Source organism: Schistocerca cancellata, chromosome 5 (assembly GCF_023864275.1).
Source record: "Schistocerca cancellata isolate TAMUIC-IGC-003103 chromosome 5, iqSchCanc2.1, whole genome shotgun sequence".
NCBI lineage: Eukaryota > Metazoa > Arthropoda > Insecta > Orthoptera > Acrididae > Schistocerca > Schistocerca cancellata.
The window spans coordinates 672,292,305-672,436,483 of record NC_064630.1 but is presented as its reverse complement, the minus strand read 5'-3'; positions in this window follow the sequence as shown (position 1 = coordinate 672,436,483).

Below are 144,179 nucleotides of genomic sequence, written 5' to 3'. Positions count from 1 at the left end.
AGCACTTGCCCGCGAAAGGCAAAAGTCCCGAGTTCGAGTCTCGGTCCGGCACACAGTTTTAATCTGCCAGGAAGTTTCATATCAGCGTACACACTGCTGCAGAGTGAAAATATCATTCTGCGGTAGTCGATGGATGAATGTGTTACGCTGCAGCACAATTTCACCGTGTAGCTGACAAAGATAGTAAACAGATGACACACAGATACCAGGGCGCAAAGTCTTTGCGAATTTCTTTACATGTACTCAGTTGTACGGTAACTATGCCTCGACGAGAGGTGCGCGAACAACATATGCAGATGTCAGTATTTGAGAGAGGATATCTAATTGGACACAAAGAAGCCAGTTGGAATAATCAGCGAATCTCTCGACATTTCAATAGACGCGATACCACTATTCGACGATGTCGACAGGAATGGGTGAATCATGGCCGAACCCAGCGTCAAGATGGAAGCGGTCGATCTAGAGAGGGGACAGAACGAGGGGACCGAGAAATTGTCAGAGAGGCGTAATTTATCATAATCATCTATTCGGCGTGTTATTGGTGTTTCATTGACCACAGACACTACTAATACGTGGTTCACAGAAAGGATATTGAGTTTACAACTCCCATAGCGCCGACTGCCATTGACCTCTGTACGCCAACAAGCCCGTCTGTGTCGAGCACATTCGGCCTGGAATCTCATTGGCTGAGTAGAATTGTCGTCAGTGATAAGTCCCGTTGCGAAATGATACCAACTAAAGATGACGGTCTGGAGTGCAATTTCATTTCTTAGCTGGACCCATTTGGTTGTCATCCGCTCCAGCCCTACCACGTAGCTGTACGTCGACAATATCCTACGACCTGTTTTGTTGCCCTTCATGGCAAGCCATTCTGGGCACACAATTTAGCAATACAACACCTGCCCGCACAGGGCGAGAGTTTCTACTGTTTGCCTTCGTGCTTGCCAGACCCTACCTTGGTCAGCAAGATCGCCAGATCTCTCCCTACTTGATAAAGTTTGGAGCATTATGGGAAGGCTCTCCAACCAGCTCGGGATTTTGACGATCTAACGCGTCAATCGGGCAGAATTTGGGACGATATACCACAGAAGGAGATACGACCACTTTATCAGTCAGTGCCAAGAAGGATTATTGCTTATACACACATCAAAAAAAGTTTTGCATCACCCCAGTTCCCAGAACTCCTGATGATACACGTTGACTGTGGATATTGTATCACAGGCAGAGTCCTTCTGACTGTTCAGAGATGTCACTAAACCCACCCAAATATGTAAACAACCATGCATGAGCAGCGCCTACTAGACGAAGGGGGTCCGACAGCCAAACACTTCCAGTCTTTCCACCAAGAAGGAGGTACACGACTCGTGTTGTCTGTAGTTCAACCATTCCTAGACGGTTAATACCACAGTTCGATCACGTCCGCATTGTTACATTGTGCCAGGAAGGGCTCTCAACAAGGAAAGTGTCTTGGCGTCTCGAAGTGAACCAAAGCGATGTTGTTCGGACATGGAGGAGATACAGAGAGACGGGAATTGTCGATGACATGCCTCGCTCAGGCCGCCCACGGACGACTACTGCAGTGGATGACCCTTACCTACGAATTATGGATCGGAGGAGCCCTGACAGCAACGCCACGATGTTGAATAATGCTTTTCGTGCAGTCAAAGGACATCGTCTTCCGACTCAAACTGTGGGCAATTGGCTGCATGATGCGCAACTTCGCTCCCGAAGTCCATGGCGAGGTTCTTCTTTGCAACCACGACACCAAGCAATGCGGTACAGATGGACCCAACGACATGCAGAATGGACCCCTCAGGATTGGCATCAAGTTTTCACTGATGAGTGTCGCATGTGCCTTCAACCAGACAATCGTCGGAAACGTGTTTGGAGGCAACCCGGTCAGGCTGAACGTCCTAGATACACTGTCCAGCGAGTGCAGCAAGGTGGAGGTTCCCTGCTGTTTTGGGGTGGCACTGTGTGGGGCCGACGTACGCCGCTGGTGTTTATGGAAGGCGCCGTAACGGCAGTACGATACGTGAATGCCATCCTGCGACCGATAATGCAACCATATCGGCAGCATATTGGCGAGGCATTCATCTTCATGGACGACAATTCGCGCCCACACGGTGCACATCTTGTAAATCACTTCCTTCAGGAAAACGACATCGCTCGACTAGAGTGGCCAGCATGTTCTCCAGACATGAACCCTATCGAACATGCCTGGGATATACTGAAAAAGGCTGTTTATGAAGGACGTGACCCACCAACTGCTCTCAGGGATCTACACCGAATCGGTGCGAGCAATGTGGATACTATGCAGCGACGAATACAGGTATGCATCAATGCAAGAGGACGTATTGGAGGTACCGGTGTGTACAGCAATCTGGAGCACCATCTTTGAAGGTCTCACTGTATGGTGGTACAACATGCGGTGGGCCGGCCGGAGTGGCCGAGCGGTTAAAGGCCCTACAGTCTGGAACCGCACGACCGCTACGGTCGCAGGTTCGAATCCTGCCTCGGGCGTGGATGTGTGTGATGTCCTTAGGTTAGTTAGGTTTAAGTAGTTCTAAGTTCTAGGGGACTTATGACCACAGCAGTTGAGTCCCATAGTGCTCAGAGCCATTTGAACCATTTGAGCCAACATGCGGTGTATTGTTTTCGTGACCAATAAAAATGGCGGAAATGATGTTTATGTTGGTCTCTATTCCAAATTTCTGTTCAGATTTCGGAACTCTCGGAACCGAAGTGATGCAAAACTTTTTTTAATGTGTGTATAATTGCCAGAGAGAGACCAACGCACCTTTGACTTCTCAATCCACGATGTTCTTTCTCTTGAAAAATTATCCATTTTTCTGGACTTGTAAACATTAGTTTGTCTATACTTGTACCTTACAACTACCGCTATTCGTCCCATTCGGAGAATTTAATTTGTGATAGTTTGCTTATGCCCGGACCTGCAGAATACCTAATCATGGGTCTCTGAGCAACCGTTTCCGAGGAAACGCATTAACACTTATAAAATTACCTTCAAGGCAGAGGTGGATCGTTATTGAATCAAAAAGCAGCTAAGGCGGAAGGTGTGAGGGCTGAGGTAAGAGTAGGAGTACGCGGCGCAGAGCGACGTGACACGCGGCGCCGGGTCGCGCTGCGCCGGTGACCGCTCAGGGTTAATTACAGCAGCGCAGCGCCGACACTTCATTAGGCGTCCGCCCTGCGCCACCTGCGCCGCCCCCGCCTCGGCCAGCTCCACCGACGCCGGCCCCGCCTGTTGCGCTAATCAGCACCGCTCTCTCTCTCTCTCTCTGACTCTCTCTCTCTCTCACACACACTAACTCTTTCTCTCTCTCTCACTTTCTCTCTCTCTCTCTTTCTCACTTTCTCTCTCTCTCTCACTCTCTCTCTCTCTCTCTCTCTCTCTCTCTCTCTCTGCCTCTCCCAACGATAGCTCTCCTTTCTCTTCTTGACGTCACACAACACCTAAAGGGATAGCATCATTACTCTTGGGCTCTTGGGTAATCTCTGTTATCTGTTTCAGAGAACCGCTGACGAGCAACTGTGCACTCACCGAAGTGAACCAACAAGTTTTGGTCGCGGTGCTTATAGGTGTCTGAGTGGGAACACTGGTATGATTAAATAGCTATCCCTCCCTAGGCCCGACAAGACGCCTCCTGAGACGCGGCAAGGTAGGAGTAGTCAAAATTCAACAGCGAATAACAATATTAATGTGCTAATAGTAAACTGCATGAGCGTCTATAGAAAGGTCACAGAACTATTCTCATTAATAAACGGTCACATTGCCCACATAGTACTAAGGACAGAAAGTTGGCTGAAACCAGATTTAAACAGTAATGAAATTCTAAACTCAGATTGGAATGTATTCCGCAGAGACAGGCTGGTCAGTGAAGGGGGAGGCGTGTTTATAGCGATAAGAAGTGCAATAGTATCGAACGAAATTGACGGAGATCCGAAATGTGAAATATTTTTGGTGAAGGTCACGGTTAAAGCAGGCTCAGACATGGTAACTAGACGTCTCTATAGGCACCCTGGCTCAGCAGCTGTTGTGGCTGAGCACCTGAAGGATAATTTGGAAAATATTTCGAGTAGATTTTTGCCGGATACAGACCGGGAGACTCAAACGTTCATAACGGGTGGCAGAGAGAAAGAATCCAGTGAAATTTTTTAAAGTGCGCCGGCCGCGGTGGTCTCGCGGTTAAGGCGCTCAGTCCGGAACCGCGCGACTGCTACGGTCGCAGGTTCGAATCCTGCCTCGGGCATGGATGTGTGTGATGTCCTTAGGTTAGTTAGGTTTAAGTAGTTCTAAGTTCTAGGGGACTGATAACCACAGATGTTAAGTCCCATAGTGCTCAGAGCCATTTTTTTTAAAGTGCTTTATCTGAAAACTACCTTGAGCAGTTGAACAGAGAACCGACTCGTGGCGATAACATATTAGACCTTCTGATGAGAAACAGACCCGAACTATTTGACACTGTGAACGTAGAACAGGGAATCAGCGATCATAAAGCGGTTACTGCATCGATTATTTCGGCCGTAAATAGAAATATTAAAAAAGATAGGAAGATTTTTCTATTTAGCAAAAGTGACAAAAGGCAGATTTCAGAGTACCTGACGGCTCAACACAAAAGTTTTGTCTCAAGTACAAATAGTGTGAGGATCAGTGGACAAAGTTCAAAACCATTGTACAATATGCGTTAGATGAGAATGTGCCAAGCCAGATCGGAAGAGATGGAAAAGAGCCACCGTGGCTCAACAACCGAGTTAGAAAACTGCTGCGGAAGCAAAGGGAACTTCACAGCAAACATAAACATAACCAAAGCCTTGCAGACAAACAAAAATTACGCGAAGCGAAATGTAGTGTGAGGAGGGTTATGCGAGAGGCGTTCAATGAATTCGAAAATAAAGTTCTATGTACTGACTTGGCAGAAAATCCTAAGACATTTTGGTCTTATGTCAAAGCGGTAGGTGGATCGAAACAAAATGTCCAGACACTCTGTGACCAAAATGGTAGTGAAATAGAGGATAAGAGACTAAAGGCCGAAATACTAAATGTCTTTTTCCAAAGCTGTTTCACAGAGGAAGACTGCACTGTAGTTCCTTTTCTAGATTGTCGCACAGATGACAAAATGGTAGATATCGAAATAGACGACAGAGGGATAGAGAAACAATTAGAATCGCTCAAAAGAGGAAAGGCCGCTGGACCTGATGGGATACGAGTTCGATTTTACACAGAGTACGCGAAGGAACTTGTCCCCCTTCTTGCAGCGGTGTACCGTAGGTCTCTAGAAGAGCGTAGCTTTCCAAAGTATTGGAAAAGGGCACAGGTCATCCCCGTTTTCAAGAAGGGACGTCGAACAGATGTGCAGAACTATAGACCTATATCTCTAAAGTCGATCAGTTGTAGAATTTTGGAACACATATTATGTTCGAGTGTAATGACTTTTCTGGAGACTAGAAATCTACTCTGTAGGAATCAGCATGGGTTTCGAAAAAGATCGTGTGAAACCCAGCTCGCGCTGTTCGTCCACGAGACTCAGTGGGCCATAGACACGGGTTCCCAGGTAGATGCCGTGTTTCTTGACTTCCGCAAGGCGTTCGATACAGTTCCCCACAGTCGTTTAATGAACAAAGTAAGAGCTTACGGACTATCAGACCAATTTGTCATTGGACTGAAGAGTTCCTAGATAACAGAACGCAGCATGTCATTCTCAATGGAGAGAAGTCTTCCGAAGTAAAAGTGATTTCAGGTGTGCTGCAGGGGAATGTCGTAGGACCGTCTGCTATTCACAATATAGATAAATGACCTTGTGGATGACATCGGAAGTTCACTGAGGCTTTCTGCGGATGATGCTGTGTTATATCGAGAGGTTGTAACAATGAAAAATTGTACTGAAATGCAGGACGATCTGCAACGAATTGACGCATGGTGCAGGGAATGGCAATTGAATCTCAACGTAGAGAAGTGTAATGTGCTACGAATACATAGAAAGATCCTTTATCATTTAGCTACAATATATCAAGTCAGAAATTGGAAGCAGTTAATTCCATAAATTATCTAGGAGTAGGTATTATGAGTGATTTAAAATGGAATGACCATATAAAATTAATCGTCGTTAAAGCAGATGCCAGACTGATATTCATTGGAAGAATCCTAAGGAAATGCAGTCCGAAAACAAAGGAAGTAGGTTACAGTACACTTGTTCGCCCACTGCTTGAATACTGCTCAGCAGTGTGGGATCCGTACCAGATAGGGTTGATAGAAGAGATAGAGAAGATCCAACGGAGAGCAGCGCGTTTCGTTACAGGATCATTTAGTGATCGCGAAAGCGTTACGGAGATGATAGATAAACTCCAGTGGAAGAGTTTGCAGGAGAGACGCTCAGTAGCTCGGTACGGGCTTTTGTTGAAGTTTCGAGAACATACCTTCACCGAGGAGTCAAGCAGTATATTGCTCTCTCCTACGTATATCTTGCGAAGAGACCATGAGGATAAAATCAGAGAGATTAGAGCCCACTCAGAGGCATACCAACAATCCTTCTTTCCACGAACAATACGAGACTGGAATAGAAGAGAGAACCGATAGAGGTACTCAAGGTACCCTACATCACCGTCTGGTGGCTTGCGGTGTATGGATGTAGATGTAGAAACCCCTATGCGACACGGAAGGGTTTATGAGACTGGGCTATTTCTACTTTCTCCGCGATATCGACATATATTCGTATAAAAAATTCCAAAAAGTTCCGCCAGTTGCTGTCAGCGAGCTAATGAAAATACGAGGCGTGTTTTTTAAGTAAGTACCGTTTCGAAATTTAAAAAAAGACGTGCTAAGATATCTCAATAATTTTATTTTCGCATGAAATCCTGTACCTTAATCTACGCACTGACGTCCTTGCTTACGTTGTGTACTGAGTGTTTAAGATGCCTCGGATAATCGTGAGTCCCGCCGTCTGTGAAGTACGGGCTGTTATAAGGTTTCTTAGAGCTAAAGGCCTAAAAGCGATCGATATTCATCGTGAGATCTGTGCAGTTTACGGAGAAAACATTATGAGTGTTGGAATGGTAAGAAAGTGGGTAATAGCATTTAAAGATGGCCGCACAAATGTGCATGATGGACAACGGAGTGGGCGTCCTTCGGTCGTTAGTGAAAGTTTGGTCCAGGAAGCGGACAATAAGGTGAGAGAAAGCAGACGCGTTACGATGTCCTTCTTGCGGGATGACTTTCCTAATGTTTCTCGTAGTGTTTCGTATGGCATTGTGACCGAGCACTTGAATTACCGAAAGTTGTGCGTACGTTCGGTACCGAAAATGTTGACGGATGTGCACAAAACCGAACGTTTAGACAGTGCATTGACTTTCCTTGAGCGGTACCATCACGACGGTGATGATTTCTTAAGCCAAATTGTTACGGGCGATGAAACATGGGTGGCCTACGTCACACCAGAATCAAATCAACAGTCCATGGAAGTTGAGCAAGGGCATCGTTTTGCTGCAAGGCAATGCCCGTCCGCATGTGAAGAATCAGACCAAAGATTTCATCACATCTTTTCGATGGGAAACTCTAGATCATCCTCCGTACAGCCCCGATCTTGCGCCCAGTGACTACCATCTGTTCCGGCACTTGAAGAAACACCTGGGCGGTCAGCGTCTTCAAGACGAGGACGAATTCAAAATAGTGGTGATGCAGTGGACAAGTCAAGCGCCAGACTTCTATTAGGAGGGTATTAAAAAACTGGTACAACGTTATGACAAGTGCCTTAATATTGACGAAATTATTTAGAAAAGTAGATTAAGGCACAGGCTTTCATGTAAAAATCAAATTGATATATCTTAGCACGTCTGATTTTAATATCAAAACGGTACTTACTTAAAAAACACGCCTCGTATTATCGTGACGTTAGAGTCAATGGTATCATCATCTGCTGAAAACAACTAGCCAAAGCGGGAGCTAAGATGGGGTTTAATTTTTTTTATTTTGTAGTAAGGTCAGTACATGTTGTGACATAAAACCTGACCGCTGGTCTGTCGCTATAGAGGGTCTCAGTTGTTCACTTGATGTGCCAACAAAACTGACAGCCATTCAGACTTCTAAACCTTCTCACATGCATCCCGGGCAACACTGTAGACTCAGAAGTTTGTGAACAAATTACTGTCTTCCGATTGAGTTGCCATCGTGATGAATGTTCTCGCAGTCTAGTGATAAAGTACGGGAATGTGGGAACAAAGTCTGACTGCTGAAAGTATCAGTCTCATTGGACATTAATGTTAATATTTTTTTCACTCCGTAACCCACTCGTAATAGCAAAACCTTCCACAAGTATTTCCACAAAAGAGTCTCTGGGTACATGAAGACTGGAATACTTTGTGCTCGAGAGTTTACAGCAGCCCATTAGCCACTAGCCATCTGAGGACAGTCTACGTCCGCCTTGGATATTACGATACTGCACATCTTGTTCACATTTGTGCTGTTACAAGGGCAAGCGTAGAATTGTTTGTTACTTTAGTCTGATTCCGCCATGCAAAATAATATCGATAAACCAAGTGGACAAACATGCTTAGCTTACTGTGCCTTGCTGTCCTACTTTGCGCGGATTTTAAAAGTCGTGCGATGTACCGTACGCGGCACTTCTGTCAAAGCCTCCCTGAAGGCTGCTTTCGCGAACTGGTGAATGCAGTTGACAGCGAGGGAATCTTCTCTCTCGTGACTTGCAGTAGTGAGAAATTAGCTAGCAGTATGGGCTGCATCAAGCGGTTGTCGTGATAGGTCTACCTCGTCACTTCCGGTATTTCGATGTCGATGTTACGGGGTTTCCATCGCATTGTTATGGACAGTACGGTTGAGTTCCAAACCGTTTGGTATTCTTCTGATTAGCTGAAGTGCTTCAGGTATTTTGATCAGTTGTTCTGTTCCGGCGTATGGACAAGCGCCGGTACGAAGATGAAGAACGGAAGAGCAGAGAAGGCTGTGCTGACAAGGACCGCACCACGATAGGAGCGGCCTCTATCCAAAGAGAATACGAGGTGCGACAATAAAATAATGAGACTGATGTAAAAAAAATGTTGCTTACCGGTTTAGCCAAGTTTAGTGTTGTCTCCTTCAATGTAGTTCCCTTCTTGATTGCACACACTTTTTCCAGCGCTTCTGCCATTGATGGTAACATTTCTGGAACTCATCTTCTGTAATATCCTCCAAAACCTCGTCACAGCTTTTTGGACATCTTGTGTTGTTTGGAAATGGTGTCCCTTGACCACTGCTTTCACTCTTGGAAATAGAAAAAAGTCGCACGGAGCGACATCTAGTGAATAAGGTGGCTGTGTTAGCGCTGAAATTTGTTTTGAGGTTAAAAATTGTTGTACTGACAGCAGTATGGGATGGCGCATTATCGTGATGCAGAATCCAATTATCAGCAATGTTGGCACGGACACGAAGAACTCTTTTACGAACTCTTTCTAAAATTTCTTTGTAGTAATATTAGTTAACTGTTTGTCCAGCAGGCACCCACTCTTTATGAACAATTCCCTTGGAATCAAAGAAGCACACAAGCATCTATTTCACTTTTGACTTTGACATGCGAGCTCTTTTTGGTCTGGGTCATCCCTTTGAGCACCATTGCTAACTTTGGCGTTTTGTCTCTAGATCGTACTAAAAAAACCAACTTTCATCAACAGTAATAACACGGCTCAACAATTCTGGATTGATTTCCGTTTGCTCTAACAGATCGGCTGCCACATTTTTCCGTGTTTCTCGATGTTGTGATGTGAGATTTTTGGGGACCATTTTTGCACAAATCTTTCTCATACCAAGATCATCAGTTATTCTTTGACGAACCGTTTCTCGATTGATATTCATATCTTCTGCAATTATTTTCACAGATAATCTTCGATCAGATCGTACGAGCTCACACACCCTGGCGAAGTTGACATTCATCCATGAGGTTGATGGTCGTCCACTGCGGCCTTCACCTTCAACATTCGTTCTGCCTTCACTAAACATTTTAAGCCCACGAAAAACTTGAGCTCTTGACATAAACTACTCTCCAAAAGTCTTGTGAAGCTTACCGTAAGTTGTCGTCGCGTTTTCACCCAATTTAACGAAAAAAGAAATGGCATACCATTACGCAATATTATGCGGTTCCATTTCCGTGTCGAGAGACACAAACAGCACAACTTACGACTGAGGTGTTGAAAGGTCTCTGTTGGATTCCTTTCATGTTTAATTTCTTAAATCTGTTGCCATTTATGGAATAAATTCCTCTTCTAAATGTACTGTGGCGTTTCTGACTATCTGGGAGGAGACTGAGCAGTGGAACGTGTTACTTTTACACATAAACAAGAACGATCTGTCACACTACTACACTTTAAAGCACAGTTTATATGTAATTCTTATATGTAATTCATGTCACACAGTCTCATACGGAACCTACATCCGCTTTCTTTTATATACTGTATATGATAAGATACTGTCATCCCCCTTCCCTTTTGTGTGAGAGGATGAATGAGCATATGTATTTCTAGTTGCATGCTTGAGGGTAGCAGACAAGGCTGTCTGCTAGAGAACAGTAGGACCAACGTCGGAACAGGTAGCTACGCTTCCTAAAAGCAAAGAGGTTTCTATTCTTAGTATGGTCCTGTCCGTCCGTTGTCATGTTGGTATAGGAAGCTGCCCCTCTGGCCACTTCCGTTGGTCTTTGTGAGCCACCCCTCAGGAAGTACGCTCGGCAGTAGGGCAGTTGCTGTGTGGCCGTGGCGAGCGTCTGAAGTGGTAAGATCTCCGGCTAAGCGCGTGTCTGTTAAGTCCGTAGGACAATGCATTTCTTAAGTTCAGCCTAACTGAAAATTTAATCACCTTGATTTCAGGTTTAGCTCTAAAATATCTAATGCTATCTTAAAGTGCAGCGGAGTGTAATTCTCGTGTTAAATTCAGATTATTTTGCGGTAGTTGCTTTGTTACTACTTTGTGAGTAAAGTGGAACCACGTGTTGATCAGTAACTCTAACTAAGTTCATCAATCTTAAATCCGAATGTGCGTGAGATTATAACGTCTCGTCTTGAGAATATTTTTTTAATATAGCAACTTTTCTTTATGCTTTTCTTTATGTTCAACCCACGTGGGGTGTACTTTGCGAGACCACTACCACGTGCTTATATAACTGTTTGACCCATCAGGTTAATAGTAAGACGTTAGTAACCAGTTCAAGGTTTTTCTTTTGTCAATTGCTTTTCGATCTAATGTATTTTAATTATCAAAATTATTGTGGAGTTGTACGCTTTGTGTAAACCAAGTTGATCACGTGGAGCATGTGGTGTAATCATCAAAGTAGCCCTCAGCTATTCTTTTTGCGAAGACTTCACAAAGAGTTAATATGAATTTAGTATACCAGTGTGTGGTAATTACATGACGGACAGGATTGTGGTATGAACGTAATTTCTTTGGGTAAAAACTGAATCTGTTGGTTGTGGTTAATTTCTTCTTGCTTATGTTTCAATGTTCTCCGTGTGTTATTTTATGAATGCAGTGTTGTGTGCAGTCTCCCAATCTTGGCTCCATATTTTATGTGTTCCAAAAATTACAATCTCACATTTTTTTAATCGTAAATAAGGCACCAGCTCAGTTATAACTCACGTATAATATGCTGAAATTTCAATGAACAATCTTAAAATAAATTTCCAAATATAAACTGATTTCTTTCTTTTTATTTAAATTCTCCTTTTTTATATATATATATTTACCGGTTTTGTATGACTATTAAAAGATTATCATTAATGTTAGTCTGCTAAATATCTGTTGAAACAGTTGCCCAGTAATCCACGGTTAACGTCCCCAGACAGATCACGGCTTTTAACCCACTTTCATTGTCAATTAGCACCGATTTCAGCATACCAAATTAAAGTTACAACAATACGAATTCAGCATACAAAATTAAAGTTACAATCTTACAGTGTTGCACCGATTTGCCGCTTGAACTACAAGCAACTTATACACCAAGGTAAAAGATATTGTGCCTACGCAAGCCTGCAGGGTTGCCACATGTTGCAAATAAAATCAGTGTCATTACTTTATTGTCACCTCTCGTATAAGCGGCGCTCCCGCCAGCGTAAGCCAGACACTAGTGGACCCGGACATGAAAGAGCACTAAAAGAGCTGTGACTTGTGATCCATATCCATTACTTTCATGGATATTGTATAAGGCGAAAGACATTGATTATTTGCATGTCGCCAATTGCTTGCAACACGACATTGTAAATCAATTTAAGTATTGTCAAATCAATTACTGTTATAAACTCCATTAATATGATCTGCTTGTATCTTGTCTATTTATCAGAGAAAACAGCTTCCTAGGCAGCCTATAAGAGAGGAGTGGACAGGACATCGCATGTTCCATCGTGGATACTCAGCTATGGAATGTTGGAAGCACTGTATACAATTCTTACTTTCTCCCAGCTGTGGTAAGAGTTGTTTCTTGTAGGGACCGGCAAGCTGACGTCTCCATGGTTTAGTGGTGAGGGTGTTCGGTGTGTTTGTGTTCCTAATCAATAACACAGAATATAGCAGCAGCCACTTGCGTCACAAGATTACTCATGATATACAAGAAATGAGACTAGCAGCAGTGTAGACAACAAAGAGCAGAAGATAGGTCATAGCATTCCATTACCAATACTTTGTGCCTGGGCAGAACAACCAAAACTATCGGTATAGTGGAAATGCACTACATCCAAAAGCTTGTGCTTGCACTTGTCCACATACGCTCATGATATATAATACACTTATAGCAAACGGTGCTGCTCTTTAAGCAGGGAGAGCAGTTATAACTTTATATCTTACCACTATTTGTCACTAAATTTAGATTATTTCTGATTCCATTGACACACTGTTCTTTTACACATGTAACGTAAGTTTTGGTCTGTGGTCAATTATTCGATTTCATATATTGTCTCCACTGTCACACAATTAAATTGATTATTTTGTTTTGTTGACACAGCCATCTTTACAAATGTAACACGTGTGTGTCTGTGGTCATTATTCACAATTTTCATGCTGTGTCACTGTTGTCACACAAATAACGTTTTTCTATTTGTATATTGTTGACACTACGCACCTCCACACAAGTAGCACATATCTGCGTTGGTAATAATTTATTTGTATGTTCATTATTCGTCCATCGCACACCTTGAATCACATCTTGTTGACACTATTTGTTCACTTGAATTTTGTTGTTTTCGTATATGTCACATTCCATTTAAGAGATATATGAGTCATTATGTATCTCTTATAAGTGTCAGTGAGAGTGTTCTTATAGTGATTACTGACTGTGAGAACGTTCAGTCTAAAACTCGACTTTTGTGCACATTTTAACTTTTTTTTTCAGTGAAAGCTCATGTTGAAAGTGTGCAGAGAGTCCATCACAGATTCTAGACTGTATTTAAATAAATTTATTTTTTCTAACGCTGTACTTAGTAAAAGAATGTGAATATTGTGAATCTTAGACCTACTATTTTGAGTTTCTTGTCTGTCTACATTGTGTCTAGGATGATTGCAGAAATAATATGGTCCATATTAAATGATTGCAACATCCAACATGGCCTTAAGCTTCGTACCAAGCAACAGTGTAGCTGGCTGGGTAACTGTCAGAATCACTGAGAACGTTTGTGTGTTGAATGCTGATCTATGTACTACTGCTAATGTTGAGGTAGACAACACTGACCCCCTATTCAATTATAAACTTTACGTTACATTATTATATAATTTTCGCTTACTCATGCTGCACTATCTGCATTTAAATGCGATATCTCCTACACAATAATTCTGTGTTAGTGGAGGGTAATGGAGGACAAAGTACTGACGGATTATCACTTTCATATTTATTATTGTTGTGACGTTCTATGAGATGGAATGACTGATTGCATACTGCATATATCGGCACCTAGTTGCACTGGGTATGTGGAGAGAAACATCCTCATCTACGTCCTTTCCAAGCACTACCTTAATGTGTCGAATTCGGGGAAGGTAGATGTGACTAGCTGCACAGAGAGTGGTGGAAAGTACGCGGAGGATCGTGGCTGCTTTCATGTTACGGAAGTTTGCGCTAGGGCAGGGGGAGACGTCGCAGGGAGTCGTGAAGTGACCATCTGTGTCCTGCTGCTAACACAACCCAACGTATTTTCCCGATGCTGGCCAAATTGCTTTTATTAGTTTCAGGTCCTCTAGAATGTAGGTGGGCGCCCTCAAATTTTTCCTTTTTTGAAGAATAATATATTCGTAATCCACAGGTATCTGCAGGGCGGATGGCCGAGCACCTTTAAATCTGAGATGTTCCAGCCCTGCTGGGCGTCTGGCAGCCTGTTGTTGACGCAGATGGTGTGTTTTTTGGGAATTTGGGTTTCCATAACAAGTGATATCATGGACACTCTAAAAATAAGCGCAGTAACTGGGAATCTAGAGTGACGTCACATATACCTCTGGTGTCAGTAACTTCTGGCAGCAAGCTTTTCTATTGGAAGAGTGTTTTTGACCAATCACCTAGAGAGAGACAGTGCAGGTATTTTTGATTATGCGACTGGCGTAGAGGTCTCTTCCCGCATGCAAATGGCAGGATAAGTTTCAGAGGCACTCCATGTGTAGTAACTTTTTTTTTTTTGGGGGGGGGGGGGTAGTGGGGCTTTTAGACGGAAATATAGAGAGTGCTTCTCGGGACACAGGAGTGAGGAGTTCGTTTGACGACAACGTGGTGTACGCTTCAGGGTTCATTCCATAACTATGAAGAGAAGAGATGATTCGGAGACAGTGTCATGAATGTCCACAGGTGGCGTCTTACGCAAAGTCCGACGTTTGGGCCTGAGAATGGGCATTCTGGACGTGGGCCTGCAGATTCTTCACAGTACTGAACATGGTATTCACCCACAACGGGCAGCTGTCTGTGGTGATCATCCTTGTTACTCCAACACATAGGTAATTTTCCGTATTGCTTTACACCATCAGTGGTGTGTTGTTTCAACTTCTGTCAGCAGTTGATCTATTAATGCATGTTGTAAACCTTTCTAGTTTCATGGTTGACTGTCAGTGTCATGTCAGATAGACTCAGTCACATAGCGTTAACGTTGTTACACAAAGTGGGTGGCGTCGCGTGGAGAATCCAATACCTTCAGGAGTCTTCGCCAACGGAGCATTACTGTTGAGGTAATTTTGATCGACATATGTTTTGTAGGATCAGTTTTCCGTATTGTTTACTTTGAAAATCATGTTTCATACTTGATTCTTTTTTAATAAATTGTTCATTTCAATGTATAGCTTTTCTTATTTCAATAGAGAATATATCTTGTTCATTTACTAGTTTTTATTTCTTTTTGTATGACATTACACGTTAGTTATTGTTTCATCACAAGTTTCCACTTAGCTTTCACTATTATGGCCATAAACCATCAATAACATTCAAGTAGCGGATTGCACAGAGATTTCAGTAGTGTTTGTTAAGTGTGGTTCTATTCAGCGAGTCATTGCGGGGTCTAAATCAATCGCCGGTAATTTTCACATTACTAAATCCACTGCGGTCTTCTACGTTCGATCTGACTGGGTTCTTTCCTTTGAAAGCCATTATCTTTTTGATATTTTCAGATATAGCTAAGTTGTAATATAGCGCGTTTTGGTTTAATCTATGCACTGCTCTTTGTAAATTATCTTCCGTTATCTGGTCATGAGCATATAACGGAGTTTAATGATATGCTAGTTCCTATTTTAATTCCTAACTGTATATCATCTTTCGACTTCATTGCTAGGACGTCGGTATCTAAATTAAATAAAGTGGATGACAGACTGTACACTTGTCAGACACCTTGATTTATTAAAATTTCGTGCAACGGTTTCGGACCTGAACTTGTAACTATTTTTGTATTCACATATAGACTCTGTAGACTATCAATAATAAATGATAAAGTTTAGAATAAGTGTCCCGGTTTAGTTATCTAGGATGTGATACTAGTTTTAGTTCTGAAAAAGACACTGACAAGAAGTTTAATAAAAATCAAACTATCTGCGGACAACTGGAAGACGTTCGGGAAGAAGAACGAGAAAGGAAATAGAAATGGAGTTGTGTAATGTTATGGCTGTGCCTATTCTTGTATAGGGTTTCGAATAATGGACATTTACAAAAAAAATCACGTGCACAGGCAGCAGAGATGAAGTTAATGAGATACGTAAAATGCTGTAATAAGATAGATGAAATAAGAAATTGAACAATAAGATCGGATTTAAAAATCATTTCACTTAAAGATAAGATAGAAGAGAATATAATGAAACAGATCATGCTGATAGAATGATAGCAAATAGCTTTCCAAAAAATACCTAGATTGACTTCGTAAGAGCTGTGTGGATGGGTGGATGAATGATACAGACCGGAAGGAGACTATGATCATGAAGACCTTGTACGTTCTCATATTGAAAGCTCTGACTGGTGAACGTCTTCGGATTTCATTACCAGCTACGGTTTCTGTGAAATTTCAGCAGGTGGTGTCCTTGCGGCACCTCGAGTCGGATTTGTGTGCGTGCAGCTGAGACTGAAGTCTGCCTGCTGTGGGTGACTGTCTGGGAAGGAATCTGTCTGGATTGCAGTATGGGTGTGCTAGCAGTGGATGTCCGCCGTAGTCGATGCTTAGTTTGAGGAGCGTGCCCACGCTTGCTGAAGAGTCGCGGCTTGCCTCTGGCTGTGCTATAGCGCGCCGTACTTTGTAGTTAGACTGGCCTGTTTCATGGGAACTTCACTCGTAGACGTGGCCACGCACACCTTTCTCAACTCTCCTAGGCCTGATGCAGGAGTGATGGTGGGCACTATTTCTTGCATTGTTAAAGTACCAGCAGTGGTTCTTGAAAACTCCTTTTCTCCTGCTGCAGGATTTCGTTTGCTATTCTTTCTCTATGCGATATCGCTTGTACTCTTGACCATTGTTTTGCCTAGCTCCTTAATGAGCCTCAACATCCCAGTTTCGAGGACATGTCCAAATTAAACATTTATTCGATTATAAGATAGCTTCCATTTCGCATTGTTCTGTGAAGTGTTCGCAGAAGTGCCAACACCTTGTATCTACAGGAGGCCGAAATGCACGCGTTTAATTACACGCTGACTGGCGTGAGGTCTGGAACATTACAAGGTTATTAATATAGCAAATAAAGTACGTAGTTGATATAATACTTAACTTTAATCCACAATTGGAATACATCGGTCTGATGGTTCATGCTTCATTAGATACATAGCAAAGGATAAATGGCGCCTTGCTAGGTCGTAGCAAATGACGTAGCTGAAGGCTATGCTAACTATCGTCTCGGCAAATGAGAGCGTAGTTGTCAGTGATCCATCTCTAGCAAAGTCGGCTGTACAACTGGGGCGAGTGCTAGTACGTCTCTCTAGACCTGCCGTGTTTCGGCGCTCGGTCTGCAATTACTGACAGTGGCGACACGCGGGTCCAACGTATACTAGCGGACCGCGGCCGATTTAAAAGCTACCACCTAGCAAGTGTGTTGCCTGGCGGTGACACCACATTCTGTTTATGAGTACCTGGGCAAGGAAGATTTGTCTTTACCTAGGTGTATTTTCTAGGTTTAGATAATTTTAATTTTTTTTATCTAGAAAGGTTTCCTTTTACCTGCACTGTTGTTAAATGTACTTTCTGGGTTGAGGTATCTTCAACATTTTTCATTATCAGTTGAGAATAAAAGGCCCATGTGTCTGTTTAACTTATTTAGTTATGTAAATTCTACTCTGTTGATCACAAGTACTTGCGTGTCAAACGGATTAGTTATCTGCCCTCATTTTCTTTCTCATGACTGAAGACCTGTGTGGTATGGCAAAATTAATTTGTTATGTAACTAAATGTATTTTCTGTGTGTATGTCTTAGGGTGTGTACTGCAGTAAACAGCCGATCTGGAAGTGGGTCGACCTCAAGCCGGTTACGGTGCTTTGGTTAATCCATGTGTTTCAAACCTTTTCTTTGTTTTGCATTTGTTCTTGCTTGCTCTTGTAAAAAACTGCGTATGCTCTAAATTTCCTAATGCTCACCTGCTTTATAAATATTATAGCACACAACCAATGAATAACCAGCGAAAGGATAACGGTCTGGCCGGCCACTGTGTCCGAGCGGTTCTAGGCGCTTCAGTCAGGAACCGCGCAGCTGCTACGGTCGCAGGTTCGAATCTTGCCTCGCTCATGGATATGTGTGATGTCCTTAGGTTAGTTAGGTTTAAGTAGCTCTAAGTCTAGGGGACTTATGACCTTAGATGTTAAGTCCCATAGTGCCTAGAGACATTTGATAATGGTCTACGAGCCGGGGCGTGGAAGTCTGAACGTGGTAGGGAACCTAGAAAATCTGAAAATGGAAATGCAAAGGCTCAGTCTAGATATGAAGGGTGGCAATTATTGAACTATACGAAAAAAATCATAAAAGAAGGTTGTATACCTGGAAGAATCCTGGAGATACTAGTAGGTATCAGATAGATTATATAATGGTCAGACAGAGATTTAGGAACCAGGTTTTAAATTGTAAGACATTTCCTGGGGCAGATGTGGATTCTGACCACAATCTATTGGTTATGAACTGCAGATTGAAACTGAAGAAACTGCAGAAAGGTGGGAATTTAAGGAGATGGGACCTGGATAAACTGAAAGAACCAGAGGTTGTAGAGAGTTTCAGGGAGAGCATAAGGGAACAATTGACAGGAATGGGGGAAAGAAATACAGTAGAAGAAGAATGGGTAGCTCTGAGGGATGAAGTAGTGAAGGCAGCAGAGGATCAAGTAGGTAAAAAGACGAGGGCTAATAGAAATCCTTGGGTAACAGAAGAAATATTGAATTTAATTGATGAAAGGAGAAATTACAAAAGTGCAGTAAATGAAGCAGACAAAAAGGAATACAGACGTCTCAAAAATGAGATTGACAGGAAGTGCAAAATGGCTAAGCAGGGATGGCTAGAGGACAAATGTAAGGATGTAGAGGCTTGTCTCACTAGGGGTAAGATAGATACTGCCTACAGGAAAATTAAAGAGACATTTGGAGAGAAGAGAACCACTTGTATGAATATCAAGAGCTCAGATGGAAACCCAGTTCTAAGCAAAGAAGGGAAGGCAGAAAGGTGGAAGGAGTATATAGAGGGTTTATACAAGGGCGATGTACTTGAGGACATTATTATGGAAATGGAAGAGGATGTAGATGAAGACGAAATGGGAGATAAGATACTGCGTGAAGAGTTTGACAGAGCACTGAAAGACCTGAGTCGAAACAAGGCCCCGGGAGTAGACAACATTCCATTAGAACTACTGATGGCCTCGGGAGAGCCAGTCATGACAAAACTCTACCATCTGGTGAGCACGATGTATGAGACAGGCGAAATACCCTCAGACTTCAAGAAGAATATAATAATTCCAATCCCAAAGAAAGCAGGTGTTGACAGATGTGAAAATTACCGAACTATCAGTTTAATAAGTCACAGCTGCAAAATACTAACGCGAATTCTTTACAGACGAATGGAAAAACTGGTAGAAGCCGACCTCGGGGAAGATCAGTTTGGATTCCGTAGAAATGTTGGAACACGTGAGGCAATACTGACCTTACGACTTATCTTAGAAGAAAGATTAAGAAAAGGCAAACCTACGTTTCTAGCATTTGTAGACTTAGAGAAAGCTTTTGACAATGTTAACTGGAATACTCTCTTTCAAATTCTGAAGGTGGCAGGGGTAAAATACAGGGAGCGAAAGGCTATTTACAGTTTGTACAGAAACCAGATGGCAGTTATAAGAGTCGAGGGGCATGAAAGGGAAGCAGTGGTTGGGAAAGGAGTAAGACAGGGTTGTAGCCTCTCCCCGATGTTATTCAATCTCTATATTGAGCAAGCAGTAAAGGAAACAAAAGAAAAATTCGGAGTAGGTATTAAAATTCATGGAGAAGAAGTAAAAACTTTGAGGTTCGCTGATGACATTGTAATTCTGTCAGAGACAGCAAAGGACTTGGAAGAGCAGTTGAATGGAATGGACAGTGTCTTGAAAGGAGGATATAAGATGAACATCAACAAAAGCAAAACGAGGATAATGGAATGTAGTCGAATTAAGTCGGGTGATGCTGAGGGAATTAGATTAGGAAATGAGACACTTAAAGTTGTAAAGGAGTTTTGCTATTTAGGGAGTAAAATAACCGATGATGGTCGAAGTAGAGAGGATATAAAATGTAGACTGGCAATGGCAAGGAAAGCGTTTCTCAAGAAGAGGAATTTGTTAACATCGAGTATAGATTTAAGTGTCAGGAAGTCGTTTCTGAAAGTATTTGTATGGAGTGTAGCCATGTATGGAAGTGAAACATGGACGATAACTAGTTTGGACAAGAAGAGAATAGAAGCTTTCGAAATGTGGTGCTACAGAAGAATGCTGAAGATAAGGTGGGTAGATCACGTAACTAATGAGGAGGTATTGAATAGGATTGGGGAGAAGAGAAGTTTGTGGCACAACTTGACTAGAAGAAGGGATCGGTTGGTAGGACATGTTTTGAGGCATCAAGGGATCACAAATTTAGCATTGGAGGGCAGTGTGGAGGGTAAAAATCGTAGAGGGAGACCAAGAGATGAATACACTAAGCAGATTCAGAAGGATGTAGGTTGCAGTAGATACTGGGAGATGAAGAAGCTTGCACAGGATAGAGTAGCATGGAGAGCTGCATCAAACCAGTCTCAGGACTGAAGACCACAACAACACGAAAAAAACATGAATTAGTTACAAAATACGGCGTGCACACAGTTTAATCAACATGTAAACGTCACCACAGATACTCGGATTTAGGTTATGACATGTACGACTTGCCTGCCATTACAGACGATGATATTGCGCGGAAGAATAGCGAAATTCTGCATGACACGCTGAAGTGTCGGAACATCGGTGCTGTCTATGACCTCCTGAATGGCTGTTTTCAGATCAGCAATGCTTTTGGGGTTTCTGCTGTACAACTTGCTTTTAATATAGCCACACAAAAAGCAGACGTGTTCAAATCCGGAGAATATGGTGGATATCCCAGAGCCAGAATGCTATCCCCAATGTAATCCTCCAGGACACTACTGCCCTGCTTCGATGGGGTCGAGCTCGGTGTTGCATGAACCATATCTTGTCAATTTCAGGGTCACTAGGATGGAATCATCTTCCAAAACCTTCACGTATCGTTCAGTAGTCACCGGGCCATCAAGGAATATCGTAACGATTATTCCGCGACTAGACATTGCACACCACACAGTCTCCCGTTGAGGGTGAAAAAGACTTCTCGATCGCGATATCCGGATTCTCAGTCCCCCAATCGCTCTAGTTTTGCTTATTGACGAACCCATCCAAATGAATGTGGGCTTCGTCGCTAAACCAAACCATACAGCGCATACTAATTTTCATCATGCCCAGCGGCCAACCATGCAGTTTGAACGTCCTAACGCAAACTGTTCAGAAGTCATTACTAATTTATTTCATATAATTCAATAATTGTCACCCCGTAGTAGGGGTCAGTGAGGTGAAACGGAAAGAAGACAAGGATTTCTGGTCAAATGAGTATAGGGTAATAACAACAGCAGCAGAAAATGGTGTAACGGAAATAGGATTCGTTATGAACAGGAGGGTAGGGCAGAGAGTGTGTCGCTGCGAATAGTTCAGTGATAGGACTGTTCTTATCAGAATCAAAACCAAACCAACACCTACAAAGATACTTCAGGTATACATGCCGACGTCTAAAGCTGAAGATGAAGAGATAGAGAAAATATATGGGGACACTGAATGGGGTGATACAGAACGTAAGGAGGATGAAATTCTAATAGTCATGGGGGACTGGAATGTGGTTGTAGAGGAAAGAGTAGAAGAAAGGGCTACAGAAGAATATGGGCTTGGGACAAGGAAAGAGAGGAGATAGAATAATTGAGTTGTGTAATAAATTTCAGCTAGTAATAGCGAATACCCTGTCCATGAATCACAAGAGGAGGAGGTACAGGCCGGATGATACAGGAAGATTTCGCTTAGATTACTTCATAGTCTGGCAGAGATTCCGAAATCAGAAACTGGATAGCAAGGCGTGCCCAGGAACAGATATAGACTCGGATCACAATGTACTTTGAGAGATTAGTCAGGAAGAACCAATAAGTGGGATACGAAAGTACTAGGGAACGACGAGATTCACGTGAAGTTCTCTAAGGCTATACATATAGCAAGGAATACCGCAGTAGGCAGTACCGGTGAAGAGGAATGTGCATCTCTAAAAAGGGCAATCACAGAAGTTGGAAAGAAAAACATAGGTACAAAGAACATAACTAACATGGGTAACAGAAGAAATACTACAGTTGATCGATGACAGAAGAAAGTACAAAACCGTTCAGGGAAATTCAGGAATACAAGAATACAAGACACTGAGGAATGAAATACAGAGGAAGTGCAGGGAAGCTAAGAAGAAATGGCTCCATGCAAAATGTGAAGAAATCGAAGAAGAAATGACTGTCGGAATGACTGACTCAGCATATAGGAAACTCAATACAACGTGAAATTAAAAGCAAGGGTGATAACATATAGAGTGCAAAGGGGATTCCACTGTTAAATGCAGAGGAGAGAGTGGATAGGCGGAAAGAGTACACTGAAGGCCTCTACGCGTGAGAAGACGTATCTGACGTGATAGGAAAAGAAAGAGTAGTCTATATAGAAGAGATAGGTGATCTGGTATTAGAATCATAATTTCAAAGAGCTTAGGAAGTCTTAAGATTGAGTAAGGCAGAAGAGTTACATAGTATTCCATCAGAATTTCTAAAATCGTTAAGGGAAATGGTAATTGTAGACATACAATCTGACCTTCGGAAAAATATCATCCACACAAGACTGCAAGAGCCGACAAGTGCGAGAATTATCGCAAAATTAGCTTTACAGCTCACGCATTAAAGCTACTTACAAGAATAGTATACAGAAGAATGGAAAAGAAAATTGAGGACGTGTTAGATGACGATCATTTTAAGAGAGGTCAAGGCACTAGAGAGGCGATTCTGACGTTGCGGGTGATAATGGAAGCAAGACTAAAGAAATATCAAGACACATTCATAGGATTTGTTGAGCTGAGAAAAGCTTTCGACTATGTACAATGAAGCGAGATGTTCAAAATTCTGAGAAAAATAGGGGTCAGCTACAGGGAAAGAGGGGTAGTATACAATATTTACAAGAGCCAAGAGGGAGTAATAAAAGTGGACGACCAAGAACTAAATGCTCGGATTAAAAAGCGTATGAGACAGGGATGTAGTCTTTCGCCCCTACTGTTCAACATATACATCGAAGAAGGAATTATGGAAATAAAAGAACGGTTCAGGAGTGGGATCAAAATTCAGAGTGAAAGGATATCAATGATACGATTCGCAGATGACATTGCTAGCCTGAGTGAAAGTGAAGAAGAATTACATGATTTGCTGAACGGAATGAACAGTCTAATGAGTACAGAGTATGGACTGAGAGTAAAGCATAGAAAGACGAAGGTAATGAGAAGTAGTAGAGATGAGAACAGCGAGAAACTTAACATCAGGATTAATGGTCACGAAGTAGATGAAGTTAAGAAATTCTGCTACCTAGGCAGTAAAATAACCAATGACGGACGCAGCAAGGAGGACAACAAAAGCAGACTAGCTACGGGAAAAAGAGCATTACTGTCGAAGAGAAGTCGCGGGTTTCCGGGTTCGATTCCCGGCGGGGTCAGGGATTTTCTCTGCCTCGTGATGACTGGGTGTTGTGTGCTGTCCTTAGGTTAGTTAGGTTTAAGTAGTTCTAAGTTCTAGTGGACTGATGACCATAGATGTTAAGTCCCATAGTGCTCAGAGCCATTTTAAGAGAAGTCTACGAGTATCAAATATAGGCCATAATTTGAGTAAGAAACTTTTGAGAATGTACGTTTGGAGCACAGCATTGTACGGTAGTGAAACCGGAGCAGAAGAGAATCGACGCGTTTGAGATGTGATGCTACAGAGGGAGGTAGAAAATTAGGTGGACTGATAAGGTAAGGAGCCAACGGCCTTGCCGCAGTGGTAACAACGGTCCGCATCCAGTGATGCCTATGAGCCGAGGATGACACGGTAGTCGGTCAATACCGTTGGTCCTTCATGGCTTGTTCGGGAGGGGTTTAGTTTCAGGTAAGATAAGGAATTAGCAGGTTCTGCGCATAATCGGTGATGAAAGGAATATGTGGAAAACACTGATAAGGAGCAGGGAAAGGATGATAGGACATCTGTTAAGACATGAGGATTGACATCCACGATAATAGAGGGAGTTGGAGACGGCAAAAACTGTAGAGGAAGACAGAGATTGGAATAAATCTAGCAGATAGGTGAGGATGTAGGTTGCAAGTGCTATTCTGAGATGAAGAGGTTGGCACAGGAGAGAAATTCGTGGCGGGACGCATCATACCAGTCAAAAGACTGACGACTCAAAAAAAAATATATACAACCACTAGTATTGGGAAGGTAACCGACAGTCATGCGTTTCAGGAGTCAAGCTCTCATCATCTGGCTGTCTAAGTTAATACTACACATAACGCGCTTCAGACAAACTTAAAATATAAAACAAATGAAATTATTCAAACATGAACTCCTTGTGTGACTAAATGACAGCACCAGATTTCCTGCCGAGCTTGTCCATTTTACGGTAGATCCTCCTAAGCGTTGCTTCTGTAAGGCGGCAAACACCTATCACTTCACCTGCCGCTCCGTGCACCGCTAGTTTGTATACGTAAACTGGTGGGAAGAAATCGCAACACCAAAAAATAATTTAGAGTAATGAAATTTCAGGTATATGTTTGTCTAGGTAACATATTTAAGTGAGAATATTGCAAGATCGACTATTAATGTAAGTTCGAGAGAAGCTATTACAAATTTCAAATGCTGGTACATTTATGTGGTGTAAACGCCAGAACGCTGAAGGCAAGCATGCAAACATGCATGCATTGCGTTGTACAGGTATAGGATGTCAGGTTGTGAGATGGAGTTTCATGCCTGTTGCACTTGATCTGTCAATACAGGGACGGTTAATGTTACTTGAGGATGACGCCGGAGTTGTCATCGGACGACAACTCCAGTGTGATCCTCAAACATCCAATGAATTCCCATATGTGCGCAACTGGAAACGAATGTGTTGATCGAGTAGGCCACCGCAAAATGAAGACTGTCTGTAAAGCACGTTGGGTTACAACAACCATATGTGGGCGAGCGTTATCCTGTTGGAGAAGACCTCCTGGAATGCTGTTCATGAATGGGAGCACAAAAGGTCGAACCACCAGATCGTTGTAGTCAGGGTACGTGGGATAACCACGAGAGTGCCCCTGCTGTCATATGAAATAGCAACCCAGAGCACAAATCCGGGTTTAGGTCCAGTGTGTGTAACACAGGCAGGTCGTCACCTGACCTCCTAACCAACGCACGGCCATCACTGGCAACCAAACAGATCCAGCTTTCATCAGAAAAGACAGCAGATCTGCACTCTGCCCTCCAATGAGCTCTCACTTGACACAGCTGAAGTCACAAATGGCGGTGGTTTGGAGTCAGTGGAATGCGTCTGGGTCCGAGTTGTTCTAGAAGGAACCCATTTGCAACAGATCGTTTTGTCACTGCTCAAATTCCTGTTGCAGATGCAGTACAATGAGCCAGAGCCATACTCCAAACACGATGGTATTCCCTTTCAGTAGTGCCACGTGGACGTCCGGAGCCCGATCTTCTTGCGGTCGTACATTCCCGCGACGACAGCTACCAGCAGTCATGTACATTGGCCACATCCCTACCAGATCTTTTTGAAATATCGTATAAGGAACATCCAGCTTCTTGTAGCCTTATTCCAAGAACACATTAAAACTCAGTGAGATGTTGAAAATGGCGTCTTTGCCGCCTTAAATACATCTTGACTAACATAATTTCACCACGTCCAGTGTCTAAGGTACGTAACTCTTACAACCGTTATAGCGGGTGTTTAAAGTAAACCTGATGTGCATCTTCATAGTGGTGTTACTAGCGCCACTATTATGCGAATTGCTCGAAATCTGAACAGACAATCTTACAGATGTAGAAGTACGAATACCAACTTTCGTATATGTCTCCCAACTTCTTCCTGGTTTTCCTATTTTTTCCGTCACTTTATGCAAGGGGCTGACAGACTGCATTGAGTCATTAGCCATTCTATAACATTTCAGAGAGAAAGCTCAGCTGATCACCTTCATGTCAAAGCTGCGTATTATTTACATGTTACAGTAAAGATTGAACTCTGAGACACAGTAAAAAACATTTGATCCAAGTGGACAAATAGCTTTGTTTTCCTTTTTTTCCTTTACTTTAAGAACACATAACAACAAAGAAAATTTCCTGGTACGATTATCCTAGCGCATTCACACTTACTCAAATGCCACTTTCCTAACTAAATATCTGTACTGGCAAATACATCCAATAAATATTCCCATTCTTAGATGTACCTAGTTACACATCCAGGCGTGCTGCCATACTTCCATCGAACATGTTACTCACCAAATGTTTTGCATGGCCGGGGGCAGTTCTGTTGTCTATGAAGATGCAGCCAATAGCGATGTATCATTCCACATCTTTTAGTAGGCTGGCGTTCGTATTACATCCATATGCTCTATTTCGTACTTATAACTCGAGACATACTCTATCACTCCAAAAAGTTTCAAGATTGGACTAATGAAAGTAGAGAAAGATTAAGACAGTGGTTTTTTAAAGCCTCACCGGAACAAGGTTAATAAAAAATAGGGAAAGGTCGATATGGTGGTTTGAATGCCTCAAATGTGTCCCCCCCCCCCCCCCCCCTCAACACTCCACTTGCGTATAGGGCAAGGTTTTGTGGTAGGTTCGTATTGAAAGCACCAAGTCTCGCTGTCCCTGATGATTTTACCTGAAAAGAAGAGTCAGTGTTTTGAATTTCAGTCATGTAGTGGCAGGCATCCACGCCTCGTTATGTTTGTTCAGAAATCAAAGTGTGCAGGACAAACGTTGAACACACTTTTCTTTTCAAGACATTCTAGAGAATGTCTTGAACCCTTTCAATTTCGAGACGTTGCTTCAATGTGATGTGTGATGCAACAGCCTTGACACACTATGGTTGCTGGCCTATTAATTAATGCTACCAACCATCAATCGATTGGTCGAATGAACATCTGTTGTTCCCAGCTGTAAGTTCAAGCTGTCATCGAAGCTACTGCACTGACATCTCTTGTATGCCAAGAATTTGAGAAAATATGTGAGAGGACAAGTCAGTCTCTCACTTACTTTCATATTCATGAATGTTCTTTAATGTCGTTATTACACTCCAGTCATTACTTGTGAGACGACAGGAAGTTACCATCATGAGCAGCCATTCATGGGAGCAAGTACATTGTCGATGCATGTGGGATCTTTATGGTGGCTATCCTACGATTACTATCTTCTCGAATTGAGAACAAGCAGGCGGTTTGTTTATGTAAGACTAAATCTGCAATGTACATTTGGGCTTGGGAGCCACCTACAGATATTAAGGAGAGGTACATTGAAACCTGGTTGGTAGGTACTCAGACCGCACAGGATAAGGTTACTATTGTGGATGGTGTCGTAAACAGTTACTGTGAGTTGCACAACCAAACACACAATTTTATTTTTCTAAGAGCCACTTATTTACACATTGTCTTAAAAGATCGCAATTAGACAATACGGCTGAAGGCCTAGTTAAAGAAAACTTGAGATGATTTCTGGGTTGAAGGCCGAAAACCATACCAAAACGGCTGAAGGTCTGGCACAGAAAACGAAAGCAATTAAAAATAGAAGGTAAAACTTTAAAAAAAAAACATGCAATTTAAAACCATTAGCGGCTGAAGGCCTACACTACACATCTGAAGGACAACTATGATTAAAACACATTAATAAACAATTTTTCCAACCAAGAAATTTCTTTATAAAATTACAACAGAGTGGCCGAAAGCCTAATTGAAAAAATATTAACTTACTGCATGGCTGAAGGCCACAAACAAATTTGTAACAACAGCTGAAGGCCTGAACAAGTCAGACAATTTAAAATAAACCCCTTCCCTCTGATAAAAACATTTTCCTTTAAAGAATACACATGGCTTAAGGCCTTATTAAATGGGGTTCATGTAAATCCTCGGCTGAAGGCCACACAACACATCGAACAACTAATGGCTTAGGGCCTGGATTACAAACAATTTCAAACAAATTTTTAAGGAAAAACTTTTTTAAAAATAAAATCAATCTTCAAAATTTTAATTTAACATGGCTGAATGCCTTTATGTAAAATTTAAAAATAACTGAATTAATACATGGCTGAAGGCCTCGCACAATACTTCAGACTAAAATGAAAATCACAGTCTAAAACGAACAGAACAAGTGGTGCTCATAAATGTTCAAAGGGTTGGCCTGAGAAGATATCTCAAACGTAAGGTGAAGTGAGACAGGCAGCCAAGAGTTGAAATTAATCAGATGGAAACATGCACTAGGGACGGCCCAAGGACTGACCAACAATTTAACCACTTCCCTTCCGTCTGACCAACGGCACAATAATGGAAAATATTGGATGAGGACGAGGACAGAAACAGCACTACGTCTTCAGAAATTGGTGTGTAAAAACAACCAAGGGAACAATAACCACTGTAAGCAAAATATGAATCAAACAACTTAAAGGGCTGTCGAACTACATGCCGTGCCAGACAGCATCAACACGACGAGGAAAGGCACACTGACGGAAAACTACGCTAACGACCAGGGGAGGTAACTGGGGTGTTAATGGCCACAGGGCATAAAATACCGCTGGTGCACTTCACTTGCACAGTCAATAATTAATCACAGTATAGGAAGATGACTGCAAGATTTTGCTGACTCCAACACATCATATGTTGCTGATAGCCTGAATGGCCCAGGGAGCAACAACCTGCAAATGAACAAAGAGATGTCACAATTGTTGAGGTTTCATAAGAGGTTAACTGATCACTCAACTCCAGCGTCCAAGTTCGGTGGGCAACGAACTTTGTCACTCTCGCAGCTAGCGCCTCACGATCCGACAGTGTGTGCACGCCGCCAGCAGTCCTGGCCTGGCCCCGCGCTGTGGAAACTTCCTCACTGCTCTGTCCCAATGAGCTGACCACCACACATACCACCACCACACGGAGATGCTAACTGTCACTCCAAAGATAGAACTAATATCGAAAGCGCTGCTGCTGCCACTCAACGAGGCAAGCCAGAAACTTCGTTACGCCAGTAAGTAAGGAAGAAACAAGAAGCCACTCAATGTGACAAAATGCCAAAGAACAAACGGCATGAAGGCGAGCCGCACACGGCCCATGCGTCTTAAGGCACTTTATGGGGAAAGAATGCTCCTCCCATGAATTTGTCACACTGGTGTGCAGACAATGCCTTTGGCCGAAGAAGTGAAGAACTGTCTACTTGGAACTATCTGTTAGGTGTTTCGGCAAACAGCAGGGAGAGGGGCCCAGGACAGAAAGTGGGACGCCCAGCCAAGACGTGCTGTAAACACCCATTGTGTAAAGAGCAGGCATCCATATAAGTCTGTGACCATCGTTGTTCACCTTGGGCCAGATGCTATAGATGTAGCTATCAGGTGGTGTCGTCCCTCTGTCTGCCGAGTTTTTCGGGAAGTCTTGGGCCTTCGGAAAGTTTTAGGATTGAACGCAACATTTATGGAGGTTCTGAAATGTTGGGACACTAAAGCACTTCCCTTAGTTTAGCCGAGACCCCTGGTCAGACCTGCTGTACCATTTTGCCTGTCAGGATAATGGTATCTGTGATGAATGTGTTGTTCACTTTAGGCCTAAACGAAAACTCTCAAATTTTTTTATCTAAAGTGGCTGTGGAAAACACGGGAGCGTAACGTCCTCCCCCCCCCCTCCACAGTCCCCCCTATGCAGAAATTTACGAGTCAGGGATTGACTGCTTTTCTAGCAAGGAATAGAATATTATTAATTTTGGTTAGGATTGGCCAGGAGGTGAAGCAGGCAACCTAGACGAGAGATGTGGCGCTCGTGGCGTCTTGAAATTTTCATGAAACAGTTATGGAAGCAGTTGCGTTGGTGCAGTTTTGGACGTTACCGAGGTTTGATGGAAGAGGACAAGCAGAGAATTGGGGCTTCTGATTCAGACTCCAGTCTGAAGAAGAAATTCTGACCTGTACTCTTGTTAGGAGTGGTTTGCACTTTGGACACTCGTCGTGAGCGTGTGTTTGCACAGCCACTGGTCTTGCTTGGGGAGCTTGTGGTGAAGTCGTAGCTGTACCGACAGTTTAGAGCTCACTTATCTTGGACAAGTCACTGTGTCTAGGACAATCTTATTCGTGCCAGGTCTGCTGGCCTGACATTTGTGTGCGCACTGCTGTATAAGTCAGTCAAAATAATCCATGGTATGATTGGCGAACCGGAGTGTCATACGCATGAATCTACAGAGATTCCAGGGATCTAGTAAATCGCCTGCCCACGACTTTGCATATTTCATGCCAGTGATAACGAATTACAGGCGCCGCACATCGCTTCTCTGCAGACGTTTGCTCCACGATTGTCACCTGAGGCTGCTTTACGCAGAGAGAAAGGGACTACAGTATTGTTGCTCCAACTTGTTAGAGCGAATAGAACCACAGTCTCCCCACTTGTTCTCAGCTGCACCAATGTTGTGTAACTTCTATGTAGGATAATTCCGTCAAAGTCTGTTAAGCGTTAGATAATTTCAGATTGCATTATCTGTGTTTTGAGCCAGGGTAAATAGATTAAACACATAAACTTTAGTCTTTGCCAACCACACACCATCCAGTTGACTGATGATTATTTGTTGCTTCAATTTGTGTTGCCAACAGTTAATGACTTATTTCTCATCTCGCTTAACTTGAGTTGCTTGTCCTGCTTTATGATTAATAAACTCTCACCACTATTTTATAAAAGATGAATCATATATTGATATATTAATCATCTATCAATAAGTAATAACAATGATGGCAGGGCCACCATTTCATTAATATTTCTCAGTATTCAAGTTTTATTTAAGATTCTGATAAAAGTAATAACCTATAATGCTTGCTGGCAACAACAAGTACTGTCAGTAGCCAGAATCAGTTTAGCAGATGCATGGCCGAATAGACAAGTGGAAGGCTTTCAGATTAAGTTGAGTGCTCTCAGGGTGTAAACTTACAGTCACCTGTAATCTTTCAAATCAAACCGCAAGACCAGTGTATTCCTGCAGTTACTGTACTGGCGTCGCTAGTATTCCAGGAACTAATTCGGTCTTTAAACTCTTCGGATGAACAATTTAAGCCTCCTTTCATCAGAAGTCATAATTTTCTCCTTTTTCTTTTTATTCGTGAAACCAGTTTTCTAATTAAACAACTTCTTCATCGAAAAATCAATAAAGGGAATAAGCAATCGGATCACAGATGAGATTAAAATTCAAGAAGAGATTATATCAATGAGAAGATTCGAAGCTGAGGAAGGATTATAGGACATGCTGAGTACAAGGGGATGTTTGCTGAGCACATAGTATCGATAGTGCATAAGCAAAAGGAGGATGAAAGAATTGAAGAGCGTTAGAAATACTGAACGAGTAATTTAGTATCTTGGAGATGAAAATCTAATAATCACGGAGGCTGGAATGTACTTGCACAGTTGTAGAGGAAGAAAGAGATAAAAGGACAAATTGATTTCTGCAATAAATTTCAGACGGTAATAGAGAATACTTCGTTCAGTAATCGCAAGAGGAGGAAGCATACCTGGAAAAGAGAGAGTGAAACCGCTGCCGGGACATAGCCTCCTACCTGTGAACAGCGCCAAGGGAGCCGCCAAGCCTAAAGACGCTACCCAATTGGCGGATCACCGTCAACAGTGTCACATGCCCTCACTTCATGAGACACTGTGGAGGCGTTTGGTATTTAAACTAGTACATCGGCGCCAAGTCTTGTGATTAGGAACTCTGAGCGACCACACAGGGAGATTATAGCTGAATTATATCATGGTCAGACAAAGATTCCGAAATCATATACTGGACTGTAAGATATACCCAAGAGCAGATATAAGGCTGGAGTTTAAGAGAATAGTACGAAATAACGAGTGTGGAAGGAAGTGTGATACTGAAGTACTGATAGCATCATGAGACGCGTTTAAATTTTGCTAAGGATGTGGATGCGGCGATGAGAAATATCACAGTAGGCAGCGCAGTGGAAGAGGAGCGAACGTCTCCAACAAGGGAAATCACAAATGTTGAATGGTCAGACATAAGTACATGGAAGTAATTCCGAAGAAACCTGGGGTAAATAAGAAATAACTATCAACCAAGGAGGGAAAAACAAAAATGTTCTGGGAAAGAGAGGAATACAGAATGACAGGGTGTTAGGAAAGTCCAGTTAGATACTTGTTGGACTTGTACAGGGGAGTTTGTTTATTTGTAACATGCTCCATTACAACTTTCTGTAATACTACGTGTATGTATTGTGTGTGTGTGTGTGTGTGTGTGTGTGTGTGTGTGTGTGTGTGTGTGTAATGTAGTGTAATGCTTGTGTTGATGATAGAAGGGAGAGAGTGAAACCGGTGCCGGGACATAGCCTCCTACCTGTGAACAGCGCCAAGGGAGCCGCCAAGCCTAAAGACGCTACCCAATTGGCGGATCACCGTCAACAGTGTCACATGCCCTCACTTCATGAGACACTGTGGAGGCGTTTGGTATTTAAACTAGTACATCGGCGCCAAGTCTTGTGATTAGGAACTCTGAGCGACCACCTCCTCTTCCCTTGCCAGCCAAATACTGGTAGCAGAAATTTTTTCCACCGCCAGGATTTGAATCGGCTTACCCCAGGACGAGCGTCACCGCACAAGCATGAGTTAGCAAACTCGGTCACGGAGCAGTTTTGTAGAGAGGTGTGAGTACACAAGAATCTGAATAGGGACCCACGTCCGGAAATGTACTATATCCGATCTACAGCCGATTGAAAAAATGTTTGCTTGGTAGATTTGCAACAGAGTAGTCACGGAAGGGGGACGGGTGTATGTGCCTACTTCGGATTGGCTCATGTCATTTTACGATTATCCTACCTCTCTGACCTGCTTCGAGCCTCATTCACGTGTCTGTGAGCATTAGAGCAACATAGTTGAATACACGTTTGCGGAATACACCGACATGATCTTTCTGTATGGCGAAGCTCACGGTAATGGAAGAGCTGCTCGCCGCCTTTATCACGATCGTTATTCACAACGTCCGACTCCATCGCATATCTTTTTCACCACAACTGCGCAGTGACTTTGAGAAAGGATACCTTCGCCCTAAGGAGGTGCGATTGTGGTGCTCCAGGGAGACACCGCACAGCCAAACTTGAAGTAGCTGTACTGCATTTTATGTTAAAGAGAATCCGTCAAAGAGTACAAGAGCGATTGCGAGTGCAATGGATGTTGCTCCTAGCACCGTCTGGTATGCTGTGGATGACCAACAATTACTTCCATACAACCTCCAGCACACCATCAAGCACCTCCAACACTCACGGACACGTGAACGAGGATCGAACCAGGTTAGAGAGGTCAAATGACATCAGCCAATCGGACGTAAGCGTAAGGCCAATTACACATTAAGCCGGCACGCGCGGGCAAATAGGGCGGAAAATACACAACAGCACAAGCAGGACACAACCCAGGACCCCGCACCCGCTACCAAGACAAACAGCAGAAGTCCCGACGATAAAAGTAAATAAAAAAGCAAGTAACTAGAGTGCAGGCTAACTGTGTATTGAGTCCCCCCCCGCCCCCCCGAACGCTAAACACAAAGCGACTTACAGCAAATAGCCATACTTAAATTTTTGATTAAATCAGAATTAATTACAATGTCCATATACTGTCATTGAAGAAATTCTTGTACATTCATTAACAGAATAAGTTTTAAACTATTTAAACCACAATATCAACTGGCGTTTCAGTAACTCGTAAGAATTTATGAAACTAGTCATTTAGATGGTTCAAATGGCTCTGAGCACTATGAGACTTAACATCTGAGGTCATCAGTCCCCTAGAACTTAGAACTACTTAAACCTAACTAACCTAAGGACATCACACACATCCATGTCCGAGGCAGGATTCGAACCTGCGACCGTAGCAGTCGAGCGGTTCCGGACTGAACTACTCATTTAGCATTACACATATGTCTCTCAGACACATTATTAGTTCAGATAGAAACGTAACAGTAATGTTATTGCAATTCACTGCAAAATATACCCAGGGAAAATTTTATCGATGTATATCTACAGCAACTGGCCAGCTTAACCCCGTCGTGTGATATAAATACAATAACCAGACGGCACTTAGACAAGGACCAGCCAAACTGTTTTCAATGACGGTTAATCACTGACAGTAGCAACCTACAAACAGAATGTATCAGCACTCCAGACCCTTTTAAATGTTAATCATCACATTATATACAGCTCTCGATAGAACCTTGCGTACTAAGCAAGTTTAAAATAAACACATTCGAGGACAGACTCAGTAGGAGTAGCAGCCGCCGGCCAAGAGAATGAAGTCAACAGCACTGAACCCAGTAGTCGATTACGGCCACAATTTACAGCACAAGCACCCTCTATCTTGTTCGACGAAGCCAGCCGCCTCAGATTCCGGTGCCAGGAGACATGCAGGATGCGAAATACACCAATGGCTTCCCAGTAACGTGACTGCTTCCACGCCGGCCATATTTGCTACGGTGCCGTCACCCGAGTAAACAGCCCGCCTTGGATGTGCTCTTCCTGCTGCCTCGCACGGTGCCTGTACTGTCCACCAGACTCCCCAAACGACGTTACGGCTAGGCATCCCAAAGAAAAATTCGATGCTACTTGCTGGAGCTTACCCCCTCGCACCCCGATCGGCCCGGTAGGTGGCGTCACCGCGTGTTCTGCGCACACCTCCGGAGGAAAGGTGACCCATACCGGCGGCGGGAATATTGCTGATCAGGCCACACGGCTCAAGGAGATTCTTCCTAGAATCGACGAGGAAAGAAACATATGGAAAACTCTGACAAGAATAAGGTATATTATGGTAGGCAATGTGTTAAGGCATCAGGGAATAACCTCTATGCCGGCCGAAGTGGTCGTGCGGTTCTAGGCGCTGCAGTCTGGAACCACGAGACCGTTACGGTCGCAGATTCGAATCCTGCCTCGGGCATGGATGTGTGTGATATCCTTAGATTAGTTGGGTTTAACTAGTTCTAAGTTCTAGGGGACTAATGACCTCAGAAGTTGAGTCCCATACTGCTCAGAGCCATTTGAACCATTTGAATAACCTCTACGGTACTAGAGGAAACCGTAAAGCGTAAATACTGTAATGGAAGAAAGAGATTCGATTACATCCAGGAAATAATTGAGGACGTAATGTACATCTGCTATCCTGCAACGAAATGGTTGGCGTAGGAGAGGAATTTATGGCGGACAACCATCAGACTGATGGCAAGACTTATGTCACAAATAAAAGAAAAGAAATTAAGTTAATATTGAACTTGACAAGTTTGTGACAACATCTTTGACGAATTCTGCTACGCTGCAAGAAAAATAACGCGTGACGATTGCAGAATGTAGCACATGGTTGCTGGCTACCACTAGTTTGCCTATCGACTTTACAACAACTTCAGTGGAAAGAAGCCTGGCTGCCACATCTTTGGAACGGCGTCCAACTTCACCATGGCAACGAGTGGCTCCAAATGGTTCACTAACAGGCCTTGAGAGGGCAACCCATGTACTGTCAAAACGAAGTTCGTTTATCCTACATGTTTAAATATTTTTAACGCTTCTTACTTGACAATAACTCTTAAACGAGCTCAGTTTAGTGTGTGTTTATTTCCCTTTCTTGACAATGTTCCTTTAACTAAGAAATTTTACATTGTTATTCGACCTATAACCCATCTGTTAGTAATGACATCATTCCGTAAGAAGTAGGCGGAGCCTCCATTATATATAGTAAGACGTGCACTGGTTTCTCCGGTAGTGATTTATCACTAAAAGGATGTTCTTACTCACTGGTAATTCACTGTCTTATAGCTTTATAACCTTCGGTATTTTCTTTAATGTATGTAGCCCTCTAATTAAAGCTTTGTATACGACTTATAGATCTGAAGATGGACACAGTAGTGTTCTAAACCGGTCACCGTAATAAATAAATTGCTATCAAGACTGTTTTTAGTAGTAAATATTGCAGGTTTTCAGTTGGGCAACTAACTGTCATGAGTTGCAGAGGGCACAGTCGAAACAATGTGAGTAACTGAATTCAAATAAAAGCTAACTGTACTGTGAATAATATGCCATTTTTTTTATCCTAAATTACCGTGAGACTTCTTTCAATCATGCAAATAAGAAGATAATATATACTCTGAAAAATGGGAATATATTGTGTCAGGTACTGCAGTGTGACATTACAAGAAAGAGTCTCTGTGCCAGTGGTAGTTGAGATCTTGAGTAAATTTCGCAGATTGTTAGATGAAAGATATGGGAAGTTGTCAAATGTTAAAAAACAATAAGTATAAATAATAATTTCACGAATAATCGCTCCCTGTTAAAAAAGTTATTTCAGTGTACGACCAGAACCAGCCCTTTTATTGAAGGCACATATTTAGCATATTTAACAAGCAGCTGGAGTGACATCCCATAGCAATTAAGGGAGGTATGAGCTGGTCAGTTTGAGAGGAGGCGGGAGAAACAGTAAAGTAACAGCCGCCAAAACTACAGAGAACTGTGAAGCTTAACCAGAATCTGTATATAACATAAAGCCCACCACCGAGTATTTCTGTAAAAGTTAATCTCAGAGAATACTGCAGGGATTATGAAAGTTTCCATTAATAATAGTAAGGTTCATGTAGATAATTACATATTACACACATCAATAAAAGTGCCGGGTGTATTATTCCTTGGGACGGGGTTTATTGTTAAAAAAACTTCCTACGTACACACATCAAAGAAAGATTTGTAACACAACAGTTCTTAGAACTCCGGAAGAGAGACGTTGACTGTGGATATTCTGTCACGGGTATAATCCCTTTTACCGTTCAGAGATGTCACTAAACCCGCCCAAAGGTGTCCCACCCATGCATGAGCGGTGTCTATTAGACGGAGAGGGTCCGACAGCCGATCACTTCCAGGCTTTCCACCACGAAGGAGGTACGCAGCTCGTATTGTCTGTAGTTCAGCCATTCGTAGACGACCAATACCGCGGTTCGATCACGTCCTCATTGTTACTTTGTGCCAGGAAGGGCTCTCAACAAGGGAAGTGTCCAGGCGTCTCAGAGAAAACCAAAGCGATGTTGTTCGGACATGGAGGAGATACAGAGAGACAGGAACTGTCAATGACTTGCCTCGCTCAGGGCGCCTAAGGGCTACCGGTATTACTACAGTGGATGACCGCTACCTAACGATTATGGCTCGGAGGAACCCTGACAGCAACACTATCGTGTTGATAATGCTTTTCGTGCTGCCAGAGGACGTCGTGTTCCGACTCAAACTGTGCGCAATAGGCTGCACGATGCGCAACTTCACTCCCGAAGTCCATGACGAGGTCCATCTTTGCAACCACGACACCATGCAGCGCGGTACAGATGGGCCCAACAACATGCCGAATGGATGGCATCACGTTCTCTTCACCGATGAGTGTCGCATATGCCTTCAACCAGACAATCGTTAGAGACGTGTTTGGAGCCAACGTGGTCAGGCTGAACGCCTTAGGCACACTGTCCAGCGAGTGCAGCAAGGTGGAGGTTCTCTGCTGTTGTGGGGTGGCTTTATGTGGGGGCCGACGTACGCAGCTGGTGGTCATGGAAGGAGCTGTAACGGCTGTACGATACGTGAATGCCATCCTCCGACCGACAGTGCAACCATATCGGCAGCATATTGGCGAGACATTCGTCTTCATGGACTACAGTTCGCGCCCCCATTGTGTACATCTTGTGAATTACTTCCTTCAGGATAACGACACCGCTCGACCAGAATGGCAAGCATGTTCTCCAGACATGAACCCTACATAACATGTCTGCGATATATTGAAGAAGGCTGTTTATGGACGACCCACCAACTACTCTGAGGGATCTACGCCGAATCGCTGTTGAGCAGTGGGACCATCTGGACCAACAGTGCCTTGATGAACTTGTGGACGAATACAGACGCGCATCACTGGAAGAGGACGTGCTACTAGGTATTAGAGGAATCGGTATGTACAGTAATCTGGACCACCACCTCTGAAGGTCTCGCTGTATAGTGGTAAATCATACAATGTGTGGTTCTCATGAGCAATAAAAAGTGGGGAAATGATGTTTATGTTGATCTCTGTTCCTCGCGGAACCGAGGTGATGCAAAACTTTTTTTGATGAGTGTATATAGATGTCGTATACTTGTGCAAAGCTAGGGCAGGTCGCTAGTAATAGACACTATGCAGTCATATTAATGTGGCCACTTGTCAAAAGCCTGAAAGCTTTGTCACATGTTGCATTGTCCTCCTAGTAGATGCCATCGTGCCGAAGAAAACAAACTGTGTGTAGGGATGGATAGGGACCCCTGGGAGAGACGCATACTTGTGTTGATCCAATGTGTCTTCCAAAATGACGATGTCACCCAGGAAATGCCATGAAAACATTCCCCAGACCATAAGAGTACAAGAGTCCTCCCTCCAGCCAGTACCCACTGCTTTCAGACGTTCCACGCCGTACACACCATCATCTATCTGTCCGATGGGTCACAAAACGTGATTCGTCTGAAAACGCTACGATTCGCCACTCAGTGAAGGTCCAGTTGCAATACTGGTGTGCAAATTTCACCCTTCATTGTCGATGAACAGCAGGGGTGCGTTTACTGTGCACCTGCTGCGGGTGCTCATACGCAACAGCGTTCGCTGAACGGTCATTGGGACACTTTCGGTAGCCGCTTGGTTGATCTGGGCTCTCAGTTACTCAACAGGTGCTCATCTGCTCGCCTGTACACATCTCCGCAGCTGTCGTTCCACCTTGGCAAATGCGGCCTGTGGTGCAGCACAGTTGCCTCAACGTCAGTTTTTGATAGCGCCGTTTTGCCTTGTATGGTGTAGGACATATATTTCAAAACTGTAACAAAGCTAAAGTGTTCGACCGATTATTTTCATTAGCTTAGTCATGCTGAATTCGAAGGGGCGATCTGAAGCTATAGGAAAAAAAGTACACTCCTGGAAATTGAAATAAGAACACCGTGAATTCATTGTCCCAGGAAGGGGAAACTTTATTGACACATTCCTGGGGTCAGATACATCACATGATCACACTGACAGAACCACAGGCACATAGACACAGGCAACAGAGCATGCACAATGTCGGCACTAGTACAGTGTATATCCACCTTTCGCAGCAATGCAGGCTGCTATTCTCCCATGGAGACGATCGTAGAGATGCTGGATGTAGTCCTGTGGAACGGCTTGCCATGCCATTTCCACCTGGCGCCTCAGTTGGACCAGCGTTCGTGCTGGACGTGCAGACCGCGTGAGACGACGCCTCATCCAGTCCCAAACATGCTCAATGGGGGACAGATCCGGAGATCTTGCTGGCCAGGGTAGTTGACTTACACCTTCTAGAGCACGTTGGGTGGCACGGGATACATGCGGACGTGCGTTGTCCTGTTGGAACAGCAAGTTCCCTTGCCGGTCTAGGAATGGTAGAACGATGGGTTCCATGACGGTTTGGATGTACCGTGCACTATTCAGTGTCCCCTCGACGATCACCAGTGGTGTACGGCCAGTGTAGGAGACCGCTCCCCACATCATGATGCCGGGTGTTGGCCCTGTGTGCCTCGGTCGTATGCAGTCCTGATTGTGGCGCTCACCTGCACGGCGCCAAACACGCATACGACCATCATTGGCACCAAGGCAGAAGCGACTCTCATCGCTGAAGACGACACGTCTCCATTCGTCCCTCCATTCACGCCTGTCGCGACACCACTGGAGGCGGGCTGCACGATGTTGGGGCGTGAGCGGAAGACGGCCTAACGGTGTGCGGGACCGTAGCCCAGCTTCATGGAGACGGTTGCGAATGGTCCTCGCCGATACCCCAGGAGCAACAGTGTCCCTAATTTGCTGGGAAGTGGCGGTGCGGTCCCCTACGGCAGTGCGTAGGATCCTACGGTCTTGGCGTGCATCCGTGCGTCGCTGCGGTCCGGTCCCAGGTCGACGGGCACGTGCACCTTCCGCCGACCACTGGCGACAACATCGATGTACTGTGGAGACCTCACGCCCCACGTGTTGAGCAATTCGGCGGTACGTCCACCCGGCCTCCCGCATGCCCACTATACGCCCTCGCTCAAAGTCCGTCAACTGCACATACGGTTCACGTCCACGCTGTCGCGGCATGCTACCAGTGTTAAAGACTGCGATGGAGCTCCGTATGCCACGGCAAACTGGCTGACACTGACGGCGGCGGTGCACAAATGCTGCGCAGCTAGCGCCATTCGACGGCCAACACCGCGGTTCCTGGTGTGTCCGCTGTGCCGTGCGTGTGATCATTGCTTGTACAGCCCTCTCGCAGTGTCCGGAGCGAGTATGGTGGGTCTGACACACCGGTGTCAATGTGTTCTTTTTTCCATTTCCAGAAGTGTATTTCTTAGCCTAGATCGGTATAAAATACTTTAATCCAGATAACCGGTTTCGTTAAAACTATGTTACCATGTTCGTAAAGCCTATTACAAACATCTTATGAGAGCTACGCAAACAATAATTTTAATGTTGGCGTGCCTACGTATCGCTCAATTAATGTTTCATGTACCTGGAAATTCAATGGAAAGATTTTGTGTGCCGCTTGCACAAGATTTAATAACCATTATGAAGATATGAAAATCGTAACTTTGTTTCATCGAAGCCAGTTACCTACACTACTGGCCATCAAAATTGATACACCACGAAGATGACGTGCTACTGACGCGAAATTTAGCGGACAAGAAGAAGATCCTGTGATATGCAAATGATTAGCTTTTCAGAGTATTCACACAAGGTTGTCGCCGGTGGTGACGCCTACAACGTGCTGACATGAGGAAAGTTTCCAACTGATTTCTCATACGCAAATAGCAGTTGACCGGCGTTGCCTGGTGAAACGTTGTTGTGATGCCTCGTGTAAGGAGGAGAAATGCGTACCATCACGTTTCCGACTTTGGTAAAGGTCGGATTGTAGCCTATCGCGATTGCGGTTTATCGTATTGCGACATTGCTGCTCGCGTTGGGCGAAATCCAATGACAGTTAACAGAATGTGGAATCGGTGGGTTCAGGAGGGTAATACGGAACGCCGTGCTGGACCCCAACGGCCTCGTATCACTATCAGTTGAGATGACAGGCATCTTACTCGCTTGGCTGTAACGGATCGTGCAGCCTCGTCTCGATCCCTGAGAAAACAGATGGGGACGTTTGCAAGACAACAACCATCTTCACGAACAGTTCGACGACGTTTGCAGCAGCATGGACTATCAGTTCGGAGACTTTGGCTGCGGTTACCCTTGACGGTGCATCACAGACAGGAGCGCCTGCGATGGTATACTCAAAGACGAACCTGGGTGCACGAATGGCAAAACGTTATTTTTTTCGGATGAATCCAGGTTCTGTTTACAGCATCGTGATGGTCGCATCCGTGTTTGGCGACATCGCGGTGAAATCACATTGGAAGCGTGTATTCGTCATCGCCATACTGGCGTGATGGTATAGGGTGCCATTGGTTACACGTCTCGGTCACCTATTATTCGCATTGACGGCACTTTGAACAGTGGACGTTACATTTCAGATGCGTTACGACCCGTGGCTCTACCCCGCGAAACCTTACATTTCAGAAGGATAACGCACGACCGCATGTTGCAGGTCCTGTACGGGCCTTTCTGGTTACAGAAAATGTTCAACTACTGTCCTGGCCAGCACATTCTCCAGATCTCTCACCAACTGAAAACGTCTCGTCAATTATGGCCGAGCAACTGGCTCGTCACAATACGCGAGTCACTACTCTTGATGAACTGTGGTATCGTGTTGAAGCTGCATGGGCAGCTGTACCTGTACACGCCATCCAAGCTGTGTTTGACTCAATGCCCAGGCGTATCAAGGCCGTTATTACGGCCAGAGGTGATTGCTCTGGGTACTGATTTCACATGAACCTATGCACCCAAATTGCGTGAAATTGTAATCACATGTCAGTTCTAGTATAATATATTTGTCCAATGAATACTCGTTTATCATCTCCATTTCATCTTGGTGTAGCAATTTTAATGGCCAGTAGTGTACAAAAGTTTTTTAAGCGATCACGTCTTAGAAGTTCTTCTCATAAGCGATTATTTTCAGCTCACCTTCGTCCGCAGTCCTGAGCCATTTGGAAACAACATATTATACCTGTACGGTTATTATATCTGCGTATTTATTTATGATCGCTAGTTCGGTATGTGAGCCATCTTCAACTAATAGCTCATTATTACGAACGTCAATAAATGTTTGTTATAAAAAAGACATTCTCCTCGACCGTTAGAAGTGAAATATGAAAATCCAGTTAAATCCAGTTTGCTAGATGCCTGCAATAAATGTCAACATCAATTTCTGCCACGATAATCTGTGTCGAACGGTCTATATCTGTGAAATAGCCACTGCTGCCTTAGCTGTGACTGTTTACCTTAACAACGCCCCTTGGGGTGTACGGTGGCTCAACACATGAGCATTCAATGAAATCAGTGTGGACATCATGGCCTGTGTTTCTGTAGCAGGAACAAAGATAGTGGCCCATTCTATTCGGTTGTTGTGTGTGCTGTGGTTTTATTCGCAAGGAAGAAGTATGGCTGCCCTGAGATAGTTTGAGAGAGAACCAGCGTGTCTGGTAACTGCAACTTAGGATTGTATGTAAAAAATTACAGTGCCGATTGCGACCCGTAGTTCTCTAAGAATAAGCGGTGGAAGGTAAGCCGGTATTTACTGCAAATGCTTTGCTTGCCATGCCATACTGATGCAAGGTGTTCATGTCTGTACTGGGCCATTAAGAGTAATAATGTAGGACAAACAATTTCTGTTAGTGTGGGCCGAAATTGTCGCTGCAGAGCATTTCATTCGTAACTGAATTGTGTAAATTCGCTTTTCATCCACCTAACGTATCATTATGTTTCTGTTGCTTTCGTGAATACAACTTATCTCAAAACGTACGCTACAAATTCATTGTGTTATAGCACCCATACTGATTAAGATGTTCATGCTTTGTTCGGCTTATATGACAGACAATTTCACTAAGTTTTGATTGTATGTGTTCAAGGTTATCGTGATTGAAGCATAATGATAACGGTTCAAGAAAAGTCGCAGTATGTGGAATGGTTTACTCTGACCAAATTGGACACACAGATTCAACGGAACTTGCACCAACCCCCGCGGACATCGATACGCTGGTGGTACAGGAATGTAATGCAGACAGGAAGCGTTAATATGAATCATCATATTGGACGACACAGAACGCGTCTCAGTGTTAACGGAAGAAGTCTGTTCGGAGGGCGTCACAAGAGCTGCAAATCCCTAGAACAAATATGTATCAGGTGCTTCGAAAACGTTTGCAGGTGAATCCATACTGACTGAAACTATTGCATACATTGAAACCAAACGACAAGCCACAACGTACGCAATTATCTGTAGACGTTCATGACTGTTTAGAGGCTAATTAAAATGTGTTAAACAACATCGCATTTTCTGACAAAGCAATCATTCAAATATGTGGTAAATCAGTTAAAGACAATATTCGATCTGGGGCGCAACAATCCGCATACTGTGACTGAAGAGATACGTCGCAGCCGGAAAGAGAATGTGTGATGTTGTTTGATAGTTGATCACAATGTGGCACCATATATTTCTCAGAAAAAGTTCCAACAGTTAAGTCGATATGCTGAAGCACAGCTGCTGACCACCAAGACACAGTCGTTTCCCAAGACAATTAACTCTAACAGTTAAGTCGATATGGTGAAGCACAACTGGCTGACTGCCAGGACACAGTCATTTTCCAACAGTGGGCTCAGTTCGTGACACATGTTCTGGACCAAGTTTCCGGATCACGTGACTGGTACGCGTGGTCTATTTATGTCGCCCAACATAACACCGAGGGACTTTTTTCCATGGGTATATGTCAAGGACAGAGTCTACCAAATGCCTGCGAATCACATTAATGATTTAAAGAACCGAATCGTAACTGCCACCGCCACTGTTGGAGCGGATATGTTGCACCGAGTGTAGATAGAGCTTGAATACAGAATGGATATTGCACGTGCCACGAAAGCTGCACATGTTGAAATTAAATGAATGGCGTAGAAGGTTTGTGAGATACTGTGTCGCATAAACAAAACATAGTGTGAATATCTTAATTAGTTTGAATGCTATAACATATTAAAATTTTACCATACTTTTTCAAATAACCAGTCTTATTTGAGCGTAGATTTTAGCTTTCTGTGATATCACTACCATGAAATTTTTGTAAAATTAATTTTATTATTTCATATAAAATGTCTAAAAATTTGGACTGCAATAATTTTCAAGCAATAGGATAGCTTTGTACATTTTTTTCACACACCTTCCTGTCATTGAACTAGGAATACACAGTATAAATATACAGGGTGAATCACCTAAAACTTTCACCTAAATATTGCGGAAATGTAGGGTGATATTGATATGCGGTTTTCGAAGAACTGATTGGTAGTCAGGGGGTAGTCAGGATGGTAAAAACCAATCAAAAAATTGCACTAGCTCTTAGAAAGTGCATTTTTATGCAAACATACATATTTTTAAATGAAACAATATCCACTGAAATTAACAAACTGAAAGTAGCATAAATTAGAATATCGGTCGTGTTTGTTGCAGGATTCCAGTACGAGATATATATGAGGTGTTTTTAAAAGATCCTACACCCACATTAGTACATTACCTGTGGTAGCACACAGTAAACAAAAACACAAGTGCATACACCAGTTATGTGGATTCTGACCAGTAACGAGATAACTGACCATCACAGATAGTGTTCAGAATAACCACCAGGAGCGGCAATACACGCTTCCAGTCTCGTATGCAACTTCTAACATTCTGCATGGTTTCTGTGGTTCTATATCGTGTCTCCCTACCACCTTCGCGCAACGACGCTCTGAGCGTGTTTTTTAGGGAATTGACTAGTTTGAACCTGGGACCTGTTGCTGGTAAGGAGACGTCAGACCACACATTACATGTAGAGTTCAGAAGAGTTCAGTGAGACTAGCGATGATATAACCAAATACTTAATGATTTCAGCGTCAGCTCCACAGCACTCCCTGTAAAAGAATCTTAATACTATCTAAATTTAGTGGAAGGGGTTCAAGGCCGTCCTATTTTTAGTTAACTGGTAAAATAACGTCGAAAAAGCAGTTAAGTTTACCATTGGAAATTTTATTCTACTCAAAAAAACATTGTTTATAAATTGCACTATTGATAAAAGGAAATGTTTTAATACAGGATGGTAAAAACCAACTGCGTTCAACAAAAATGTGAACGAATATTCCCTGAATGGGTTTCCAAGTTCTACAATGGATCGAATCTACAGGGTGTTACAAAAAGGTACGGCCAAACTTTCAAGAAACATTCCTCACACACAAATAAAGAAAAGATGTTATGTGGACATGTGTCCAGAAACGCTTAATTTCCATGGTAGAGCTCATTTTAGTTTCGTCAGTATGTGCTGTACTTCCTCGATTCACCGCCATGATTTCATACGGGATACTCTACCTGTGCTGCTAGACCATGTGCCTTTACAAGTACGACACAACATGTGGTTCATGCACGATGGAGCTCCTGCACATTTCAGTCAAGTGTTCGTACGCTTAACAACAGATTCGGTGACCGAAGGAATGCTAGAGGCGGACCAATTCCATGACCTCCACGCTCTCCTGACCTCAACCCTCTTGACTTTCATTTATGGGGGCATTTGAAAGCTCTTGTCTACGCAACCCCGGTACCAAATGTAGAGACTCTTCGTGCTCGTATTGTGAACGGCTGTGATACAATAGGCCATTCTCCAGGGCTGCATCAGCGCATCAGGGATTCCATGCGAGGGAGGGTGAATGCATGTATCCTCGCTAACGGAGGACATTTTGAACATTTCCTGTGACAAAGTGTTTGAAGTCACGCTGGTACGTTCTGTTGCTGTGAGTTTCCATTCCTTGATTAACGTGATTTGAAGAGAAGTAATAAAATGAGCTCTAACATGGAAAGTAAGCGTTTCCGGACACATGTCCACATAACATATTTTCTTTCTTTGAGTGTGAGGAATGTTTCCTGAAAGTTTGGCCATACCTTTTCGTAACACCCTGTATAATCTAGGTTTAAATTAAACTATCAAAATGGTCTACAGTGACCCTCAATTATTTTTAATTACTTATCTAACTTGTCGTAAATTACAGTGGCTGATGTGGCTTCTCAATAATTATATAACAGAAAAATCATCACGTTTCAGATTTTTACTTCAAGTGGCAAATGTGAACACCATGAGCTTTTGTAAGTAGGCTGTTTAGGTTCTTATATTGGCATGTTTTCTTCATGTAAATAGGCTGTTTATGTTTTCTTTATGTAAGTAGGCTGTTTAGGTTCTTATATTGGTAACGCCGCCGCCACGTAGCGCTCTCTATATGAAAATCACTGGCTGTGCTGTGTGCAGTCTGTGGCTAGTTTGCATTGTTGTCTGCCATTGTAGAGGGGCAGCTGGATGTGAACAGCGCGTAACGTTGCGCAGTTGGAGGTGAGCCGCCAGCAGTGGTGGATATGGGGAGAGAGATGGCGGAGTTTTGAAAAATGTCATGAACTGCTGTATATATTATGAATCTTGAGGTAAATACATTGTTTGTTCTCTATTAGAATCTTTCATTTGCTAAGACTATCAGTAGTTAGTGCCTTCCGTAGTTTGTATCTTTTATTTAGCTGGCAGTAGTGGCACTCGCTGTATTGCAGTAGTTCGAGCAACGAAGATTTTTGTGAGGTAAGTGATTTCTGAAAGGTATAGTTTAATGTTACTCAGGGCGATTCTTTTGCAGGGATTTTTGATAGTCAGATTGCGTTGCGCTAAAATTATTGTGTGCCAGGTTAAGCACAGTCTTGTATAATCTGTTCTAAGGGGACGTTTCATATGTCGACCCTTAGCCTAGGATACCTCACTGGAATCTTCTGATTTTTTTCTTGCAGTTTGTGTATTTAGTGTAGCTTTTGTTTATTGCTAGTGCGTAATTGTAGAGAGAATCTCCTTTGTAGTTGCAGTCTTTCATTGTTGTACAGTAAAACAGTTGTGGCATGCATGTAGCTTTGCGCCAAGTATTTCGCTGCTGCAATTAACTAGATATTATTTTCAGTGCTATGTTAATGTGTTCTCTTATTTTTGCTATTCAAATTGTGCTTTTCTGTGTTATCGTGTGAAATATTGTGACAATAATGGCGTGTGAAAAACGTAACACTCGGCTCCAAAGTAAACTAAGAAATGACAGTGAAGACGAAAGCAGTGTGTTGGCCCCACCATGTAATGAATTAACTAATATTCAAAGTAGTAATTTGGTAACTGTGCATAGGGAAATGGAGCGGGCGGCAAATAATGGTGTAGACAGTCAAACAGGTAGTGAACAGGGAAGCATTATCGATCGATCGGTTGGCAACAGCTCGCCTCAGGAATCCGAAATGATAGGACACAATTGTGCAAATACTGTAGATTCAGGTTTTGCGTCCTCACCATTTTCTCAAATGAGTCAAGACACATTTTCTGCTTGTCAAAATGTGAATGTTGCCGGTGAAAATGCACTGCCAAAAAGCATAGAGAAACAGATTCCAGACACTAATACATTATTATTGCAATTAATGCAACAAATGGAACAAAATCAGAGACAAATGGGACAAAATCTTCAAAAGTTAGACACAATGGAACAACACCAGAGACAAACACAGCAACAGTTACACATAATGGAACAAAATCAGAGACAAACACAGTAAAAGCTTCAAAAGTTAGACTCATTGGAACAAACTCTCGAACAAACACGTGAAGATTTAACTGCTGAGTTACATAACATTGAATCGAAATGTCAGAAAGTGTGTAATAACGTAAAAACACAAATTTGTGAGCATTTCCAACCTATTTTTTCGCGTCATGAAAATGCATTACAGAATCACGAAGCAGCCATAAAAGAACTGCAAACTACTGTTCATGAAAATCATGAGACCTTGCAAGCTAAAATGGACTCAGTTGCATCTACCGATTCGGTTACGCAACTTGCAAAAACTCAGGAAAACTTAAAGGACACAGTAGATACTCTGAAAATTGGTTCAGAAAGACACATGGAGGAAATTAGTTCATTATCAGAGAAAGTAGCCGAACTTTCGGATCAGGTCACTAACTTATCTACGAAGGTAGATGATAATTTGAATGACACAAAACCGGTAGTCTTTAATGACACAGAAGAGTGCGAACAAATAAGGAAACTGAAACAAAATCTGAATCAAATTAATACGCAACACCAAAGAGAAATCCGGGAAGTACAAGAACAGCTGACACAGGTAATACAAGAATTACGTATTTCAGAGGACACTCGCGCTCCAACACTGGAAGAGGGAAATAGAAATACGCAAAAGCCACAAAATAATAACACAGGGCATTTCGGAAGTTATGAAAGAAATTGGCAATGGGCACCGAATTTTGAGATCAAGCCGCCGACACGACGTAACAATGACCAACATGCTACTCGCCGACACGATGATTTTGACTATAAGCTGTTCATTACTACACGTAAATTCAAAACATTTAAGAATTCTGGCAACGACATTCATCCACAAGCATGGCTCCATCAATTCTCTCATTGTTTTCCTCCCAACTGGTCATTGGAGCACAGATTAGAATTTATGTGTGGCTACTTAGAGAATGAACCAGCTGTAAGAATGCGATCGGTCATTCACGATTGCCACAGTGAAGGAGAATTTTACCATGCCTTCCTCTCAGCATATTGGTCTCAAGCCACACAAGACCGTGTAAAACATAGCATCATGATGATGAAACACTTTGAACAATCTGAATTTTCCAGTCTTGTCAAATATTTTGAAGACATGTTGCACAAGAATCAATACCTGTCAAACCCATACAGCCCCTCAGAACTCATCCGCATTTGCTTAATCAAATTACCTGAACATTTACGGCATATTATTTTGGCAGGACGTTGCAAAGACGACATTGAAGCTTTTCAGGGACTGTTACAAGAATTAGAAATTGACACAGACAGTCGCGGGATGCGAAAACAGGAAAACAATCACTACAGGTCACATCCGTCACAATTCCGTGACGACAGAAACGATAACTGGACGCGACAAGGCTATTCTCACCACACAAATCGTGACCAAAATAGACACCACCCGTATGACAACCGTTGGCAGAGGAGTAATAGTTACAGAGAAAGATCGCATTTCCGTAGTAATGAATATGACAGAGATAACCATAGAAACAGACAATATGGTAATCAGAACTATTATTATCAAGGGAGACAGAATAATTTCAGACGCAACAGTTCAGCGCGCAGTTACGATTCCGTGAGAAATTCTCCACCACATGACCGACAAACAAGAAACTATGTAAACTACCGACAAAATGACAGATGTGAATTTCATCAGAACTGGCGGGTTTCTAACAGAGCTGGGCCCTCTGGGCAAGGCGAATTTGTGGAAGTTAGGCCTCCTAAGCCCAGTAACGGCGCGCGCCAACAAAGAAACAGACAATGACTCACACCGCAGGCTGCCGAGTGCGCCGGCTGGCTCAGGGAAAAATAACATTGACGCTAACCTTGAGCAAAATTCCCGTATTCTTTACGGACGAATACCGCATGATAATTGCATTCAAGTTGAAACTCTGCGCGCTATAAAGGGTAAAGGACTGCACCACGTTTCTCATGTACAACCGTTTATTGAAAGATAATCTGCTTTTTCACTTTGTCTTTGCCATAAAACGTTTCACTTCACGTTACTAGTATGCTTTAGAAATTGTTAACATGCAACATTTTGGTTTGCTTGAGAGTGGATTCTGGATTTGAGGTGCTTTCTGTGAAATGCCAGATGACACAGTGGTTAGTTTATGTGACAGCTACACGATTTTGTCACGACGCTGCTAATGCGTGAAAATTTACAATGTTGCTTTTGCGGTGTATCTATTTGATATCTGCACAGTTTTTTCTGAATTCTTCTATAAAGTGAGACATGTTTTAGTGGTGACATTTGTGGTATAGCTACAAGGAGACAGCCTTTTCTGTAGCACAACAATACGTTACAGCACAGTACTTTCCTCATCACGGCAATAAGCGTAATAACTAAGTTATCTATACGCAAAGCATTTCACTTTTGTGTATCATGAGGTAAGTACATTGACTTTTGCAGAACTTAGCTTTCGGAGGACAATAACTACGACACTTCCCAGAGATTATTTTACAGCAAGACGCATATTTAGCGCTACAGGACACGTATTTGAGTGATTAATTTTGTACTTAAAACATTTATTTTTAAAGATTTTTGAATTACAAAGAAAGTTTTTCGTGATACATTTCATTCCATTGCTGTAATCAGTAACACCTGAGGGTATAATTACAATAAACCTCAGGGGGGTACGCGCCTACTTTGTGTACCATGTGTTTGGCAAGCACAAGGAGCCCTAGCTAATATGGTATTTGCTTATACAACTTTACACATCGGTACCATATTTCTCTAACACATAAATTACACAGCTATCTGATCATTTAACAGAGAAACAAACATTTTTTTTCTACATCAGTGACACATGTTTACGCAATTACACCGTTGGATAACTTCACACTTACGAAATTGTATTTTGTCTGTACTGTGTGAACTGTTCATATTTTTTTGGTACCATTGTGATACTATGAGAGCTTTGAATGATGTATTTGGTAAGGGAGCATGATTTTAAAGTACGTTTGAGGTAGATGACACTATTGACATGAGCAGAGAATTTTCTTTAGGTTTTGAAATTATTGCAGAAAGCTACGACGATTTTGAGATTTGACTGAGGTGTTATGATGTTATTTTTACGACGACGATGTGTATTATGCTGTTGAGGTATGTTTATGTCAATAAGATGATGCTACCGTATATGAGGAATGTGATTACGTGTTTATATGTATATGAATAATGAAAGAAGTTAAGGACTCTTGACTTGTGAAAAAGGATGTTGGAAACCGAGAATAGTACTTTAAGAGTTATGAAATGTGCGTGTAAATGCGTGAATGTATCACAATGGCAGCGAAAATTTTTTTGGACAATGTTATATTCATAGGATTTTGTTTCTACACATTTGCAACGTAAATTCTCGACCTGTGAAATTTTTATATGAGACTGTCACTGTAGCGGAAACTGCTGTCGTAAATATTTCTGTAAGAAAGTTAAGTGACCACCTGCACGTGCGTCGTCGGCACACAGCTGTGTCAGACACCTGGAGAACAAGCCATTAGGGTGTGCCTTTCATCGCTAATGCGACACGCTCGTTACTTGAAAACATATGATTTTTGTAATGCGTTGTGGGCACACAGCTGGGTCAAACACCTGGAGAACAAGCCATTAGGGTGTGCCTTTCATCGCTAATGCGACACCCTCGTTACTTGAAAATGTATGATTACTCGCACTTTGTGCTAATTACTGAAATGCTTATGAATTGATGGGAAATATTCGTACATCTGCACACCTGATTATGACAAGTGTCTTTCTCCGAGAGTTGAGTGCTACTGACTTACGAAATGCCACATGACTATTGAATGATATTTTTATGCTTTGCTTTTCGTAGTTGCTTATTTCACTTGATATCTGGTTTCCAACTGTGTTGCAGCATTGCTTTTATAAAATAAAATGCATTTGCTAATGTGAACACTTTCTGTCAACAGATCTATTAAATAATTATTTTATGATCCACATTCTTTAAAAAAGGAGCACTTGGAAAGGAAAGAACAATAAGGAGGAACTAGTAACAGTAACACATAATTTTCTTTTCAAGTACATGGTAATATTTTTTTTACAATAAGTTGTTGTGGTGCACCACTTTAATTACATAGACATTAGGATGTGAATAGACATTTCCCTTTTCTACATTGTTGTTTTTACTGTAATATTTTTCTGCTTGAGCTATGTCATGTATAGATATAAGTTTTATATTTTTTATATTTTTATATTTGCTGCTGCTGTTTGCCAGGCATAGTGTTATTGAATTTGACTTCTGCTAATTTCTTAATGCTGCTTGCTTCGCAAATCTGCGTTTTTTTTTCATTGCTGTTTATATTAACTGTTTTATGTGATGCTGCATTGGCTCGTCCCTTGGTATATATATCTGAGCTCAGTAGATTTAAGTTAGCTTAAGAGGGGGTAGACTATATAAGACACTGACTATGGAGAATAGGTAAAGAATGCATTGCGAAGTTATATGAAAAAGATTTGGGCCCAAATGAGTATTGTACGATCAGAAATAATTATTTTGAAAGAAATATGAATAGAATACAGGAAGGAGGTATAGATAGGACTTTTTGGGAATAATGATGAATGAAGGGAGATCTCCAAGAAGCAAAGAAAGTTTTGTTTGCCAAATACTGCAGTAAAACAAACCCTGTCCTTTCCTTGTGTTATCCCACTATGTCTTTGTGTACCCTTGTGTATTTGTTTTCTTCCTGTCTCTGTGTAGTTTCATAGAATTTTTTCTTCTAATATTAAGCTACATTCACTATGATGAGGAATACTGTTCTCCTCAAATATAATTGGCATTAATAATATGGTATTTTCTTTGTAAAGATGTTAGACATTATTTATTCTGTTTTGTTTTAATGCTCATGTGTGAAGTTGACATTTCAAAAGTGATTCTGATCTTTTATTTTTGTACTCATGTCATCATTCCTGTAACACTGATGTATATGTTTATTTCTATTCTTTTGTAAAGCCCCTATTACTACAAATATTATCTGTATTGTTATGTTTTTAATGATGTATTTTGTATCTTTGTAATTGTATTCTTATGTTATATAATTGTAATTGACACCCGTTCATCATATTATTAACTTGTAAGCATTCATTTCACTGCACACTTTTCTGTTGGTCATACTATATGGACACTATGTGAGAAGTTGGGACTGTTAGTGTTTGCACGTGTGTTACTAATTCAGCAAGGGACTGGATAACAGCATTGCTGGTTCTAAGGACAACTCCAAAAAGTTTGTGCGTGCACAAGTGGTGGTTTATGGACTTGCTATCTTCTCTGCAAGACTCTTCGATGGTGATTGTGCACCTGCACAGTCGCAGCAGATGGCTGCTGGCCATCTCTACAAGGACTACAGTGGGTCTGCATCTCTGATGACCCACCAATACCATACTCTCTACCAGGACTACAGCGGGCCTGTCCACAATTTCTACAAGGACTACAGTGGGTCTGCATCTCTGGTGGCCCACCAATACCACAATCTCTACCAGGACTACAGTGGGCCTGTCCACACTTTCTACAAGGACTGCAGTGGGTCTGCACCTCTGGTGGCCCACCAATACCACAATCTCTACCAGGACTACAGTAGGTCTACTCTGTGATGACCAATCTACCAATCTTCTTCAAAACGTCGAATGACTCTGCTGTGGGTTTGCTCTGTTGTGGCCCATTACCTGTCAGCATGTCAAGAGTCAGCACTGTCTTTCTGTTGGAAGGACAACACTACTTCTTCAAGACTGCATGGACATCCACTACTTCCGTGTGCATTGTCTTTATTGCTCAGACTTTGATAAAAGAAACGGCAGTTTTACTGTGGTGAATGATCAGGACTGTCTTTATGGACTGTGAGAAAATTTTAGCTTTTGACCAATATTGTATTAATAAGTGTGTGCATTTGATATCTTTGTTATTGTAATTATGAAAGATTTTTTCAAATCTGTATTGGCCAGTGCCCAACACCATTTGTAAAATTTTTTGTGGGGAGCATGGGGGCTATGTAAGTAGGCTGTTTAGGTTCTTATATTGGCATGTTTTCTTTATGTAAATAGGCTGTTTATGTTTTCTTTATGTAAGTAGGCTGTTTAGGTTCTTATATTGGTAACGCCGCCGCCACGTAGCGCTCTCTATATGAAAATCACTGGCTGTGCTGTGTGCAGTCTGTGGCTAGTTTGCATTGTTGTCTGCCATTGTAGAGGGGCAGCTGGATGTGAACAGCGTGTAGCGTTGCGCAGTTGGAGGTGAGCCGCCAGCAGTGGTGGATGTGGGGAGAGAGATGGCGGAGTTTTGAAAAATGTCATGAACTGCTGTATATATTATGAATCTTGAGGTAAATACATTGTTTGTTCTCTATTAGAATCTTTCATTTGCTAAGACTATCAGTAGTTAGTGCCTTCCGTAGTTTGTATCTTTTATTTAGCTGGCAGTAGTGGCACTCGCTGTATTGCAGTAGTTCGAGCAACGAAGATTTTTGTGAGGTAAGTGATTTCTGAAAGGTATAGTTTAATGTTACTCAGGGCCATTCTTTTGCAGGGATTTTTGATAGTCAGATTGCGTTGCGCTAAAATTATTGTGTGCCAGGTTAAGCACAGTCTTGTATAATTTGTTCTAAGGGGACGTTTCACTTTAATTGACGATCGACACTAGTATTACGCAAAAAGGGGGTGTAATAGATGAGACTTCTGCAGTTCTGAGTGAAGCTTTATGTGCTGTTACATGGCATCACGTGCGTTCATTACCTTGTCGGTGTTCGTCAGGGGGCGGCGAGCAGCACAGCTCCGCTCACCTCGCCGTCTCGGAAGCAACTCTCTCCTCACTTCTCCTTACTGCAATTTACCAAAGTTGGTTTAAAAAACTATCTGTCTGTGTTTTCATCTGACCAATCAGGGTCTCAATGTTAACCTTAAGCTCCGCCTACAAAAATTCTGTCTATCCAATGAGAAACGTTATACTTTTCGTGGTGGGGCAATGTTTTTAAAGTTTGCAACGTAACAGAGACGCGAAAAAGTCTCACGCTAAAACTTGCAGCTGGTGTGGTCCTTTTAGTGTTATCGTAAGATCTATACTGTTCTTCTGGAGGACTCTATCTTTTAACATGGGCTGGGGGGTGGTCCTGACATAACAGAGACGCGAAAAAGTCTCACGACAAAACTTGCGGCTGGGGTGGTCCTAGCGGCTAGCTGGCTACGTGGGTGTCTGTCCCTTATCGTAGGGCCTTCTAGCTTAACGTGGTTCTGCTCTCGGCTTCTGTTCTCGTTTCTCCCCTTGGAACTGCGTCTGTCTCACGGTGGGAAGGTATGACATGCATTTAGGCATTCTTGTGTTAGTCTGTGGTATTCGATTTGCTCACTCGTTACTCGTATTACTTTGGTGAATTTAATGTCACGATTAATTCGGAGCTATGTGATATACTACTGGATTTGCTTATCATGTCAGGGTTTTCATGGAAGGTGTTGGATTTGCCTGATGCCTTACATATCACCACCCTTCGAACTTAATTTTTGCACTGAAGTTAGGCAATGATTGAATTGTTGTCTAAGTCAGTCAAAAATTATTCCGTTATCAAAATTTTATTGCCTACTGTTCAGCCACGTTATTCTGTTGTATGCTAGTTTGTATTACTAATTTATATTTTTATATTCTACCACATTATTATCAAAAATATGTTTATATTGACAAGGGAAGAATTTTTTTATTCTATTATAATTATTATTTTTTAATTATTTTCTTTCTTTATTTAATTGTGAAGTTTGTTTTTTAAGAAGTTTGTTATCGAAAGTGAGGAGTCTTTCACATCGATTTTCTTAGAAATATTGTTTTTATAAATGTAGTAATTAAGTAAAACCTATTCGTAACACATTTTCTAAATATCATGTACAAGTAAAATGTTTTTGTTTCTAGACATTGTTACACTAACAAATAAGAATTATTTCCAAGAATTGCTTTGACAAAGAAATATACATACGTAAGTATGGAGATATTATCCTAACAAATGGTACAAATCTTAAAGAAAAGTGAAAACATCCAACAAGATAATTTTTTATTCTTTGTTTTTATAAGGAGAAAATAAGTAAAATATAGTTATTCTTTTATTTTTATGAGGAGAAAATAGGTGGCATATATATTTTATTGTTTATTATGCCTTACTTTTGTTCTTTATAGACTGTCCATTTCAGAACTAATGACTTATTTTTATCGATAGTCTATTTTTTACTTAAGTCCATAGTCAATGACTGTTATTTTGTAGTTTATTAGCTGTCTGGTGTGCTTAACTTATTTAGTTTTTAACACGTTTCTTTTGCACAATTCCTACAATACATAACTTGATTTCACACATTCACACAATCCTATGAATGTTTAAGCATGAGGTTGGCGAATGTTTTTGCACGAAGGTGATGGACTTGAGTGAGATGGATGTGAGCAAGTATTTGATGTACAGCTTCGTTCGTCGTTCCTTGTTGGCTTTGCAAGTGTGTGTTGCTGTTGTGGAGGTTCCATAACGGAATGGAGCTGTGAGTGCAGAATCTCGTGGTTTACTGGCTTTTTATGCATGAAAGTCATCGTTATGTGTCGCTGAAAGCGGTCGTTTTTCGTTGTAATACTTCACATACGACTAGTTTACAATAGGATAGGGATTTGGGAAGGTATGTCGTCTATTCTTCACCCATCTTCTTTCTTGGTCTCAATCTTGCAAATCTTCAACTTCTGTTCTTCCTACTTTTTCTCTGCTTCTTACTTGCTTCTTGGTTTTTCTCTGGGCAGGATATGGAAATATTTATTGATAACTAGTCGCTTTGAATTTCTCCTCGTAGTAACAGTTTCATAAACGGTTCGGGCATGTCATTTTTACTTTGTGGACGTTTTCTTCAGTTTCGTGCATCAGCGTCCTGTTTAATAGCAGTAGTGTGACTTTTACACATATTTTTTGCCAGTGGTGGCTTGCCCAAGCCGTCTTCTCGTCGGGTACAAACTACTGCTGCAGACGTGCTAGCATTGCAACGGAGATTTCCGAGCAGGGTGCAGTAATGCGTGGTTGCATATAATAGGGGGTAGTTAGCATGTCTTTGTAGACAGCGTCTTTCGGCTCTCCCCCCAGAAAGAGACAACAGGCGTCACACCTGGGGAACGGACGACCAAACCCAGGTGGTCTGCATCCGATCCAGCGATTTGGAAACAATTCGTGAAGACATGTAGTGTTTCGTGCACTACGGGCTGGACTGCCATCATGTTGGTACCTCCTGCAGGGGAACATCTAGCAGCCATGGAAGATGGTCTGTTGCTAGGCTGCCATACTGTGTGCATTCAGAGTTCTGTCATTGAAAAACAGGTTTGTGAGCTGAACGTTCACTATCCCATACCACACGTCTACACTCCATGGACGCTTACATTCTACCTGAGGCCGGCCGCTGTGACCGAGCGGTTCTATGCGCTTCAGTTTGGAAGCGCGCGACCGCTACGGTCACAGGTTCGAATCCTGCCTCAGGCATGGATGTGTGTAATGTCCTTATGTTAATTAGGTTTAAGTAGTTCCAAGTTCTAGGGGACTGATGACCTCAGATGTTAAGTCCCATAGTGCTCAGAGCCATTTGAACCATTTGAACAATTCCACCTGACGAAGCCAACGGGGATTATCAACAGACCAATAGTACTTGTTTCTGTGGTTTGCCTGGCCATGACTGGAATGTGGCTTCATCAGTAAACAAGATACATGATACAACTGGAGCATGCTGCCTTAGTGCCTATGTGCAGAACACGATTCTCGTAATCGTTCACAAGCAGCTCTCGATGGAGAGGAATCCACACGTACCTGAATGGTTCCACTTCCTCGTGAGAATGGACAGGAGTTAAAGTGCGGATCACCTGCAACAGCAGCAAAAACATTAATTTCCCCCTTTTCTGTCGTCACTTCTTTCTTGTGTTATGTTTTGTAGGTGTTGCCACCTTCATGTAACTGGTTGAAGAGGTTGATAAATAGTTGCGAAATAGTTGATATCTATTGGGATATCTTGCCACACACACCATACAAGACGGAACTGCATTCTCCCTACACTCTCATACATCACAAGTATGTCGGCTTTTTCTGCAATGGTAAATCTCGTTGTCCACTCACTACGTACTGCTTGTACTGCCACTCGCTGATTGACTGGAAAGTAGCATTACAACGAACACAAAAGCACACTGTAAGCAGATATAATATTAAACCTAGCAACTACTTAGGTTGAATGACACAAACAGACGCGCGGAGTAGCCGCGCGGTCTTAGGAGCCTTACCACGTTTCGCGCGGCTCCCACAGTCGGAGGTTCGACAGCACAAACAAATGTCGGTGCGGAAACTTTTCAAAATACGATATTTCGTGAACGACTCCTACTAGAATCCTGCAACAGACAGCACTAACATTCTAATTTCTCCTACTTTTAGTCTGTTAGTGTCAGTACGTTTTTTTCTATTTAGAAAAGTGTATGTTTGCATAAAAAATGTAGTGTTACCATATTTTTATTTGTTAACAATACGTGCCCCTGATTGCCATTCTGTGAAAACTGCACATAAATAACACTTTCCATTTCCGCAATATTTGGCGGGAAACTTTTAGGTGATTCACCATATACATAAAACACACTACCCCTATTCTTGCAGGTTTCTCCATGCATGTGACTGGGATATATAATGCACACACCTCTTTCTCTCCCCTCCCTTACTCCATGTCAACCTTACCCCATCTGCAGTTATCACTTCCACACACCAGCACCCGCCCACCTCCTGCTTACTGCATTATGCTCAACACCTTGTTCTCCCTCTTCCCCTCTCTATCTATCCCATCTTGTCCTCTCTCTCTGTCCATTTCAATGTCCCACTAGTCATGGCCATACACATGTGTAGCTGCTGTAAATGACCTCAGTAAAAAAGACTGATAGTACCCCCACAAGATGCCTGTCATGGAGTGCATCCCACACGTCTGGAGCTAGGAAACCATTTCTTGCGCCTGATATGTAGGCTGCCCTGTAAAGCAGGGGTAATGCAGAGCGATACTATTACTACACGCCATGCATGTCAGGCAGGGCAGCTTTTGTGGCATGGCCTGACAAAAGACGTTGGCTGAAATCGATTCCGTGGTTTGGGAAGAGATTCTGGATATGGGTAGATGAATATCATAAAATCTGCTTACATAAAAGGTATTTTGAGATCTTCAGAGCAGCTCACATCATGCCACGTTCAATGCAGTGCTCTTTGAGCATCAGATATTTTCAGGTCCGTTGTAGAAAAGTATTTTGGTTCACATTTATGATCCAAGCATGCTCCTTGAACATGTTTTGCATTAAAATGAATCAAGAACTCTCTCTGCCCAAATTAAGCATCGTGCAAAAAATCTGCTGCTGGTGTTAAGTTATTCACAAAGTCGGATCGGATTATAATGTACTTTATGGATCAACAGTGATGAAGAAAAAAGGAGAATTTTCAGTAAGGCAATTTTCTGTAGGCTTTTCAATGTTCACTCATATTAATTTAAAGCTCCCGGGCCTTACAAGTTGACGTAAGGATAATGGTCTCTTTAGTGGCAATAACTACGTACTCCTCTCATGTGGGACGGTTCCACAGGCCTCAGGTATTAACTTATATTAAGCATTTACTTTCAAAAAATTGAGAGCTGTGTGCAGAAACTACCACATTGCGTTACTTTACAGTGAGCTATTACTATGATAAATAAGGAAAGGACGATCGCATGTAAATAAATTCAATAACAAACAAAGTGAATCTTTTCGATGCGTATATGTATTAGAACGGTTGAAAACACTTGGAAGGAAATGCGTAATTCTGTTTATAAATATTGTTGCTCCTATTCACACTACTATGGAGTAATGTGATATCATTTTCTAGTTTCCTCGGAGTACAACACTCAATATCTACGTTGTGGTGTCACCGCCAGACACCACACTTGCTAGGTGGTAGCTTTAAATCGGCCGCGGTCCGCTAGTATACGTCGGACCCGCGTGTCGCCACTGTCAGTGATAGCAGACCGAGCGCCACCACACGGCAGGTCTAGAGAGACGTCCTGGCACTCGCCCCAGTTGTACAGCCGACTTTGCTAGCGATGCTACCCTGACAAATACGCTCTCATTTGCCGAGATGATAGTTAGCATAGCCTTCAGCTACGTCTGTTGCTACGACCAAGCAAGGCGCCATTACCAATTGATATTGAGATATTAAAAGCATGTACATTCAAGAGCGATGTTCTCCAATTGTGGAATAAAGTTAAGTATTACTTCAACTACGTACTTTATTTGCTACTACAATTTCCCTTAACTGTTCCAGACCTCGCGCCAGTCTGCGTGAGCTTTTACGCGGGCCTTTCGGCTACCCGTCACTGTGGATTGGCTGTCTTGCCAGTCCACAACATACGTATCTAAAACTACGCCCGCCGGAAAGAGATAAGGACAAATCAAACTTACGAAGTACGTTGCTGATTGCAGCAAGTGTAGAGTGGAGTCACAAAGGTTCTCTTGTAGTACTTAGCTTGTTATTATAAATAACTAAATAATGACCACCTATGCATAATAAATACGGCACAACACCTCCCAAACACCATTCGCTGATTCCGTAATCTACTCGTATTTATACTCGCAGTCGGGAAACGAGCCATTGGCTGTGTACGCCACGTTGTTTCTGGAACAACTGTCGCCAGTTGTCGAGGCGCGTTTTCACTAGAGGGTAAAAAAAAAAAGAAAGAAAACAATTGATTTTCCTCCTGAATGGGCCGGCCAGAACGCGCGGGTGGACAGCGAAACAAAAATCTCACAACGCGCGGTCCGCGCCGCTTTAATATTCATGAGCGCGCACATCCGCGGCGGGATTTTTCGCGCAGTTTTGGTTAATATGGCGGAGTGCTTTGTGGCACCGTGGGGGACGTGACGGCGCGGCGAGGCAAACCAGGCCCGCAGCGGCGCTCGCGCCGCAGGCTGCGTGGCGTGGCGTGGCGTGGCGTGGCGTGGACTGGCACCCGTCGTGCCACGCGAGGCGGATCACACGTCATAAGAGGCGCGCAGGCTGCCGGCTGTGATGGCAGCACAGAACGCCGTCCGTCTGTCTCCCGCCTCTGGCAGACTTTTTCCGCAAGAGTTGCCTCCGTATAACGCGCTCCCAGTTCCCCGAGCTAACAACTTTCTCTCCCGTGAAACTTACCCCACTCCTTCCTTTATTTTTTCCACCCCAACTGACGCACTTAGCCCGGAAATCTCATAAATTCAGTCCACTCTTTAGGCGTGAATTCCCAATTCCCGATACTGCATAGCAGATGAAACGTCTATATATATATATATATATATATATATATATATATATACAGGGTGTCCCAGCTATCTTGTCCACCCGAAATATCTCTGGAACAATAACAGCTATTGGAAAACGACTTTCACCGGTATCAATGTAGGGCTGGGGCCCATGAATGTACATATTTGGAAACATTCTAAGACGAAAGCATATGTATTTTTAACACAAACTTGTGTTTTTTTAAATGGACCTCCCATATTTTTTCTCCAGCAATCCATAGCATGACAAAGCACATACACAATGGCGTTGATTGCATCGCAATATTCCCATTACATCCCGAGATATTGAGACGTGAAGTTGACGCTTGAAACACCCGACATGCGCTGCTAGCGCACGTCCTGAGGCTCAGGCGTGAACCCCATGCTGCTTTAATCGCGATGTGATTGACATGCGTAATCACACTTCCATACTTATCAAGTGGTCCTAAACGAATAATACGGTCTGCTGCCATCCTGCATTAACGTCGTACATTCCAGCAGGTATTTATCCCATAGGCTAGGGTTCAAATGGCTCTGAGCACTATGGGACTTAACAGCTGTGGTCATCAGTCCCCTAGAACTTAGAACTACTTAAACCTAACTAACCTAAGGACATCACACGCACCCATGCCCGAGGCAGGATTCGAACCTGCGACCGTAGCGGTCGCGCGGTTCCAGTCTGAAGCGCCTAGAACCGCTCGGCCACACTGGCCTCCCAAAGAAAATAATCCAGCGGTGTAAGGTCCGGAGATCGGGCAGGCCACCTAACTGGGCCACCTCGTCCAATCCACCTACCAGGGAACTTCCGGTTCAGAAGTCGTCGTGCTCGTAAGGCGTTACGTGCAGGGCATCCGTCATGCTGATACCACATGACCATTCTCCGGTTCAGAGGTACAGTGTCCAAGAGAACAGGACGATTGTGTCGTATAAATCTGGAGTATTGTCTGCCATTTTGGATGCCATTTATAAAGAAAGGTCCGATAATGGTATCTCCAATAATCCCACACCAAACATTAACTTTCCACGGACGTTGATGCACTACCTGACGGAGCCATTTTGGATTGTCTGCGGACCAATAATGCATATTCCTCGTATTGACAATTCCTTTGTTGGAGAATGATGCCTCGTCGGTAAAGAGAACATCTGCAAAAAAATTTGGATTTGTCAGAAGTTTTTGCTGAGCCCACAGACAAAATGTTACCACATTGTGGAAGTCATTTCCATGAAGATCCTGGTGTAACTGAACATGGTAAGGATGAAATTTATGACGTTTAAGAATACGCTGTGCACTTGATTTCGACACACCAACTTCACGTTCAATTTGACGTGTGCTGATTTGAGGATTCACAGCTATGGTAGCGAGCACAGCAACTTCAGCACGTTCATCTGTGCGTGTTCTAGGACGATGTCGAGGTCTTGGATTTAAGCTTCCCGTTTCACGTAGACGAGATGTGAGACGACTAAACATCCGGCGCGAAGGCGATGGCTTGTCAGGGAATCGTCTTCTGTACAGTCGTTCTCCCTGAACAGCATTTCGTCTACCTACAACAGGGTACAGTACAGGAATGTAGAGTAGGGTAGAAAACAGACATATTAACTTAATAATCATAATGTTCGCTAACAGTACTATCAACAAACAAACAATCTCATAACGTATTTCCCGTCAAGGTACATTCTCCATAGATCAGCAGCATTTGTACCATATCTTCATGTGTGTACATTATACTGTACAGTATAAGTTCCACAACACAACACTTATTCACAATGTGTACTACCTCCATGCCGTCACTAGATTACTCTGATGCACGACTACGCTGGCAAGCGGTATACTGCACGCCAAAGCAACAACAAATGGGATGCTCGGAGGGTGGTGGAGTACAGGAGTTTGCATGGGTCGCAAATCATAAACAAGGCGAAGTGGTAACTGTGGCAGTAGTGGGAACTACGTTGGACACTTGACTAGGTAGAGCCAGGCCCTGCGCGACAGGCACAATGGGTCAGATAACGCATTAGATAAACCTTATTTTGGGTCTGCAGGATAAATAAGACAACCTGACGGGTGTACACCGATCGGTACTGGTTCATATTGTGTACGTAGATACGAAAAACGTGCAAGAGGGAAACCATTATGTGCTTATGAGAGTTGATGGCAGCAGACCGTATTATTCGTTTCGGACCTCTTGATAAGTATGGACGTGTGATTACACATGTCAATCACATCGCGATTACGGCAGCATGGGGTTCACGCCTGAGCCTCAGGACGTGCGCTAGCAGCGCATGTCGGGTGTTCCAAGCGTCAACTTCGCGTCTCAATATCTCGGGATGTAATGGGAATATTTCGATGCAATCAACGCCATTCTGTATGTGCTTTGTCATGCTATGGATTGCTGAAGAAAAAATATAGGACGTCCATTTAAAAAAACATAAGTTTGTGTTAAAAAACACACATGCTTTCGTTTTAGAATGTTTCCAAATATGTACATTCATGGGCCCCAGCCCTACATTGATACCGGTGAAAGTCGTTTTCCAATAGCTGTTATTGTTCCAGAGATATTTTGGGTGGACAAGATAGCTGGGACACCCTGTATATGGTGTTACAAAAAGGTATGGCCAAACTTTCAGGAAACATTCCTCACACACAAATAAAGAAAAGATGTTATGTTGACATGTGTCCGGAAAAGCTTAATTTCCATGTTAGAGCTCATTTTAGTTTCGTCAGTATGTACTGTACTTCTTCGATTCACCGCCAGTTGGCCCAATTGAAGAAAGATAATTTTGACTTCGGTGCTCGTTTTGACATGCCACTCATTTCTCTACAGTACTAGCATCAAGCACACCAGTACGTACCATCAACAGGTTAGTGTTCATCACGATCGTGGTTTTGCAGGCAGTGCAATGTTTACAAATGCGGAGTTGGTACATGCCCATTTGATGCATGGATTAGCACGGGGCAATAGCCGTGGCGTGGTACGTTTGTATCGAGACAGATTTCCAGAACGAAGGTGTCCCGACAGGAAGACGTTCGAAGCAGTTCATCGGCGTCTTAGGGAGCACGGAACATTCCAGCCTATGACTCGCGACTGGGGAAGACCTAGAACGACGAGGACACCTGCAATGGACGAGGCAATTCTTCGTGCAGTTGACGATAACCTTAATTGTCAGCGTCAGAAAAGTTGCTGCTGTACAAGGTAACATTGCCCACGTCACTGTATGGAGAGTGCTACGGGAGAACCAGTTGTTTCCGTACCATGTACACCGTGTGAAGGCAGTATCAGCAGCTGATTGGCCTCCACGGGTACACTTCCGCGAATCGTTCATCCAACAAAGTGTCAATCCTAATTTCAGTGCAAATGTTCTCTTTACGGATGAGGCATCATTCCAACGTGATCAAATTGTAAATTTTCACAATCAAAATGTGTGGGCTTACGAGAATCCGCAAACAATTGTGCAATCACGTCATCAACACAGATTTTCTGTGAACGTTTGGGCAGGCATTGTTGGTGATGTCTTGATTGGGCCCCATGTTCTTACACCAACGCTCTATGGAGCACGTTATCATGATTTCATACGGGATACTCTACCTGTGCTGCTAGAACGTGTGCCTTTACAATTACGACACAAGATGTGGTTCATGCATGATGGAGCTCCTGCAAATTTCAGTCGAAGTGTTCGTACGCTTCTCAACAACAGATTCGGTGACCGATGGATTGGTAGAGGCGGATCAAGTCCATGGCCTCCACGCTCTCCTGACCTCAACCCTCTTGACTTTCATTTATGGGGGCATTTGAAAGTTCTTGTCTACGCAACCACGGTACCAAATGTAGAGACTCTTCGTGCTCGTATTGTGGACGGCTGTGATACAATACGACATTCTCCAGGGCTGCATCAGAGCATCAGGAACTCCATGCGACGGAGGGTGGATGCATGTATCCTCGCTGACGGAGGACATTTTGAACATTTCCTGTAACAAAGCGTTTGAAGTCACGCTGGTACGTTCTGTTGCTGTGTGTTTCCATTCCATGATTAATGTGATTTGAAGAGAAGTAATAAAATGAGCTCTAACATGGAAAGTTAGCAATTCCGGACACATGTCCACATAACATACTTTCTTTCTTTGTGTGTGAGGAATGTTTCCTGAAAGTTTGGCCGTACCTTTTTGTAACACCATATTTATATATATACACCAGGTCATCAAAAAGTCAGTATAAATTTTGAAACTTAATAAACCACGGAATAATGTAGAGAGTAAAGTAAAAAGTGACACACATGCTTAAAATGACATGGGGTTTTATTAGAACCACCCCACACTGCTAGACGCGTGAAAGATCTCATTTGGTGATGATCGTGTGCTCAGCCGCCACTTTCGTCATGCTTGGCCTCCCAGGTTCTCAGACCTCAGTCCCTGCGATTATTGGCTTTGTGTTTACCTGCGCCGGCTGGAGTGGCCGAGCGGTTCAAGGCGCTACAGTCTGGAGCCGCGCGACCGCTACGATCGCAGGTTCGAATCCTGCCTCGGGCATGGATGTGTGTGATGTCCTTAGGTTAGGTAAATAGTTCTAAGTTCTAGAGTCCCATACTGCTCAGAGCCATTTGAACATTTTTTTTTTGGGGGGGGGGGGGTGTTGCCTGAAGTCGCTGGTGTATCGTGATCGACCGACATCTCTAGGGATGCTTAATGACAACATTCGACGCCAATGCCTCACCATAACTCCGTACATGCTTTACAGTGCTGTTCACAACATTATTCCTCGACTACAGCTATTGTTGAGGAATGATGGTGGACATATTGAGCATTTCCTGTAAAGAACATCATCTTTGCTTTGTCTTACTTTTGTTATGCTAATTGTTGCTATTCTGATCAGATGAAGCGCCATCTGTCGGACATTTTCTGAACTTTTCAATTTTTTCCAAGCATGTGTGTCAATTTGTACCTCTCTATCTACATTATTCCGTGATTTATTCAGTTTTCAAATTTATACTGACTTTTTGATCACCCGGTATATATAGGGTGGTCCACTGATCGTGACCGGGCCAAATATCTCACGAAATAAGCGGCATACGAAAAAACTACAAAGAACGAAACTCGTCTAGCTTGAAGGGGGAAACCAGATGGCGCTATGGTTGGCCCGCTAGATGGCGCTGCCATAGGTCAAACGGATATCAACTGCGTTTTTTAAAATAGGAACCCCCATTTTTTATTACATATTCGTGTAGTACGTAAAGAAATATGAATGATTTAGTTGGACCACTTTTTCGCTTTGTGATAGATCACGCTGAAAACGTATAAATATTGTATTGTATGTTAACCGGGGACCTAGAAACGACGGAGAGGCTCCGTCACCGCCGCAGCCGCAGTGGCCCACAGCCCCACGACGACTACAGCAGTCCACTTCACCCCTCCGCCGCCCCACACCGAACCCAGGGTTATTGTACGGTTCGGCACCCGTATGTCCCCCCAGGGAACGTCTCATACCGGACGAGTGCAACCCCTATGTTTGCGTGGTAGAGTAATGGTGGTGTACGCGCACGTGGAGAACTTATTTGCGCAGCAATCGCCGACGTAGGGTAACTGAGGCGGAATGAGGGGAACCAGCCCGCATTCGCCGAGGCAGATCGAAAACAGCCTAAAAGCCATCCACAGACTAGTCGGTCCACCGGACCTCGACACAAAATCCGCCGGGCGGATTCGTGCCGGGGACCAGGCGCTCCTTCCCGCCCAGAAAGCCATGCGTTAGACCGAACGTATAAGTACGATGATGATGATGATGATGATGTTTGGTTTGTGGGGCGCTCAACTGCGTGGTTATCAGCGCCCGTACAATTTCCCAACCTTTGCTCAGTCCAATTTCGCCACTTTCCTGGATGACGTATAAGTACGTGGTATCACGTAACAGTCCGCAGCTCGTGGTCGTGCGGTAGCGTTCTCGCTTCCCACGCCCGGGTTCCCGGGTTCGATTCCCGGCGGGGTCAGGGATTTTCTCTGCCTCGTGATGACTGGGTGTTGTGTGGTGTCCTTAGGTTAGTTAGGTTTAAGTAGTTCTAAGTTCTAGGGGACTAATGACCATAGATGTTAAGTCCCATAGTGCTCAGAGCAAATATAAAATATAATCACGTAACATTCCGCCCGTGCGGATGGTATTTGCTTCGTGATACATTACCCGTGTTGAAATGGACCGTTTACCAATTGCGGAAAAGGTCGATTTCGTGTTGATGTATATCTATTGTGATAAAAATGCCCAAGGGTCGTGTGCTATGTATGCTGCTCGGTATCCTGGACATCATCCAAGTGTCCGGACCGTTCGCCGGATAGTTACGTTATTTAAGGATACAGGAAGTGTTCAGCCACATGTGAAACGTCAACCACTACCTGCAAAAATGATGATGCCCAAGCAGGTGTTTTAGCTGCTGTCCCGGTTAATCCGCACATCAGTAGGAGACAAATTGCGCGAGTATCGGGAATCTCAGAAACGTCGATGTTGAGAATGCTACATCAACATCGATTGCACCCGTATCATATTTCTATGCACCAGGAATTTGCATGACGACGACTTTGAACGTCGTGTACAGTTCTGCCACTGGGCACAAGAGAAATTACGGGACGATGACAGATTTTTTGCATTAGCGACTAAGCGTCATTCACCAACAGGCATAACAGGCACTATTGGGCAACGGAAAATCCACGATGGATGCGACAAGTGGAACATCAGCGACCTTTCCAGGTTAATTTATGGTGCAGCATTATGGGAGGAAGGATAATTGGTGCCCATTTTATCTATGGCAATCTAAGTGGTGCAATGTATGCTGATTTCCTACGTAATGTTCTACCGATGTTACCACAAGATGTTTCACTGCATGACAGAATGGCGATGTACTTCCAACATGATGGATGTCCGGCACATAGCTCGCGTGCGGTTGAAGCGGTATTGAGTAGCATATTGCATGACAGGTAGATTGCTCGTCGAAGCACCATACCATGGCCCGCACGTTCAGCGGATCTGACGTCCCCATATTTCTTCTTGTGAGAAAAGTTGAAGGATATTTGCTATCGTGATCCACCGGCAACGTCTGACAACATGCATCAGCGCATTGTGAACGCATGTGCGAATATTACGGAAGGCGAACTACTCGCTATTGAGAGGAATGTCGTTACACGTATTGCCAAATGCACTGAGGTTGACGGACATCACTTTGAGCATTTATTGCATTAATTTGGTATTTACAGGTAATCATGCTGTAACAGCATGCGTTCTCAGAAACGATAAGTGTACAAAGGTGCATATATCACATTAGAACAACCGAAATAAAATGTTCAAACGTACCTACGTTCTGTATTTTAATTTAAAAACCTACCTGTTACCAACTGTTCGTCTAAAATTGTGAGCTATATGTTTGTGACTATTATAGTGCCATCTATCACAAAGCGAAAAATATTCATATTTCTTTACGTACTACATGAATATGTAATATAAATGAGGGTTCCTATTTAAAGAAACGCAGTTGATATCCGTTTGGCCTATGGCAGCGCCATCTAGCCAGCCAACCATAGCGCCATCTGGTTTCCCCCTTCAAGCTACACAAGTTTCGTTCTTTGTAGTTTTTTCGTTTGACGCTTATTTCGTGAGATAATTGGTCCGGTCACGATCAATGGACCACCCTGTATATATATTATGAAGAAAAATACGTACACTCTTACTTCACTGCACGATTCCTCAGATACTAGCAGTACAAAACTATCTCACAAAATTTAAGCTTGAACCTGTTTCCTACTGTGGCCGCCCACTTCAGACATCGTAGCGCCTACTGCATCGTCATCCCACTATACGTCCAACCATCACGGGATGCCTGCATTACAGGGTGTATATTCACCAGGAAAACCTACGTCGTCTGTGTTGTCAAAACAAATATTTACCAGCGGCCACAACAGAACACCAGGTCTCCACCAACGGCCGCCTGGAACTGCTACCCGTTCGCGGAGCCCGCAGAACAGCTTCACCAGAGGTCGTAGGTTCCTGCAGATACATCCGCCAACGGGATTTATAGGGCGGCGCACTGCCGGCAAAAGGCTCCGTTCCCCATCCTGGACGACTCGAATTCGAGCTATGACTGACGATAGACCCAATAGGACCACGTTTTTATGTCTGTTTCTTACGATCACTAGCAGTGGCTTGTTCTTGTCCAGCCACTTTTTTCCTTCGCCCTAGAGTTGGAGCAGCGAAACCTACATCTGACCAATTCTTGAGTACTGATTATTAGTCTGGGACCCTTATGGAGTGGCAGTAATAGAGAAGATCCAGCGCAGAGCGGCGCATTTCCTTTAGTCGCTGCAATGGCATTATGGAGATGTGCAGTAGCTCTAGTGCAAGTCGCCGCAAGGAAGTCGTTATGCATAACGGAGAAATTCAGAGAGCATTGACTTTAAGAAGTTTTGGCCAAGACCCCCCACATGAGATTCACAAAATGAAAAATTCGGAAAAATATGGGGGCATACCGGAAGTCTTTCTTTCCACACTTGATTTGCCAATGGAATGGTGGGCGTGGGAAGGGAGTGGGCGGATGTGGAAATGCAATCCACAACACACCGTCATGTTGCTTGCGCAGTGTGGATGCAGATGTAGACAAGAAGATCTGTCGTCGATCAAGCGAAACGGACGGCAGTGTCGCGAGCATAAATTTGCAACACTACACTGCGTGCACACAAGCGAAAGTCACTCAGGCGAGAGGGGGATGCAAGTGACCGTGGCGCCTCTACAGTGCTACGCGCACTGCTCTAGGACTACAACTGCTGGCATTAGGTCGGCGTCAGCGGACGCGTCCCACCCCACAACTGCTTTCCATTATATCGGCCTCCCTCGTCTGCGCCACACCACTCGCTTCGACCTGTTGGGCAGAAAAAACGCGCGTACATCCGATAGCGGCTGCTAAATGGCGTGATGGTCAGCGTCGATAGCATTTCCGATACGCCGAGCACGGACTGCAACCGCCGGCCGTGGTCGCATCGCTGCCGTGTTATCCACTCCCCACCCCTTCTCCCACCTCATCCGTCGCCGGCCGTGCAGAGTCGCACCGGCTTTTCCCCTGCCCCACGGACTGTGCTTCGCAGATAGAGTTTCCACACACCTCTCGTTAGCAGAACTGCTGGACGCTTTCAGTTACACTCGCTGCGACGCTTCTCTAGGGTTTCCTTGTAGCCAGCGTAGAAGAGAGATAACCACTGAAGAAATGGCCACCTGCAGGATACCTGGTAAAGGACGACATGTGGCATACAGCATATTAATTTTAATCGTTTTTCGTAGTGATATTTGTTTAAAGCAAAACTACATACTTTTCATGGTTTTGATTCTTGCATGACATCGCGGTATAAAGTTAAAATTTATGGCACACACTAAGGTCCGTGACCCCTTGGCGATGTAACAAATTTAAGTTTCTATGTCAACGCAATCTAACGATATGACCATTTATGACACATTTTTGATATCATGCCAGTACCGATACCAAAAATAGGCCTAAATTGTCAAAATCCTCGATTCGAGGTTTGGATGAACTATCTATATACGTAACTAAGTTTGGACAGAACTCTTGGTACGTGAGTTCTACTCGCACTTGCCAGTAATTTTTATTGTGCTTTTTGTAATGCGTTCTTTTATAATTTTTTGTAGAGTTCTGTTTTCATTTCTTTTGAGTATGGTTACTTCTTTAGTTTTTCTGCTGTAGGCCTTAAAGGTTTATGAATGCAGTAACTGATAATGAATAAAATTTAATGACAATTGCTAAACACTAGGAGAAAGGGTGATCTTCACTACTCAAGGTTAAATCTAACTTTGGCTCAGAAGGGAATAAATTATGCTGCCACGAAAGTCTTTGGTCACTTACCTAATAGCATCAAAAGTCTGACAGATAGTCATATAGCATTTAAAAGGAAATTAAAAGAATTTCTTAATGGCAACTCCTTCTACTCATTAGATGAATTTTTGGATATAGTAAGTGGGTATTTCCCAACCTCAAAAAAAAAAATGAGTGTCATGTAATATTTTGCCTAATGCAATAGCTTGTATAGGCTCCTTTTATTAACCTGACACGTTCCACATCATTACGAAGTGATGTTACAATTAATTCTTACTATGGCCCCCATCAAGGTGACATCTAATGAGTAGTACATGTCTGAAGTCAGTGAGCTCTTGCGACGGATCCACTCCGCCGTTATTGCTTCTCTACTGACAAGACAATACTCTCCGCCTCCTTTTATAATGGCGAGACCGCTTCTCGTGATATCTAGTGGCCAATTCCACATAACACAGGGGTGGATAGTTACTTTTGATCAGATAGTGTAATTCATCGACGGATCTGAACTCCGCAAACTGGAGGGTCCTTTTTTGTTTTCTGATCACTTAGAAATTTATGTGGACGGTTGCACACGATGCAGTCATGGTCTGTGCGGCTGGTCCCGGCGGAGGTTCGAGTCCTCCCTCGGTCATGGGTGTGTGTGTTTGTCCTTAGGATAATTTAGGTTAAGTAGTGTGTAGGCTTATGGACTGATGACCTTAGCAGTTAAGTCTCATAAAATTTCACACACATTTGAACATTTTTTTTTTTTTGCACACGATAATTACTTTAGGGGTGTTTGTTATAAGTGTGTAATTGTTGCTTCACTCTTACTCGCCTCAGAATATTCACAGACATCTTATGCATCTTATACCACATTTTGGAACACTGTAACACTCCCGCCACATTATTAGGGACAGTACTAAGGAAACCTTCAGCATCTTGGAGAATAGTCACATGCGCAAAGCACCAACCGGTGGTCAACTGCGTCTCGTGATCCTGATGAGTGACGCCTAGTTCATGGATCAGAGCGTAGCCTACTGCATGTAGAGAGAGGTCCGTTATTCACCGAAGAAGATACTACTAATGACAGGTCACGTAACTAGTAAGGAGGTACTAAATAGAATTGGGGAGACGAGAAATATGTGGTTGCGACCTGACAAGAAGAAGGAAAAAATTTGGAAATTTGTGGTAAGGTCTTATGGGACCAAACTGCTCAGGTCATCGGTCCCTAAGCTTACGCACTACTTAATCTAATTTAAACTAACTTTCGGTAAGAACGACACACATACCCATGCCCGATGGAGAACTCGAACCTCCGACGGGGCGACTGGGAGGGGTGGGGCGGACCGTGTCTAGGCGCCTGAGGCCACGCGGCTACCCCGCATGGCAAAGAGGAAGGATCGGTTGGTAGGACACATTCTGAGGCGTCAAGGAATCACCAATTTATTACTGGGGGGAAGCGTGGGGCGTAAAAATCGTAGAGGGAGACTAAGAGAGGAATACAGAAGAAGATTCAGAATAATATAGGTAGCAGTAGTTACTCGGAGGTGAAGAGGCTTGCACAGCTGCACAACCAACATTAAAAGATAGATTATCAAATTAACTACATAGTTTCTAGAATGAAATTTTCACTCAACAGCGGAGTGTGCGCTGATATGAAACTTCCTGGCAGATTAAAACTGTGTGCCGGACCGAGACTCGAACTCGGGACCTTTGCCTTTCGCAGGCAAGTGCTCTACCACTTTTTTTAATTTTTTCTCTTTTTTTATTTTTTATTTTTTTATTATAGCCGGGAATCGAACCCGGGCCGTTAGGTATGACATTCCGTGGCGCTGACCACTTTTTTTTTGTAATGTCCCAAAAGAAAAATCATATATAAAAAAGAAGGAAAAGAAATATAGGACTGAAGTGACATCCTCGTCACTTCACTGGGAGTACATCCTATCCCTCGAAACAACGTAAACCTGGGACTCCCCACCGCTTCGGGGGGTTATGAAACACGCTGCCTAGAACGTTCGCAAAATTCGTTTTATATTTAGAGTGGCGTCGGATGATTTCGTGTTGTGCTAGTAGACAATGCCAATAGTCCATGCCCGATATCAATGTCCGCGAGAGCACGTAGTGCGATGCGTGTCCTCCAATCCATCGGATTGCCGATGTTTTTTGTGAGGGGAAAAATACAGCGTCAGGGAAAAATAAAGCGTCCGTCGTGATCGTTGATTCATCGGTGCGTCTGAGGAGGGCCATGATGCGCTGCGTCAGCCGCCAAACATCCTTTGCCTCACCGCACTGCAGAGAATGTTCGTCGGTGTCCTGCATGCCACATATAAGGCAGAGCGGGGAATCTACCATGCGAATGTCGTACAATCGTTGGCGGTTGACTGTCTTGCGGTTGATTAGTGTATACCATGACGATTGCGCTGCTGTGGTGAGGAGAGGTGTATGGACAGCTCGCCAAATCTGTCGCTAGTTTCGTGTTGGGTATTTAAGTTCGACAACATTGCTGCCATGATGACGCTGCAAGTATCGATATATCTCACGGGTAGTGGGGATTCTTGTAGAAGGTATCTGTAACTGAACATAACTAAAATCAACAAAAAATCGCGCGACGTGAGGAAAGAGGGCGAGATTGTGCCTACCGCCGTCAAAGGACGTGGGAATAAGCACATCCAGGATGGCCGACGTGATGGCGTGTTGCCGTTGGTTCCAAGTGCGTGGCGTCGCTCGCAGGTATAGAGCTAGAGCCTTGTTCCGCATTAAGTCCTACAGCATGGTGTGGGAGAGTTAAAGTCTTGTATTTGACCTTAAACAACATTCCTTGGCCGACATAGTATCCAAAGGCCGCCATTAATCTGTCAGCAATACCATGTGGCATTGGCAGTACCTGTGCCAGGTGCGGCAGTCGCGAGGCCAGGTGAACATTAGTGTAGTCCACCCTTTGGAGCAGGTCGTGCGTTCGGAGTGAATTGTTGTGTATGTGCAGTCGGACGTTCTGGAGGAGACGTCGATAGCTCGCCGCCGCTGATTGCCGTAGCGATCGGGTGAACAATACACCTAAGCATCGCAAGATGTCCACCGTCGTAAACGGACTATGCAGAGCGTCCAGACCTCGACCGATGTGCATGATCTTGGTTTTATTCATGTTGACCCTGCTTCCCGCAGCTTCTCCGTACGTAGTAAGAAGGGTAACCACCTGACTTACTTCGTTCTCCGACCGGACGAGTATCATCAAGTCGTCGGCATATGCACGACACGTGAAGGAGCTCGCACGGAGTCGGACGCCTGTTAGAGTCAGTCTAAGAGTCTGCATCAATGGTTCGAGTGCTATTGTAAACAGTATCATCGACAAGGGACAGCCTTGCCTAACTGAGCTGCAAACAGGAATCGTTCCTAGCTCCCTGCCATTGACTCTCACCGTCGAAGAAGCGCCGCGAAGGAGGCGCATGAGGACGGTAATAAAATCCTTTGGTATCGCCATGCGTCGCATGGTCGAGTCAAGGAAATCATGGTTGATCCTGTCAAAGGCACGATCAAAGTCCACCGATACGAACGCCGCTCGCATGCGACAAGCTTCCGTCAGGGAAATTACGTCACGGTATTCGCCGAGGATAGAATGTATGTTGCTCCGAACCCCTAGACAAGCCTGCTCTGGTGGTATTGTCTTGGATATTACAGTCTTGAGCCTTGCTGCCAACATTCGCGCAAAGATCTTATAATCAGTATTGAGCATCGTGAGCGGTCTAAATTGATGGGCGCTAACACTCGCTGTCGATTTCGGTATTGGTATAAGCAGTCCCGCCATGAACTGCGACGGAACGTCCGTGTCAGGGCTCAATAACTCATTATACATCAATACCAACTGGGACATCATTAAATCCGCAAATGCGCGGTAAAATTCGAGTGTCAACCCATCTGTCCCAGGGGATTTATGCACCGCACCCTTCGCGAGTGCGCCCCGGATGTCATCTTCCGTTAGAGGTTCCAATAGCGCCTCTGCATCCGGACCATCCACCTCCGTTTGCGTCTGTCGCAAAATTTCTTCTCCTGTCCGATTGTCCGTCGGCGTCCCAGTGAAAAGGAGGCGGTAATGCTCCAGAAACTCAGCAGCAATGTCCTGTTGTGACGTCAAGGGCCGACCATCGTCATGAAGGAGGACTGTGATTAGGGATCGGCGACTACGCGCATGTCCCTTGGACACATGATGCATGCCAATACGTTCTCCATCGACGTTGTCCAAGCACCGAGCACGGATCGAAAGTCCTTCCAGTCGACGTTTCGTGATCGATAAAATGCAGGCCTGAATGCGATGGACTTCCGCCTGACGCTCGAGCGATGGGGCCATGGAGGACAGGTCGCGGAGCACCATGTAGTAATAATCAAGTGTATCTCGGAGCCATTTCGCTTTTTCCTTGCCAAACGTGATGAGAGCTCTTCGTATCGCCGGTTTTGCACACTGCAGCCACCACGAAAGAACCGTACGGTGCAGCGGCAGACGGCGAGTGCAAGTCTGCCATGTTTCTTCGATCCGCTGGCGACATTCGAGATCCACCAATAAGGATGAATTGAGTTTCCAGGAACTACGACTCCGCCAGACCCTCTGCCGTGGGTGGGTTAACGTGCATAAATATGCAAGGTGATCCGTAAAAGCTGTGGGCCAACGTTCAGCAGCCAACACGTGATCTCTTAATCCGTCAGAAACATAAATCCGATCCAGCCTGCTCGCCGAGTCGCTAGTAAAATACGTGTAGCCCTCTCGCTGCCCATGGATCTTTTCCCACGTGTCCATAAGGGCCATGTCCCGGCAGATCGTGTTCAATGCGTGGCAGGAGCTGAAATTAGGAGTTTGATCCTTCGGGGTGAGTACACAGTTAAAATCCCCCCCTACCAAGATGTGGTCAAACCTCCCATGGAATAGGGGTGCAATCTCCTCCGAGTAGAATCGTGCACGCGCCTGTCGATTGTCAGATCCGGAGGGTGCATAGATGTTGACGATACGAATGCCGTTCACGGTCATAGCCAAACCCCGAGCCGAAGGAAGGTAACCGAGGTCACACATCGGAATCCCTTCCCGGACTAGTATCGCTGTGCCACGTCCTCCATCTGGAGTCGGCGCTAGGTAAGTGTTGTATCCGTGCACGTCGGGAAAAGCAGCATTGCAGGTTTCCTGCATCAGCAGAATATCAACGTCAGTGGCGTAAATCATGTCCCGGAGAAGTTGCATCTTTGCAAGCGAACGTGCGGTGTTAATGTTCACTGTGCCCACCTTATATGCTTGGTTCGTTGTCGTTGTCATGCTCGTGTCATGTCATTGAGAACTCCAAGGGCGTTAGTCCACTATTCGTGCTCAGAGGGGTGCCCGCCAACGTGCTGCCCTCCTTTGTTGTCGTTCTGTGGTGAGTGGTCATCATTAGGGGGTGGAAATTCCTGTATGTCCTCGACTGGTTCCGCCCAGTCGCAGTGGTCATCCATCCGAGAAACGTCCTCTGATGTATTTCGACGAGGCTGCTGGGACATTGGTATCCCTGACTCCTTCGTCGGCAGCGCTGGGTCAGTCGTTGTCAATGAAGAGGGACCATCTGAAAGGCAGGACATCCGGTCTCCATCTGGCGGAATCCTGTCAGCGTCCTCTAAAGGCACGTGTTCTGTGTCAGACAGTTCTTCGGCTAGGATACCTTCCGTGTCCCCTAGGCTAGGGGGCGACGTGTCACTCGAACTATGGCGACGCTTTTTGCGGCGCTTCGGCGATCGCTGTTTGCGTGCCCTGCCCTCTGCTGTCTCACTGTGTTCGTCGATCATTCGTTGGTCCGTTGCCGGCGCCACGGTCTCGACCTCTACTTCCACGTCGCGTGCTTCATGTGAGTTGTCGGAAGGTTCCTCCCTCAACTGACGTGACGTGGGTGTAGGGACATTCTCCGAGTCACCTCCATGCTCCCGTAACTCGGTCGGCTCTTGCATAAACACGTCCTTGTCACGCTCCGAACTGGGCAACACCTCCCGGCGAGCCACCGACACGTACGTCATCGGCAGTTGCGTGGGGACTTCTCGCTGTGACGCGTCTCCTTGTGGCAGTTGCACGACGCGGCGTTGCATGCACTCCGAGCGGATATGTCCTTCTCCACCACAGACAGAACAAGTGCGTGGCTGGCCATCGTAGATCACAATAGCTCGACACCCGCCAATGTATAAATAAGACGGGATATGTTTAGTAAGGACGATCCGCACCTGTCGCACGCCGTTTAGCACAGGATAGGTACTAAAACTTGCCCAGCGTTCAGGCGTATGACTAAGTACCGTTCCATATGGTCGCAGCGATTTAGTAACCATCGATTCTGGCACCTCGAACGGCAATTCAAAAATCCGAATGATCCTCACACCCAATCCTGAAGGAGCTACTGTTACATCGCTGATATGGCCATCAGAGTGTCAAATTTAAATCCTCTTTGAGCAGCGGAGAGAGTTCTGTCACACGCAGCTTCATCGGTCATCTTTACGTACATTGTACTGCTTACAATGGACAGGTGTATTCCAATTATGTCTGTAGCGGTTAAACGAACTTCTTCCCTCAAAAAACGCTCTATTTCGAAAGCTTTGGGTCTGGCAAATTCGTTGTCGAACGTAAATTGGAGCGTAGTCTTTCGAAAATTGTGTGCCATGGCGATCGAGTCAGACAACAACACGCGCGAGTACCGAAGGTGTAAACACTTCCTCGTCCACGCGCGCCCGCGGCCGGGACAGCAGGTCCGTGCCGCGCCACCGCCTAAAGCAGACTGAACCACTGAGCTACCCAAGCACGACTCACGCCCCCTCCTCACAGCTTTACTTCTGCCAGTACCTCGTCTCCTACCTTCCAAACTTTACAGAAGCACTCCTGCGAACCTTGCAGAACTAGCACTCCTGAAAGAAAGGATATTGCGGAGACATGGCTTAGCCACAGACTGGGGGATGTTTCTGGAATGAAATTTTCACTATACAGCGGAGTGTGCGCTGATATGAAACTTCCTGGCAGATTTAAACTGTGTGCCGGACCGAGACTCGAACTCGGGACCTTTGCCTTTCGCGGGCAAGTGCTCTACCACTGAGCTACCCAAGCGCGACTCACGCCCCCTCCTCACAGCTTTACTTCTGCCAGTACATCGTCTCCTACCTTCTAAACTTTACAGAAGCTCTTCTGCGAAATGTTCTTAACGCCCTGCCAGGAAGTTCCATATCAGCGCACACTCCGCTGTAGAGTGAAAATTTCATTCTAGAAACATCCCCCAGGCTGAGGCTAAGCCATGTCTCCGCAATATCCTTTCTTTCAGGAGTGCTAGTTCTGCAAGGTTCGCAGGAGAGCTTCTGTAAAGTTTGGAAGGTAGGAGGCGAGGTACTGGCAGAAGTAAAGCTGTGAGGAGAGGGCGTGAGTCGTGCTTGGGTAGCTCAGTGGTGGAGCACTTGCCCGCGAAAGGCAAAGGTCCCGAGTTCGAGTCTCGTCCGGCATACAGTTTCAATCTGCCAGGAAGTAACTACCTAGTTAATTTGATAATAAGGACATTAAGTCGTCACGCTACGGATATAGCGCTTGCGATTCTGTGAGTCCATATTATAGCAACCATTTCTCTATAGGATCCGTTGGTTGGTTGGTTGTTTCGGGGAAGGAGACCAGACAGCGAGGTCATCGGTCTTATCGGATTAGGGAAGGACGGGGAAGGAAGTCGGCCGTGCCATTTGAAAGGAACCATCCCGGAATTTGCCTGGAGCGATTTAGGGAAATCACGGAAAACCTAAATCAGGATGGCCGGACGCGGGATTGAACCGTCGTCTATAGGATCCGTTTCTCATACTAATAGGCAATATAAAAGCCGGATACTATTACTATCAGAGGCGTCAATTGGGGAGCGTATTATAGTCATTTAACACATGTAACAATATTATTAGGCGAGGAGCGCGTTAAAAAGGTGAATCAACAATTCCAGCGACTGAACGTTTATTACGCAGAATGCACCCTCCACACAGAAAAGATTCATTACATCACGAACAAAGCTGAGGTCACTCATACTCAAGTGCAGTGCCTGCGTTGTTATGAAGGACGATGCAGTGTTTCTTCGGACATGCAGGCATGCATGTATTACACTCGAACAAGGCGCGCAAACTTCTTTTTAACAAAGTGTGAGTAAGAAAAGAAAAGAAAAAACTTAACGTAAGCTACGAGTTGTAACTCCGTAGACAGACAGGGACGAAAGGGCGATGGCTTGGTACGACTTACAGGCGTTTTCCTGCCCGGCAGATGGGGCGTGGGGACACAGTGGGCGGGTGTCAACGTGCAAGGCCCAGCAACGGTGCTGCCGGCACCACCATTGGGCAGAAGCGCACGAAAGGAGGGCGGAAGCCAAGGAGGAGGGGACAGTAGAGTTGGGGGGATGAGTAGTCTGGTATAGTGCATAAAAGAACGAGGCGCCTGTCCATAGGCCAACCCTGCTTTGGGGTATGACATACAAATGTAGCGCACAGAGTATCAACATCGCAGGGGGGAGCAGGAGTGCCGACCGAGTGTGGTACCATCCAGCTAAGCGTGTGTGACGTGAAGATAGTGTGAAGGTAATTGGCGAAGGAGGTGTGGTAGCGTGGTCGGTGCTCGATTTCATGCTGAACGGTTTGTAACTACTGCCAGAGTCCAAGGCTTGACTTATCACTATCTGTATACCTTGACCCACACAATCACATGATTTTAAGTTGCAGGGAAATGAGTATCCTCAGGATGTATAAAACTCTGTTGGTCAATCGAGTCCGCCGGAACGCGGAGATAGTGGGCAGCGAACTGTCGAACCAGTTTCCAGATGTCACTGCTGTCAAAACAAGTAAGGTGGTGCGTATCGTCCTTCACGAGGTGGCAGATGGTACAAAGTGGAATCACCGACAATTCGATAGCGTGAAGATGTTGATTTCTGGCGAATTTTGCACATTCTTCGTGGCGTTAGAGGGAATGAAACGCTGGAGGTCATGACACCAAATCGTAGACCACCACGACGGTGGATGTTAACGTTCAATGTTGTTGCGGGATATGCAACGCAGTAGTGCACGTGTTCGGTAAGTGAGTGCGAGTGTAACTGAAGTCAACGTCAAATCAGAAGTGTGCGCCAGATGCTGCGTGATGTTGCCTACTGACACTGGCAGAGATATGGGCGTGGGCAGAAGAATGTCCAGCAAGCTGCACGTATGCGAGGGGCCCCCAGTTCCACTCTTGTGCATGGTGACCATGTACAAAGACGCCGCTCGGGAGTTTCGAACGGAGCCTTACTTAAGAGCTGGAGGCTCCTTCCAATAGTTGTTGGAAGTGGGATCACCTGTGCGACGTGGACCCCCTTGGACGTCACATGTTGACTAAAGTATTAGACACGTTGTAAAGAATCGAGTCAGCGGAGGAGTTGTAATCTCACTGCCTTGCGGATGATTTGGAGAGTCTGCCGAAAATTTATGACAACGGAGCGAAGCACGGCGGAGGCGAAAATGACACTCAAGTATAGTGGGTTGTACAAACATGGGAGGGGTGCCAAGTCGTCGTGTGAGAGGCTGAGTCCAGTGGGCATCGCTGTGTATTTAGCCACAATCATGGCACTGCCTGCTGAAATTCCACAAGTCGATACTAAGTCGAATACCACCTGTGTTTCGGTTCACGAGTGCCCTAACAGGAGGAAGTCGCCCGCATACCCTTAACAACGAAAAGTGTGCTGTCGCAATACGAGACCAGAAAGGTGGATTGTCAGGCTCCTGATGAGTGGCTCCAGAGTTACGGCATAGAGTAGTCGAAAGTGGGGAACCTTTCCTAATGGAGCGGCTTATGTCACTCGTTCCGCCACATGGTTATTGACTGAATCGGGGATTTGATGCTGCCGTACGGTCACCGGATGATAGCAATAAACGGGAGTGGAAATTCATTCGCTCCATTACGGTGAATAGAAAATGATGCCATACCTTGCTGAATACGCTGTCAAAATCATTGCAACCACTACGGCGCGGAGCCTGCACTCCGCTGCCTGTGTGATCAAATCCCGACATTCCCCTATGGCCGATTGTATATTAACTGAGCCATCCGGACTTCTCTGTCCTGGAGACAAAATGCAATGGAGTATCTTGCAGTAATGTGTCGCCAGGAATTGCGCAAAAATTTTTTAGTTTGTGTTAAGCAGAATTTGGGGGGAGGCAATGTGCTGTCGTCGCTCCAGGTGTCCGTTAGCAGATGAGTACAATAATACCCATGACAAAAGCTGGCGTTGTGCATAGTTAACAGACCAAGAAACACTGTCGTCCATCGAGACCCCATTAGCGCAAGAAGGACGCGATAAAATTCCATCGGAAATCCGTCGGTACCAGGTGACTTATTCAAAGCATCTTTGTTGATTCATCGTAGACCTCGTCACATATAACCGGCTCCTTCAGCTCGTCCGCCTTGTCGCCGACGAAGACGCGTGTAACGTGTGTAACACAACATCCTCAGAACTGGTGTTGTTAGGGTTCTCTAGGTGTATTGAGCGGTGGTGGACTACAAAAGCGTTGATGATTCCGGCCTGACAAGTGACGTGTTGAGCGCGACGGTGTAGATCTCGGTGATGAGTGACTGTCGTCGTCGTTTCCCATAGGAGGCGATATGATGTATGAAGGCGTTGCTGTGCCGCCGAATCTTGACAGCTGGTAGCGTGTCGGCATCATGCAGCTACTTTCTTGCCGTAGTGAACCAAGGTATGTCGAACGGCAGGTTTTGCAGTTTCTGGCCACCAATTCAAGGTCGTGCAGTACTGAGGCAAGAGACGTTCACAGGTGGCTCACCTCTTGGTAACACGCTGAAGACATTCGGGATTGTTGAGGTGGGAGGTGTTTAACTTCCACAGTGCACGACTGCGCCAGACCACTTTCTTTCTTGAGAGCGGAGAATGTTGCAGCTGTAGGCACAGTGGTCCTGAAGGGCCAAGGCCAAAGTTCAGCACCGCGGAGAGCAGGTCCGAGTTGCCGAGAGACGTAAATCCCGTCAAGTCGGCTCGCGGAATGACCCTCTGGTAATATGTCCAAGTGTGTCACCGTATCGATATTCCTCAGTATCGCAGAGTATCAAGATCATAGACGACAAGGCCCAGTTCTTCACAGGTGTTGCAGTGGGGTGTTTGATCCTTAGGGTGCAGGACACAATTAAAATCACCCCCAAACAAGTAATGCTCACAGCGTCTGCGGGTGCAGCCTGATGGAATGTAAATGCTGATAATAAGCGGAAAGAAGGTATATGACTTCAGCTACTGGAACGCCCTCAATGGCGTAGATGTCTACACCACGTCCCAGTCGATCATCAAGGAAGGAATGTTATAGCCCGTTACATCCGGAAATGTGGTCAAGCGCGATGTCCACGTCGAATTCGATTATCATCTCTGGTCGTAGTTGAATTTTCACTCGTGAGATAATTTTGTTACTGTTGACCGTTGCTATTCGATACGTTTTGAGTCGAGCCCCGCTGGGGAAGCGAACAACATCAGTGGTGGAGTGAAAAGGGGCGAGGCAGCGGCAAGCCGTACCGTACACCACCCGATGGCGTTGGCGTCGGCCGAAGTTGGTCTCCGTCTGGGGTAACTCCGTCCTCAAATTGTGGTTCGGGTCATCATCGACGCCGTCACTCCACGCCATGGAGGGCCCTGTCGCTGTGGCTTACATGTGTTCCACGTCGTCTGTAGGAGCGGGGTACGTTTCGGCGGCATTACGTACCGGCGTCACGTTGTCGTCATTCTTATTGTCATGCAGGTATCGGCGTCCCCCTCTCATCACTCTTCTGTCGTGCAGGACGGCCACAGGAGCTTCATGTGGATGTGAGTTTTCTCGTTCAAGGACCGTACGACGTCTCCCCCTGCGCCGTTTAGGTGAACTTGTTTTCGTGTTCGTTCCTCTGTGTCGGAATACGGGAGGGAATTACTGCAATCCGGAAGGAAAGCCGTCACTGGGACGGTAAGCGACGTGACGTCCATATCATCGCCCAGGCGGGGATCGGTAGTCATCGCAGTTGGTAGTGACGCCGGAGTCGCGTCAGGTAGTGAGCTTGATGCGTCGACACCGGCGTTATCCGTGGCAGCTCGAAGGGGCAGGCGGATGTGGTCTGACGGGAGGCAGTGGGAGCGGAAAGGGCCAGTGTGAAGGTGATTGGTAAAACCACCGCCGGAGTCGGAGGCGCCACGTCAGCAGCCGGCTATTGGATGATGCGCCACTGAAGAAACTCAGACCTGAGGTAACCTTCTTTGCCGCACCCGGATAAGGTCTAGGATTGGCCGTCGTATATAACGACAGCTGATTTGTAGACGGCACGTAGCAACGGAGATCTTGTAATGTATATGTGCATTCTCTTCACGTGTTTAAGCCAAGTATTACACATATTTATGCGATCGGGAATGCTCAGTAGCAGCCGGGCTACATGTACACTTAATAATTAAGGGTCAGCAAGGAGCGTTTGTGATGAAATCGTAGGAGGCAATGTTGTACAACCTTAGTAGGGACAAGATCCGACTATTCGGGAGTAGGATTTACAATCTGAGACAGTGTTACGAGACAAACTTCCGTCAGAATGTCCGCAAACGTGACGTCAGATCTGCCTACCAACAGCGATCTGAACGCCCATTGGCTGAAAGTTTGGATATATATACATGTAGGAAACGGGAGAAGTGTCCTTATTGGCCGAGGGAGAAAGGGGTGGGGGTCTCTCTTGTCCTTCGGGAAGACAGGGCGAGTGAGTCGCGAGGAGCCATCCGAAACGCCCTGTCGAGTAACCGGGGCGACTCTAAAAGAACGGTCGCGAGTACATATTTCAGCTGTTAAGATATAAAGTGAAGTTGTCAGTTACCAGAATGCCACGTTTCGTGGACAGTGTCTATCATTATGTAAAGTCAGAAAACTGTGTTAATGTGTTGTAAAGGGTCGAATATAACGGCGTAGCCCACAGGCCGCCATATTGGAAATTGTGATTCTGTGACGCGTCTGACAAAGTAATTTCTGTTCTAAAGCAAGTATAGTACAAACATTGTTGACAATTAACAACTGGCATCCCTAAATACTCCACTTCAGCTGGATCACCACCTACATGGAACCTGGTGACTGAGCGCTACTACTGTGCGACGAGGGACTTGCTGAAGCAGCAAGACACCACGTTAGTGATACCGCGCAGGGAAGTACTTCCTTCTCGCTACAGTGTCAGTGAGGGTGTTGTAATCTACGATGATATTTCGTACACCGTTAAGAACGGGGTACTTTTGGAACTACTCCCAGCGTTTAGCTGTGTAACCACATACACTGCCATGGAAGCGAAAAGCACCGATAATGTCTACCCCCGGGAGCTCGAATGGTAGTTCGCAAACTCGTTTGGTGCGCATGTCCAAGCCTACGTGGTCGACAGCGACATTGCCGTCAGCGTGGCAAAAGCGTAGTCCGTGTCTGGTGTTACGAAGTATTCGTTCGCGCGACATGTCATTGCCGACTTAGACGTACACCGTACTGCTTGAGATGGCCAAATAGATGCCCAAAATGTAATCTGGGGTCTTGGCGTTCCACTTCAAAAGCCTTTGGTTGTTTGAAGTTGAATCGGAGGGTGGATATACGGAAACAGTTGGTCACAGTTCTAACACAGGTAAGTGACGGCCGAATAAAGTAAACACCAGCGAGTGCGAGTGCGAGCGCTCCGCAGGCGGAATCACGCAGCACGTCCGCGCTGCACGGCTTCGAAAGCCGGACTGATCCGGCTATCCCTCCACGACTCACTGCGAGACCAAAACTTCAGGATGTCGTCGGTCTTGTATCACAACCTGAACTTATACAGATGGGTTGTAAGTAGGCTGTTTATGTTTTCTTATTGGCAACGTTAGCGCTCTGTATGAAAATCACTGGCTGTGCTGTGTGCAGTCTGTGGCTAGTTTGCATTGTTGTCTGCCATTGTAGTGTTGGGCAGCGGCAGCTGGATGTGAACAGCGCGTAGCGTTGCGCAGTTGGAGGTGAGCCGCCAGCAGTGGTGGATGTGGGAAATGAGATGGCGGATTTTTGAGTACAGAATGGATATTATGAACTGCTATGTATATTATGCTTTTTCAACACTATTAAGGTAAATACATTGTTTGTTCTCTATTAAAATCTTTCATTTGCTAACTATCCCTATCAGTAGTTAGTGCCTTCCGTAATTTGAATCTTTTATTTAGCTGGCAGCAGTGGCGCTCGCTGTTTTGCAGTAGTTCGAGTAACGAAGATTTTTGGTGAGGTAAGTGATTTGTGAAAGGTACAGGTTAATGTTAGTCAGGGCCATTCCTTTGTAGGGATTTCTGAAAGTCAAATTGCGTTGCGCTAAAAAATATTGTGTGTCAGTTTAAGCACAGTCATGAATAATTGTTGAAAGGGGACGTTTCAGGTTCAAATGGGACTTAACTTCTGCGGTCATCAATCCCCTAGAACTTACAACTACTTAAACTTAACTAACCTAAGGAAATCACACACATCCATGTCCGAGGCAGGATTCGAACCTGAGACTCTAGCGGTCGCGCGGTTCAAGACTGTAGCGTCATCCATCCACCAGTGTCAGCCCAGTTTGCAGGGGAATATAAGTTTAATTTAGTTTTGTTTATGTATTTTTGTAATATTTGTAATGGTTGTGAATTGTCTAAAGTTTTTGTATTTATTTTTTATGTTTCATGTACGGAGAGGGCGGCGCAACGAACGGAGACAGCATCTTCGCTGCCGGCACCAGAGAGAAAATTGCTGGCCACTATACGTCGCGGGTCGACAGCCAAAGAGGAACAGAAGATTCTGAAACTGAGTTGTTGCGTCGTGCTTCTAAAAATTGAAAAGGAATAATTTGTAATGTTTTGTACAACAATGATATCATAGGAAGTTTAATCTTATTGAAAATGTTAGTCCTATCTTGTCAAGGCTCAGGTTCACGTCTGTATGTAGGAAGATAATAAATTAGTGGATGCTACTAAAGTTGAAATACGTGTTCCGAGGATTTCTTTATGAAGAATTATGTGAGTGAATTAATAATATATTTGACAAGATTATTGAATTTTGACAGCGTTCATCGCGACTTTGAATCTCAAAAGTTTATTCAATGTGGCTCTAATATCTATCAAAGCAGATAACCTGCATTAATATAATTTATGAGGAGAAACAAACGACATCTAAAATTGAAAAAGTTTACGCAAACCAATTGGCCCGAGTGACGTAATTCTGCGCATACGACTCAAATGATGTTTTACAGTTTCGTTCAAGAACCATTCTGAGACAATTTAAAAAGAATATAAATAATTTTGAAGTGGGTTGTAACTGACGTAGGTGACGAAGTCTACACATGGTCATATGTCGAAAGAAAATCATTTATAAGAAACTTACGTCGTTACACTACAGAAGACATTGTAATTGAAAGTCGCTGCTCGGTATCGGCATGGATGTCCGAAAGAACACTGCAACGTAATCAGAATAACACAGGCATTGCAATATCGTATTTATCTGCTGATACCGGGAAAAGTATAACGTCTGACCTGTACGGAAATATACATAATGAATGTACGAATACAGGTCGTAGACGCAAGGTTGACAGTATATGGAAGTTTGGGTTTGGCCGAGAGTCGTCGACGGATAGCCAAATGGTAGCGCGACCGGACGCTATAATCACGAAATCCGGGTTCGAGTCCCGGTTCGGCAGAGATTTTCATTGTCGTCATTCCATACTACAGCGGACTGTTGTTCTTATTAACACTTCATCCAATGTATGAAAGTTTAGATCTGGCAATGAATAGTGCATGGATAACCCAATCAGTTAAGGCGACCGCTCCCTTAAAGCTGGAAATCTGTGTTTCAGTCCCGATACGGCACAGATTTTCATTGTAATCATTTCCTTATACAGATGATGTTTGTTCCTTTCCGCAACTGCGAACACACTTCATGTAAATTCGTCCAGGTAACTAACTCAATGGAATGAAACTTCCTGGCAAAATAACCTAATTCCTGGCAGATTTACTTAATTAAATGATCAGTAGGAATTTTGGGAACTGAAGCTCTGGAAGTAAGTAAAAGTAACAGTCTCGCGTAATCCCGAATAATAAACCACACAAAGACATAAGAAATGACTGACAGAAATAATTCAGTCTTATATTATTATTTTCGTTGCCCATCGTTTGCGGAAGGGTCGTATCGAACCAACATTAAATGGTACACTAAGGCGTAGTTACTTTGGTAATAAAGACATTAAGTCATACAACGGATACAATGCTTGGCATTCTGCGAGTTCATATCACACCTGGGAAACCCGATTCTGTCAATAAAATCTGAACCTAGCAACTACTATCACGAATATAGGAATTCGTTACATTCAGTGCAATTAGTACCACGCAGAAGGGGCCTACGGACAGACAAATGGAAGAATAGAGCCATTCCGCCAAATAAAACACATTAATTTCAATAAAGTAGGTTTACTGAAAATTGTAAGCATGCTTGTAGGGATTCGTTACAATCAGTGACTTGTGTGATCTCTAACAGACAGCTCCTCTAACTGTGAAATCCAGATTCGAAAACACTAGGGCAGTGTCACACAAAGGATGGGTTCAAACTGCCAGTTCTATAATATGGTGACAAGAAATCAAAGGACCGCACCTGAATGTAATGAGCCACGCGGAGTGGCCGCGCTGTTTGAGGCGTCATGTCACGGACTGCGCGGCCCCTCCCGCTGGAGGTTCGAGTCCTCCCTCGGGCATGTGTGTGTGTGTGTGTGTGTGTGTGTGTGTGTGTGTGTGTGTGTGTGGATGACCTAAGCAGTTTGGTCCCTTAGGAATTCACATTGAATATAATGAGGGAAGATATTAATTACACTGAAACCTTGAGCCTCGTGAAAAAGATCAATAATTACTCGGTCGACATGAAATCGTTGATTTACTGACCTCTGCTGTGTTCCTACCCCGCATGAAGGAACCTGGTTTGGACTGGTTCACGTTCCAGAGAAACAAGCATACTCACACCAGGTTGATGGCCACAAGAGTGCTTAAAAAACCACCCTCCAGATGTCCATTGGAGACGGACCCTCGCTTTTTTGTTGGGCTGGGAATGGCACACATCCGATAGCCAATAGAGTGTACATGGCAAGCAATACGCGAATTTAACTAGACTGAAACCTTGAGCCTAGTGAAAAACATCAATAATTACCCTGTTGATATGAAATCGTTGATTCACTGACCTCTACTGAGTTCCTAGCCTGCATGACGGAACCCCGTTCGAGACTGGAATAGAAGGGAGAACCGATAGAGGTACTCAAGGTACCCTCTGCCACACACCGTCAGGTGGCTTGCGGAGTATGGATGTAGATGTAGATGTAGAACATGAGAAAAGTGGGATGATTCCGTATTTGAAGCACGATGTGTTAGAGGATATCTATGAAAGGCTTATATTTTGGTAGGTATTGCTACACTCCGAACCAAGGAAACGTTTCTGACTTATTAAACATTTAATAAACGTTCACCTGCGCTCCCGCGTCGTACAGACATTCCAAAATCGGTTTAATGAGAATTGTAAACAAGCACACAAGGATTCCTTACACTTACTGTCACACTCACTGACGCGGAGAACACATCAAGTACAACAAATTGATTTCCCAGAAACTTTTCCCAGTGGAAGAGGTGTCAAATTAGGCAAACATGTGCCTCGGCTTATCCGTACACACTCAACTGTTTCTAAGGAGAAAGACGCTCAGAGTTTTCTTGGGCCTTTATGTCACTTTTAGCGAGTATGTAGCGCAAATGAAGTGCTGGCGCAGTGGAGAGCGTTTTGGAATCACGATTTTGTGCTCGGTTTCTTAAGCCCAATTATTATTTTTATTTTAGTTTTTGATTTATCTACTCACGTTCGTAGAAGATTACTACTCGAATGTTCTACAACGTATATTGAAAGACTGTTGTCCTGATTGGACTACCAATTATATGCTTGGTGAATACATTAAAAAGAAACTAAACTCCGCCCGAACAGGCAGTGAAAGCCCACCGCTACCGACGGTCACCGTGTCATCCTCAGCCCACAGACGTCATTGGATGTGGATATGGAGGGGCATGTGGTCAGCACACCGCTCTCCAGGCCGTATGTCAGTTTACGAGACTGGAGCCGATACTTCTCAATGAAGTAGCTCCTCAGTTTGGCTGTTGATATACTTTCCGGGATGTGAGGTCGTGGTCCAAGAACTTTTCTGCTCCTTACGTTTCGTCCAGGACTGCGCTGGACTTCCTCAGAGGCGCTGCTCCGCTGAGTCTTGCCGACTGAGTCAGTCGGCAAGACTCAGCGGAGCAGCGCCTCTGAGGAAGTCCAGCGCAGTCCTGGACGAAACGTAAGGAGCAGAAAAGTTCTTGGACCACGACCTCACATCCTGGAAAGTATATCAACAGCCATGTCAACCGGTCGAGAAAGCCTTCAAGCTCCTCAGTTTGCTTCACAAAGGCTGAGTGCACCCCGTTTGCCAACAGCACGCGGCAGACCGGATGATCACCATCCAAGTGCTAGCCTAGCCTGACAGCGCTTAGCTTCGGTGATCTGACAGGAACCGATGTTACCACTGCGCCAAGGCCGTTGACAAATTTTAAGAAAGTGGAAAAAATGAATGAATGAGAAAATTATTTTAAACTGTTTTCTGTGGAACTCCGGTAATGTATCTTGATACATAAATAACTGAGAGGGCCAGTTTTTGGTAAATTGATCCGACATACACGCCACGACATTAATGCAAACGCATGAAATCTTCAGCAGTGTTCAAATGTTCCTGAAGAATAAAACTAATAACAAAATATAAGAATTAATATAATAACTGATACAAGAATAAGAGAATTTAAAAAGATTGAAACCCTTTAAAATGTTGTTGTTGTTGTGGTCTTCAGTCCTGAGACTGGTTTGATGCAGCTCTCCATGCTACTCTATCCTGTGCAAGCTTCTTCATCTCCCAGTATCTACTGCAACCTACATCCTTCTGAATTTGCTTAGTGTATTCATCTCTTGGTCTCCCTCTACGATTTTTACCCTCCACACTGCCCTCCAATGCTAAATTTGTGATCCCTTGATGCCTCAAAACATGTCCTACCACCCGATCCCTTCTTCTAGTTAAGTTGTGCCACAAACTTCTCTTCTCCCCAATCCTATTCAATACCTCCTCATTAGTTACGTGATCTAACCACCTTATCTTCAGCATTCTTCTGTAGCACCACATTTCTAAAGCTTCTATTCTCTTCTTGTCCAAACTAGTTATCGTCCATGTTTCACTTCCATACATGGCTACACTCCATACAAATACTTTCAGAAACGACTTCCTGACACTTAAATCTATACTCGATGTTAACAAATTTCTCTTCTTGAGAAACGCTTTCCTTGCCATTGCCAGTCTACATTTTATATCCTCTCTACTTCGACCATCATCGGTTATTTTACTCCCTAAATAGCAAAACTCCTTTACTACTTTAAGTGTCTCATTTTATAATCTAATTCCCTCAGCATCACCGGACTTAATTTGACTACATTCCATTATCCTCGTTTTGCTTTTGTTGATGTTCATCTTATATCCTCCTTTCAAGACACTGTCCATTCCGTTCAAATGCTCTTCCAAGTCCTTTGCTGTCTCTGACAGAATTACAATGTCATCGGCGAACCTCAAAGTTTTTACTTCTTCTCCATGAATTTTAATACCTACTCCGAATTTTTCTTTTGTTTCCTTTACTGCTTGCTCAATATACAGATTGAATAACATCGGGGAGAGGCTACAACCCTGTCTTACTCCTTTCCCAACCACTGCTTCCCTTTCATGCCCCTCGACTCTTATAACTGTCATCTGGTTTCTGTACAAACTGTAAATAGCCTTTCGCTCCCTGTATTTTACCCCTGCCACCTTCAGAATTTGAAAGAGAGTATTCCAGTTAACATTGTCAAAAGCTTTCTCTAAGTCTACAAATGCTAGAAACGTAGGTTTGCCTTTTCTTAATCTTTCTTCTAAGATAAGTCGTCAGGTCAGTATTGCCTCACGTGTTCCAACATTTCTACGGAATCCAAACTGATCTTCCCCGAGGTCGGCTTCTACCAGTTTTTCCATTCGTCTGTAAAGAATTCGCGTTAGTATTTTGCAGCTGTGACTGATAGTTCGGTAATTTTCACATCTGTCAACACCTGCTTTCTTTGGGATTGGAATTATTATATTCTTCTTGAAGTCTGAGGGTATTTCGCCTGTCTCATACATCGTGCTCACCAGTTGGTAGAGTTTTGTCATGACTGGCTCTCCCGAGACCATCAGTAGTTCAAATGGAATGTTGTCTACTCCCGGGGCTTTGTTTCGACTCAGGTCTTTCAGTGCTCTGTCAAACTCTTCACGCAGTATCTTATCTCCCATTTCGTCTTCATCTACATCCTCTTCCATTTCCATAATATTGTCCTCAAGTACATCGCCCTTGTATAAACCCTCTATATACTCCTTCCACCTTTCTGCCTTCCCTTCTTTGCTTAGAACTGGGTTTCCATCTGAGCTCTTGATGTTCATACAAGTGGTTCTCTTCTCTCCAAAGGTCTCTTTAATTTTCCTGTAGGCAGTATCTATCTTACCCCTAGTGAGATAAGCCTCTACATCCTTACATTTGTCCTCTAGCCATCCCTGCTTAGCCATTTTGCACTTCCTGTCGATATCATATTTGAGACGTTTGTATTCCTTTTTGCCTGCTTCATTTACTGCATTTTTATATTTCCTCCTTTCATCAATTAAATTCAATATTTCTTCTGTTACCCAAGGATTTCTATTAGCCCTCGTCTTTTTACCTACTTGATCCTCTGCTGCCTTCACTACTTCATACCTCAGAGCTACCCATTCTTCTTCTACTGTATTTCTTTCCCCCATTCCTGTCAATTGTTCCCTTATGCTCTCCCTGAAACTCTCTACAACCTCTGGTTCTTTCAGTTTATCCAGGTCCCATCTCCTTAAATTCCCACCTTTTTGCAGTTTCTTTAGTTTCAATCTGCAGTTCATAACCAATAGATTGTGGTCAGAATCCACATCTGCCCCAGGAAATGTCTTACAATTTAAAACCTGGTTCCTAAATCTCTGTCTCACCATTATATAATCTATCTGATACCTTTTAGTATCTCCAGGATTCTTCCAGGTATACAACCTTCTTTTATGATTCTTGAACCAAGTGTTGGCTATGATTAAGTTATGCTCTGTGCAAAATTCTACAAGGCGGCTTCCTCTTTCATCCCTTCCCCCCAATCCATATTCACCTACTATGTTTCCTTCTCTCCCTTTTCCCACTGACGAATTCCAGTCACCCATGACTATTAAATTTTCGTCTCCCTTCACTACCTGAATAATTTCTTTTATCTCGTCATACATTTCATCTATTTCTTCATCATCTGCAGAGGTAGTTGGCATATAAACTTGTACTACTGTAGTAGGTATGGGCTTTGTGTCTATCTTGGCCACAATAATGCGTTCACTATGCTGTTTGTAGTAGATTACCCTCATTCCTATTTTCATTATTAAACCTACTCCTGCATTACCCCTATTTGATTTTGTATTTATAACCCTGTAATCACCTGACCAAAAGTCTTGTTCCTCCTGCCACCGAACTTCACTAATTCCCACTATATCTAACTTTAACCTATCCATTTCCCTTTTTAAATTTTCTAACCTACCTGCCCGATTAAGGGATCTGACATTCCACGCTCCGATCCGTAGAACGCCAGTTTTCTTTCTCCTGATAACGACGTCCTCCTGAGTAGTCCCCGCCCGGAGATCCGAATGGGGGACTATTTTACCTCCGGAATATTTTACCCAAGAGGACGCCATCATCATTTAATCATACAGTAGAGCTGCATGTCCTCGGGAAAAATTACGGCTGTAGTTTCCCCTCGCTTTCAGCCGTTCGCAGTACCAGCACAGCAAGGCCGTTTTGGTTAATGTTACAAGGCCAGATCAGTCAATCATCCAGACTGTTGCCCCTGCAACTACTGAAAAGGCTGCTGCCCCTCTTCAGGAACCACATGTTTGTCTGGCCTCTCAACAGATACCCCTCCGTTGTGGTTGCACCTACGGTACGGCCATCTGTATCGCTGAGGCACGCAAGCCTCCCCACCAACGGCAAGGTCCATGGTTCATGGGGGGATTACAATACATATATTCTAACGCACCTCCACTTCTTCTACTGGCTGGCTGTTGATGACGGAGACTTGCCATGAGTACGTGCAAGTGATAATTTGCGCAATGGATATTTTAACGCTACTGAAGTCGCCCAGACACTTACACTTTCCCCAGGTGGAGTATGTTATTCTCATTAATTCTGAAAATTGCCGTGTGGTATCCTACCAGTTTCCTATTCTTATCCTATGGATACGATAGGATGTCAGGATACGCCGACAAAATCCAGTCCTCCTTTTAACGAATAAGTTCTAAAATGTACACAAGAGACAAGATTAATTGGTACAGGAAAATACTATCTACTAAAGGATAAATGTCGTGATATTAACATATCTATTCATCATAAAAAAGCAATTTAAAGACACTAAACAATAATTATAAATCCCAGGTTCTCCTTGTATTAGTACTGGCTTTTAAACTGTCTGGCTTTGCCCTATAAAGTACTCGCGATCTGTGATTAGGCCTTGAGTGACTGACATCCCCTGTTGTACTAAATAGCAAGAAGGAACTACTATCTCAATGAGCAGTGTGAAACCACAGCGCAGAATGCAGTAGAACGCGTGATTCACCAACGTACATTCACTTTCCTACACGCTGGTGCATAAGCAAGATCACCGTAATGTTCAGAAGCTATAACCGCAGAACTTCTCGCCTCAGCGAGATAATAGCAAAACTATACTTCACCAAAATTACAGCCGAAGACGTCCGTCGACTGCCGTGGACTTCCAAGACGACTCTCCCGTTCCACGACCCCGCAACAACTCCTTCTCTCCTCTCCTCCTTTCGCTGCTCAAAGTCATTTTTTCCCCGTTCAATTTGGATGGCGAATCTTCTTTCCGGAAGACGCTCGTTTCTGAACGCCGACCAATCGCAGTTCAGAATCCAGATTGAAGTTTCTGGAAGTTTTTTCTATGTCCGCTGGAAAGTACACAAATACCTGCTGCCATGTGTCTTTGGCCGACCAGGCCGCCTTCTCAGGCCTGCACGCCGGACACGCGTTCCCGTTTTGGAGGTGGTCTAGCTCACGGACGGGTCCCGGGATTAGTACAGGAAGCGGCTGTGCTGTCCTACTGTCTGAAAGAATGTGTGAGCTTCCTGAGACCTTCCGTTCTACCACGAGTTTCACAGCTCTGCTTGTTCCCCAGTTACCCAACATGCAGACATTATACAATAAATTAAGCGTACTAGACGATATCAGTCACATACATGTTTTTACTGAACGAGGACAAACCTGTCTTTTCTATCAATGAAGGGGCTTAATGGTTCAAATGGCTCTGAGCACTATGGGACTTAACATCTGAGGTCATCAGTCCCCTAGAACGTAGAACTACTTAAACCTAACTAACCAAAGGACATCACACAGCTCCATACCCGAGGCAGGATTCGGACCTGCGACCGTAGCGGTCGCGCGGTTCCAGACTGAAGCGCCTAGAACCCCACGGCGAAGGGGCTTACTTATGTCGTATTGGATATAAACGCGGTTTGTAAATTGTAAAACAACGCCATCTCACAATATTAAATAATGAATGTATGATAACTATTGTGAAACCTAGTTGTAATTTTACAATTAATATAACGTCATTGTATCCCTTTACGTGGTAGGAAACATTTGTGTAGTAATCTTCTACGAAAATGTGTAGGTAAATGATAAACTAAAATAAATATAATAATCGGGTTTCGAACATGGGGTGCAAAATTGTAATGCCGTGTCACTGACCACTGTATTACCGCCTCCGTTAAACTGTGTACTATTTAAAAGGCATGAAGCGTAATCAGAATAACACAGGCACTGCAATATCGTATTTATCTGCCGATACCGGGCAAAGTACAACGTCTGACATGTATAGAAATATACATAATGGATGTACGAATAGGAGTCGTAGACGCATGGTTGACAATATATGGAAGTATCTCAAGGCATGAAGCATCTCAAAAATTTTGACCTTCGTTTTCTCATAAAGGTTCGAGTATGTCTACGGATAAGTCGAGACACATATTCGCTTATTTTGGCTCCTTTCCCACTGACCACATTTTCTGAGAAAATGGGCTATGGCACTCACCGTGCGCTTCTAGTATGTTGTGTACTCTGCAATAGACAGGACCTTTAACTGTGAAATCCAGATTTAAAAAAAAAACACTAGGACAGTGCCACACAAAGGATGAGAAATCAAAGGACTGCATTTTAAAATGAGGGAAGACAATGAAATGGGGCGCCGATCTGAAACGAATTAAAGCAGAACAGCCACATTGTATTATTACATGTGTCCGTTTCCAGTGATTCACTTGCTTGAATTACGGCGTTGTGTATCAGGGTACTTGCGTTTCTCGCACTTCTCGTAGTTATTCCACGTCTGTTTCAGCCCGCTAATTCAATTCTTTCGAGTGCTAGATATAATGCGTGTCAAAATTAGCTGGATGGCAGTTTTAAAATGGTCTTATACCGCATGTAATTTGAGCAACAGCACTGCCATTGCTAATTAATGCTATTAAGCCCCTCCCCCCACCCCCCTCTTCTTTGTTCAGAGTCATTTGGAAGTTCGTATACTGTTTGCCGACCTGCAGTACACACGACTGAAGAGCCAACGGTGAACAAACATTTCTCATAATATCGCACGGTGGGGAATGCGCGGAAAATTTCAGAGTACTGGATGCGATTCGGAGCGCGAAATGGAATCACGGAGAGAGAACAAGGGGAAGCTGTTTGTGTGGTTGCGCGGAAGAGGAGGGGAGGGGGGGGGTGTGGGTGGAGGTTGTTGTTTGGGAGCGGGGTGGAAGCCAGCCGCTGGCTTCGGCGGCAGAGCCCGTCGGGCGCCACACCGCCGAGTTTCGCACTGGCTCGATAACAAACACACCGGTCGTTTATTCCGGCGAACTGTTGCGCGTACAAACAGAAAACAGCGCTGTGTTTCCAGCTGACTGTTCTCCGCGCCTGTTTACACAGGATGGGGGCCCCTGCTGCGACTACCTGCGCGGCAGCTGTGCGCCGCGGCGAGCAATACTTGCCGGGTGCGGCGTGACCCCCAGAGCGGCGATACGGCATCCACTCCACTGGCGTCACAGCGCGAAATATGGCGGCCGCAGACGTCGCCGTCACTGGTGCTTTCTTTCAATCTCTTTTCATTTGCTTTCTCCGAGCACCTTTGTTCGTATGTTACAGCGAAGGAGCCGGTGAGAAATCAGACTTGACCACGGCAACGTACCTTGGACTTTGTCGTAATTCACCTCCACCTTGAGTTCACTATTACACAATCAAATTACAATGAAATGAACACCCTTAGCTGCTTACAGGCGTTGACATACGTCAACGGGGATAGATGAAAATGTGTGCCCCGACCGGGACTCGAACCCGGGATGTCCTGCTTACATTGCAGACGCTGTATCCTTCTGAGCCACCGAGGACACAGAGGATTGCGCGACTGCAGGGATTTATCTCTGGCACGCCTCCCGCGAAACCTACATTCTCGACGTATTGTCCCACACTACATTCGTTGTGCCCCCGCCCATTATACTCATTACTCGCAGCGCTCTGCCGATTCCCGTAAGAGTTCGGGCACTGTTTGTGCATTCGCACAGAAGAAGGAGATGGTCAAGTGGCCGGTGAGCCTTCACTATATGTTTACTAAGATGGTATCTGTTCTTTCGGACATAAATACCTGCAGTCGCGCTATCCTCTGTATCATGACGGCACGGTAGCTCAGCGTGTTCGGTCAGAGAGCCGGTTGGCCTCTGTTATTAAACTGAGTGAAAGGATCAACCACTGAACTTGAACAGGATGTCTTGCGACGTCCACAACGATCAATAACGAACAAAATGCAAAAAAAAAAAAAATGTAAAAAATGGATACAGCGTCTGCCATGTAAGCAGGAGATCCCGGGTTCGAGTCCCGGCCGGGGCACACATTTTCATCTGTCCCCGTTGACGTATGTCAACGCCTGTAACCAGCTAAGGGTGTTAATTTCATTCTAACGAGCTGCTTGGTCACCGATGGTATCTGTTCTTTCGGACATGTCCGAAAGAACAGATACCATCTTAGTAAATATATTACACAATCAACATTAAAAATACTGATTTTTTTTACAACCGTACAAAAGTGCATATTATTAAAAATACCCAAACAATATTTCTACACTATTAGGAAGGGGGGAAGTTTATAAATGTAGAAGTAACAATTAAACTTTTTTTTTTTTTTTTTTTTTTTTACAAACCAGTTTATGTACGGGTTTGCACAGACGTTATTCATCGTAGCACTAACAGTAACGTTCTTTAACCACTTTAATGGTGATTTTACTTCCTCTGTAAGTCTGTGGTCACATTTTAAAATGGCTGACGAAAATACACTGACGGGAAAAAATCGCAACACCAAAAAGAAATTAATGTAGAGTAATGAAATTTCGGAATACATCTGTCTAAGTTACATGTTTAAGCTATTAACAGTGGAAGAACACAGGTTAATCCAAGGGAGAGATAAGCCATTGCATATGTAAAATACTCATACGAATACCGGACATTTGCCTCGCCGGACATTTGCCACACTTGCCCCTTCGCCAGGTAGCTTGAGTAGCGATCCCCCAGGTAAGGGACACCCTTCCTCGGACTGCTTCTGTCCCCTTTCAAACCGCCATCTCCACATCTTATTCGATACACCCAGTACGTAAGGGACCTTCTTCTTCGACATCTTGGCGAAATACAGAGCTTCTTTTCCGAAATCGAAATATGTTGGGTTGGCCGAAGAGCCAACACCGTGTTACGAGAGGAGGCCGAAATGCACGCGTTTTAGCTCACGCAGGCTGGCGTGAGCAGGGAAGAACTAAACTGAGGTGAGGTCTGGAACATGACAAAGAGTGAGAATTCAGAAAGCTGACGTAATTAGTTTGATACTTAACTTTAATCTATTAAAGATGAACGTCGCTCTTGACGGTACATGATTCACAATATTATCCAGAATACATTCTTGAAGAATATGGCGCCTTTCTAGGTCGTAGCAAATGACGTAGCTCAAGGCTATGCTAAACTGTCGTCTTTGCAAATGAGAGCGTATGTAGAGAGTGAACCCTCGCTAGCATAGTCGGCTGTACAACTGGGGCGGATGCTAGGGAGTCTCTCTAGTCTAGACCTGCCGTGTGGCGGCGCTCGGTCTGCAATCACTGATAGTGGCGAGACGCGGGTCCGACGTATACTAACGGCCCGCGGCCGATTTAAAGGCTACCACCTAGCAAGTGTGGTGTCTGGCGGTGACACCACAAAATATTTATAAGTTTTGGGAAACGAAAGCAATACTGACGATTATGTCAGTATGTAATTAGTTCTGCCAAGTATAAATATAGATCCCTCTGTCTGTAGGGTCGCTTCCTTCCACGCTTACTTATTGCGAGAGAAACAGTCCATCGGCATGGGAGCAACAAGAAAGGAACGATATAAAGAGAATGTGAATGTACGCTAATCATTTCTTTTTGGTCACTGCATTTGTGTCTATTTTAATTATTACAACTGCATGCCCAAAAGACAATAAGGAAAGAAGAAATGGAAATGTGATGTTTGAAAAGAAGAACGACATACTCCATATTAATTTACTCTCTAAAATCCGATATCCCTTCGGCGAAACATTAGTTAATAAAGTGTAGCGGGACAATGTTCAAAACATGACTGAATATAAGTTCACTAAATAGAGATAAGAACATCTATGACTGACATGTCATCTAAAGTCGACATACAATTTTAAAATGTTAGAAATAAGGAAATGAAGTATACAGAATGCTATCCTTGTAACCTACGTTGTTGTTCTACATTGTTTAGCTCTGGTATTTACAGGGTCACAGAGAAAGCAACCTAGGTTTTGTAGGGAAAAGCCGTAATTGTAACGATCTGCACTACAACAGAAACACGAAGCACAACTTAAGGAAAAATAATGTAATGTGTGTTCCAGCTCCCAAGCGACATTGAAGTAGATAGTTCCTGTGACTTGGTATGGGCAGAGGTTATGTTCGATAACCGGAATAAATTAATAACTGGCTCCTTTTACCGACCCCCGCTCTCAGATGAAACAGTTGCTGAACAGTTCAAAGAAAACTTGAGTCTCATGACAAATAGGTACGCTACTCATACAATTATAGTTGGCAGTGACTTCAACCTACCCTCCGTATGTTGACAAAAATATATTTTCAGACCCTATTGTAGATAGAAAACAATTTCCATAAATGCTTTTTTAAAAATTATTTTGAACAATTACTTCACGAGGCCATTCAAATTGTAAATGGTTACGAAAACACACTTGACCTCTTAGCCACAAATAATCCTGAGCATCACGACAGATACAGGGATTAGTGAACACACAGTCGAGCGAGGCTCACACCAAAACTAAACGCGAAATACATCTGTTTATAAAAGCAGCTAAAAATTCGGTTGACGTCTTTCTAAGAGACAGTCTCCAATCCTTCCAAACTATGTAAGTGAAGACCATATGTGGCTTAGGTTCAAAGAAATAGTATCAACAGCACTCGAGAGATTCATACCAAATAAATTAATAAGAGACGGAATTGATCCCCCATGGTACAGAAAACACTACAGAAAGCTGCTGCAGGAGCACCGAAAAAGGCACGTATAATTTAGACGAACGCAAAATCTCCGAGATTGGCGAAGTTTTACTGAGGCCCGAAATTTGGTGCGGATTTCAATGCGAGATGCATTTAATAGTTTCCACAACGAAAGTCTTTCTAGAAATGTGATGGAAAATCCAAAGAGATTCTGGTCCTATGTTAAGTAAACCAGCGGAAAGCCTCAGTAAGTACAATTACTGCACGACGGCGATGAGGAGGAGGAGGGGGATACACCGAACCCAACAGTTCGGAGCAGGTAAAATCGTGGCAAATGTCCGGCGTGGCAAATGTCCGCACACCGCTCATACAATAACAAGCGTTGTAACCGACAGAATGTTGAATGCAAGCATGCAAACGTGCGTGCATAGTGTTCTACTGGTGCCGGATGTCAGTGTGTGGGGGGGATGGAATTTCATGTCTGTTGCAGGTGGTCGATCAATACAGGAACGGTTAATGCCGTTTGTCGATGTCGCCAAAGTTGTTGTCCGATCATGTCCCAGACTGTACTCGATTGGAGTCACACATGATGATCGAGTAGGCCAAGCAAACATGTCGACAGTCTATAGAGCTCGTTGGGTGACAACAGCGGTACGTGGGCAAGCGTTATCCTGTTGGAGAACGCCCCCTGCAATGCTGTACATGAATGGCAGCACAACACCTCGAATCACCAAACTGACACGCAAATCTGCAGTCAGATTTCATTGGGTAACCACGAGAGTGCTTCTGCTGTTATACGAAGTCGCACCACAGACCTTAACTCCAGGAGTAGGTCCAGTGTGTCTAGCAGCCACACGGGTTAGCTGCAGATCCCCAACTGGGCTCCTTCTAATCAACACACGGCCATCACTGGCATCAAGGCAGAACCAGCTTCCAACATAAAATACATACACCTCCAACCTGTCCTCCAATGAGCTCTCGCTTTTGACGCTGTAGTCGCAATTGGAGGTGGTTGGAGGTCAGTGGAACACACGCTGAAGGGCGTCTGGCTCGTTCGTTGTGTCACTGTACTCCCAACTGCTGCTCAAATTGCTGCTGTAGATGCAACTCGATGCGTGAGTGCCCCACTCCGAATACGATGGTCGTCCCTCGTTGTAGTGTTACATGGCCATCCGGAATACGGTCTTCTTGTGACCGTACATTCCCCTGGCCACTGCTGCCAGCAGTCATGTACAGTAACTACATTCCTGCCAAGTCTTCCTCCGATATTGCAGAAGGAACATCAAGCTTCCATTACAAGACTTCGTCCAGAGTCAGTGATGTGTTGATAATGGCGTCTTGAACGCCTTAAAGGCACAAAACTCAACGTCCAGTCTCAAACGCAGCTAAAATTCACGACGTTACAGCGTGTATCTAAAGAAAACCTGATTTACATCCTCATCGTGGAGCAACTAGCACCACTATTTTGGTACTGGTGCGAAATTTGAGCAGATATTATCTTTCAGATGTAGAAACACAATTCCTTGGCGTTGCCAATTTTTCATATCAGTGTAAATATTATCAGACATCTAATAATTGCCTCATCATTCTGTAATAAAGGACCTTTAGAGTTTGAAGGGAAAGGTATCCTGAGCTTTCTCAGTTCTACGTGTTCTAAATATAGCAGGAATTTGGAACAAGCAAAGCTAAAATGAATAACATCTCTGGTGTTCGTACTGGTGCAAGGTTGCCTGAGAGTGGAAAGATCGGACAAAATAAGGACTGAACATCATTCGCATCAAGATTTTCATTAACAGACCTTAGGAAAATAACTTAAACAATAAGGGCAACGGGACCTTGACATATTAAGAAAAAAACTATGTAATTAGACTAAAACAATTTAAAAACAGTTACAAATAATCAGTCAACAATGTTATCAAATATTTCAGTGATATCAGATAAAAAAAATACAAGGTTAGTTGACGTAATTGCTGTCAAACCACCAAAAGTCATTCAAGGGAACGTGAAGAATCCACGTTTAAATTTACAATAAATGTTGTTCTCTTTCCAAAAATGTAAGAATTTCATATGGCATTGGTTACAGTTCTTGAAATATTTACAGAGAATTTCAATAAAAGAAGGAAGACAGTATTTTAGCAATTGAAGTTACATAACAATCTCTTTCTTCAAAGGTCGAAGAACACAGTCTTCAAAACAGGCAGGGCAGAAACATCTTTCGAGTGTCTTTCATTAAAATACAACAAATAATTAGGTTTACCTAAAGAAGAGTTCATTAAAAGGATACAAAAACTGTTAAAGCTGTTTGGTACGAAACTACCACGCGTCGCGGAACGCGGTCCGGAAGAACGGCCCCCAAATTACTTCGCCCAGGCCTAATAAGCTGCTCACTACACTCCTCCCTTTATAAGCAACCAGTGGGAACGCGTACCAATGTACAAACATACAAACTGAAGTTATCAGATTACACGCTGGCAAAGTAGAAACACAGTGTGAAAAGTAGCTAAAAGATAATTAGGTTACTGGTCAAGGCAACCACTGTCACTTACACCTGATTGGCCGGCCGCTGTCGACGAGCGGTTCTAGGCGCTTCACTCTGGAACCGCGCTGCTGCTACAGTCGCAAGTTCGAATCCTGCCTCGGTCATGGCTGTGTGCGAAGTCCGTAGGTTAGTTAGATTTAAGTAGTTCTAAGTCTAGGGGACTGAAGACCTCAGATGTTAAGTCCCATAGTGCTTAGAGCCATTTTTGAACACCTGATTTTAAAGAGGTTCAGAGGTCAACCGAGATTCAGCGCCAAATCACAACTTGAGCTGGAAACGGTAAATGATTAACCGTCGCATGCGACGGAAAACATAGGTGAAAGGAAATCGTGAACAGTTGGCTGATGAACCTCACCTACGTAAACACAAGCTTGGCTTGGAAGTATAATCCAACAGAATATATGTAACAAGATTTGCCCCCTTAATTTGCATAAGCTCATGGTCTCAAAAACTTTGCGATTTAGTGCACAACGTACCACGCAAAAACATATTTTGGATGTCATGAATAATGACACGCTGAACTGAAAAGAAATGTGCAAAACCCCAATAATTTAAAACAGACGATCAAATCACAACTCTATAACACTTACCAAATGGAAGCTGTAATGTTTTCATATGACCGAATACGCTCCTCAAATCACCTGACCGGACACAGTAACAAGGAACAACAACAACAACAACAACAACAACAACAGAAGGCCGAACCGAGTCCGATATACACTCCCGGAAATTGAAATAAGAACACCGTGAATTCATTGTCCCAGGAAGGGGAAACTTTATTGACACATTCCTGGGGTCAGATACATCACATGATCACACTGACAGAACCACAGGCACATAGACACAGGCAACAGAGCATGCACAATGTCGGCACTAGTACAGTGTATATCCACCTTTCGCAGCAATGCAGGCTGCTATTCTCCCATGGAGACGATCGTAGAGATGCTGGATGTAGTCCTGTGGAACGGCTTGCCATGCCATTTCCACCTGGCGCCTCAGTTGCACCAGCGTTCGTGCTGGACGTGCAGACCGCGTGAGACGACGCTTCATCCAGTCCCAAACATGCTCAATGGGGGACAGATCCGGAGATCTTGCTGGCCAGGGTAGTTGACTTACACCTTATAGAGCACGTTGGGTGGCACGGGATACATGCGGACGTGCGTTGTCCTGTTGGAACAGCGAGTTCCCTTGCCGGTCTAGGAATGGTAGAACGATGGGTTCGATGACGGTTTGGATGTACCGTGCACTATTCAGTGTCCCCTCGACGATCACCAGTGGTGTACGGCCAGTGTAGGAGATCGCTCCCCACACCATGATGCCGGGTGTTGGCCCTGTGTGCCTCGGTCGTATGCAGTCCTGATTGTGGCGCTCACCTGCACGGCGCCAAACACGCATACGACCATCATTGGCACCAAGGCAGAAGCGACTCTCATCGCTGAAGACGACACGTCTCCATTCGTCCCTCCATTCACGTCTGTCGCGACACCACTGGAGGCGGGCTGCACGATGTTGGGGCGTGAGCGGAAGACGGCCTAACGGTGTGCGGGACCGTAGCCCAGCTTCATGGAGACGGTTGCGAATGGTCCTTGCCGATACCCCAGGAGCAACAGTGTCCCTAATTTGCTGGGAAATGGCGGTGCGGTCCCCTACGGCACTGCGTAGGATCCTACGGTCTTGGCGTGCATCCGTGCGTCGCTGCGGTCCGGTCCCAGGTCGACGGGCACGTGCACCTTCCGCCGACCACGTGTTGAGCAATTCGGCGGTACGTCCACCCGGCCTCCCGCATGCCCACTATACGCCCTCGCTCAAAGTCCGTCAACTGCACATACGGTTCACGTCGACGCTGTCGCGGCATGCTACCAGTGTTAAAGTCTGCGATGGAGCTCCGTATGCCACGGCAAACTGGCTGACACTGACGGCGGCGGTGCACAAATGCTGCGCAGCTAGCGCCATTCGACGGCCAACACCGCGGTTCCTGGTGTGTCCGCTGTCCGTGCGTGTGATCATTGCTTGTACAGCCCTCTCGCAGTGTCCGGAGCAAGTATGGTGGGTCTGACACACCGGTGTCAATGTGTTCTTTTTTCCATTTCCAGGAGTGTAGAAGCAGCAGGGCACAGACACGTGCAGGAAGGGCACCTGACACAGTAACAGGGAACAACAACAACAGCAACAACAACATAAGGCCGAACCGAGTCCGATATAGAAGCAGCAGGGCATAGACACGTGCAGGAAGAGTACCAGTCACAATTATCATGCTCGCAGTAGGAAGCAAGGTCAGCCTTTACGAATGCCATATTGACCCACCGTGAAAACAATTAGCTGATAGTAGCTCACCGGGCATAAAAAGCCGCTGTGTGATGACAGTGGAAAAACTTGGAGCCGTCAGGAGATGTGTGGATGACCCACCGTTCACTTCCAGACCTGGTCGGCCAAAGGAATAATGTGTCCACTCCCGTTTCCGGAGGACATCCCTCACTTCTGGAAGGGCAGACCAACTTGGAAGTAACACGCGTGGTACAACAAACAGCCGGTCAGTTGCCCCGTAGACCTGCATTACTTCAGTCACTGCCTCTCCCGACAATCGTGGCAAACGTGAGACAGCCCCTTCGTGCCAGAGATTTTCTAGGAGACGTGTCGCGAGCTATCAGTCGCGTAACCGTTCAGCATTCCGCCCCCCCCCCCCCCCCAAAATAAAACTTGAACCACGCGGTGGGCGGTGGAGGGGGGGGGGGCGGAGAACGGGGCAGCACTTACAAACGGGGCTTAATTAGTACTACCTCTCTTAATATGGCTAAGGTGTACCCACAACTCATTTCCACTCTCCTAATAATGGAGCATAAGTGTGACCGGAGTGGATATCTCCCTGTTACCTTACATGGGCCGCAAAACGTGTGACAGTTACCCAGATGTCTTATTCACAGACCCTCTACCCAGAAAATTTTCCATAAAGACCATATCCCCAACCAGAATGTGGACATCGGTTCTGGTTGTACCGCACCGCTTCCCTTTTAAGGGCACTGTGAATATTTGCCCTGGCTCTACGCCAGTTATCCTTGATTATCTCAGGACTTATATCACTGGGCAACAAATTATGCTGGGACTATGTATTTAATGAAGGGGAATTAAGGGGATAGGTAAACGTGAGAGAGCTGGGATAGTTTTGTGCACCTCGTGTCTGGCAGTGTTAAAACTAGGTCGTAGGTCCAGCCGTTGTAAAGAACGATCCCACTACAGTGGAAAACAATCAGAGAGGACTTTAGATTGTGTCGGACTCGTAGTTGTCAGCAGGTACAGTCGGTTTGTGACTGTGCACCTTTAACTGGCTGCGGTGATAGCGCTGTACCTCCCAAGCCCATCCATGTGGGCAGGCCCTCATGCAAGCACCTGAATGTGTTAAACGTAGCCTTGTGATTTTCGCTCATCCTCCGAAGGTTAAGTGTGAAATCTGGAAATTTAAATGTAAAATTATAAATACCTCTCTTTTTTGTGGAAGTGCGTAGGTGGGAGCGGGGATGGGGTAATTGTGATTGTATGAGGCCCCTTAAGGTCGCGGCTGCCACTAACCTGTATCTTCTCGTAAGTATCGTGTATATACTATATCCCTAACTCATTTCTTTAATACTTCTCCAGTCCGTCCAACAGTTTGCCCATAATGAAGTACAGACTGCAGTATTATCCAAATGTGACCGAATTTATCTCGTCAGTGACATCTTTTATTTCTGAACTACCTTCCAAAATAAAACAGACAATTAAGTCTGACAGTAGGAAACGAGATTTTCTGGTTTTCAGCTGCTCTGACGCACATATCCCACCACACCGCTTGTCAGTTAACGTCTTGAGGTGAGCATACCGCTACATCCGACCCGACTGTAACGACCTCGTCCTCAGTGGCAAGTGAAACGTTAATCTTCCTTCACTCTCTCCTTCCTTGCACCATACCTCAACGAGATAATGATATTAAGGCCACCCACAGAAACTCTTATACGCTTTCATCCCTCCAACATCAGCTTTTAGCAACGACTTGTTTAATATGTGTTCAACCAATATATCTCTTCGGTTCAGAATAGTGTTTATTATACGTACGTTGAAGGCCAAAGAAACTGTACGACCATTTCATGAGTGTACCGTAAATATCAGGACTCTGGAAAAACGTCAGATCTCCGACATCGCTGCGGCCGGAAAAAGATCCTGCAAGAAATGGTTCAACAGTCTCTAAGCACTATGGGACTTAACACCTGAGGCCATCAGTCCCCTAGACTTAGAACTACTTAAACCTAAGTAACCTAAGGACATCACACACATTCATGCCCGAGGCAAGATTCGAACCTGCGATCGTAAAAGCAGCGCGATTCCGGACCGAAGCACCTAGAACCGCTCGGTCACAGTGGCCGACTCCTGCAAGAAAGGGACCAACGACGACTGAAGAGAATCGTTCAACGCGACAGAAAGCAACCCTTCCGCAAATTGCTGCAATTTTCAATGCTGGGTGATCAACAAATGTTAGCGTGTGAACCATTCAACGATACATCATCGATATGAGCTTTTGGAGCTGAAGGCCCACTCCTGCACCCTTGATGGCCGAACGACATGAAGCTTTACACCTCGCCTGGGACCGTCAACACCAATGTTGGACTGTTGGTGACTCGAAACACGTTGCCTGTGCGGACTAGTTTCGTTCCAAATTGTATCGAGCGGGTGGACGTGTACGGATATGTAGACAACCTCATGAACCCATGGACCCTGCATGTCATCAGGGGACTGTTGAAGCTGGTGGAGGCTCTTTAATGATAAGGGGCGTGTGCAGCTGGCGTGATATGGGACCCATGGTACGTCTAGATACGACTGTGATGGGCAACACGTCCGTAAGAATCCTGTCTGATCACCTGCATCCATTCACGTCCATTGTGCATTCCGACGGAACACTCTTCTGAGTTTAAACACTACCGCTGGCCATCAAATTCACCAGATGTGAAGATTACTGAGCTTATTTGTGATACCTTGCAACGTGCTATTCAGAAGATATCGCCACCCCCTCGTACCGTTACGGATTTATGGACAGCCCTGCAGGATTCATGTTGTCAGTTCCCTCCAGTACTTCTTCAGACATTAGTCCATGCCACGTCGAGTTGCGGCCCTTTTACACGATATTATGAGGATGTACCAGTTTCTTTGGCTCTTCAGTGTAGTTTGTTGTTGAATCACTGCAAAATTCCTTAATTACTTACAAGAACAACACACTGAACACTATAATTTCAAAGTCTTCTATGTGTTCCATTTCTATTTACCCAGGCGCTTATTTTTCACGGCCAAAGTGAACTGCGCTTCCAGACAGATATATACAAACATTTTTCTGGACACAGTATCTACATATAGGGTGTAACAGGTATAACAGCAGCTATTTATATTGCTGCTTGTAACCAGTGAATTGGATGACATCACATCGGTACTTACTTCAATTGCATACTAATAATTCTGTTTGGAGTAGTTCGTTAGATTGGTTAGTACCTCCAATTACATGTAGCAACAGCAAACCAATAATGGTTAGGAAACAACGAGGAGTAAAGTAGGTGAATTGTTTGTGGGAAGACTGTTCGATGCAGAGAAAAAACAATGATAGTAGTGATGTGTTTACATATTAAGGTATCACAAATAAAAATATCCATCCTTGTTACACCCTGCATTTGGGTGTTAGAAGCTGTTCCTTTATGCACCAAGTCCCTATGTTATGGCCAATTTTTGTCACTATGCATTGTTTTGCATCCACCATCTTTATACTCTATGCGATCAAAAGTATCCGGACACCTGGCTGAGAATGACTAACAAGTTTGCGGCGCCCTCCATCGGTAATGTTGGAATTCAATATGGTGTTGTCCCACCCTTAGCCTTGTTGACAGCTTCCACTCTCGCAGGCATACGTTTAATCAGGTGCTGGAAGGTTTCTTCACGGAGTGCTGCACTCAGGAGAGGTATCGATGTCGGTCGGTGAGGCCTCGCAGAAAGTCGGCGTTCCAAAACATCCCAAAGGTGTTATGTAGGATTCAGGTCAGGACGCTGTACAAACCATTTAAATGGCTCTGAGCACTATGCGACTTAACTTCTGAGGTCATCAGTCGCCTAGAACGTAGAACTAATTAAACCTAACTAACCTAAGGACATCACACACATCCATGCCCGAGGCAGGATTCGACCCTGCGGCCGTAGCGGTCACGCAGTTCCAGACTGAAGCGCCTAGAACCGCACGGCCACACCGGCCGGCGTACAGACCAGTCCATTACAGGGATGTTATTGTCGTGTAACCAATCCGCCACAGGCCGTGCATTACGAACAGGTGCTCGATCGTATTAAAAGATGCAATCGCTATTACCGAGTTACTTTTCAACAGTGGGAAGCAAGAAGGTGCTTAAAATATCAATGTAGGCCTGTGCTGTGATAGTGCCATGCAAAATAACAAGGGCTTCAAGCCCCCTCCATGAAAAAAACGACCACAACATATACCACCGCCTCCGAATTTTACTGTTGGCACTACACACGTTGGTAGATGACGTTCACCGGGCATTCGCCATACCCATACCCTGCATCGGATCGCCACATTGTGTACCGTGTTTCATCGCTCCACACAACATTTTTGCACTGTTCGTCTAATGTTCACGCTCCTTACACCAAGAAAGGCGTCCTTCGGCATTTACCGGCGTGATGTGTGGCTTTTGAGCAGCCGCTCGATCATGAAATCCAAGTTTTCTCACCTCCCGCCTAACTGTCATAGTGCTTGCAGAGGATCCTGATGCAGCTTGGAATTCTTGTGTGACGGTCTGGATAGATGTCTGCCTATTACACATTACGACGCTCTTCAACTGTCGGCGGTCTCTGTCAATCGACAGTCGACGTCGGCCTGTACGCTTTTGTGTCCCTTCACGATTCGTCTTCACTATCACATCAGAAACAGTGCGCCTGGGGATGTTTAGGAGTGAGAAAATCTCGCGTACACACGTATGACATAAGTGACACCCAACCACCTGACCACGTTCGAAGTCCGTGAGTTCCGCGGAAGGCCCGATTCTGTTCTCTCACGATGTCTAACAACTGCTGAGGTCGCTGATACGGAGTACCTGGCAGTAGGTGTCAGGACAATGCACCTAATACAAAGAACGTATGCTTTTGAGGGTGTCCGGATTCTTTTCATCACATAGTGTATATATAGGAACTTCAGAGAGAATATTATACGAGTACATGTCGTCCCGCATTAAGTCCACTACGCAGCAATGGTGGCTCATTGTCTGCAGAGAGTACATGTTCCAAGTCTCCTGCAAATACAGTTCTGCTGGGATACGAATAACAATTGCATGACACTGTGCGAGTACTATAGCGGAACCACTGTAAACGTGCCCCAGAGTGGAATTACGCGCGACAGAAATATTCTTGTGGAAAACTGCACGCATATGGACAAAACGAAGTTTCACGTCTAGGTGTAGTGAAATAGTGCCAGTAATACTCCAACGCCTCCCTATGTGGGTAATGTTCATCGGGATGGAAGGCCATTGACATCGACCACGGACGAAAATGTCAGGCAACTAAGGAACTGATTCGCAACTGTGGAAGAATGTCTATCACAGAAACAGTTCAGGTGATGCGGATTTCAGTAGGCGGTGATCGTGCAATCGTCTGAAATTGTCTGCAGTACAGCAAATTGTGCTCTGCATCTACAGATATATATACATGATTACTCTGCAATTCACAATTAAGTCCTGGGAAAGGGTTCATAGAACCATATTTAAGTTACTTCTCCGCCGTTCCACTCTCGAACAGCGCGTTGGAAAAACAAACACTTAAATCTTTCCGTGCGAACCCTGATTACTCTCATTTACTTATGGTGATCGTTTCCCCATACGTAGTTGCACGCCAACAAAATATTTTTCCCCTCTCTGAAGAGAAATTTTGTGACTGGAAGTTAATGACTCCCTCCCCCGTTCGTGTAAGATATCCGTGACACTCTCTCCCTTATTTCGCAATAATACTGAACTAGCGGCATTTATTTGAACTTTTTCAATGTCCTCCATCAGTTCTATCTGAGATGGATCCACACCGCAAATCAATACTTCAGAAGCGTAGTATAAGCAGTCTTTTTAGTAGACCCGTCGCATTTTCTAACTGTTCTGTCAATAAATGGAAGTCTTTGCTTTGTTTTCCTCACAAAATTATCTATGTGATCGTTACAATTTAAATTATTCGTGATTGTAAACCTTAGGTACTTAGTTGAGTTAAGAGTCTTTAGATTTTTGTGATTTATAGTGTAACTGAAATTTAGCGGATTACATTTAGTACCCATGTGGATGGCTTCATACTTCTCATTATTTAGAGTCAACTGCAACTTTTTACACATGCTGGATTCCACGATCACTTTCTCTTGCACACAGAGGCGCTAGGTTCTGCCGTCTCTGGACTTCTTTCAGGGTGAAACTTCCTGGCAGATTAAAACTGTGTGCCGGACCGAGACTCGAACTTCACAGAAGAGACGGGGTACTGGCGGAATTGAAGCTGTGAGGACGGGTCGTCAGTCGTGCTTGGGTAGCTCAGATGATACAGCACTTGCCCGCGAAAGGCAAAGGTTCCGAGTTCGAGTCTCGTCCCGGCACACAGTTTTAATCTGCCAGGAGGTTTCATATCAGCGCACAGTCCGCTGCAGAGTGCAAATCTCATTCTTCTTTCGGAGTGATTTTATGGGAGGCGTCATCAGTACAGGTGATGAGACATGCAACAAAGAGAGCGTCTATGGAATGGAGATATCCCTGCTCGCCTCCGCAGAAGAAATGCAAAATTGCCGTATCAGCATGAAAGGCCATGGATATTGTTTTCTTCTGCTTTCGAGGAGCTGTGTACAGTGATTTTGTGGCAGAGCTAGACAACCTTTAATACAAAGGCGTTAAATAAATACACATTTTTTTCTCAAGCAGGTTGTTTGTATTCACGATTCCAATATACTGTATTAATTTTCACTTTTTTCAGCTATGAAACCCAATTTTTCAACATAATCTCCGTTCAATGCGACGTCCTTGCGCAACCTTCCTGCATGCTACCGCTCCACTGGCCGACATCAGAACCAACGTCTTGCTGCATCAATTAGCTCAAGATCATCCACGTACTTCTTATAGCAGAGTTTCATGCTTCATTGTCCGCCCCAGTAGCTGAGTGGTCAGCGTGACGGATTGCCGTCCTCCGGGCCCGGGTTCGATTCCCGGCTGGGTCGGAGATTTTCTCCGCTCAGGGACTGGGTGTTGTGTTGTGTTCATCATCATTTCATCCCCATCCGGCGTGCAGGTCGCCCAATGTGGCGCCGAATGTAATAAGACCTGCGCCAAGGCGGCCGGACCTGCCCCGCGAGGGGCCTCCCGGCCAATGACGCCAAACGCTCATTTCCATTTCCATGCTTCATTGGGCCAAACAGACAGCAGTTTGAAGGTGCGAGATCGGGCTGTATGATGATTGAGGAAGAACAATCGAATGAAATTTTGTGAGCTCTTGTCGGGAGTGCAGACATTTGTGAGGCATTGCGTTGTCAAGGAGAAGTAAAAGTTAGTTTGCACGTTTTCGACGACAAACACGATGAAGTCAATCACTGCAGGAGTTACAGGCGTGTGCGGCCGCCGACACACGGGAGATTGAACGGGTTTGCGCGACCTTGTTGCGACGATGACTGATGCCTCACCCAACGATTCACTGTACTTCACTGTCCACTTCAGTGTTTCCGTAGACATTCTGCAAGCGGTTATGAATATCTGCGATTCTCTGGTTTACCGCCAAAAGAAGCTCAATGAAAGCTCTCTGTATGGAACGCACCTCGCTTACACATACCAAGTGGAAGCTACGTATAGAGCTGCCACCTAACGGAACTTCATTAAATTGTAGGAGCGGAAGCGGGAATATTCCAAGATAACTCATAACAATTTTTTTCAACCGAAATTAGCCCAGAAAAAGAATGTGTTGCATTACTGGTTGCACACCCCTCGTAAAGATTCGAATTTTGCAACATTGACATCACTACGCATCGTCATAAGGAAGAACATGCATAGTAAATTAAGTAATTATATTCTTGCAAGACAAAGTAACACCCTACACGGCGCGCACATGTCTGTTTTTGGTAGCAATTACGGAAGCATCCGCCTTACAGTTCAGCTCTTGCACCACCCGATTCCCATCTTTTACGTAAGCTAAAAGAATGTCTGGGGGAAAAGAGGCGGTGACATTCACTCAGCGGTTCTCGAACTACTACTTGACCAAAGAGCAATTTCTATCGTCGAGGAATTGAATAGTTGGTAGAACTTCAGTGGATGGGAAGTAACAGACAACCAGTTGCAAATTGCATGTCAGTTAAGCCTTGGCCATGGTTTCGACAGTTTTAAATTTGTCTTATTCACACGGTTTTTTTTTCAGTAGCATCAAGTATCAGATGTGGGAGTGTTGACTCTGCCTAGTATATGTGCGTGTCATCCACTTAATCACCATTTAAAACGCATGATTTAAAGGTAGTAGCTTCCTACTGTTTCAAGGCGAAGCTCTACGGCAGATATAATAAGTGATTCTAAGTGCAACACCTTCTGAAGAAGACAGTTCTAAGACTGTTGAAAACACGGTCAAGGTTTAATAATCCCGTGTTTTGCAAGTGGTTGGCTGTTCTTTCCGATCCACTGGAGCTCTTACATGCACAGTTGTTGCAACGCAACTATGTTCAAACTCTTAATTGGTAGAACATTCTGATTATCATTTATAGAGACTTGATGATAATGTTCTAAAATATATGTACAGGGTGTCCACAACGAGACTCCAACATTTGAACTCATAAAATCTGAGAGGTAACACAATGTATAGACGAACAAATACAGGGAAATCATACAGTAGCTCATCAAGTTTTCGTACAAAGGTGGACGGTTCAGTACACTTGAACATGGGCGCTACGTGTAGCGCGAAGAATATCGAGTCTATAATCGATTTCGAGCCATGTGTTGCGGAGCATCTGTTCTGTGACAGAGTTGATGACAACTCTTATCGGCTGTTTCAAGTATTACAGGACCTTTACTGGCGTAGCGTATACCCGGTCTTTCACATAACCCCACAAGAAAAAATCGAGGGGGGTTATGTCGGGCGAACGTAGCGGCCAAGGAATTGGACCTCCACGGCCAATCCATCGCTGCGGGAATGTGTCATTTAAAAATTTTCGGACATCAAGGCTCCAATTGGTTGGTGCACCGTCCTGTTGAAACATCACATTTGGCTGCAGGTCTGTTATCTGTGGCACCGGCAAATTGTTCCAACATGTCCAGGTAGATGGCTCCATCCACAGTCGGCTCCTGAAAGAAAAACGGCCCAACAATGCGATTTATAATCAAACCACACTACACATGTGCATGTGGATTTTCCGACCCCAAGATGCGCACATTGTGACGATTGACAGCCCATGACACGTGAAAGGTTGCCGCGTCAGTATACATCACCCGTTATAAAAATGTCGTCGGCAATACGATCTAACATGACACATGCAAATTCTTCTCGCTTTGGTTGATCATGAGGCTTGATTTCTTGCACAACCTGCACTTTATATGCGTACAAACGTAATCGCCGATGAAGCACTTTGTGCACTGTTGAACGTTTCATACGAAGTTATCGTGCTGCCTGTCGCACTGACTTCTGCGGACTATGATCGAATGACCGCCGCACTCGTGCCACATAATGTTCGCTGATCTCACCACGCCCTTTCGCAACACTCCCAGTAGCCAAAAACTGATCACACCACTTCTTTATAGTCTTGAACGACGGGGGCGCTTTGTTGTAAACTCGACGAAAGTTTCTTTGCACTTGGGTCGCCGATTTTGTCTCTGCATACCACCAGACCACTTGTGCACGCTCCTTCATATCCTCCATTTGGTAAAACAACTGATTGGAGCTCCAGTAAGGCCACTTGGCGTATCAAATTTGCACACCACAAACTTGTTGAGTTGCTCTGTCTGCTCCTTCAGGATTCACAGGTCCACCATCTGAAATGAGAAAGATATAGGATATTAAAATGTTGGAGTCTCGTTGTGGACACCCCATATATATATGACTTGGCCAGCCATGATAATGTGTATCTTACTTTTCGAAGTCCTCTGGTACTCGATTTCTGCGAAAGCGAAGTCGTCCAGTTTTATATGTAGTGTCTGTTCTTTTGGAAGAGAGTGTGCAAGGTATCTGTAGTATGTGGATATAGCTGAAAATTTGAGTCCGACGGAAGGCTTGCTAGCGTAGTCCATGAAGTTGCGGTGACCACTGTGTGCCAATGGCGCAGTGGTCAACGCATCTGCCTAGTAAGTAGTAGACTCGTCTTCGATTCCCGGTCCAGCACAAATTTTCAACTTTCCCCATTGATTTAAATTAGTGCCATTGGCAGATAATGTCCTTAATTTCTTTCTGAATTGTCCGGTTTTAACGTTAGCTATTCAGTATAACCACGTGATGCATACGTTATGTTAGTTTCCTAATAGAAACGATAGTGCAGTCTTTTTCATCCACAGCATAGCTAGAACATGAAAGTGTCCGCATGAATCTTAGTCTGTCCGTTCCTCTCCGTAGTGTGTGATGCAGCTCTCATTCCTCAACTGGCCAGAGCTGCGAGAGATACGTGACCCATACGGCAAAACACGTGCGAAATCGCGCCCGACGATACGTCGAAAAGATTAACCCACGCCGTGTTGGCGGACAAGCCCCTAAGCCGCAACACGTACGCCACAACGGAGAAACGTCGCTCCTTATAAATTTGTGCGCCCCCTGATCCCCGACGCGGCGGTGAAGTGGGAGAAATGACCCGGCGGACTTAACTTGGCGCCGCCCACTACGCGCCGTTCCTCAGCTCGGGCTCAGCGTGAGGTGTGAGGTGTGAGGTGGGCGCCTGGAGTTGACTTGCGGCCTCCGGTCACGTCTGAAGGGCCGTAGGCGGGTCCCCGGGGTGAGAGACCTCGGCCGTGACCGGCGCGCGGCGGCGCAGCGCGCTCTAAGAATAACAGAGGCGCCTGCTGCACGCGCCGCTGCGTTTAATTACGGCAAATGGCGCGACTCATCCACTGCCTGCAGGCGTGGCACAGGCTGTGCCTACAGAAGCACCCACTCCATTGTGTCTGCCTCACTTGCATAATAGAAGCACTGTAATTGGCGCGATTATTTCTTCGGTACGATCACCTACCGCTGTACAGGGGGTGAGGGTGGACAAAAATACAGAAACACCAAACCCACATTAACATTAATACGGCCTAGGAAAACCGTTCCCATTGAGAACAGCTTCCAGTCATATCGGAATGCAAAATACAGGTCAACTACGGTTTTCAGGGGTACTTTATGCCAGCATTAGAAAATTGCAGCGAAATGTAGGAAGATCTGCAGCGGATAGGCACTTGGTGCAGGGAGTGGGAACTGACCCTTAACATAGACAAATGTATTGCGAATACATTGAAAGAAGGACCCTTTATTGTATGATTATATGATAGCGGAAAAAACACTGGTAGCAGTTACTTCTGTAAAATATCTGGGAGTATGCGTACGGAACGATTTGGACTGATCATATAAAATTAATTGTTGGTAAGGCGGGTGCCAGGTTGAGATTCATTGGGAGAGTCCTTAGAAAATGTAGTCCATCAACAAAGGAGGTGGCTTACGAAACACTCGTGCGACCTATACTTGAGTATTGCTCATCAGTGTGGGATCCGTACCAGGTCGGGTTGACATAGGAGTTAGAGAAGATCCAAAGAAGAGCGGAGCGTTTCGTCACAGGGTTATTTGTTAAGCGTGATATCGTTACGGAAATGTTTAGCAAACTCAAGTGGCAGACTCTACAAGACAGGCGCTCTGCGTTGTGGTGTAGGTTGCTGTCCAGGTTTCGAGAGGGTGCGTTTCTGGAGGAGGTATCGAATATATTGCTTCCCCCTACTTATACCTCCCGAGGAGATCACGAGTGTAAAATTAGAGAGATTCGAGCGCGCACGGAGGCTTTCCGGCAGTCGTTCTTCCCGCGAACCATACGCGACTGGAACAGGAAAGGGAGGTAATGACAGTGGCACGTAAAGTGCCCTCCGCCACAAACCGTTGGGTGGCTTGCGGAGTATTGATGTAGATGTAGATGTAGCATTCTGCGTGCAACATAATGGCAAGTTCATGTAACGTCATCGATAGTAATCACGCACCCTTCTCTCCTAAATAGGCCACAAAAGCTCGATGATATTGGTATATGGGCCGGGGAGGTGTGAAAATTTATTCTCTTGCTCACAAAAACAGACATGAACGATGTAAGCTGAATGAACAGGGAGCCTGTCAGCTTGCAACACAGCATAACCATTAGGCAACAAATGTTGTACCATGGCATGAACCTAATCTGCCAAAATGGTCACGTAATCCTTGGCAGTAGTGCGATCTTGTAGATGTAATTTTTCCTCCTATCTATGTAATTATGTAGTTCTCAATTCGTTCGAGCAATCAACCATTCATAATAGGAAACACAATCATAACTCAGTCACTCAAAATGATTCAGAAATTTTACTTGTTAGAATGAAATCAGGAGATCATTCTTCTTCTCTGCAGGCTCGTGCTTTGCGGCAGTCTGCTAATCTGTACAAATAAAATGCCTCGTGAACTGGGAGCGTTGTATAATCAGTGGGGAAACCTCAGATCAAGAGGATATTTGGCTTTGATGAAGTTTAACCTTCCGAAGAAGTAATGGAGCTCTTGGACTATTAAATGCAGGTTCGTATCCAGTCTTTCGGAAGTTCCCTTCTGATTAACAAATACGCAATATATCGATGAATATAATTAATTCTCAAATGTCAGATACACACCTTTTGTATGAAGGAACAATATATGTATATTTCCCTTTTAATCGTACAATTTCGTATCCGTTATCTTTTGTCATAAATCGCAATATTCAGATTACAATTCTTCAAACAAAGCTCAGGCTAATCGGCACGAAGACAATCTCGGAAGCTTTTTTCTAACAACCACCAGAGAGAGTACTACAAAGAATAATTATGCGCTCATGGCATAGCTATTGTATAAAACTACTTTGCGCATGGATTCTGCGAGTATGAAGATAGAAAATTAATAAACGTCATTCAAGGGTATAATTCTATCTAATTAATCAAATATAAAGAGATATTACATAGAGTAACCATGGGGCCCATGGAATACCACAATAACCAGCCCAAATGATCACCGAACCCCCGCCATGTTTCAGTCTTGGGATGTAAACTCAACCTGAAGTTGGAAACAGTGAGAAACGAGACTCAACCGACAGGAGTCCGCAGTCCATGTTTTATGACTTCGCATATCGTTTTGTTTTTAGATATCCATATCACCGACTACTGGTTTTGGAATTACAGCTCGTCCCGCTATGCCCACCTCATGGATCTCCCTTCGTGTTGTTTTGATTCTGATATGGTTCGCGAGTGTCATACCCAATTCTGTAGTGACGTCTGCAGCTGTCGTCAGCGGATATTAATGCAGATCATCGACCAACAACCGTTTAAATCCGTGCTGTATTATGTGCCTCCCTGCTACATTGGGTTTTGAAGTTTGCTACCTGGTCTTACAAATCGTCTTGCATTATTTTTAGTGAAGAGACTGTCGCAACTCGTTTATGAGTGCGCATGTTGATAACTTAGACTTCAGAGAGCGGTTGTGTGGTCGTAAACTGAATCGAAGTTCCATTAACAAAGTAAGTGCTCAGAGCGAACGTTGTCACTCTTGTAATACAAGTTAAACCCTGACGACATGTAACAATGTTCTTTTAAAACACGTGATTCATCCGATTAATGTAATTTTGAATGATTCCCGTATTATATTGGAATGGACATATCTTGTGATTCTGTCCGATATCTCTCATTCCAGCAGCGTTAAATAAGCCGTTAAGTGTAGAAATCATGCAGGAAATTGTGAATTTCTACACACGTTTCGATGACAGAATATTATGGACAAAAACATTTATTACAAAACGACAAAGCATTACTTAATGTTTACATTGTAATTTGTATCATAGGTTATACAACGCACAGGTCAGTCACAGATAATCAGTAACTTGTATATTTCTGCGTTTTTGCTTGTTTCCGGTTGCTCAACGGCGAAGTTATCAACGGATAATCAAAATGGTTGCAGTGCCTCTAATTAAAGATTTCAACTTGCAACAACATTCCTCCTCTATGATTCAGGCTGTATCGAATTAGCTATGCAGAAAACAAGAAATTCGTCAGAGGTGAGGTACAAAAATTCGGTGTGAAATAGTATCAGTCACGCATTCCTATTTTCTCTCAAAGCAAAGAACAACCTGACTGACTACTGATTAGACAAGCGACAGTGGGATATCGGAACAGGTATGAGCTCTGTGGGAAGAGGTACAGACAACTCGCTTGCTGGGTGATATGATCGCTATAACTGATAAAAAGTAAGTTATCAGTAAGGTTTTTGCTCAAGATAACGATCTCATCCAAAACTCACTGCTAAGTCTTCTGGTTTCAGACTACACGCTTGTGCGACCTATAACCAGGGTCACTCAGGGTACCCTCGCACAACTTGGGCAAGTGCAGTACTTTTATTCAAGATCATGACGTAACTTGATCTGGTCATTTGATATAAAATCGACGGGAAACCCCTGGGCTACTGGGAGCACAATGAAATGGCGGGAACTGGACCAATAAGACTCGAGCTCCCTATCCTAAGTATCATCCTTTATAACCACCTCAACTCTGTAGGCCTCTTCATATGAGCTCAGAGTACCACGGGGGAGAGGTCTAGGTCTGTTTTAAACTAATTATTATTAACAATCATTCTATAGTGCCAGGGTTTGGAAATGGTAAGAATGATATAACAAATTAAATAATAGTTTATTATTAGCAATTTCTTTTTACGGCATGTTATTTCCAATTTATTTATCATTTTAAAAATCTTCTTGTTATGCACGTAACGTATGTTTTTCTTATTTACAATCGTTTGTTTATTAAAAAATTCTTTTTATATACAATAGTTTTCAGTTATTTTTTATGTAGACACATACACACACACAAACAAACACACACACAGACACACATATACAACAATGGCAAGTGGTTTACGGTCTAAAACGCTGCAGTCATGAACTGTGCGGCTGGTACCGGCGGAGGTTCGAATCCTCCCGCCGGCATGGGTGTGTGTGTTTGTCCTTAGGATGATATAGGTTAAGTATTGTGTAAGCTTAGGGACTGATGACCTCAGCAGTTAAGTCCCATAAGATTTCACACACATTTGAACATTTTAAACAAGTGGTTTACCTAACTATTTCACACACACAAACGAACACTTCTTCTATTTACACATCAATACGCAGCTACATTCGAAATCGCTCCCATGAATAGGGCGAGTGCAGTAGGGTGCCAATCCCGTCCCTGCAGATTAACGGATTTTGCTCATGATGAGAACGCCCTACTTTCAGCCGCAGTTCAGTATGAACCTCATCACCTCCCGATTAAAAGTTTATCTGATTCTCATTGTGTTGAGCTGTGCCAACGCCCTTGAGGAGGCACGTCTTGTAATATTCAATGCACACCCTCAGTCTGTCTATGGATAGTACTTGCATCTGTACGGTATGTATACATACTTAATCTGAGCCCTACAAGTTCTGTAATCTGTAACCCATTTGCTCGTCTTTCATCAGATCGATAAAACTATTGTTTTGATGTGTTATTCCAAAAGTTTTATGAGCCGCATGTGGCGAATGTTTTGGGGTCATATCTGATTACTTCATATGGATCACAGTCTTTCACTTAGTAGATGAAACTGCCTGTTGTAAGAAAATTAAACACCTATAGCGGTCCTTATGATGTCATTTATTGTATGGCTACCAGTTTCGGCACTTCAATTCACCATTTTCAGGCCTTAGCTGATGCTAAAGGGGTTAAAACCATCTGCATAATGATGCATCAGTGGCCAACATAACTGGTTTATGCAGACTGTAACTGTAGTGTTCTGTCTCCAACCATCAACTGTACTCTTTCAACCAACAACAAAAAATGGTTCAAATGGCTCCAAGCACTATGGGATTTAACATCGAACTACTTAAACCTAACTAACCTAATGACATCACACACATTCATGCCCGAGGCAGGATTCGAACCTGCAACCGTAGCAGCAGCTCGGTTCCGGACTGAAGCGCCTAGAAACGCTCGGTCACAGCGGTCGGCCAAACAACAACACTGCTTGAAGGAAAAACCGCAGATGATACTAACAAGCTACATGCAAAACCAGAGACATAGCTGGTGGTTTCTTTAGTTTAGTGTAGTGTAGTACTTCATTGTTTATTCCCGAGCATTGTCAACAGCTTCGAGATGGAAGCATTATGCTGACTAGGCCCTTCAGCCACAGCGGCAAGTCGCTCTGCTCATAATACAAATCAATGGGATATGCCAGTTCTACCTACAGAACGTATCCTACAATAGCATCCACAGCCAATCATGGATCTCTTTCTTCACTCAGGAGGAGGAGGAGGAGATTTAGTGTTTAACGTCCCGTCGACAACGAGGTCATTAGAGACGGAGCGCAAGCTCGGGTTAGGGAAGGATGGGGAAGGAAATCGGCCGTGCCCTTTCAAAGGATCCATCCCGGCATTTGCCTGAAGCGATTTAGGGAAATCACGGAAAACCTAAATCAGGATGGCCGGAGACGGGATTGAACCGTCGTCCTCCCGAATGCGAGTCCAGTGTGCTAACCACTGCGCCACCTCGCTCGGTTGTTCACTCAGGCATTTCTCCTTTGGACACCCAGCAGAGCCATCCGAATGGTAGAATCTGTTTAATAGTGTACCTGTAGCCGTTGTTTACATCGAGGCAAAGAAAGTAACTTAAATATTCAGATAATCTGTACTCCTCCACAGCCATTCGTAGGTTTTTCGCCACGGCATACCTGTTTGTTTAGTCCTCCCTGAATTTTCTGTTCGAAGAAGAGAAGCGTGTCAACATCGGGCAACAGTTTGATGATGACACGGCTGTTCCTTAACACTGCCTCCCACTAAAGCCATGACAGGGTAAAATAGGAGGCAGGATTCAGAATTTTTGTGCCCGGGTATACACTCAGAAATTTCTGTAAAATGTCCATGAGCAGGTGCACATCATTATTCAGGTATAATCTAGTCTATCATATTCTCCTAAACTAGAAATGCCGAACTCCTGTCAAATATTCACAGAGTGCTCATTATCCAGATCCGTTATGGGAGTGCCTGTTAGTTTATTTGAGAATATGGTTAAGTCGGCTAATGTAGTTTCGTGGAGTTTCTCCATCGAATCCAGATATTAATGTGGGAAGACACTCTTCTACGTTGCTAGCAGAAACGTTGCGTCATCGGAATATCATGTGACATCACATCCACCTGATGCATCAGCTCTGAAAATTTCTGAAGATTTGGACACATGAAGCGAAGTGAATCTATGAATTGGAGCGATATCCTTGATTATGATTCACTTGGAAACAGATGTACTTCTCAACTCTATCAGGATTCACACTGACCTTATCACATTTCAAAACGAAATCATCCAAGTGTTGAATGATAAAATAGGCATCATACATGTTCAAATTGTGAGAGGAGATAGGTATGTCATGTGGGATTTTGTTCTTCAAGTTGCATGCAGTGTATGGTTCCCCATGGAACTTCCCCGTTAGATGACAATGGTCTCCATGTGGAATTCTTGCTTCTCTGCCCAACATCATCGACATTCAATTGGATGCTCGTGCAAGGTATCATTCTCCTGAAAGGTGGTTAGGGTAATGTTTCTGCAATAAATTCCATGAACTTCCCGCACAAGTTTTTCGAGCGGAGTGAGCTAAAATCTCGCAGTATTATCCCCAGCAGGTGATTAGATATTGTTGTGACTGGAGTCATATGAGCACGGAAATTGATGCGATGTCGCATACAGTACGTCCTATTCTGTGAAGGTAGTATGGGAACAGTGGGATTGTCTTTACAACGTGTCACTGGAGCTAATAGTCAGTTTGCACAACGAAGGGCATCGCTCCTGGTGGTGGGAGTTCTTAAATTTTAAGAACTTTTTATCCTCAGTAGCCATTTCCACATATACCAGCTACCAGCTGAGAGGCACATACAGCAAAAGTTTCTTCCACATTTTCTTGTACTCAACTGGGATGATAGTAGGAAGGACATGATTTTGATCCCTACATAGTGTTGATGCTCGCTATTGGTTAATAGCAACAAGCCTATGTGTGACGTTGCTGCCTGGCTAATTTTGAAAAGTAGAGGAGTCCAACTACGTTATGCTTAACTTCTTTGTTCTTCACAGTGTGCTCATAGACATCTGGCTTGCATGCAGGGTGTATACATGGATTGAAAAGTTCAGATTCCACCTCTCGTATTTTGGTAGGTCCCAAAGTATTACAAGGGATACCTTGGAATCCGTGATGCCTGTGGACATCAAATGTTTCTTATTTATAAGTAGCTGGACAGGTGGAACCAATGGAAAGCAGAATACGTCATATTTATCAGTAGCTTTCGGAAGAGGGATGATATTGGACCCCCTATTAAGTGGATCAAAGATATGTATCTATGAAGGTGGAGTATAAAGGCGAGTGCCTTACCGATCCTCTTTCCTGCATGTTGGAAAAATGAAAAAAATTCCAGATCACTCTGCAACTGAATCACCGCTCGAAATCACACAGTTCTGTACCAAATTTCGAAGATGTGATGGGAGGCGAGGGTGAGTCCACGGGATAGTGCTGTGTTATACTTAATGGTAGGATACTGCGGGTCATTGACAGTTTCAGGAAGCACCCTTTCCGAAACAGCTTGGCAAGCATCGAAAAAACTGGCTCACACTCGAGTTATCCACAAGTACTTGTGAGATTCTGTCCCCAAAAGCGTCGTCAACCACAAAGTAGTTGAGTGCTTACTTACTTGTTGATTCGTAACAGACTTGTAACGGATCTGCAGCTGTTATACGCAGGGTGAGGTTGAAGGAGTCTCTGATGCTACGTAGGTCCACTATCATTATGAAACAGTCTAGGATATGGCTGCGTAAGCAAATAGTCTGTTATCATCACCCCACATCACACATATTATGGTGATGTACCTTGTGATGGTGGTATTTGTGAGAGTGGCAAATACGTCATTGATGAACAAGGGTGGAGCGATGAATGCATCATAGTTTGGTCAGGTGGTGGAGTAGTAGTTGCAGCAAGCTCCTGTCCACATATAGCCTCCATTACATCTGAAAAGTAAGAATAACTTTATAAGTTTCGTCCATTAAAAATAATACTGTCCGTGGGATGTCTGCATTAACAAATGAGTTGGTGTCATGAGTCCATAGCATGTTGATTACTGTGGTGGACTGAAGCTTTGGTGCTGGTGTTTGTAGATTTGGCGAATACATTGTGCATGAATTGGGTGGTTTTAGAGCATATCAACTTGCTAGGTTGTGGAGTAATTGTTACCAGCACATCTTCGAGTCTGCACATATCCATCACATCTGCAACGGATGAAGAAGAAGAAGAAGAAGAAGAAGAAGAAGAAATGGATCGTGAAAATGCAGCTATATCGAGTACATGCAAATAAGGGGAAAACAAAAAATATCGTCTTCAATACTTACCTGTAGGATCACTGGAGTCAAGTGAGGGATGCTTATTAGGCCCTAATGATTATCATTTCTAGTGATACTGTTGGCACTGTTGAAGTTGCTGCTAGGCTTGAATGGCATATTTCAAACAATAAGAACTGAATATCCTAATCTCTAGTCAAATGGTTTTAGCCACGATGGCTGCTGCTCTAGATTCTGCCTAGGCGCTACTAATCCACAGGGCTTACTCCAATATCCTTATATAACAGATTATATTTCAGTGCTGGTGCACACATTGGTCCTTCATGCAGACATCGCTTCTGCTGTTCAAAGGGAGAAGAAGAATTTACCAACACATTTGAGACCTGCTGAGAATGGCAACTGGTATCTGCACACACTACCCACATATGGAAGCCACTTCCAAAGCATAGATACATATTTTAATAACGTGCCTGTTGCAGACATTCGTTACTGTGGAAATCATTACTGTAAGCATCAGGTGTCGCTTAGTAGAGTCCATTAGGGTCGATGCTACACACTGCTTCCACGATAATAATAACAGTAATAATAGTAACGTGAGATAGTGAGAATAACCTTCCAGTGAGAGCTCATGGAGGTGTTTCAGACCATCCAGTAGGATTGGGCAACCACTATCGAGCGGAGCTCGCCAATGATCCTATAGGCATTATCTGGAGATACAGGCAAATGGCTGCATCAAGAAGCTACTAGCATCTGACACTAGAAAATATTATAAAATTCAAATGTTTTTACCAAAAGCTGTCTGTAAGGAGTGTTTATAAATTGTTCTGTGGTATTTCCTATGAGCACTATTTTACGTGATCTATTTCCAAGTTAAATCAATAAAACTATAGCTAGATGGATGATATTTTACATGAAACACCCAATTGTCAAACATGAAAACGGTCAAACCTTCTACGTTTGGATTTAATTGTGTGCATGTGTGTGTGTGTGTGTGTGTGTGTGTGTGTGTGTGTGTATGAGAGAGAGAGAGCGAACGCACGCGCTACAGCCAGGGGTACGGTAGATGTGATCCTTTTGGTGTGCATAGTGTTACTGAAAAGGTATATTAGTGGAAAAAAATAATTTTAACGTCCTCCACGTCCACTTTAGAGCAAGAGCGAAAATGCTTATTGAAATGACAACGATGTATGAACGTAAAATTTTAAACAAAGGATTATAACAGGAGCTCACTGGCTGACAGATTGGCGGATAACGATACGAGACGATCCTGAATAGAGGTATCGAGAGGTAGACCTCACCTACCTGGCCATGACGATGTGATATGGACTAAAATCTACAAACATCTCTCTCTCTCTCTCACTCTCTCTCTCTCTCTCTCCAAAAATAATTCACTTCTCTCCAAGCTATATATATCCCACAACTGTAGGATAAGTGGTTTCAAAAATTAAACTTTCGTTGAACAATAGTATTAGCTGCTTCTCTAAGTTACCAACATAAAATGAAAACTACTCGTGATTTCATCTACAGTAATGTCGATTTATATGTATATCAGTTCTGGTCTCGTACTACTTTACACTGGACCCAAATATTTCTACGAGTCCAAATACATATGACTTGCAATTTACTTGTATTGGGAGACAATACCACAGCATTCAGAATAATAATAATAATAATAACATCCTCAAGCTCACAGAACTAGTGTGGGTATGACGGTTTCGTATTCCAGCTCTTTTGAATGCACCGTTTTCGTTATTAAAGTATATGAGTTGTCATTCCGTCTCTTATATCTAGTCCTTACAGCCCCTCTCCACCGATTTCCTGTGTATATAATGCGTTTTTTATTTCTAAGAATATGTGTGATGCCTGTCACTCCATCCGTCCCTTCGTATAGGTAAGAAACCCTATATATTTTTTCCAAGTAGTCTCCGAGCTCACTCATTCTGTAATGCAGATCACTTAGTCATTTTTTTGGAGCAAACAGTTCTGTCATTCTAATAGTTCTGTCTTCCTTGGTACAAACTTGTAGCTATCTAGGCAATCAACCAAAATATCTCCAAGCACTTTGAGCTAGTACTTATGCCACAAAGAACTTCAGCTACTTTATAAGTTCAGAAATAGATCCATTATGACCATTTAATACTCATGTTGTACGGCATCTTTCACATGTTTTTAACATTTTACCACATTTTTACATATTTTACGATTTTCCTATATTTTTTTCCACATTATATATGTAAATGCACAAGTATATGTGTACTTACTGTTTAAATTACCGTCCAGCTGTGATACAGAATCCCAACCCAGGCATGGTTTCTAGTAACTGTTCTTCCAAATGGCAACACACAGAGCAATAACTGCCAAAGCCAGTTCTAAAACACATGCACTTACATGGACTGCTATGGATGTTGAGTGTTGACGTTATTCTGCTGTGAACACACACATACACATACACACATCCATACACACACACACACGCACACACACACACACACACACACACACACACACACACACACACACACACACACACACACACATGCAGTTCAGTTACACTATTTTGTGTGAGTCAGCTTCCTGCAGGAGCACGGACTGTCCTGGGTTGGTTTTGGGTAGTGTTCAAAAGGTGGATCCGCCTGTGTTAGGTGCAGGATATTGCTCATGGTGTGGCCACGACTATTAAAACCACAGTACTACCTTCTCCTAAGGAATGCCTGAGAAGTCTTTGCTAAAGGTTGAGAGAACTTGCAGAATCCTTGGAGAAATCATATGGCGTTTGTTATGTATACGTGAAGGATGGACATATATGGCGTCACACATACTCTTAGAATTTTTAAAAAAGTATAAAAAATAAAGTAAAAGGTGGACTGCAGCTGTAAGAGAAGCAATAACATCACATATGCTTTAATAGCCGAAAGATGCTACCTCCAAGAGAGGCTTAGGGGCAAGACGAAATTGCAACACCACCTACCCCCCCCCTCCCCCACAGTCCTGTATGCATGATAGAGGCCCGGGGTGCGAGAGATTTGGAGTTCTGGCTGGTACACGAGAGAACGAATAGGATACTGTGAAGGTACCGAGCCTGATTCTGACTGTCGGTTATCGCCTGCCCTTCGAAGCGGTTACCTTGAATGGGGATGATATTTTGAAGAACACACCTGCGACTTGGAGGTTATTTAGCAGGTCGATGCTAGTGAAGGCGAAACAATCTCTAGCAGGCTTAAGGTGTGGAGCGATGGCGGCCATTCTGCTCAAGTTAAGTAACTTCCGTGTACGCCCTCACCTCTTGCTTTCCCCCTTCCGCCTTCCCCCCCACCCCCTGTGGTATATGCAACCACCACACACCATTCGTAGCAGCTATTTAGAAGTCATTTGGTAAAAATGTGATCCGTGAAGTTTGACTAACTGCAGGTGTTTATCCAGTGACTGTTAATTGTTTTAAAGAAAATTCTGTGCTTTGTGTGTGTGTGGGGGGGGGGGGGGGGTCGAATGACAGTTGGTTCATAGTTAATGGGAGCTGTTTATAAATCGTTTGCTTAAAATCTGATCAGTGAATTTAGGGTATCTGTATCTGCTTCTACAGTGACTGCAATTTTTTTTAATTCTGTATTTTGCTGTCTAGTGCATGACAAAGGGTTCTTAATAACAGGCCTTTAAAACATTTGCTTGAAATCTGATCAGCAAATTTTGTTTAACTATAGCTAACTATTTAGCAAATGTTACCTGTTTTTAAAATCCCGTACCTTTGCTGTCTGCTGAATAACAGTGGGTTCACAATTAATTGCAAGTGTTTAAAGGTCATTTAGTTAAAAGAACTGGTCAGTGAATTTTGCTAACTATACTTGTTATTAAAATTCTGTACTTTTGGTGTATAGTTAATGACTGGTGGCTCATAATCAGTGGCACCCGTTTAGAAGCCATTTTTATAAAGTCTTCACAATCAATTTTACTGTTGACTGTTTTCAAAACTCGTTTGACATTAATAAAGGCAAGTTATTATTAAAGATGATAAACACTTAAGCACTTATGTGGGTTGTCGAGTCCTTGCATCAGGGTGAACTGATCCCAAACTTTCCCATCCGAATTCCTAGTAGTTATTAACTGGTAAACCAGAGCGCGGTTATTTTCCTTTTTCTGGAAAGACCCGGTAGGGGGGGGGGGGGGGGAGATGAATGGCAATCTTCTGCCAACTTCGACCAATACCAATCATTAAGAAGAATTTTTATGGTTATCCTCCTTATATATGGGAATTTGGGTCAAGATGGTGTAGAATCTCGTATATTTAGATTGATTCCCCTGGTGTGAAGATTTTTCCGTTTAGTATTGATCACAAGATTAGTATTTCATGTTTCTGTACTCGTTTATATGTACTACGGAGGTCACCATCTTGTCACTTTGATGAAAGAACAAGCCTCCCTTAGACAGAATCTATACTTGACATCATTTTTCGTATATACAGGTCAGTGCTATAATCCAGTTTTATCCTAATCATTTAATGGGCCGTTTATTGAAAATGGTTTTACCCCCCACTCTCATGATCATTCTCATAAATGAGTGGATGGCCAATATATTTATGCTAATAATTTTATACAAGAATATGTTTATAAGGATAGAGAAATGACTGATTACTTATGGTATAGTGTGATATAAATGTTAGACTTTAGTCGTCCAAGAAAATCGGTGATTAGGCGTTTCAATGATTGTTGTTGACTTATGTCAACCCTTTAATAGATTACATATAACAACACGAGAGTTATACTTTGTATATCTTATTGTGTACTCTTCTTTAGTAATTATTTATTAGAGGAACTACGAGTATTTTGCACATGCAATGAACTGTTTTTACTGACAACAACCTGTTTAATTCTATTTGGAGCACTGTTATGTACTTGATCGTTCTTTTACTAATGCAGGCCTATTAGAATTACGGCCATAAATGAGGCACCGACATTGAAATGAAACATTTTGGTGGCATGTTATCTTAAATTTCTCAGGTTGAAATGAGTAGATTTATAAATTGACTCATGTGTAATTATTTATACCATTGACTACCTTTTAATATATTAATTGGGTTCCATACCATTCTTCCAGTTCCTCCTCACTTGTGTTTCGTGCCGTTATGAATGATATTGTTTAAGTAACCTATTTCACTTCATTACTTTATAGTGATGATGATAGAGTATTATGCAAACGTAGCTCCTTTCCACATTTTCCATCTTTCACTATTTATAATCAATGGAATCATACCTTACACGCCTCTGATTGGAAATGCATATTTTCCTTCCTGTTAGTTAAAGTGTGCACACAAAGAAGAGTTTAGGGTATTATTATTCGTTTTAACACAATTTCAGTACTGGTTCATGCCTATATTATTACTTCTAAGAGTAACTGTTTGTCACCTAGATTTATATATACCCCCATTTTATTCAAAGGTCTGGCATTGAACTGTAATGGAAATAACTGTGTACATATAACCTCATTTGCACTTGTTTGTACCATATAAATTGCTAATGTGAAAGTAAATTGCATCTTAACGAAAATGAACGAATTGTAACTGTTTTAATGAAGTTTTCCTTTATATTACATGTTTATAAAATATTTATTTTGTACTATAGCTCACAGATAACTGATGTCTCACATTGTTTGTTTTATGTATGGTGTGACAGGGGCTGAAGATGGCGTTGACACAACGTCGAAACTATTAGCCAAATAAATATGAAATCTTGGGCTATGTCCACTATCCTTACTCGCTCCCCACCCCCCAGAAAATGGCGGGAAGTTCAAATTCCAGTAGAACAATGCAACACACCATAGCTACCTCCAATAACCTAAGAAAATGGTGGGAAAATAGGTCACTTGGGCTACCTCCACTAACCTAACCAACTGACACTTCCTATGAATTGGCTGGGACAAGACTCAGCCTGTGCTGGTAAGGATGGATGTAAGTCTTTATTTTCAGTCTTTATTTAAACAATTAGAAGCAGTACCTCCATCCAGTGTGTTCACCACGAGGTATGGAGTGCAGCTGACCTAGTACACCGTACCGCCACCAAAGGGTGCTGTCACCCATCCCATTACATAATCCAAGATGGTAGTCTGGTGGGAAAATGGTGGGAAAATGACTCAGCCTGTGCTGGGCTACTGGGGAGAGGAAGGAGTGTACTTTATTTATTTTGGACCAATTTATTTAATGACGGATTTCACATACTTTATTTATAGAAAACACTCGCATTATTTATTTTGGACCAATTTATTTAATGACGGATTTCACGTACTTTATTCATTACACTGATAGAAAACACTCACCCTGATGTGCTTGAGGCCACAGTAAATAGTCTGCAGACCTGCAAACTACTCGTAAATCACCGAAACAATGAAGTACACCGATTTTCAGACACGCTCATTAATTATAAACTACCGAAATAATGCATACAATTTATTTAGGGACGGATTTCACCCACTTTATTTATTGAAATGAAATGAAATTCCATGCTTCTTTACAGAGCGTAGGGGAACGATGCGGGAGACCTGCACCGTTACTAGGCAAGGTCCTAATGGAGGTGGTTTGCCGTTGCCTTCCTCCGACCGTAATGGGGATGAATGATGATGATGAAGACAACACAACAACACCCAGTCATCTCGAGGCAGGAAAAATCCCTGACCCCGCCGGGAATCGAACCCGGGACCCCGTGCTCGGGAAGCGAATACGCTACCGCGAGACCACGAGGGCGGACACTTTATTTATTACACTGATACAAAACATTCATCATGGAGTGCTTTAGTTCGCAGTAAATGGTCTATGGACCCGCAAACAACTCCTAAATCACCGGAATAATGCAGTACACTGATGTACAGACATGCTAAAAACTCACAAACTGTCAAAATAATGCATTGCACAGCCTACAGACACACAGACAACTACTAAATTGTCAAACTAATGCATGTAAAATGCTCTGCAGACACACTCGCTAACTATAAACTGCACAGGAGACAGATATTTAAACAACTCGTAAATTGAAAAAAATAAAGCATGTGTAACGCTACACAAACACGCTCACAATGCTTAAACAGCAGTTCAGAAACACTCAGTGTACATAAAAAACGCTTTCGAAGTATCGTCAATTACAACATATCAGCGAACTGTTCCGTGCCCGCACGCGTCGACGCCACCACAAGCCATTGCTCTGAAACTGCTGCAGACGGCGACCAGCAGGCGAAAGCCGCATCTTTCTCTGCCTCGTGATGACTGGGTGTTGTGTGATGTCCTTAGGTTAGTTAGGTTTAAGTAGTTCAAGTAGTTCTACGTTCTAGGGGACTGATGACCATAGATGTTAAGTCCATAGTGCTCAGAGCCATTTGAACCATTTTTTTGAAAGCCGCATCTGTTTCCGGGTATACAGTTACAGTTCTTCAAGTGTTATACTGACAACACATGTCTATGTAAATAAGCACCAAGTCACCCTCCAGGCCTTGTGCGTATGTTTGCCATTGCTATGGATACTGACGTCACAGGTTGTGCCATAGAAATCTGTTCCAATGCTTCCCAGAATAACACCGAATGCTTACTTTCTCGCGACCCTAATGGGACACACTGTCCATTTCCTATCAGTTCCTTCTAGGAATTAGTAAAGTGTTCCAGAAATAGTTAACCATCGATTTTGTTGTAGCTTTCGTGATATTTCAGACTGTCTGAATGGAAATTCTGGCCCTAACAGGGCCTGTTCATGAAAATTGCTCAAAGCAACATCGACTGCTTTCTCCCTGATGGCCCTAACGAAGCATCGCGTGTTACCCTACCCGGAAATCGTAATAGCCTGCTTTCAATATACGTTTCAGAAACGGTAAACTTCTCACAGCTAAAAGCTGTACATTCAAATGAAGCTCTCTCATTGCTTGCTTCGATCTATATACAAACCCACAGCCAACCTCCATCGTCCTCAGTCCGCTGCTGTCCACCTTGTTGTGCGCTCCATCGTCTCTGTCTGTACTTGTTGTTTTCTCTCTGCAAGATGAAGAGTGGTATCTGCAGCAACACTCGAGAGTGTAGTGGCAAGAGGCCTAGAGTTCTGGAGACAGGATTATCAAGTGAGTAAATAATTTCAATTTTGAGTGTAAATTGTCGTGTGTGTATATTAAATTTGCCTCATTTATTCTGTCTTCTTGTTATAACACAACTCCAGGATTTCATCTTAGCGTGTGACGAGAGACAGGAGAGGGCTGGACCACGGCAGATTCTCGAAGTCCACCATCCTGTGTTGGGTTCACAGCCAGAATTGCCACGTGAGTATAATTTTCATTGTAATTTGTTCTTGTGTAGTAGCAATTCAAAATTTTCTTATTTCATAATTGTCTTTTTTTTTCGTCTAGTTCACTTGATTCAAATGCAAACTGAGCTGGAGGCAGAGCTGGGTGCTGCAAAGAACTATTACTGCAACAGTAGCAACGCTTTGTGGAACAGCCTCCAACTGTGGGTAACCAACAGCAACAGTCACGTAAGTATAGAAAAAAATATCCAAGTGTGATCTTTCTGTGTAACTTGACATTCAAAATAAATAAAATTATGTCTCATTCTGTTACAGGAACAGCTCTAGAGGAGTTCGATTTGTTGGACAGGCAGCTGGAGGCTTTTCATCAACAGATGCATTAACAGCCTCCAGCAAATAGTGAGATGCCCGAGCAGTATACTTGTAAGTTCAAAACAAAAGATTATGTTCGTACGTGCCTCCAGTAGTAGTAGTAGTAGTACAGGAACTTTTTTCTGTAACAAATCGGTTAATATATCTTGTTTGTTGTTGTTGTTGTTGTTGTTGTTGTTGTAGACGAGACAGACCAATTGCCAGATTCTGACTAGGACAGACAAAGGCGCTCTGATCTGGCCCTATTAGATGATGATGATGATGACTTTTTTGAGCATGTGGTGGAGTTCCCCGAACAAGTGTTAATGCCCTGGAGCCAGAGCGAAAAAGATAATTATTCACTCTGCTTATAACCTTGTGATAATCAGAATTTTTTCTTTCACCATGCCAGCAGCGGTAAGCAATGTACTTAACTATCATTTATTTTATCTCTTTTTCTACAGAGGTCTCATCTCCGCAACCTAAACACAGTGTGGCGTGCGTACCAGTGGTGGCTACACTTTCTTCCTCATCATAGCAGTGCCCGGTAAGGCACACATCGCCAATAAGGGCTCCCATACTCACTGCATGGGATGCCGCCGCCGCTGCCGCCCCAGCACCGCCGCACTGGCGTCTGTAGGCCGAGCAATGTACCACTCCTCAGGTTACCAGGTCGGGTCTACAACAGCATCGGGAGCCATCGTCACAGCCTGCCTGCCCCCATCACTCTGACCTGGTCGCATCTCAACACCCCCCTCCGTCGTCATCATCTTCATCGTACGAGCCTTGTCGGAATCGGCATAAACGGTATGTGTGCCTCGCCGCATACCGACTTGCCCCTCCTCAACACCATCATCAGTGAGGTGGACTCAGAATAGTATTAATACTAATATAGATGATCCTGTGGCTATTGGCAGTTCTCTCTCCCGTCATTTTAGTGAAGGACTTCAGGTCAGTGATACCACACCACAGTTAGAATACTTGGTGATTGCAGACACTTTTGAGGAGCGAGGATTGAGAACTCAGCAGGAGAGTATTGCGACTCTGTTGGTTTTCTAAGGGCGTGCCTTCCCATAGTGGAAACGGGGCTCCTCAAGGTAGTCAATGATACGCGGTATCCTGCCATTAAATGCAGTGCAGTGCTTTGCATCGAATTATCACACCTGCCCAAAGTTGAGCCTGGTTTTGAGGAGACAACTCTTCATTATCTTTCGAGTGAAAATGGCGTGATAACGGGGAGCACGTCAATTGCCTAGTGGTTTCGTAAATCCACCTTGAGTGCTATACTGGCCCGGTTTTCCGAGATGGAAGTCGGAGGGTGAGCTAAAAATGGTCCAAATGGCTCTGAGCACTATGGGACTCAACTGCTGAGGTCATTAGTCCCCTAGAACTTAGAACTAGTTAAACCTAACTAACCTAAGGACATCACAAACATCCATGCCCGAGGCAGGATTCGAACCTGCGACCGTAGCGGTCTTGCGGTTCCAGACTGCAGCGCCTTTAACCGCACGGCCACTTCGGCCGGCTGGTGAGCTAAAGCACTCAGCCGAATACTACACCTGGACATCCATACATATGTCTAAGATCTGGTAAGTGGATGGTCACGCTATATCAAGATTTCTTAAGATATAGTTAATAAGTAGGCATGTATTAATGTCGAAAATAGAAGGGATCAGGCTTGTTTTGAATGGTCAATCCTGGATTGTGAAAGGAAGTACGACTGAAGGAATCATCCTAAGCATCCGAGTTCATACCATGTAGGTGATAATATTGGTGGGTGTTATAACTTTGATGGTACCGATTTACCCGTGAAGATCAAGGACGTACCTAAATTTGAGGTGCAGAACACTGGCATGTCGGTTCATGTTTATGGCTTCGAGAAGAAAAGTTAGTCAGATGAGCAAGACAAGCATACATACAGTCATTGGCCCCTCCATTTCTCAAAATTTGCTGGTGAGCGTGAGCTGCATGTAATAACGTTGTTCTTCTCTGAAGCTGATAAATATCACTATGATTGGATCAAAGACATGTCCTGACTCCTTGCCTCCCAACTATCACCTAACCATTGCGTAAAACATATTTCCTTAAGGTGCCCGAAACGTTTCTCCTCAGACAAATTATTAGAGGTGCATCTAGTAGACTGTGCTTCCAAGGACCTGGTTCTTGTTATTATGCCTGCTGAGGAAAACAAAGTCATAAAGTTCAAGAATGTTCACCACCAGGAGTTATGCCCATTTATAGCGTACACCGACTGTGAATGCTTCTTCGCTCCTGTGATCCACTGTGAAGGTGACCCTACAGCCTTACATACCACCTTTACAGAAAAACACGTACCATATGCTGCAGTGTACCAAACTGTATCGTCATGTGATTCCAGTCTTAACCACTAAAAATCTTATGTCAGGCATAGTCCTGCGGTTTGGCTGCTTACTGAGCTCCAAAAAATTTCATGGGAGGTTGATAAACTTTACAGTGACAACGTTCCCATGACCAAATGGGAGGAGAATGAATATCTGTACAATAAGGCAGTTGACTGCCATATTTGTGGGCTGAAATTAAACAGAAAAGCGGAAACTCCTTGGAGGGACCTCCATCATCTCACAGAGAAGTTCCTTGGTGCAGCTGATAATGCGTGAATTTTGAAATAACAGTTACCAAGACACATACCGTTTTCTTCCACAATTTAAACGTGTAGGACGCTAACTTTCTAGTTGAGCACTTGGCTGTTTTCGGTCTAGAGAAAGATCAGGTCAGTGTCCCACCTGAGAGCGTCGAGAAATACATTTCATTCTCCTGAAGAATGATGCCAAGAATTGCACTCCACTTCCTTGATACGGTACGTTTTACGCGGGTCGCCATTCCAGAAACGTTGAAACTCTACCTCGGGAGGATATGCATATCACTTGAGCTGCATTTCCCAACGAAGAAAAGTTTCAACATCTGACTAGGAAGGGGGTTTCCGCATCTGAGTATGTGGATAGTATGGCGAAACTCAACGAAACCAAGCTACCCGACATAACTGCATTCTCCAGCAACGTTACAGGTGATGCCATAACGGATGCAGAGTATGAGAATGCTGTGAATGTCTGGTGGGAATTCAGTATTCCAACTTTAGGAGAGTATGCACGGCTTTGCATGGACACAGACGTGCGCTTGCTTGCGACGTTTGCGAGAAATTCTGGAGTCTAAGCATGACTACATATTCTCTGGATCCCGCCTTTAATTACACAGCACCTGGGTAGTCTAGGAACGCAATGCTCAAGAAAACGAAGTGCAGCATTGAGTTATTGACCAATTCTGACATGCATCTTTTCTTTGAGCGAGGGATCTGTGGGGGACTTTGCTAATGTGTACATAGGCACGCAAAGGCAAATAACCTGCAAATGGGTGACAGGTTCAACGCATCTCTTGATTGGAGCTACATAATGTACCTGGATGACGCATACGCCGATTTGCCGCTGTGTCCAGAGCAACTAGTTCCGCGAGAAGGTTCCACGCTAAAACTGATGACAACGCCTGGGGATAAGTGGAGATACATTATTCATTAACGTAATCTCCAGCAGTGTCTCAGCTTGTGTATGGAGCTGGTTAGAATCACCTGGGATATCTCCTTCAATTTGAATACGAGGCTGAGTGTGATGTTGAGAAAGATTTTTATAAATTAATGAATAATTCATTTTTCGGTAAAACAATGGAGCATTTGAGGGAACGGCGTGAAATTTTTATTAGAACCGAATGGGATGGGCGTTAAAGCGTAAGAAAATACATTGCCAAACGAAATTTTAAGTGGGTCACCATATTCAATAAGAACTTTGTTGCTGCGTAGATGGCGAAGACATCAGTAGAGTTTACGAAACCTATTTATGTGGGGATGTGCATACTTGACTTGTCCAAACTCCACATGTACCGCTTTCATTATGAGTTTGTGAAAACTCATTTCGCAGATTCTAAATTACTTTACATGGATACAAATAGTTTCATCTATTTGGTGAAGAACTGTGATCCATATCAAGTAACGATGTGCCACGGTAATAAATTCGACATCTCCTCATACAAGGTCGATAAACCTTATGGTATTATTCCACAGAGCAAGAAGATTATCGGTCTTGTGAAGGACGAGGCGAATGGATTGCCGATTGTGGAGATGTAGCTCTACGCTCAAAAATGTATGCGTATCGCACATTGAAAGATGCTACCCAGAGGTGGGCTAAGGGTGTGCGGCGTATGACATCGAAGACTGTTCTGTGCCGTAGTGTCTGTGGTGCTGCATCAGAGCCACTGCATATGGTACAGCAGACCAGTATTCGATCGAGAGGATGCGAGGTGGACACTGCACTGCAGTCTAAAGTCGGTCTGTCGCCTCATGACGATAAAAGTGTCATTTGTGATGACGGGATTGAAACTCACCCATACTCACACTACTCACTTGGAGCGAGAGAAAGGGGTGGGAGACTCTGAGTGAATGAGTGAGTAAGAGAGAGAGAGAGCGTGTCTGCAGAATAGTGGTATGACCTTTTTATCATAGTGTAAGTAATTTTGTGTGTGTTTGTATGTGTGTATGTGTGTGTGTGTGTGTGTGTGTGTGTTTGTGTGTGTGTGTGTCACGTAAATATTTTTGTGTAGTATGTACACATGTATACACATACACAGGGAGAATGCGTGGAAAATAAAGGACAAAAAGAAAGAGAACAAAATTTCTATTTGTATATTCACACCATGTGTGTGAAAGAAAGAAAAATTTAAAAAGAAACAAACAGCAAATGTTAAAAAAGCAAAAATAGAGAAAAAATATTTATATATTAATTTCTTTGTTCATATGCAACGTATGTGTAGCCGCATCAAGTGGGTCTTGTAAATAGATAAGCTTATAAATTTTCACCTGCCTCTAGCTATTCAAGATAGAATAGTTTTTGAGTGTATATATATTTATAAAGCTCACAGTCCATCAGAATTGTTATTGTAAAAACATTTGCTATTGAGGACTGTTGAAATTAGTTTCTAAGCGCGCACAGTCCATTAGAATTATTGTAAAAACTATGCTACTGGCGCAGTGGAATTTCGATGTAGTGAATAAAGTATTTCTACATTAGTTTTTAGTGTAGATTTATAAAAAAATAATTTCTACCAGTGTTACTGTTGTAGCGTGTAAGTTAAAAGTACTTCTCCATTGGAATAGCAAAGTCAGTTTATACCTCAAGAATACTATATTGTTCCTCAAAAACTACATTGTACCTCAAGAATTAGATTGTACTTCAAGAATTATATTGTATTTGTGTGAACTGAATAAACCAAGAAAAAAATTAGTCACCTTACGTCTTTGTTGTTGTTGTTATTTACAGAAAACTCTGCCGGCCGCGGTGGCCGAGCGGTTCTAGGCGCTTCAGTCTGGAACCGCGCGACCACTACGGTCGCAGGTTCGAATCCTGCCTCGCGGATGGATGTGTGTGATGTCCTTAGGTTAATTCGGTTTAAGTAGTTCTAAGTTCTAGGGGACTGATGACCTCAGAGTTAAGTCCCATAGTGCTCAGAGCCATTTGAACAGAAAACTCTATCCCATATTGCATTATGTATGTATATGTATATAAAGGCTGTGCGTGTCTCAAATGATATTAGTTTTGCTGAAAATGAGATCTATTAAAGAGGTGAAGTTTAAGATGGAAGATAACAAAATATATAGAATGGTTGCATGGAATTACGCCTATCATGCAGCACGGATGGGGTTATGGGAGCAGGAGGCACGTGACCGTGTCCCCTTCCAAAGATGTAATGGAAACATGTCTAAATTATATCTCCTGTGCTTGAGAAAACCACAGACGTAGCATGTGGTTCAAATTGTACACTGTCAAAGCGGGAACAGCGATGAGAAAAAAAAGAACACAGAGGTTTTGAGTTAAAAATTCATTTATTTCTGATCCGACTTAAAAGTAAGTTTATATTTTCATAAGCAGACACAGCAACACTGTTTTCGCACTTATTCTTGAGTCGATGGAGAGAAAGACACCCGTAGAATTCCAGGTCTTGAATAGCAGCAAACTTAAAGATTCGACGCATCCATGATATCTTCCCCTTCATCCGTGTGATCGAATAATTAAAGCGCAGTCACCATTTTAGGCAGTTATAGTAACACGGAAAAGTGATTGACGGAGAACGAAGCAGAGTCCTCTGGGGTAACTGTGCGCTAGACACCTTGTTCTGGTCCGCTGTCGGCTTCACTGCTCTTGACGTCGTCGTTAGGAGCAGCCGCTGACTCGCTGCCCTGCTGCGCCTCGCCGCAGTGAGTCTTAATTACGCCGTTACGTTAGGTTACGGGGCAGCCGGCTCTGCTGGCCACCCCTGCTGTTTACCGCTTACCGCGCCGCACCTTCCCCACCCTCCTCCTTCCACCCCTTTCACGCCTTCTCCTCGTGGAACGTGGGTAGCATTTACCGCTCCCATCTGACAGCCACTGTTTTTTCACTGTCTACGACGGAAATAAAGCGTCCGTGGAATTCCTCTCGAGGCTTTAATATCGCGAACCGGCTCTCTCCATTACCTTCATCTGCAGAAAAAGAAGCAAGTGTCTCCGAGGGCGGTTTTACGCCGCATCCCACGCCGTACTCAGGCGACCTGGGCAGACTCGGAGATATCTCTATCAGGTTCCACAAGGTGGGGTTGATAGTTCCACTATGTATCGCAGTAACGTTCGTTCGAATAGTTGCAGCGTTCAGATTGTGACCAGTAAATATAGGGGTAGACAGTTTTTTCTTTCTGCTATAACCAGCTAAGGGCCACGTGAACGTTTCAATACCTTCTATTTGCTGCTTTGTTTACCGCCAAGTTTCAAGTTTCCTTTCATATATACCGGGTGATCAAAAAGTCAGTGTAAATTTGAAAACTTAATAAACCACGGAATAATGCAGATAGAGAGGTAAAAATTGACACTCATGCTTGGAATGACATGGGGTTTTATTAGAAAAAAAAATTCACTAAATGTCCGACAGATGGCGCTGGACAGCAAAACGTCAGTGACTGCGCATGACAATCGTGTATAAAATAGGTCTGAGCACTATGGGACTTAACATCTGTGGCCATCAGTCCCCTAGAAATTAGAACTACTTAAACCTAACTAACCTAAGGACATCACACACATCCATGCCTGAGGCAGGATTCGAACCTGCGACCGTAGCGGTCACGCGGTTCCAGAATGAAGTGCCTAGAACCACACGAATCGGGTATAAAAGGAGCTGTAATGAGAGAGAGAATCAGATGCGCCAGCAGTCGCAGCATGCTAACGTTACCTGAAAAGGCGCTTTTAGTGAAGCTGTATTATCAGAATGGGGAATGTGCTAGTTCAGCATTACGATCCTATCGCCATAGGAAGGGGATTCGAACGGGTAAAAGTCCGTTGACAAATGCAGCTGCGGCGAGAATGGTTTCGAAGTTCGAAGACACGGGTTGTTTGGTCGATAGACCCCGTAGTGGCCGACCGAACACAAGACGTAATGCTGCTGAGACAGTTCAGGAAGAAATAGAGACTGTAGCGGGTTCGTCTATGCACGGGGAAGTCAGCGCTCGTGCAGTCGCACAACGCACCGGCATTCCATACACTATTGTTTGGCAGGCACTTAGGCGTACCCTCCGATGCTATCCGTACAAAATCCATCGGCATCATGAACTGTTACCTGGCGATTTAGCGAAGCGGAGGGCATTTACGGTGTGGGCGTTTCAAAAGATGGCGGAAGATGACGATTGGTTGAGTAACGTGTTGTGGACCGACGAAGCTCATTTCACGCTCCGAGGGTCTGTCAACGCCCACAACTGCAGAATTTGGGCTACCGAAAGTCCTAGAACTGTCGTGGAGATTCCATTGCACGACGAGAAAGTCACGGTATGGGTTGGATTTACCACATCTACCGTTATCGGGCCTTTTTCCTTCTAGGAAATGCGTGATTCTGGTTTTGTAACTGCTACCGTGACGGGTGAGAGGTACGCCGATATGTTACAGACTCGCATCATCCCCAGCCTGGCTGATAAACACCTGCTAGAACGTACTGTGTTTATGCAGGATGACGCTCCACCCCATAATGCAAGACGCGTGAAAGATCTCTTGCGAACGTCGTTTGGTGATGATCGTGCGCTCAGCTGCCACTTTCGTCATGCTTGGCCTCCCAGGTCCCCAGACCTCAGTCCGTGCGATTATTGGCTTTGGGGTTACCTGAAGTCGCAAGTGTATCGTGATCGACCGACATCTCTAGGGATGCTGAAAGACAACATCCGACGCCAATACCTCACCATAACTCCGGACATGCTTTACAGTGCTGTTCACAACAATATTCCTCGACTACAGCTTTGCTTTGTCTTACTTTGTTATTCTAATTACTGCTACTCTGATCAGGTGAAGCGCCATGTGTCGGACATTTTTTGAACGTTTGTATTTTTTTTCTAATAAAACCCCATGTCATTCGAAGCATGTGTGTCAATTTTTACCTCTCTCTCTACATTATTCCGTGATTTATTCAGTTTTCAAATTTATACCGACTTTTTGATCACCTGGTATATACAGGGTGAGGCAGCTAAGTTGTAACACACCTTGTATCTCCCCAAAGATGCCGTTTGGATAGTGAATTGCAGAGTCAGGGGCTACTTAAATATATCAAATTTCACGTTTGTGCTTTTTTTTTTTACAGAGTTGGTTCAGTTGGCTCTGAGCACTATGGGACTTAACTTCTGAGGTCATCAGCTCCCTAGAACTTAGAACTACTTAAACCTAACTAACCTAAGGACATCACACACATCCATGCCCGAGGCAGGATTCGAACCTGCGACCGTAGCGGTCGCGCGGTTCCAGACTGTAGCGCCTAGAACCGCTCGCCACTCCGGCCAGCTAATTACAGAAATATGAGGCCATCTTTGTTTTTCTTTTAATGGAATCCTATGTTAAATTTTAGCGTAACATTATGGGCTTTAAAAGACCGTTTCAAGTATGTGTATATCATAATGTTTAGGAGAATAGTTTTTGAGACACAGATATGTTGTCGTATCCTGTTCGTCCATCGAAGTGGCGTTGTCCAGTGCGACCTTTCCTGTTGTTTAGAGTACATGGTAAACGTCGCGAGTCCGTCCTTACACAAACACGCTCATTTACCCGACAGTAGTAATACATACTGCGATGTTTTACGCAAAAATTAACTGATGATGTCGCGCAAATACTACTCAGTTATTTGACAACTGTGGTACCAAAATAGTAGACAACATACAGTATTAAAATACTACAAGATGTTAATACATTTTAAGTAACAGAAATACAAATGTAAATGATGAGGCCCTTATTCGTCACAATTATTTCTTACGTATTTATTTTTTATTTGAAAATATTTGCTATTGATCACAATACGAAGCAAATACAAACAAAGATGCAAAATACACACTGTACATGACACAAAACTTTATTGAAGCATGTGCTCAAAATGCTTCCCCTCTGTTGCAATGCACATTTGTAGTCGCCATTCGAATGGTCTGTGAACGGCCTCGAGGGTGTCACGTGAGATATCAGCGCACGCTTCGATGATACGTTGCTACATATCGTCTGGCGTAGTTGGTATTTGAGCATACACTTTACGTTTGATTGCTCCCCACAGAAAAAAATCAAGTGGGATCAAATCAGGAGAGCGGGCTGGCCACTTCTCTTCAGCACTTCGTCCTATCCAACAATCTGCGATCTTTTCATTTAACAGCTCTGTAGCCACACGGGAAGAGTGAGCAGGACAGCCGTCATGTAGGAACCATATGCACTGACGCGTAGTTAGTGGTGCCTCTTCCACCAAAATGGACAGAACGTTTCGCAAGAAATGTGCATAGTTATTGCCATTTAGTATACTCGGAATGACGTACAGCCCCACAATGACATTTCCGACAATCCCGCACCACACGTTAACACTCCACGGTTGCTGATGCTGTACCTGTCGAATCCAACGAGGGCTCATTATTGACCAGTAAAGCTTATTATGCAAATTCACATTACCGTGGTTGGTGAAAGTTGCTTCATCAGTAAAAAGCACCTTTGAAAAAACGTTGTATCATCTTGTAGGCACTGCAGAGCAAACGAGAAAAATTCCTGGTGTCGTTCGAAATCCACACCAGAGAGTGCTTGATGTATTGAGAGGTGAAACTGGTGAAATCTATGCCGGTGAAGTATACGTAGAACACTTGTCTGACTTCCGAGGAGATACGTCGCGATGAAACAGGGTCGTTATGTGTCAATGTTAGAAAGCCCTCTTCATGTACCTCACCAGTTGCAGTTTTCTGCCTTGTCCTCTGCATGGCGTTCCATGATCCAGATTCAAGTAGTTTCTTGCAAATACGTGCAAGAAGCTGGCGCGTAGGACGCTCACGATCAGGATACAGCTCTCCAAGCCGCTTTATTGCTCTAAAAGCATTTCTTCTGCTGTCACCATACGCTAGAAGCATATCTAACTTTTCTTCGTTGGTGTATATGTCTGCTCCAAGAAACTGTGACGGAAATACGATGTCTCATTTTTTTTTCTTTATTGTGATTTTAAAACCCGTAGAACAAGTAGGCTGGCAGCAGCACAATACGCCGCTCTTCAGCGAAAGATAGTACAATGATAAAAACAGAGAAGATACATAACTTGGAACAAAACGGCGGGAAAAAAACAGTAGACACAGAACATAGAAAAAACATGAAGCCGTTCACACTCGATGACAATCCACACTACAAACTGTTGACACTAAGCACAAACACTGAAGATGACGATGGCACTGGTGAACGATGGTGTGTGACGGTGAACACTGAACACTAAACACGACGGCACACACCAGACACTGATGGCGATGATCTCCGGCGCGCGAATGTACACTTAGCGTGTGTGAGTCCGGGGACCTGCCAAGAGGTGAATAAGGGTGAAGTGGGGGAGAGGGGAGAACTCGATGTCTCATTACCCGAGGAGCACATTTATACCGTTCTCTCCAGCTACCTCGTGCGTCACCTTGCGGTGTTATCGAGAAGCAGGAAAACAACACCTTCCCTCTTAAGTTCCTCAGTGGTCAACAGGAAAGATTGCATTGGACAACGCCCCTTCTAAGGACAAATACGATACGGGAACATATCTGTGACTCAAAAACTATTCGCCTAAATATTATGATATACACATACTTGAAACCGTCCTCTTAAGCCCATCATGTTACGGTAAAATTTAACGTAGGGTACCATTTACAGAACCCAAAGATGGCCTTATATCTCTTTAATAAGAAATAGCACAAACATGAAATGTGATGTATTCAAGTAGCCCCTGTTCCTGCAGTTCACTGTCCAAATGGCATCTTTTTATCTATTACGGTTGGGGAGATCCAAGGGGTATTATGAATTAGTTGCCTCACCCTATATATATATATATATATTTATATATATATATATATATATATATATATATATATATATATACACTCCTGGAAATTGAAATAACAACACCGTGAATTCATTGTCCCAGGAAGGGGAAACTTTATTGACACATTCCTGGGGTCAGATACATCACATGATCACACTGACAGAACCACAGGCACATAGACACAGGCAACAGAGCATGCACAATGTCGGCACTAGTACAGTGTACATCCACCTTTCGCAGCAATG